This window comes from Cyclopterus lumpus, chromosome 3 (assembly GCF_009769545.1).
Source record: "Cyclopterus lumpus isolate fCycLum1 chromosome 3, fCycLum1.pri, whole genome shotgun sequence".
Taxonomy (NCBI): domain Eukaryota; kingdom Metazoa; phylum Chordata; class Actinopteri; order Perciformes; family Cyclopteridae; genus Cyclopterus; species Cyclopterus lumpus.
In genome coordinates, this window is record NC_046968.1 from 3457164 (window position 1) to 3598963 (window position 141800).

Sequence of the window (141800 nt, forward strand, 5' to 3'; positions counted from 1 at the left end):
ATGATGTTGCTTCTTACTCTTCCATATGGCTACTCTGATCATATGGCTACTTTAGCAGATATTTTCAGTCATTGGCATGATGACAAAACCTTAACAAACATCAAGTTAATTACAGTGCGTTGGCTTTACTCTTTGCCTCTCAACACAATGCCTGTTCTTGTGTATTTCGGAACACAATCCCTTGGTGTTCCTGTCCTGAATGCACAATAACAACCAGCATTTAATGCCTTGGTCTCTACTATTGCAATACTTTAATATTGAGGTTCGCTATACCTGAGGGAAATATCATGTTATGGCTGATACCCTTTCTCGTTCTTATGACTCATGATATCGAACATTTCTCGGGGCAAGTTAGTATAATTTACAGAAATATGATTTTTCCAGTAAGTACGTTCTGCACACAGCAAGAGTTTATTTCCAGTCACGCACAGAGGAAATAACGATCATAAAATATCTGAAAGATCATATTCAGACAACCAGATAACAATATACAATAGCTGGCAGAGAATGTGTCACAGTCGGCCATTTAGACAGCAGCCGATTCTTATGCACATGGAGAAATTGTGTTTGTTTGAAAAGGTATGGCAATCAAATATGTTACACCAATGAAATACTGGTATTTTGTCAAATGAGTGAAACTTTGTAATACTATTGCTGGATGCTAAGAAAATACATGATTTATGACATGTGCATTCTTTAGTTTAAAATGACAAGATGTAGAACCTTAGCTGCAAACACCCAACATGTTGATCCAAGCAAAAGGGAGTAAGTTCTCTTCACTGCCCTGTTTGACCTCGTGATGACGGATACTTGCAGTTTACATGTGAGACCTATTTGACTAGAAGGAAGAGATGCTTTGCCTGGCTCTCTGATTTACCTAAACAAATAGCAACAAATAATGTCATGAGCATTAGGAAAGTTAATTTTCTTAAGTACAGTGCAACAGACTTTTTATGCCACACTTCAAGATTATTTTAGTCTATATTATTTAATTGACTGCTATAGTTATTATTCATAAAGTTAAGAAATGACGGCCTTCTCCAAGCGAGTTTCCCCATCTGAGAGCTCCGTCGTACAAAAATAAGCCGAATTGATGCTTCCAGTTACGATAAAAAATGATTTATATAAAAGGTACAGCAGAGATCTCCTGATCTTTCGCCTTTCCCAGCCTTGTAAGCTTAAAGTCAAACCCCCCTACCTCCTCTACTAGTCCATCGATTGGACCAGACCTCGTTCTGTTGATCCTTATCAATTTCTCCATGTTAAGTGTTGGTCAACCCAACCCCCGTTCACATTCCTGAGCAGTTCTCAGGCCTTAGTGCTTCCTCTCATCTGCTCCATTCTCCAGGCTATGTTTTTGCTTACATTAACTTATTCAGTGGGGTCTTGATGTTTTCTGGATTCCTTCCACTATCACTTAATAGATCCCATAATTCTAATTGATACATTTGCATATTCCATATAGTGTCATTCATTTGATATGACATAGTTCCTTCTGCAGAGAAGGAACAACAGTCTGAGACCGTTCGTTGGTAACCATGAAGTTTTTATACACATCAGAGAAGCCCACCTAGACCAGGAACAGCTGTGTTTAATTGAAGCTGAGACAGATGTATACATTGAAATGGAGCTGAGAGTGATGTAAGAATAACACTTTGTCTCACTTCGTTATGTGCACAGAATAAACAATATATTACAACTAGAAAATGCATTTCCTGCCATGTACAATGGACCCTGTGAGGCGAGAAGGCACGCCGGGGAAGAATTAGCTACGTTAATTTGTGCATAAGGAAAGAAGGAGAGAGGAGCTCAGTGTATCCTAAAACGTCCCTCAGCAGCCTATAAGCCTATAGCAGCATATCTAAGGGTTGGACCAGTGCAAACCTGATTCAGACCTAACTATAAGAACTATTAAAGAGGAAAGTCTTGAGTCTACTCTTAAATGTGGTGACTGTGTCTGCCTCCCGGACTGAAAGTGGAAGCTGGTTCCATAAAACAGGAGCTTGATAGCTGAATGCTCTGGCTCCCATCCTATTTTTTAGGACTCTAATCCTACTCCTTCCCCGGAGCCTTTGGGCCTTCTCGCCGGTTGCACCGCGAGAGTTTGTGACGTAGCATTAAATACTGAAAAAGCGCACAATACAAAATATTCTTCAGAAGATACTTACTCATACAGTTTGATAAAAGACAAATCAGCAGCAATTCAAGTCATTATGAAAATGTTTAGCACTTTAAAAATGCAAAGTGACATTTCAACATCCCAGCAGCTTGTACATATTAAAAGTCATCTGCATCAAATCTTTAAGACTGTTTCACAGCTAACTTGTAATAAACTGAAATATATATTTTTAATAATCTCTAAGAACATAACTGTAACAAGTTATAGGCTGTCACATGCAGGTTTCTTCCCCCAGCACCAAAGGATGAGCATACACAGGGATATGTTTAGTAATATACTTTATTGTCTCTCGACTGTGCCTCTGCTCCCCCCTCTCGTGCCTCCAACTGTATGCCCCATATATAGGGCAGAGTCACTCAGACCTTGATTCCCTGCAGCTGAGGCCACTCCCCCACACCCCTCCGTAGCTGAGCCTAACCACGCCCCCAGCCACCACAATAACATTACTAAACAAACGCTGAGGAGGACCCGCCCTGGGAAAGGTAGAAAGGTCTGCATTCACTGCTCATGAAAAATACTGAGACGGATATCTGAGCTGCACCGGTCACTCAATCAGTTTATACAGTCCCCCAAAATGTAGCCACATATACATATTTGGCTACATTTATAAATGTTGAGTTCTCCTCTACTCTCTACTAGATGATACAAAAAACTTGCACCATATGACAGATGCATTGTGGATAACACAGTGGTTGTATCTTTTGACAGAGAGCTCAGCCATGATGTTGCAGGATGTCCACGTCCCTGCAGACCAGGAGCCACCGGTGGATGAAGAGGATCAAATTCTGAAGCACAGCAGTCTGCTTCATCTCTGTTTGAAGCCCCTATGAGTGCAAAAGTTGCTGAAAAACATTTTTAAAAGCAGATGGTCGGGTCCAGGTCCGTACAAAATGACTGTCACTGCAAGGCGAGAAGTTTTGGTGAAAAATCTTTATGTACATTTTCAAAATAAGGGAGAAAGCGCATGTTTACAAGGTATTTGCAGCCATGTTGAGGTGCTAAACAGACTGATTCTTTTTGCTGATCTAATGCTGTATGTACTTTTATGTGTATCTGTTAGATCTTACCTTCCTGTTTCCTGCAGCTCCTTTCTGCCTATTTATATATGACTTTTAATGGTTCACTGCAGCTCTGACTCAGCGAAATATAGTTAAAGCAGACGGTAATTACTAGACTTTGTATCGGCTATAAGCAGTTCTAAAAGTTTGAACAAATATCTTCACAACTCATTCAATCACTGGACTTTTTATTGAACTGACAACATGAAGCTATTTATAATATTTATATTATCAGGTGCTATACTGACTGAGTGTTTTCAGGACTTAATTAATGGTGTAACATGGACTCTGTCTATCTGGAAAGCCACATGATCTGCTGTTACAACCTAAATAGGTATTAGGTATTCAGTGATTTCTTCTCCTCTGTATATTTTATATGAACTGCAAAAATAAATCCTCTTAAATCGTATGACAAGAATCATGTTGTCACCCTGAACCCAATAGTTCAGATGTAGGAGGAACTTTTTGGGGGGATTTTTTAAGAAATATACCAAAGAGAAGAAACATGTCATATATTATATCATGTTACATATGAGTAGGAAGTGTTTTGGTCAGTGGAAGATAGTAACTATTTTATTTATTGCATTTCCTTTAGCTTGTGTTTTAGATTTGGATATTGCAGCTGGTACACGTGTTGAGTGTCGTTCCCTTTCTGTCCACCAGAGGGCACCATATCATTAACAGTTAAAGCAGCTGTGTGTTAATGTGACTTTACTTCATGGACTGGGTGTAAAGATGGACGACACATTGACAATAACGATGTTTTGAATGCATGTAAAGTCTTTACCTCCATTTGATGAGAATACTTATTAAAGTAGTACAATTATTAAAGTATTTGATATGTATTGTACTTAAGTATCAAAAGTAATTGTTTGATAAAATAAATGTACTTGCAAGTATTGAAAGTAAAAGTACAAATAAATGCTGTTAATAAAAAAGCAAAGGGTCAGAATTTTGAGAATTATGAAGTTTATTCTCTTAAGTGCTGTTGCCACCATGACCAAGGACAATGAGTTGTGTTGAAAATAATTGGGTTGGCTGTGATCCATCCATGAGCAACAATATTTAACATAATGTATTGTACATAAGTATACTTTTGCATCTACTATGAACTTATCATGATAATTCTCTGAATAGCAATATGACACTATGAAGGAGTTGTAACAGTGCGTTTATAAGTATGCTCATTCCAACAAAGGATGTGGAGGGCAAATGCATAATATTGGGTTCAGCAAAAAATATCAACTTGATGCATTAGGTCAGTGTTTTGAGAAAGGACACCTGCCTTATAAACTCCTCTGGGCCTGATTTGAACACAACAGGCAAAGGTTTTGCTCAAGCTGAATCTGCAATTGGGCGACTGATACCATCAGAACACGATCTGATCATCCACAAAATGATTCAAATATCAAAACATGATCAATACTAAAGCAGCACCGAAAGTAAGAACCCAGTCATTTATTGAAACTGAAAAATGTCCTGTTCATCTTCAAAATAACCTTTTGGGCTGAAGACTAGTCCTGCGATGCTAAATAGCCTTTCACAGAGGCACAATGTCATCTTCAGGTTTTGTCAACAACAAATCTTCACTACGACTACCAACATTCTATCTTCCACATTGACAAGGAAGGTCAACTTAACTCCTAACTTAACTCTGATCACAGTATTTGATGGAGGTGACGTTATAGAAACAATCTGAGGCGCCACTGTAGTTAAATGTGATACATTTATACCTTCAATAGCTTTTAACATTGAAAGGGTAGATTTCTCTTCCATTTTCCCAGCTTTCATCTGGAGAGTTGATGTCATCGTTGTCAATTCTCTCGTTTCCCCAACATCTTGGAGGTCTATACTCTTATTCTCACTATTCAATTTTCAATTCAATTCAATTCAGATTATTTTGTATAGCCCAATATCACAAATTACAAGTTTGCCTCAGAAGGCTTTACAATCTGTACACTGTAAAATGTAATTGCTGACCTTACTTAAAAGAAATAGTGAGCTTAACTCATGTCTGCTTAATTTGTTGACCATACTTAAAGAAACTTGGTAAAGAACACTTTCTGGTGAGTAAAGTTATTAAACTTATCATCTTAAGTAACCTTTACTTAAAAAAAACGAGTGAGGAGGACCCATTTGCAAAGCTCGGAGAAACTCGGCAGCGCTCGACTTGAATACGCATGCGCAGTTGACCACTGAAGACGTTCTTTGTGAGGCGGACGAAGCGGGAAGAAAGCGCCATTGTGTCAAGTTATCTTAAGGTAAGTTTCCGCTTGATAATAAAACGCTACCGTTCATCTAATTAGCAAACGTCGTTGTCTCTTCGCCATATTCTTCATATGTTAATTATTGGTTGGATGTTAACTTTGCGTCTTCTATTTCGAAAGCTAACGTTTAAGCTAGCTAGCCCGTCAAGTCCACCGTGTGTGTAACCCCTCTAGAAGAGCTTTAGTGTAAATATAACCACAACTTGTGTTTCAGCAAACTTAGCGTGCTTATTAGCGGGTGCAATGATAATTGTCAATCTTTCAGGGCCACTCTTGAATTCGGTAAGCATGTCTTTTTTTATTGTCATGTACATGGGCTAATGGTGGAAGGGACCTCGTCGGGAAACGAGTCAAAATTCTAAACCAGTTTATCCGTTTACCAATTTAAAAGTAAAGTACTTAACATATAACGTCACGTTAAGCATTTTTTTAATGGCAGACAGGATGTTAGTGGGTATTAATAACCGTGGCTGTGTCACTCGTGTGCCCTGAACGCACCGCATTACGGGAGTCGCACAACATTACTGTCATTGAATGAAGATGAAATGTAATGTTAGGTTAAGTTCAACGAGGAGTAATTCAACAACAACCGTATGACGGCGGACCTCTCGGCCTCAGTGAGTGGCACCGTGTCCCAACAGCAAGCGGTACTCTACGTTTTGTATTGTGTAGGTAATGTGACAAAATCTTAAATTATCATACTCTTTCCTTTAGATTCTAGAGTTCTGTCGCTTATCAAGCAAAAATCTGCAAGCAGAGTTCTTCCAAGAACTCGACAAATGCACTCCTCGATTCCTGGAGATGTCCAAGTCCAAGGAGGGAAGAAACTTAATGAATATCTGCACAAGTCACACCAGGGGTAAGTTTCTCAAGCAAAGTAATTTTTCTTTATGTGGTTACTAAAGTAGTGCCATTGCATGCAGAGCTGTCAATTGATTGTCCTTTAACACTTAGGAAGTGTGTGTGTGTGTGTGTTTTGAGATATTTGTTTGAGTACAGATGTGACTGGGAAGCGAACAGCAGTCCTCCGTGGCCTTCCTGTCATCCTTGGAGATGAGAACGCACACTTCTTCAAGACAGGCTTTGTAAGTAGACTTTACTCAACATTATTTAACTGCCCAATCTATCTCTCTTGATTCACTAATCACTTATCCCTGATTGGGGCCCTTTTTGGTGGTATCTCATGTCTTTCCAGTCAGATCCAGTTGCAGCTCTCAAGTCGCCCCATTTAAAACCCAAATGCCTTCAAGACTACAATAAAAAACTTAATCACACTCAAACGGGTATCTGTACACCTTCACATGTCTGCATGATAGTAGAGGGGTTCTACTAATATCTCCTGTTACAAAACAAAAAACAACAACAGGATTTTCCCTTGCAACATCATCACCATTTCTTTGTTGCCTATGCTTTTGGGCAATATGCTCGCTCTACTGCAACAGGAGGTTCAGGAGTAGAGTGCCAATATAATGCAGGTGTGACAGCTGAAAACGGTAGGCCGCAAACCTGATCAGCCTTCTGTATTTGAGTTTTGGATGGCGTGAAGCTGCGACTTGACCTTACGGAAACACAGAAGATGCCACCAAAGGGTCCTGATCAGGGCTAACGAGCTGTCATTTCTATTTCACTTAGTGTTTGATGCCACTGCATCAATCTGTTGTTCTCAGGCTCTTCTACATTATGTTGTATTTACATTTGTGCTATTATTGTTGTTCCATTCAAATATCATCCTTATATGTAAATACCCCAGTCCTTGTGAGAATCCATATTCTTTATTAGCTTTTGCAACCATTCAGTGAATTATATGATGAATGAATGAATCAAAGCACTCACTCTGGAGGAGCATCTTCTTTTACTTGATTATCTAATAATATCAGAATTTAGCTTCGTCTTAGTGTCTGTATCTCTTCAATGCTTCGATTGGTTGATTTTGTGGAGCCTTGTTTTGCTGTGAGGCACAAATATAACGCGCTCCATCCCAAGTGGTATGAATGCCGTCTCGACTCATCAGATCAGGCTTTCCCCAGAAAGTCTGCCAGTTATCTACTTAGCCCACATTGTTTGCTGGGCACCACCTGGACAACCACTTTAGTCCACAGGGGGCGCCAGAGTCAACACTGAGTTAAAGTTCCTCCTAGTGACTTTAACAACAACAGAGCACTAAAATACAAAGACAAAACTACGATAAACAAGACGTGAAGACAGAACAAATACAATATATTATCATATATATATATATATATAAAACTCTGAAGTTCCATAAAACTCATGCTGAGCATTCTGATGTCTCACGACATGAATCTTCAGTTTTCTCTAACCTCAGTTTAGTATCAACTGTTAATAATTCACTCATTAGGACTGAGCTCTAAACAGCGAACAGATTGTGTAATAAAAGTGTAATAAACAAAGAGAAGTGTTATTAACAGACATAACAGCTTAGGATGCATGAAGAGGTCACGGCTCTACTTGATATTCATTTTACTTCAACTTTATTGTTACAGGAGGAAAAAAGCCTTGAACATAAAATGCATAAAGATATAAAAACATTGATTATCAAAAACTCAGAGCATTTAATACTTTAATGCCATGTGAGTAAATATTTTCTCTGACATTAAAACTAAATTGAGTCTTGTTTTATAATCCAGCTCCATCACGAGGAACCAGAACATGAACGTTGTGATAACGACTGATTCAACATTGATTTGTGAGGGAAGAAGCTCCTCACATGAAACGTGACGACTAGCATTAATCTGTAATAAACTAAATGTGACCTGGTGATACTCAATGCTGGAGCCAGAACTAAACTAAGTCCAGATCCACTGATGATCCTCTGATCAGGTCCAGAGTAACACAGAGATGATGGTTGACTCACTCCCATCTGAGGAGAGAAGAAGAAGAAGAGATGGATCATCAACACATGAGCAGAAAGAGCCTCAGGCCTCAGTCCTTTCAGCTCTTATCTAAACATTTTGGAGTGAATACTCTGAGCTCTCACTCCTGGAGACACTCTGGACATCAGGTATGTTCTCTCTGCAGCTTTCACTCAGTACACAGTGGACATATAGAGCTTAGAAACATTCAATGAGAGAGATCAGATTGATGAGTGAGGACTTCTGTCTCTGGACATGCTGTTGTGAGGAAACTAGGTTTAATAGACCTAACATGGAGAGAGTGATGAGGAACAACAGAACAAGGTATTGTCCAATCGATGGCCTGGAAGAGGATGAAAGGGGCTGGACTTTAAGCTTACAAGGCTGAGACATGCTGAAGATGAGCAGATCTCTTTGAGCCGACTGCCAGCAGGTAACTGGTCTACGACGGTCTGCCGGGGCCGGGCACTGGATCTCTGTCCCATGGGATATATTCTCTGTAGTTATTAGTGTGATTCAATTTGTAATTGTGTTCGCTGTACTTTTTATATAAATCATTTTATTGTTACTGGAACCATCAATTAGATTCTATTTTGTTGACGGACCTCCTGGCAGAAGAAACTGTTCTTTCCTAACATTGTCAGCTGGTAAACAGCCTCATTTACTTATTTCCTGCAGACTTGAACACAAGAATAGTCGTCTTTACGTCAACTCAAACAGATGATCACAACAAGCTTCTGGTTCTTCTGATTGGGAGACGTTCTGTCCAATCCTGAAGCCCGTCAGTGTTGGAGGTCTACAGGAAATACTGGATCTGTATTTAGCTCAATACTGCTGGAACCAGCATGGACGACTCCAACCCTGTACTGACCTCAGAGTCTCCAGTCTCCAGTCTGGACTCTCCAGTCCAGCAGACAGCAGCTTCACTCCTGAAGCCTTCAGATCGTTGTAACTCAGATCCAGTTCTCTCAGACTGGAGGGGTTGGACTTCAGAGCTGAGGCCAGAAAAGAACAGCTGATCCTTGACAAACTGCAGTCCCTCAACCTGAATAAAGAGTAAAAGATGAAGATTATATTCATAACCAATCAGATGTGTTGAGGTTTAAATGTGTAGCTCAACATGATGATGTCCTCATCAATGAGCTTTTCTCTTTGTCATTGTGTTCTTGTGGATCATCATTATGTCAGCCTTCTACAGACATCATTCACATGTCAGTGCAACATAACCTATTGATGTCCACACAGATGAAGACCATGCTGCTGGTCTCAGATCTGAAATTACAGGATCAAGACCATATTGATCCTTTAAACAGCTGCTTTTGAAAAGATGACTTTATCTCCATGTGTGTTCTTAAAGATTAATATATCAAACTAAACAAATAGTTATACTTCAAGTAAACGTTACAAATACGAAACAAATATTAGTTCAGAGGATTTTCTGTTCACAGATTTGACCATTTACCAAAAATCATAGACATTATTTACTTTAACAACTGAGGAGGTTTTCTACAGTTTCTTTAAGAAACAAGTATTCTGTGACTGTAGACTAAATGTAATTCAACAACCATGAAATATGAACAAAAACAAATTTACAACTTTAAGTACATAAATTAGGTTGAATAATTAAATAAACATTAGAATAGTAACAGAGAGTCAGTGAACTGACCACAGTGTTTCCAGTCTACAATGTGGACTCTCCAGTCCAGCAGACAGCAGCTTCACCCCAGAATCCTTCAGGTTGTTGTAACTCAGATCCAGTTCTCTCAGACTGGAGGGGTTGGACTTCAGAGCTGAGGCCAGAGAAGAACAGCTGATCATTGACAAACTGCAGCTCCTCAACCTGAATAAAGAATAAAAGATGAAACGTTAAATGTTCCTTCTTGAAATCCTTCAGTGGTTAATAATCTGTTCAGAATGGAGAAGTTTAGAAAAAGGAAACTCCAAACACCTGAAGTCAACAGGATGCAGGTTAAACAGTGTAAAATAGCTCTCATTAATATTAAAGACCACGTGCTGCTGCTTCAATAAAGACGGAGTGACTCCACCTCTTAAACTCCACCAGCGACTCCATCCATACAATCTCATGAAGTGAAGACACCTTGTTCTTATGTTTGTATTATTATGGTTTATTAAAAAGAACGTGATGGGGAATAAAAGATGAGAACGAAGAGCTTCAAAGTGACTCCTCCAGTGTCGTGTTCTTCAGGTTAGATTCAGGTTGTAAATGTGGAGCTCCACACTGCTCTTTACTCGATGGACTAAACCACGTAACCTCGTGGTTTGATCTCAGGAACCTTCCTCACTGAGTGAACCGACCCAGAAGTATTGAGGAGCAGTCATGATAAGAGCTGGTCCAATTCTCTAGATGCTAAGGAAAGGTGCTTGCTTTCTTGTTTCCTTTAGCATAGTGAACACTGGACCTTCCTTCATCTAAGAAAAGGGAATGATGACGTCACTCAATAATGACAAACGTTCACCTTTCGGGTCGTCAATAACATCCCCGTCACCGTTGAACACGTCCTTCTGATTCTGTGCTAGACAGGAATCCTCACTTGAACTGTGCAGCAGGGAGTTTGTCACTGAACTCGTTGTTCTATGTTATGAATAAAGTTGTTCAAAACAAACGTTTGTAGTCTAGAGCGAGTGCTGTATGATTCTCTGAGCACTACGACCACTTTTACTAAGTCCTTGTGAACTCTCCTTTACACCTTTCCTTGACCTCCTTACCTTTTCAATTGAGGTCAAGGAGAAGTGGTTAGGAAAGGACATAGGACGTCACCTTGTGGACTATTCCATCTCAGCCTCAGTGTGGATCAGAATGATATCAGACTGATGTATGCAGTTTAATGTCAACATAACTTTCACATTATTAATCTCAGCACTGAAGTAAAGAATGGTGTCTGACCTCAGAATCTCCAGTCTACAATGTGGATTCTCCAGTCCAGCAGACAGCAGCTTCAGTCCTGAATCCTGAAGTTTGTTGTATCTCAAATCCAGTTCTCTCAGACTGGAGGGGTTGGACTTCAGAGTTGAGGCCAGAGAAGAACAGCTGATCATTGACAAACTGCAGCTCCTCAACCTGATTAAAGAATAAAAGATGAAGATTATAATCCATTCATAACCAATCAGATGTGTTGAGGTGAGCAAGGCCGGTCTGATACATACTGGAGATCTTTTGTTTGCTAGCACATGCAACATTTGGGTCAAAGCAGTCCAGACTGCTAGAATAGGAGGTTTAAATACAGACGCTGTCAAACACAGCAGAATGCATGTGAAGCTTCATTTTAGTTCAGATCCACTTCACAAGTGTGTTCTCCACAGAACTAGACTGTGGATTTGGTCCTGGACTATCACAGTCTGGACCGATTAAAGACACCAACAACTCTTGAAGGGACATTTGGACTTGTGAGTATTGTGTTGAGAAAGACCTGAAAGAAGATGAACCGGCTCTTTAAGAACAACATGTGTTGAAGGTCTGTGGCTTCAGATAATGAGACTCAACATGAACACAGAACAACAGGTATACCTGCTGTCAAGAAGAACCAATGTTAAATAAGTTAGAACCTTCTACATCCGTAGTGTGATGATGTCATTCATAAGCACCACTTGTTGAAGAGCCACTAGCACTGACTGCTCTCAGCTGACCTCTTGTCACAACTTCCCCTTCATGGAGCTCATTCAAATCTTTTCTATCTGCTGTCATCAGATCTTCATCCTCTTCCTTCATCTCCCTCACATATCTCAGCCACACTAAAGTAGCACTTTAGTAGCACTTAAATGTCTCTTACCGATAGCACTTTGTAGTTTAACACTTTAGTAGCACTTAAATGGCTCTTACTGATGGCACTTTGTAGTTTAACGTTATTGAAGAAATTGTACTTGCTTAATTCTTGTTGTTCTGAGTTTGGACTCATGGTTTAATGCACTTATTGTAAGTCGCTTTGGATAAAAGCGTCAGCTAAATGACATGTAATGTAATGTAACGTAACATCAGGACTGACAATCATCTTCACTGACTGATGGACGACCATGTGAGTTGCTAAACACTCTCCTGTCAATCACTTCATTTCTCTACGTTCTGTTCCTAACAGATATTCTGCTTTTGTTTTTAGGGACATACTGAAATCTTACAGTGAGTGAACTGACCTCAGAACCTCCAGTCTACAATGTGGACTCTCCAGTCCAGCAGACAGCAGCTTCAGTCCTGAATCCGGCAGGTTGATATGACTCAGGTCCAGTTCTTTCAGATTGGAGGGGTTGGACTTCAGAGCTGAGGCCACAACTTCATAGTGAGTCTCTAAGAGACCACAACGAGAAAGTCTGTAATGACACAAATATTACAAAATGTTATGATGAAAGCTCCCTGTAAAATCAAAAATCACATTTAAAATTTCTGAACAATCATCAGAAATAAATAGAATAACTTTACAGTGAAAACACAACCAACTGAAACATCAACATGTTTTCACTCGTAGCTTTTGAAACAAGAAGAACATCTGAGACAAAATACAACTGACTTATAACTTTGTACCAAACAACTAGAACACTATTTTATGAATATTATACATTTGATAGTTTAGTGGAAGAACTAAACTACTGATCTACACTGTATTCATAAAGTGAATCACATTCTGGACTCACTCAGCCTTTCTGCAGTTCCTCACAGCTGGAATCAGTCTCCGTCGTCCCTCCTCTGATGTTTTGTACTTGTTCAGGTCAAACTCATCCAGAACCTCCTCTGACATCTGCAGCATGTAGGCCAGAGCTGAGCACTGGATCTCTGAGAGTTCCTCTGATCGGTCCTCTGACTTCAGGAACTCCTGGATCTCCCGATGAACTGAAAGGTCCTTCATCTCCATCAGACAGTAGAAGATGTTGATGCTTCTGTCAGGAGAGATGTAATAACTTTTCATCTCCTTTAGGTTGTTGATGGCTCTCTGTATGGTTTCTGGACTGTTGTCTGTCTGACCCAGCAGGCCTCCTAAGACTCTCTGGTTGGACTCCAGAGAGAGGCCATGAAGGAAGCGGACTAACAGGTCCAGGTGGCCATTTTCACTTTTGAGGGATTTCTCCATGGCTCTCCCCAGGAAGTTCCCCGTATATGAATACTTGTAGTCTTTACCCATGAAGTCCTCCAGTACCTTTATCTCCCTGTGTGTGAAACAGTGGAACATGTAGACGGCAGCCAGGAACTCTTGAACACTCAGGTGAACAAAGCAGTAGACAGTTTTCAGGAAGATCACACTCTCTCTTCTGAAGATCTCTGTACAGACTCCTGAGAACACAGAGGCCTCTGTCACATCTAGACCACACTGCTCCAGGTCTTCTTGGTAGAACATGATGTTTCCTTTCTCCAGATGTTCAAATGCCAGCCTTCCCAGCTTCAGAAGAACTTCCCCTTCAGCCTCCATCAGCTCCTGAGGACTCATCTCATGTCCCTCATGGTACTTCTGCTTCTTCCTCTTTGTCTGGACCAGCAGGAAGTGTGAATACATGTCGGTCAGGGTCTTGGGTAGCTCTCCTCTCTGGCCTGCAGTCCACATATGGTCCAGAACTGTAGCAGTGATCCAGCAGAAGACTGGGATTAGACACATGGTGTGGAGGCTCCTGGATGTCTTGATGTGTGAGATGATGGTGCTGCACAGCTCTTCATCACTGAATCTCCTCCTGAAGTACTCGTCCTTCTGAGGGTCGGTGAAGCCTCGTACTTCTGTTAACCTATCAACATGAGTAGGAGGTATCTGATTGGCTGCTGCAGGTCTGGAAGTTATCCAGACGAGAGCCGAGGGAAGCAGATTCAGCTCGATGAGGTTCGTCAGCAGCACGTTGACCGATGCCTTCTGTGTGACATCACACACAACCTCATTGTTGATAAAATCCAAAGCCAGTCTACTTTCATCCAGACCATCAAAGATGAACAGAACCTTCCAGCCAGAGAGCTCCTCTGCTGGGACCTTCTGTAATGTTGGATGGAACACATGGAGCAGCTCGAGAAGACTGTACCGCTCATCTTTGATCAGGTTCAGCTCCCTGAACGAAAGCACAACCACCAGACCGACATCCTGGTTCTCCAAACCCTCGGCCCAGTCCAGAGTGAACTTCTGCACCGAGAAGGTTTTTCCAACGCCAGCGACGCCGTTGGTCAGAACCACTCTGATGCGTCTCTGCTGGTCAGCTGAGGCTTTGAAGATGTCGTGGCACTTGATGGGAGTGTCTTGGAGGGTCTTCTTCTTGGAAGCAGACTCGAGCTGCCTCACCTCATGTTGGGTATTAACCTCTTCACTCAGTCCCTCTGTGATGTAGAGCTCCGTGTAGATGCTGTTGAGGAGGGTTCCACTTCCTCTTTCACCGCTTCCTTCAGTCACACGTTCACATCTCTTCTTCAGACTTATCTTGTGTTCATCTAAAACCTCCTGTATACCAGGATCTGCTGAACCAGAGACACATGAGAGAACATACAAAGAAGATATGATATTGATTTGACTAAAACAATCAGTCAACAATAAAATCAGAATGTACAGACGAGGTAACTTTCAGTTTGATCCAGTTAGAAGCTACAAAAGTGGTGAGATGTGAACACAGAGAGCTTTCTCTTTGGTCACCAGCACCATGTTGATCCAGTCAGTGAAGCTACAGACGTGGTTTTGGTTTGAGAGAGGAGACCGTCTCCGTCATGGTGCTGTTGACCGTGCTACCAAACAGAACCACAACAGCTCAGCTGGGTTTTTCCTGCTGAGGCTGCAGTGGAAATGCGTGTTTTCATGAACTGGATCCACACAGACTGAGTAAAGAAGACCATGTGAAGAACTAACAGCATTCTGATTGGTTCATGCAAAGATGGGGTAAAGAAGACCATGTGAAGAACTAACAGCATTCTGATTGGTTCATGCAAAGACGGGGCGCGATCATGAAACCAAAACAAAATCTACATTTATGTATTTTGGGTTCAGATTGTCTCTCAAAGAAGAACAGTGATGCAGAGCAGAAGTGTCTGCTGGAGCAGATCTTAAACAAGAGTTCCTGTATGAGAACCACACTTCCTGTTTCCAGACATGAAGACATCAGCAGAGACATGGACAGCTTACTTTGTACAGTGCTGCTCTCACTGGCTGGCTGCAGTCCAGTTCTGGTTCTGGTTCTTGACATCAGCTCTTCCTCAGGACTCCTCTTCCTCTTTCTGTGACATTTCATATTACTAAAATGATTTGTTGATTGGTGATGAAAACATCCAGATTTAGTTACTGAAAGATGCTTTTTTATTTTAGGCAGAAAGAAATCTTACATTTTTACTGACTTCAAAAGGCCCACTGCTCTGTTTCTGTATGCCCTGAAGGATTTCTGACACATTCACAATACACCTAAAAGATGGGGTGTTTTATTTCTGGAAAGACCTCATTGATGCATATAGTCGTGGGGTGACTATGGGTCAGTGGTTAGCATGCCCGTCTTTCAATCAAGGGGTTGGCAGTTCAATCCCCGCCCTAGTCGATGTGTCCTTGAGCAAGACACTTAACCCTGCATTGCTCCCCGTAGCTGTGTCTACGGTGTATAATGTCAAGTGTCTTTGAGTATCTTGAAAAGCACAATATAAATTAAATGGATTATTAGTTATTAATAGTCAGAGTGGTTCAGAAACTACAGCCATTTTAATTTCGGTATGTTTCCACGGGAGTGGAAAGGTTAAACAAAGTCAACACTTCCTGCAGCGCCTTCAAAGTAAAAGCCTTTAAGAGAGCTTGAATTAGTTAGGTTTGAACTGAGGTTAGAAGTGGTGTAAATACTGCAGTAGACCAGCAGCCTGACGCCACGTTGTCTTGTCCCAATCAGAGTGAAAGCTGAGGGGCGTGCACGATGGAGCAAAGCCGGTAAAAAGTACTTTTAAGTCTTAATTAAGTACTTAAGACTTTCTTATTGGTCAGAAATGTGGTGGTGGAGTCAGAACCAAATACAGCAGGTTGATCAGCATTTGACCCGTTCACCAGGCAAATACCTGCAATGACGTGCATAAGTGTTGCTTTGCATAGGTTGTGTACTCGGCCTGACGCTGATCCATTTCAGGTCGTTTCCTGAACAGATTTCACCATCAGCAGCTCGTTTCTTCTATTCCTTCAGCTTTTGAAATGATGCTAAAATCACAAGCACGTGTTAAAAACACTTCCTGCAGGATGAAAAGGGTTTTGACTCGTGGAGACTTCCATGTTGAACTTCAACATGCACTTCAGCAGGCCCAACTCTCCTTGATCAGCTATACAGTGACGAGGCTCGGAGTGTGTGAAACTCCACCAAACCAAAATAAAACCATATGCAATGATGGACTATCAAAAACTGACCTGCTGAAAATAATAACAGGAATACAGTCTACAACCTGTGGTCAGAATGCCCTTAATTATAATGTATATTAAACATTTAAATGGCATACAGCATGTATAATGTCAAGGGGGTGTCTCAGAGTCAGGTCCAAGCGTGGCATTCCCTTTTCTGCCACTAGGGATGGACTGGGACGTTTACAAGCGTGTATTAGTCCTCTTGGATTACATCACAGCTTTTATATGTGACTGACAGCTGTCACTGATATGAAGACGAAGATGATACAACATGTGTCACACAAAGATTCTCTCATTTTAGTTGGAAAATAAACTTTAGTAAACACAAATCATCAGAAAACAGTCAGTAACTGAACATCAGTCCTATAAACTAGTTATCAGAAGTTCTCTTACTTTGAGTCTGAGGGTCCAGGTTCAAGACTTAAGTATGGAGGATCTTCTTTGGACCGATCACTCTTCATAGACAGACAGATGGATCCTGGAGACTCCGATCTGGACTGAACTCTGCAAACATCAAGAGGGTTTTATTCAGAATGAATCTTTGATAACAACAAAGACCTTAAAGTAAATCTGAATACAGAAAATACTGTACTGCAGATATGTTGAAGGCTTTAAAGTGTGTATTAGTCCTCTTGGATTACATCACAGCTTTTCTAGGTGACTGACAGCTGTCACAGAGACGAAGAGGAAGATCATTGTTTATGATAATTGAAAATCATCAGATTTCAAAAGCATGTCAGAGCAGTAGGCATTTAAAAATCCTAACATGGTGGAAATATCACCAGTCCTGTTGTGATTTTCAAGAACAGGATATCTAGGAGCAGCCGGGGGCGGAGAACGTCAGGTTCACGGGTCTCGGGATCTCCTCTCTGCTGTTTGCAGATGATGTGGTCCTGTGGGCCTTGAACCGTGACCTCCGGCATTCACTGGGACATTTTACAGCCGAGTGTGAAGCGGCGGGATTCAATTCAATTCAGTTTATTTTGTATATTCCATATGATCACTCTTCTAATTTAAGAGCTGTTGGCCAATGAAACGAGAACCCGTAACTGCTATGTAGGCTGCCTTCCTTAAGAACAGAGGATGTTCAATTCAGTTTATTTTATATAGCCCAATATCACAAATTACAAATTTGCCTCAGAGGGCTTTACAATCTGTACACATACGACATCCCTATCCCAGGACCTCACATCGGATCAGGAAAAACTACCCAAAAATAACCTTTCACAGGGAAAAAAGGGATGAGAGTCCATCCATCCATCCATCCATTTTCAATACCGCTTATCCTCATTAGGGTCGCGGGGGCACTGGAGCCTATCCTAGCTGACATAGGGCCAAGGCAGGGGACACCCTGGACAGGCCGCCAGTCCATCGAGGGCACATGTAGGGACATACAACCATTCACTCTCACATTCACACCTATGGGACATTTAGAGAACATGCAAACTCCACACAGAAGGACCACTCCGACCGGGGATTGAACCCGCGGAACTCTTGCTGTGAGGCGACAGTGCTAACCACTACACCACCGTGCAGGGATGAGAGTCAACACCTCCAAATCTGAGGCCATGGTGCCGGAAACCGGTGGAATGATTCCTCCCTGTACAAGCCTAACTGAACATCAGTCCTATAAACTAGTTATCAGAAGTTCTCTTACTTTGAGTCTGAGGGTCCAGGTTCAAGACTTAAGTATGGAGGATCATCTTTGGACCGATCACTCTTCATAGACTGACAGATGGATTCTGGAGACTCTGATCTGGACTGAACTCTGCAAACATCAAGAGGGTTTTATTCATATCACTTGGAATTCCCTTTTTTTAGATTATTTAAGTAGCTCTAAATAATCAAATTACTGCTACAGCAGATAATTATGGGATACAAGTTAGACCTCTTAAATGATATATGTTATACAAAAAGTAAATGTTATACAAAGTATAATACATATTTTTGCTTAATTTTAAGATCGGCATAGTTTGTTTTATTTGTCCCTGGAGATTGAGACATTTTCACCCTCAAAAAGCTTCTGAGGCCGGAAGCTAGATTTAAGGTCTAATATCTACAGACATATAATTCCTAGATCCATAAAGGTTAGAAGGAGAACAGACAAAGCGGTGCACAACTGATCCGGGCACAAGCATACTTTTCATTACTTGCCCTTGATAATGAAAACAGTGTAAATTAGGTGGTTTGGGGGCCCCAGGCAGTCCCCTAGACCAGTGCTTTTCAAACTTGTTTCAGTGATGTACCCCTTGTGAAATCTTCTTTCAGCCAAGTACCCCCTAACCAGCGCAAAATAATTGTTGGTGCTACAAAAAATGTAATACACAGCGCTGTGCCATAAGTGTCTGATTTAATATAGAATATATACAATTCAGTGTGTTACACTTATATTGTATTGATTAAAAAACTATTTGTAAAGGATTTTTGAATGGATGCTAATTTTAAATAGATTTAAAAAGAAATCTCACGTACCCCCATGTAAGAACCACTGCCCTAAAGTATATAAATATGGACCTTTCCTTATTTACCTGAAAGAATATAGTATTTGATTGATACTATAACAAATGTCAGGGCCTCCAACATCAACATAATTCAAGTAAGACAAGACAATGTTGAAATGTGTTGCCTTTTTGAGATGCCAGAATGGTGGCGTGGACTCCTTCTCAGGACCATTACAGTTAGTGTGAAAAGGGCTTCTTTGAGGGGACTTCTTTGAGGGGACTTACAAGTCCCCTCCTTGTTGTCTTTAAGTTCAAATTGAAAAAGATATGAGTTTATTGTGCCCCATTGACTCCCCATAGATAGACCTGTACCGATCCAAGAAGTACAACAAAAGACTAAATGTTTCATTAGTGACATCATGGGGTGTAACAATATGTCTGGATGGTGCACAGAACACAGACATCATCTGATGGAGCACTCGAAGGACGTGGCTGGCCTCTTGAGTGCATCAACTCCAGCTGACGCTAATGATCAGAAGAACCACAGACGTTCCACTTCCTTTTGTTTTCAGTGCTCAACATATGCATTGGTAGTCCATTGTGAATAATGAGCAGTGTTCAAGTTTAATGGTCCAAGGAGTCTAAGACAACCTCCAGCTTTAGTAGATCTGAATACAGAAACTACTGTACTGCAGATATGTAGAAGGCTTTAAAGTGTGTATTAGTCCTCTTGGATTACGTCACAGCTTTTCTAGGTGACTGACAGCTGTCACTGAGACAAAGAGGAAGAACCTCAAACTCTAAATCTCTAAATCTACAGAAACATTGTCAGAGGTCCAGGAAGTGAACATGAATCCTGAAGGAGTTCATAGAAGTTCTCTTACTTTGAGCCTGAGGGTCCAGGTTCATGACTGAAGGTCAGAGGAGGATGGCGATTGGATGCATCACTCTTCATCGACAGACAGACGGAAACCAGAGACTCTGCTCTGTCCTCCTCTTCCTTCTCATAACCACTCATCTTCTGATCTGAAGTCAGTCTGAGAGTTAAACAGGAACACTGAGTGAGCTCACGGCACAAAAATTAAGACAAACAAGTTTGATCAAGAGACACACACACACACACGCACACTCACACACTCTGCTTCAGCCTTCAGCTTCTCTCCTTTTGCTCGGTCGACTCTAAATGGCGCCTGAACTCTATGAATCAACAGTCAAGGTTCACTTCCTGTTCTCATGTTACTGGATCACATGGTCCCTGTGGCTCAGCCCCTTTTAATTTACAGGATATCAGCTAAGTTCATGTAGCAGTGTGTGTGTGTGTGTGTGAGCTCACATTATTAATATGATGTGTTCATGACCGTCTCTCGGCTTCAACAGGTTGAATTAAAATGAGTTTTGGTCAAAATGTTTCTTTATCTTTATCTTTAGGTTTAAAGCATAAATCTAGAAGATCTTTCTGTGTAAAGAACTAGAACACAGTTGAACATCAGCTGTTTAGAGGTTTTGTAAACAGGTCATAATTCATCTCTAATATCTATTCATGTTGTTGTGGAAGCAGCTTAAACAAGGTTGTTTCCACAAAGTGACATTACACGAGAAGAAGAACTGATCACATTCTTTTTTTAATATTGGCAGATAACGATCATCAGTAAAGCTTTGTCACACTGATGGTTCACGTCAAATTGTGTTAGTAATCCGTCGTTCACATGAGTGCTGAACTGTGAGGGGGATCCTGGTCCGTTACACCACTACTCGTGGCTAACAGCTAATATAGTTAACAATTAACTAGAACTAGTTACCTAAGTAAGTGTAGTACGGTAATGTAGCTAACTAGTCATCTTATTAAGTTTAGTTGATCTTGATAATGTCTCTGTGAACCACTACATTAACATGGTGGAGTTTGAGAGGCTCAGTGATCCTGGGAGCTATGTTGTCCATCAGCCCCTGGTAGGGTCTCCCAAGGCAAACAGGTCTATGAGTCCAGACTAAGAGCGGGGAGCTCTCCGGCAAGCGTCTGGTGGCCGGGCCTTTGCCCAAGGTGCCCAGTCCGACAACATGGAGTCACCACCTGCAGGGACAAGCATCAGGGTCAGGTGCTATGTAGACCGGGCGGGCGGCCGGGCAGCAGGAGGTGGAGCGGTACTCGCTAGATATAGTTGGACTCACCTCCACGCACAGCACTGGCTATGGAACCAAGCTCCTGAAGAAGGGTTGAACTTTGTCCTTTTCTGGAGTTGCCGGGTGGATACTCACAAGCCCCCGGCTGAGAACCAGAGGGTCGCCTCCCTGCAGGTTGTGGGGAGTATCCAGCCTTCTTGGCGTCATGGGACGGGTCATGGAAGGGGCGCCGCCTGCCGACTCCAGAGTTCTTCTGAGAGACTTCAACGCTCACAATGAGATGGAAAATGTTGGAGGGAGAGGGAACTCTGGGTCAGCCTGCTGCCACCGCCACCCGACCAGGAAGCGGAAGAAAATGGCTGTATGAATGGTGTCGATAACATCGAACCAAACATAGCTATCTTAGTGTCTTTAGCTTAAAGCTAACTGAACTTAAGTTATCTTGATGCAGTTATCTGAGAGCTAATATAAATAACAATCATATACTATACAAGTGGATGTAGTCACCAGGACTTCACTGGTTTGTGTACTGCCATTTTGGCCATCGCCATCTTGGGAATTTGCAACCAGCAAATGGAAGTGTAGGACTGTGATGTGGAGACGCTGTATACTGCTGGTAGTGTACAACCTGTCAATCACAAGGTAAACCTGCCCTAAAGCCTACTCTGCCTTATCGGAGGTTTTACTCTAAATGGATCATTATTTAATCAAACTAGTGATTGACAACATAAATCATGATTTCAAATTATTTGAAATTTAACCTCTTATTTAAATCTTGTGATTTAACCTCCTTGAGCCCTCGGCCTGTGTGTTTTCAGAGCTTCTGAAAACACACAGGGTTAAATCACAAGATTTAAATAACAAGAGGTTAAATCATAATATTTAAATTACAAGAGGTTAAATCACAAGATTGGTAAGAAAAATAAGATTTTTCATTTTCAAATGTTCAGCCCTAAAGTTAATCTAGTTTATTGAGCTAAAGACCACCTTAACTAGCAGCAAACTATAAGATAATATAATCCTTTATTAGCCCAGCAGTGCGGAAATTTACAGGATTACAGCAGCAAAGGGATAAAGTGCACACAAGAAACAGTAAAAAAAAATAATTTAAAAACAAGGTGTAAACAATAAACTCTTTCTAAGTTTTATTTGAGTTCCATTTGCTAACAGATATAATGTAGTTTGACATACACATATATTTTCTCTTTATGTTAGCTAGCTAACGGTAAACGGTATTTCAGCCCATTAGCTAGCTAGCACGTCATAAAGAAAAAAATGGTCCCCTTTGTCAGACTACTGAGGATCAACAAAACATCCAAACTACATTAATATCATCGTGAAATCATTTATTTACATTATTTCATATTTTGTTCAGCCCTAAAAGGTTATCTAGTGTATTGCAGCTAGCAGCTAACTAACCGAGATATCTTTCCAAGTTTAGTTTGAGTTACATTAGCTGACAGACACATATATTTACTCTCTTTATGGGTCTAAAATTCAGCTGTACCTAAAAGAGCCGTTGTAGCCACAGTAAAGTTAACCGAAAAGATGTTAGCTAACGGGACGTTAGCCTAGTCCATACTTGTGTATCGGGATTTTAGAAAGCTGAATGTTATATTCCACTTTATATATAAAAAAGAGAACATTAAATTAAATGAATAAAAATTTAATTAAATTAATGAAAATGAAATCCAATTCATAGAAATTTTATTTATTGGAAGAAACACCAAAAACAAAAGCAAACTGAATGCCAAACAGAGGTATGGGTTTCAAGAAGGCAACTTAAATTAAAATATTATTAATTTTTAAACACGTTTAATACCAAGAACATAATAATCAGAACTCATTTGCAAATAATGAATGTGTCAGATTTCCAATTTATGTTAACCGTCCAAATCCTCTTAGTTAAATGTATATTTACCAGCATGTTCTCACTCCTCCCACAGGTCAGTGTGGTACAGTCTTCCTGAGGTCAACTATGAGGACCGGGACCAGCTTCAGTCTCATCCAAATGAAGGACAGACTACATGGTGAGTTTGGTCTCACAGGGTCCACTAGAAGATGAATCCTTTGCCACGAGAGGAAACACCCAAAACCGGTTCACATTCCTCTTTTTCCCCAAAGTCCCAGCGTGCAGACAGAAGGCATGTGGCGTGCACCCAAAAGGCGTGTGGGCGTGCGGTCAGAAGGTGCATGGCGTGCAGCCAGCAGAAGGTGTGTGGCGTGCGTCCAGAAGGCACCTACGCCACGGCGGGGATGAAATACTGCAGGGACACATCTTCATGCAGCAGAATCAGGTGGACGACCCTCTCATGGACGATGTCTGAGGGTCCAGACAAAAACAGGATTTAACCAGTGATGGAACATGCCTTCAAATATTTCAAGTAAAAGAAACAAAACCATCTATGAATTGACATATCTCCCAGCTACAAAAAACATAATTCTGGAGTTTCTTTAACTTGATAAAATACATTTTAGATCTCATGTTTGGTAGAAATTTGGATCCTACAAAAAAACCAGAAGCTGCAGCCGGTAAATAAAAATAGATTTGTTCCACTCGGCTCATGTTAATCCAGTTCACTGATCATAACACAAGATATTTCCCTGCATCAAATACACGTTTCTTATTTCAGTGCTGAGGTTATGACCATATGAATAGAATTGGCTGGAGGAGGAGCTGTGGGTGGACTTACTGCACATGGCCTTGCTGGGGTTGACCTGTTGTCCCATGAGGAACTGCTGCAGCTTCCTGATGTCCACCCGGGCCTGAACCATGGCCTCTGGCTCCCTGCTGTGAGACGGACCACCGTCCTGGGAGGCGTCATCACCTGGAGGGAGGAGGCAGGAGAGACAGAATGTGTCCTCATTCATTCTGATAAAAGGTCCCCTCTGCAACACCCCCATTAGAAACATTGAGAGATCCAAAATGTCCAATCAATCAGAATCAAATTAAGTTAATCTACACCGTCGTGTTTTTATTGTTGGAAAAACTTGTCGTTGATCTTTGAGTTCACGTGGACGTTTGTTCCGAATTTGAAAAATCTGACAAAATGAAAACTTGATGCTTTTGATCTCATCTTAAAAAAACCAGCAACCGTACAGAAATGGACCGATAAGCAGAATCACCTTCATCCTTATGGGGACCATGAACGCCTTAACCAACGTCAACAGGAAACCATCTGGAGTAAAGCCAGATGGTTTCCAGATGGTTTCATCCTCTGGGGACCATGAACGTCTGCAGGGAACTCAGTGCAACAAACAAACAAACAAACAAACAGGTGAGAGGAAGCTCGTTTTACCCCACGGAGGGTTCCCCAGGTCCTTGAAGTGAGTGGTGACGGAAACCAGATCTGTCTCGATCTTCAGGTTCATCTCTCCAATCAGGTTGGCCTCCATCACCTGAGACAGACACAGGGAGAGAGAGAGGCAGGCAGACACGCACTTCATTTTAAACTGATCTGGGTTTTGCTTCAACGAACAAAACCTGGACTTGAGAGACGTTTGGAGGATTGTGACCCTACCAGGAAGTTGGAGAGGTTCTTCATTCTGTCCACGACGTTCTTCATCGTCTTCAGAGGAGGCAGGTAGACGCTGACCTGCAGGGACGGACAAACGCCATCCTGTGAAAACAGGTCACGCATCCGGTTGAGAGCGCAGACGCCAAAAAGAGACGTCACTTACGTGGAAGTCCGGCATGCTGGGTTCTTTGAACTCATGCCAGAGCCTCCGGGGGACGATGTCCACCGGGACGTCGTGGGTGACGACCCGACTGGTGCTGGACATGGTGGGCTGGACGGGACATCGCTCCATTAGCTCTCAGACCAAACAAAGCTCAACACTTCATGCGGTTCCCCTTTAACCCCTCGAACCCCTTCAGAATGTTTACCTCCGTCCGCCTCAGCATTTACACAAGTTAAACAACCTTTACTTTCAGGCCATGATTTGTTTTGGTGAGGGTTAGGGTTAGGGTATGTCTAGAGCCGCACACGTTTCCCCCAGGATGCTTTGCAATCGACCCCCTCCGTACTCATTTCTAAGGTCTCACCAGCTCGGCGGCGATGGTGAGGCAGGGGCAGTGCTTCTTGGTCAGCTTCACTTTGACGGCCTTGGCGCTCTGGACCGTCTTCAGGGCTCGGGACAGGTTCTCTGGCGTCACCTCCAGACAGATCTCGTTGTCCTCAGAGGACACGCCCTCCATCTGGTACTCATCGAAGACATTGGCCTGCAGGGAGGGAGGACACACTAAGGAACAGCTTCCCACATGTGAGGCTGTGCTGCCTTCTGTGCCACATTTCATCCTTAATTCAACGTCTTAAGCTGCCGGCGGGACTCAAACACAAAACTTCACTGACGTAGGAAGAGAAGAACCCCCTGTTCCTTCACTGACGGAGGAAGAGAAGAACCCCTACCTGAGACAGCTCACACCACATGCCGATGCCCCCGTTGGCCACTTTGCCGGACAGGACGAAGAACAGGTTGTCCGGAGTCAGCCGCAGGACGCACACTTTGGTCAGCTTAGAGATGGTGGTGACGACTCCTGGTGGGGGACATGCAGAAAGACCTTTATTGAGAACTTCACATATTACAAAATTACAGAGCACATGGACATAAAACTAAGTCATTAATAAATACATGGTGAAATGCCTGTACCTTCACGTAAATGTTTACGTTACGCTGTTAACAAGATTCAGTGATTTAGATTCAGTGTAAAACTCAGTAAAACTCTTTATTTCCAAATATTTCAACTTATTTTGTTTAGTTTTTCAAAGGTTGCAATTTATTGTTATTGTAGAAGAAGAAAGCTTCATGAATGGCAAAGTGGAGTTATGAAATCACCAAATCAAATTCAGGAGCCAGCTCACAGACTGCCTCAGGCTGGCTGTCTGTGCTTATGAGCCCAACTACAAGGCACTCACAGTGTTCAGTCACAGACAGCTCACAGACTGGAGTCACATGACTTCTGATGGCATTGTGATTGGACATAGAGCTGAACTGAACTTACATTAGTAACTGACTGAGAATTGTCAGTGTTGTGTTGTAGCTTCAGTTGATAAATACAACATTAATATTGGTAGTTCATCCAGCCTGCTCATTGCAAATGTGTGTTTTACTTGTTCGTATTGTGTGCGGTTAACAAATAATTTACATTTTATGTTGCACTGAAATTAAGTCATTTAGTGTGTTCTTGGTCACATCAATTTGAAAGCTGGACCAAAATGTTTGATTTCATTCAATCACAATGAGGCCAAATAAAAAGCCTCAAGTTGTAAGTCCAGTCGGGACAGTGTTTTTCTCTCAATGCCTCAATAGGTAGAACTTGCCTGTCACCAAGGCAGAGGTCAGGGATCTTGGGCTTAAAAAGGTTGGTGACCACTGTTACAGAATTGTAATAAACTATTTCAGAACGTATTGTGAGCCGAACAGAAGACGCCCCGACTTGTCATAACAACTAAAATACATGAATAACACGTGTCGTGGGGTATTTTTCACTTTGCCGCGCAGAAATGAGAGTTTCCTGGCGGAAGTCTGGTGAGAGCTCCCCGTTTGGAGCTAAAAGACGCTCACGGGACTTACGGGTGAAACGGTTGAGACACGCGACGTCGAGGATTCTTCCGCGAAGCTTCATGTTGACTCGTGACGGTTCGTGTTGACTCGTTACGGTTCGTGTGACTCGGGAGGTCGCTGCGACGCGGACTTCTTCTGGTTGGGCTTCCGGCAGAGGGTTGTTCAAAGCGCACCGCGGTTGTTTGGTCCGTCCGTGTCTGAGGTCCGACGGAAGCAGCAGCCAGCATCAACTGTTCCGGTGGATTTCAACGAGCAGTCTATATACGATACTATGTTATATTATATTATACTATACTATGTTATGTTGTTACATTATATTTCACTATACTATACTATTTTATGTTATGTTGTTACATTATATTTCACTATACTATGTTTTGTTATGTTATATCATATTATAATATATTATATATATACTAGATTATATACACAACAGAGCAATGGAGACTGGTGGCTGTGGCGTGGTTAGGCTCAGGTGCGGAGGAGGGGCTCAGGTAACAGGTGCCGGGATGAGGCCTAATTGCCCTCAGCTGTAGGGAATGCAGCGACGATCTGCCAAGCGTTTATTCTTTTCCGCCGTACGGAGAAGAGCGGCCCAGGTCTCTCTCCACACCCTCCTACAGCGATGGATGTGGAGCTGCACTGAGGGAACGGCTATCTCCACCTCCTGAACGGAGGAGGCTTTCACAGACTGCGAGAGTACTCCTCCATGGAGACCTTCTCTGGTCTGGACAAGTTATATAACCGACTGGAAGGGAACGACGCGCCAGGGTGAAGGTCAATAGTGCAGTCGTAGGGACGGTGAGGAGGTAGCCTGAGTCTTGCTAAACACCTCCCGATGTCGTGGTAGGCGGTGGGAATGGAGGTGAGATCGGACGGAGGCACAAGGTTGCCCAGTGGGCATTCCCCGGGGTGTAGCGCAGATCTTAGGCAGCTGGCATTCAATTCAATTCAAGTATGACAGTAGGGGCTCCAAGAAACAATCCTACCTGCTGCCCAGTCAATCTGAAGGTTATGGGTGGTAAACCATGGGTGGCCCCGAACTAGAGGGTTTTGGGGAGAGGAAAAACATAGAATTGAAGTCTCTCTCTGTGGTTCCCGGACAGGATAAGCTGAAGCGGCAGAGTTCGGTGGGTGACCCTAGCTAGGAAGCTGCGATCCAGGGCATTGACCACTAGCGGGCCTTCTAGAGTCTCCACGGGAATCTGGGCACTGATTACAAACTCCATGAAGTGTTGTTCTGCTCCGGAGTCCACCGGAGCAGAGAGAGAGAGTGAGCAGGAGTGCAACGAGAGGGAAGCAGGCAACAACAGTCTTGGGAGGGGGTTGAGAGAGGGCTCAGGTTTAACAGAGGTAAACACACAATGGGTCAGACAGGGACCCTGACACGTATAGGTTGCTGGGGGATGTTTTAGGATACACTGAGCGCCTATCTCCTCTTAACTCTCTACTTATGGATGAATTTACATATCTACATTGCACCTTACTAACTCTGCTGTCTCAATTCAATTCAGTTTATTTTGTATAGCCCAATATCACAAATTACAAATTTAATAATGGACTGCTGGTTGTCAGAGATCAGCTGTTCTTCTCTGGTCTCAGCTCTGAAGTCCAACCCCTCCAGTCTGAGAGAACTGGATCTCAGTAACGACAACCTGAAGGCTTCAGATGTGAAGCTGCTGTCTGCTGGACTGGAAACTGGTTCCCCCGTGCACCCCTTCCCTCCAGCGGGTCCAGCAATACGTCCTGGGTCTCCAGCATGTCAAGGGCTGCAGGTGAAGCCATATCTGGGTCTTTCCATGGTGGACTGGTCTCTGCTGGATCTGTCCACCTTGGACTGGTCTCTGTTGGATCTGGGTCTGAAGTCTGAGCTGAAGGAGGTGCTGGCGAACCAGAATCCGACCCGGTGGCTTGGATGAGGAGCTTTAAAAATAACTCTATTAAACCAGACCATCTTCTCTGTCATCTTCTCTACCAGGACTAGACTGAGGTCTATAGAGGACCAGAACTAAACTGAGGTCTATCGAGGACCAGAACTAAACCAAGGTCTATAGAGTATCAGGACTATACTGAGATCACATAGAGGACCAGGATTAAGCTGAGTTCTATAGAGGACCAGGACTACACTGAGGTCTATAGAGGACCAGGACTACACTGAGGTCTATATAGGACTACACTGAGGCTTATAGAGGAGCAGAACCAACCTGAGACTGGTTCTGGATCAGGTTAAGGATCTTCACTGACTTTTAAGTCAACAAGGATCTTTGGGGGTAAAATCAGCAGCAGGTTGAGATCACGAACCAAAAGCTTTTCCTTTCGATGAACTTGCATCGTTCACCTCGTTATGGTGCAGATACTCAGCCTCAGGTCTATAGAGGATCAGGACTAAACTGAGGTCACATAGAGGAACTTTAATGTTTTGTCCAACAAAAAGCTGGTTAGCTGAACCAGTAACAAAGATTTATCAAACTGGCTTCACAGCAAACTTCACATTTATTAACATTTACAGCCGAACTGCTCCAGAATTAAACAACATTTACAGTTAACATTAACAGTTAACATTAACAGTCTCTTGCTGGCCGGTGGCTGCCAACGAGCCAGCCGACTCCCTGCTCCATGCTGTTGCTCGGAGGCTGGTCGCCTCTCAGCGGTCCTGATGCTCCGGTGATCCGGTCCGTGGTTGGCGATTGCATCCTCCCCGGCTGGCATGGTTCTGCAGGATTCCACCTCTCAGCTCCTCGGGCTCTACAACTTCTCTCCTCCTCCGTTCATCTCAGCCATCAAGGCACTCGGACTCCTTCGTCGGCCCCGTTACATCTACAGAGCCTCCCGCAGAAAGTTTGTTTACTCCTGGCCTAATCGCTCCACGCTTTCCATCCCCTCCCTCTGGTCAGCCGAGCGCATCGCTGCAGCTCGTCATCACAACAACAGTCCCCAAGAGCGAAATGGTGGCACGAAAGTAGGAACTTTTACAGCTCCCACACCACCACCTCTTCCTGCTGACTCCACTCCCCAAAACCGGACTGGTACACCTTTTATTACCTCCATTAGTTCCTACCGCATACCCACTGCAACACGCTCAGTGGCATATCCCGCTGCTGCTAACTATAATAATTTGATTAGAGTTCCCCTGTAACATCCCTCATTACCTATAATTAATAGGAATCTGGTAAATGTTGGTCTTTTAAATATCAGATCACTAAATAATAAGTCTTTTTTATGCCACAATTTTATTACTGATAACAAACTGGACTTTTTTGTCATCACAGAAACTTGGTTACCTGAGGGAGATTGTAGTCTTCTGATAGAGGCAACCCCCCCCTGATTTTACCCACCTTAATCGTAGTTTTCTCTGGCCCTCTCCCCAATCTGATCAATGATGACATGTATAGCCGCATGTCGTCATTCAACCGCTGGTTGTCCAGGTGGTGCCCAGCAAACAATGTGGGCTACATAGATAACTGGCAGACTTTCTGGGGAAAGCCTGATCTGATGAGCCGAGACGGCATTCATGCCACTTGGGATTGAGCGCGCCTCATTTCTGCGAACATGGCCAAGTTGATTAACGGACTTAATCCATGACCCAGAGTTCAGATCAGGAAGCAGAAGCAGAGTTGTAGTCTTCCACCCTTCTCTGCACTTCTATTCGAGCAGTTACCCACCCTTAACCTTAACTCTATAGAGACTGTGTCTGTCCCACGGCCACTTAAATTAATTAAATCAAAAGTAACCAGAAGAGGAGTCATACAAAATAACCTCATACAGGTTAACATCACTACTGCAACAGTGCAACAAAACAGGAAAATTAAATGTGGACTCCTAAATATTAGATCTCTGTCATCTAAAGCTGTATTAGTAAATGATTTAATATAAGACAATCACATTGATTTATTGTGTCTTACTGAAACCTGGCTGAGCCATGAAGAATATGTCAGCCTAAATTAATCAACTCCTCCAAGTCATATTAATACTCACATTCCTCGAGGCACCGGCCGAGGAGGTGGAGTAGCAGCCATCTTTGACTCAAGCCTATTAATGAATCCTTAACCTAAACTAAACTACAACTCATTTGAAAGCCTTGTTCTTAGTCTTTCACATCCAACCTGGAAAACATTACAGCCGATCCTATTTGTTATACTGTACCGGCCACCAGGTCCATATTCAGAATTTATATCTGAATTTTCAGAGTTGTTATCAAGTTTAGTCCTTAAAACTGATAAGGTTATTATTGTAGGAGATTTTAATATTCATGTGGATATTGATAATGATTGCCTTAGTACTGCATTTATCTCATTGTTGGACTCGATTGGCTTCTGTCAGAGAGTACAGAAACCCACTCACTGCTTTGGCCACACCCTCGACCTTGTTCTTGCATATGGCATTGACATTGAGCATTTGGAGGTCTTCCCACAGAACCCTCTTCTGTCAGACCATTACCTCATAACTTTTGAGTTCATACTCCCGGAGTGTACACCGTTAGTCAAACCTTTCTACACCAGATGTCTAACTGACAGTGCTGTAGCTAAATTTAAAGAAGCGATGCCTTCTGCATTTGATTCAATACCATGTCTCAATGTGACGGAGGACTCCTGTGCTAACTTTAGTCCGTCCCAGATTGATCATATTGTCGATAGTGCTACAGGCTCACTGAGAATGACACTAGACTCGATAGCCCCACTGAAGAAAAAGACAGTGAGGCAAAGGAGGTTTGCTCCCTGGTATAACTCTCAGACCCGCGACCTAAAGCAAACTTCACGAAAGCTCGAAAGCATATGGCGTTCCACCAATCTGGAAGAATCATGCTTAGTTTGGCGAGACAGCCTTAAAACATATAAAAAGGCTCTCCGTAATGCCAGAGCAGCCTATTACTCATCAGTAACAAAGAAAAATAAGAACAACCCCAGGTTTCTCTTTAGCACTGTAGCAAGGCTGACAGAGAGTCACAGCTCTGTGGAGCCGTGTATTCCTATAGACCTCAGTAGTAATGACTTCATGAACTTCTTCAATGAAAATATTTTAACTATTAGGAGGCAAGATTGATGATCTCTTGCCCTCAACTACTGCCGATCTGTCATCAAGAGGAGTGGCCTTGGAAACGGCTGTATGCCCTGGTGTATATTTGGATAGCTTTTCTCCCATTAACCTAGACCAATTGTCCTCAACGGTTTCTACTTCTAAACCGTCTACCTGTCTCTTAGACCCCATCCCAACGAGGCTGCTTAAAGACGTGTTGCCTTTAATTGGCACCTCTCTGTTGGATATTGTTAATGTGTCTTTGCTAACAGGCCATGTACCACATTCCTTCAAAGTAGCTGTAATTAAACCTCTCCTGAAAAAGCCCACTCTTAATCCAGAGGTGTTGGCTAACTACAGACCGATCTCTAACCTTCCCTTCCTCTCTAAGATCCTTGAGAAAGTAGTCGCAAATCAGTTGTGTGACTTTCTACATCAGAATAGTTTATTTGAGGAGTTTCAGTCAGGATTTAGAAAACACCACAACACAGAGACAGCACTGGTGAAAATTACAAATGACCTCCTAATTTCATCAGATAAAGGACTCATCTCCGTACTGGTATTATTAGACCTTAGTGCTGCGTTCGACACCATTGATCATGACATCCTATTACAGAGACTGGATCAGTCGATTGGCATTTCAGGTACCGCACTAAGTTGGTTTAAATCCTATTTATCAGATCGATCTCAATTTGTATTTGTAAACAATGAAGCCTCAATGACCACCAACGTTAATTACGGAGTTCCGCAAGGTTCTGTGCTTGGACCAATTTTATTTACCTTATATATGCTTCCTTTGGGCAATATTATCAGGAAACACTCCATAAACTTTCATTGCTATGCAGACGATACTCAATTATATCTATCGATCAAACCAGAGGAGACCAACCAGCTCGCTAAAATTCAAGAATGTCTTAAAGACATAAAAACATGGATGACCTCCAACTTCCTGATGTTAAACTCAGACAAAACTGAAGTTATTTTACTAGGCCCTGAACACCTCAGAGATCAATTATCTGGTGATGTGGTTTCTGTAGATGGCATTGCCCTAGCATCCAACACCACTGTAAAGAATCTCGGCGTTATCTTTGACCGAGACTTGTCCTTTAACTCCCACATTAAGCAAATCTCAAGGACTGCATTTTTTCATCTACGTAACATTTAAAAAATCAGGCACATCTTGTCCCAAAAAGATGCAGAAAAGCTGGTTCACGCGTTTGTTACTTCCAGACTAGATTACTGCAACTCCTTATTATCAGGCTGCTCTAATAAGTCTCTTAAGTCCCTCCAGTTGATCCAGAATGCTGCAGCTCGTGTACTCACAAAAACTAAGAAAAGAGATCACATTACTCCTGTATTAGCTGCTCTGCACTGGCTCCCTGTAAAATCAAGAATCACATTTAAAATTCTTCTCCTCACCTACAAAGCCTTGATTGGTGATGCACCATCATATCTTAAGGAGCTTGTAGTACCATATTGCCCCACTAGAGAGCTGCGCTCACTAAATGTGGGGCTACTTGTGGTTCCTAGAGTCCTAAAAAGTAGGATGGGAGCCAGAGCCTTCAGTTATCAAGCTCCTCTTTTATGGAACCAGCTTCCACTTTCAGTCTGGGAGGCAGACACAGTCACCTCATTTAAGAATAGACTTAAGACTTTCCTCTTTAACAGTGCTTATAGTTAGGGCTGAATCAGGTTTGCCCTGGTCGAGCTCCTAGATATGCTGCTATAGGCTTATAGGCTGCTGGGGGATGTTTTAGGATACACTGAGCACCTATCTCCTCTTCTCTCTCTCTACTTATGGATGAATTTACATCTCTCCATTGCACCTTATTAACTCTGCTTCCTCCCCAGAGTCTTTGTGACTTCACGTCTCATAGGGTCCATTGGACCTGGCGGTGTCTGATGCCTGGTGAGCCGGCCTCTCGCGTTGGCCCTGCTGATGCGCCTCGCCCCCCCTTCTCTCTACCTCCTTCTGTTTCATGGATTGGAGTTCCATTCATACATTGTCATGTTCATGTAATGTGTTTATGTAACTTTGTAATGCTGTTCATTCTGTACACATGACATCTATTGCATCTGTCCATCCGGGGAGAGGGATCCTCCTCTGTTGGTCTCCTGAAGGTTTCTTCCCTTTTTTCCCTGTGAAAGGTTATTTTTGGGGAGTTTTTCCTGATCCGATGTGAGGTCCTGGGACAGGGATGTCGTATGTGTACAGATTGTACAAAGGCAAATTTGTAATTTGTGATATTGGCCTATACAAAATAAACTGAATTGAATTGAATTGAATTAACAGACGGCATCACATTACTCCAGTCCTGGCCTCTCTCCACTGGCTCCCTGTTGATTTTAAGATTTTGCTGATTTCACTTTTAAAACGCGTCTGGGTCTGGCCCCAAGCTACATCATTAAAATGTTAGACCCATATGAGCCAGCTCGCAGCCTTAGATCCTCCGGTGGGGCCCTTCTGGCCGTTCCAAAGTCAAGGCTTAAATTAAAGGGTGACCGTGGTTTTGCCATCAGAGCCCCTCGACTTTGGAACGACCTACCTGAGGGGATAAGACTAGCAGAATCAGTAGCTTCTTTTAAATCACTTCTTAAAACCCATTTTTATAGAACTGCTTTTAAGTGATGTCGTCCTTTTATGCAGTTCTTTGTTTCCCCTATTTTAGTTTGTCTGTTCTGCTTTGTTCTATTCCTCTATTGTGTTCATTGCCTATATGGCATTGTCTCCTTTGCCTCATGTATTTTCTGAAATGTTTACTTGTATTGATGTTATGTTTTTACCTTGCTTTATGTAGAGCACTTTGTAAACTCTGTTTCTAAAGGTGCTATATAAATAAATGTATTATTATTATTTACATTCAACAGGATTCCTCAGAGTCGTTGCTATGGAAACTGAGTGTCGTGACGATCCATAATTAATATTTACAGACTCTTTATCTCGATATCTGGAGTCGTTTTCTGTGGAGCGTTTTTATCTTTATTTTGATATAAGGACTTCATTCAAAAATGTCATGAAGTCGGAATCATAGTCAAGTCAGAGTCAGTGTGCAGCAGAGAGTTAATATGAAGAGTCAGTGTGGACTAGAGTTAATATTAAGAGTAAGTGTGCAGTAGAGAGTTACTATTAAGAGTCAGTGTGCAGCAGATAGTTTATATTAAGAGTCAGTGGGGACGTGGACTTTCACCTCTCTAGCAGGGATGGAACCGGAGCTGGTGCAGGAGGTGGAGCGGTACCAACTAGATATAGTTAGGCTCGGCCCTACACGCCTAACACTGGTTCTGGAAGGAAACTCCTGGAGAGAGGCTGAACTCCTCTTCTGGAGGACCAAACAATAATTCAGAGTACCGAGACTCTTTAGACTCTCTGGGTGGTGTTGTGGAAAGGGAGCCGATCGGGGTCTCTATAGTTCAGCTGGAGAACTTCAAAGCTCATGTGCGTAACGATGAAACCTGGAGGCAGGTGATTGGGAGGAACAGCCTGATCTGAACCCAAGAGGTACTTTGTTGTTGGACTTCTGTACTAGTCTTGGTTGGGCCCTAACAAACACCATGCTTGAGCATAGGGCACTTCATTAGTGTACTTGGTACCAGAACACCCTCGGCCAAAGTTCAATGATCAACCATGTGGTCGTATAATCCGATCTACATTGGGTTCGTACATACACACACACTCACAGACACACTCACTCACACACACACACAAACAGACACACACACACACACACATTCATTCACACACATATAACACACACACACCCATACAATCACACACACACAAACACACAATCACACCAACACACAAACACACATCACACAAACACACTAACACACACAATCACACACACATATACACACACATTCATACACTCACAGACACACTCACACACACTATGCTTTAGCTTCTTTCCTTCTGCTCCGTCGACTCTAAGTGAAGTCTGAACTCTAAGACTGAACACTTCAAGGTTCACTACCTGGATCACATGGCCCCTGTGGCTCCACCCCTCTTCATTTACAGTAAATCAGGTGAGTTCATGTAGAAGTGTGTGTGCGTGTGTATGTGTGTGTGTGTGTGTGACCTCAGCTGGCCCCATTCAAAGGAGCAGTGGCTCTACTGATGTCTGAGTTCCCCTATCTATCTCTAAGGTGGAGCTCCTCCACCCTCTACAAGAAGCTTGTAACAAGTGCATATTAGCGCGGGAGGTACACCCCTAGCACAGAGACACTGGAGACGTGAACTGTTCAGTAAGTTTAGTTATTCGGTCTCCGTCGTGCTCTGTCCAGCCAGCTCTACTTCGTCCATATAGCTGTTCAAAATCATCATTAGCCCCAGCTGAGCCAATTAGGCATCCACCTGGCACCGTTCCCTGAGCGCACTCCCCCATTCCCCTCTGCAGCTGAGCCTAACCACGCCCCGCCGCCACAAAGCTTATGACCATAAGTGAGAGCCTGAACGTAGACGTAAAAAAGAACTTCCGGCTCAGCCCTCACTGAACCAAAACGTTCCGGTACAACGCCGCACCAAACTGTCCGTCCACCTCACACTCCATTTGATTGCCCTCGCTTGGGGCATTGACTCATTCCGAACCCTCAAGGTGTAATCCACACGTTTCCAATGTTGAACAGTGAAAATATCTGAATTCATACATAATAAGAATATTTACATCCATGATAACCAACCCTGTTTATAATTATTTTAGTTTCCTGCCATATAAATGTGATGTTGATTGTTCTGCCTGAACCTTTTATCTGTCTGGTCAAAAGAGGGGGGAAGAGTGATCTCCTCCTCGTTCTCCTTTTCTCTCCAGCAAACAAACAAATAAAATATATTTTAGAAATAAATGAGCAGGAAAGAGAACTCTGAAGTTCCATAAAACTCATGCTGAGCGTTCTGATGTCCCCCGAGATGAATCTTCAGTTTTCTCTAAACGCAGTTTAGTATCAGCTGTTAATAATTCACTCGTTAGGATTCAGCTCTAAACAGCAAACAGATTGTGTAATAAAAGTGTAATAAACTAAGAGAAGACATACAGACATAACAGCTCAGGATGCATGAAGATGTCACGGCTCTATTTGAGATTAATTTTACATCAACTTTATTGTTACAGGAGGAAAAAAGCCTTGAACATAAAATACATAAAGATATAAAAACATTGATTATCAAAAACTCAGAGCATTTAATAGTTTGATGACATGTGAGTAAATATTTTCTTTTCTAATCCAGCTCCATCACGAGGAACCAGAACATGAACGTTGTGATAACGACTGATTCAACACTGATTTGTGAGGGAAGAAGCTCCCCAGAGTTCAGACATGAAACGTGACGACTAGCATTAATCTGTAATAAACTAAATGTGACCCGGTGATACTCAATGCTGGAGCCAGAGCAGCTATACCGAAAATCCAGAAGTTATGCATGAAATAATAAACTCAACAAGTGAGTTTCAATAGCAGGCCTAAATGTAGACCACAACAAGGGAGGGATGGAATAAATTATACATGTAATACATAAATCAGAAAGTAAACTATGTGGAGCTAAACTAGTGGTTCTCAAACCTTTTCTGTCACTTTGGAGGAAGAAAAATGTTCATGCCCCACCGCCCCAACAAAATTGTCTATGCTGACTTTTTATTGAAATAACTTTTTGTGAATCTGTGCTTTTTCAAATAATAGAATAAAGAAAATTGCAATCACTTTCAAGTAAACCAAATGTGCAATCACGTTGGTGGAACAATGGAAACAAAGTTATATATGTGCAAAAAAGCATACTGGCAAATAATTAGCTTATTGTGGCTGCAATTAACCTGTGCAACCTGTGAAAAACTAAATGAAACAAGTTCAAATATTTGGCAATAAAGAGTTGCATACATTTTCAAAACATAATGTGCAACTTGTGCAAAACAACATTTTTAAAACGGGCTTGATACGGCCGATCTCAATTCATGCTCAATATTGAGCCTTGATTGGGTTCAGGTTTAATCTTCTCTCTCTGTTTGTTACAAGCTGATATGCATCTGTCATAACATGAAGAAAGGCTGATAGTGGTGGTAATAAGGTCACTTTACACTGTTATTGATAAATATGAGTCGATGACATGCAGAACTCCATCGATCCACTGGGAGGCGTTGCAACAGGAAGCAGGAACATTTACATGGGTTCATCTCCTGTGATGATGTCACAACTCATCTGACACTTTAGGGTCAGAACAGACAGTCAGAACACAGCTGTAGCTTAGTGGGGTGGTAGCTTAGTGGTTGTCCTGAGACCACAAGGTACCCTGCTCTCCTCATATTTCATGTTGAAGTGACCTTGAACAAGGCACTGAACCCCCAGTTGCTCCTTAAAAACTAAGGATGGGTCAAATGCAGAGAAGAATAGAATTTACCGGGGATCAATAAAGTGTACATTATTATTATTAAACATGAAGGAAGCAAATAACTAAACTAAGTCAAGATCCACTTTGTTTGATCAGGTCCAGAGCAACACAGAGATGATGGTGGACTCACTTCCATCTGAGGAGAGAAGAAGAAGAGATGGATCATCAACACATCACCAGAAAGAGCCTCAGGCCTTCAGTCCTTTCAGCTCTCATCTGAACGTCTTGGAGTGAACACTGAGCTCTCACTCCTGCAGACACTCTTGACATCAGGTCTGTTCCCTCTGCAGCTTTCACTTAGTACACAGTGGACATAAAGAGCTGAGGGCCCTGAACGCATCATGACTGCAGAAACAGAGAGGCGTTCACTGCTCACTGTAGTGATGGATTCACTGCTGATAAAAACGACAGTCTCAGTGACATGTGAATGTCTCATCTCCTTAGAAACATTCAATGAGAGGGATCAGATTGATGAGTGAGGACTTCTGTCTCTGGACATGAGGACATACTGTTGTGAGGAAACTAGGTTTAATAAACCTAACTTTGAGAGCGTGATGAGGAACAACAGAACGAGGTTCGATGGCCTGGAAGAGGATGAAGGGGGCTGGACTTTAAGCTTACAAGACTGAGACATGCTGTAGATGAGCAGATCTCTTTGAGCCGACAGGTAACCAGTCTACGCCGGTCTGCCGGGGCCAGGCACTGGATCTCTGTCCCATGGGATATATTCTCTGTAGTTATTACATTACATGTCATTTAGCTGACGGTTTTATCCAAAGTGACTTACAATAAGTGCATTCAACGATGAGTCCAAACTCAGAACAACAAGAATCAAGCAAGTACAATTTCTTCAATAAAGTTAAACTACAAAGTGCTATCAGTAAGAGCCATTTAAGTGCTACCAAAGTGCTACTACGGCGCTACCTTCCCTATTCAAGGTATAGTTTTTAGTTTGCAACGGAAGGTGTAGAGACTTTCTGCTGTCCTGATGTCAATGGGGAGCTCGTTACACCAATGAGGAGCCAGCACAGCAAACAGTCGTGACTTCATAGAGTGTTTAGCTCGTAGTGACGGAGCTACAAGCCGATTGGCAGAAGCCGAGCGAAGTGAACGAGCTGGGGTGTATGGTTTTACCATGTTCGGGATGTAGATTATTATTAGTGTGATTCAATTTCTAATTGTGTTCGCTGTACTTTTTATATAAATCATTTTATTGTTACTGGAACCATCAATTAGATTCTATTTTGTTGACGGACCTCCTGGCAGAAGAAACTGTTCTTTCCTAACATTGTCAGCTGGTAAACAGCCTCATTTACTTATTTCCTGCAGACTTGAACACAAGAACAGTTGTCTTCACGTCAACTCAAACACATGATCACAACAAGCTTCTGGTTCTTCTGATTGGGAGACGTTCTGTCCAATCCTGAAGCCCGTCAGTGTTGGAGGTCTACAGGAAATACTGGATCTGTGTTTAGCTCAATACTGCTGGAACCAGCATGGACGACTCCAACCCTCTACTGACCTCAGAGTCTCCAGTCTCCAGTCTGGACTCTCCAGTCCAGCAGACAGCAGCTTCACCCCAGAATCCTTCAGGTTGTTCTTACTCAGATCCAGTTCTCTCAGACTGGAGGGGTTGGACTTCAGAGCTGAGGCCAGAGAAGAACAGCTGATCTCTGACAACCAGCAGCTCCTCAACCTGAATAAAGAATAAAAGATGAAACATTAAACGTTCCTTCATGAAATCCTTCAGTGGTTAATAATCTGTTCAGAGCTGAAGGTTCAGAATGGAGAAGTTTAGAAAAAGGAAACTCCAAACACCTGAAGTCAACAGGATGCAGGTTAAACAGTGTAAAATAGCCCTCATTAATATTAAAAACCACGTGCTGCGGCTTCAATAAAGACGGAGTTAGTCCACCTCTTAAACTCCACCAGCGAATCAATCCATACAATCTGTAACAGTTCAGCTCCACACCTTCTTTCTGTTAATAGTTGTTTTCATTATATCTGTTTGTCTATTAACTCTCTTGTCATTTCAGACCCGGTCATTCACACCTGATCATCCTTCATTCCCTTCACCTGGTTCTCACGCCCATCTCACCTGCAACCCATTCCCTCGTTAGTCACTCACTACTTAGGTTCCCTCACTTGCACTTGTCCTCTGCCAGATTGTCTTGTGTTTTGAGACCAAGTTCTCCAGCGTTCCATAGTCTGTGTCCCTGTTTCTGTCTATTCTGTTCCTGCCGTTACTCCAGTAAAGGATTATTATTTGCTTACTCTGTTTTGTCCATTGTGCTTGGGTCCCTGGTCTTCGATCCGTGACACAATCTCATGTTGTGAAGACACCTAGGTCTTATGTTTGTATTATTATGGTTTATTAAAAAGAACGTGATGGGGAATAAAAGATGAGAACCAAGAGCTGAAGAGCTTCAGAGTGACTCCTCCAGTGTTGTGTTCTTCTGGTTAGATTCTGGTTGTTAATGTGGAGCTCCACAGTGCTCTTCGGTCGATGGAGTAAACCACGTCACCTCATGGTTTCATCTCAAGCTTCCTCAGTGAGTGAACTGACCCATAGGTATTGAGGAGCAGTCATGATAAGAGCTGGTCCACTTCTCTAGATGCTAAGGAAATATGCTTCAGTGCTTCCTTTTTTTGTCTCATTTAGCATAGGGAACACTGGACCTTCCTTCATCAAAGGAAAGGAGACGATGACGTCACTCAATAATGACAAACGTTCACCGTTCGGGTCGTCAATAACATCCCCGTCACCATTGAACACGTCCTTCTGATTCTGTGCTGGACAGGAATCCTCACTTGAACTGTGCAGCAGGGAGTTTGTCACTGAACTCGTTTTCTATGTTATAAATGAAGTTCTTCAAACAAACATTTGTAGTCTTGAGTGAGTGCTGTATGATTCTCTGAGCACCACGTCCACTTTTCCTAAGTCCTTATGAACTCTCCTTTACACCTTCCCTTGACCTCCTGACCTTTTCCATTGAGGTCAAGGAGAAGTGGTTAGGAAAGGACATAGCATGTCACCTTGTGGACTATTCCATCTCAGCCTCAGTGTGGATCAGAAGGATATCAGCCTGATGTCTACAGTTTAGTGCCAACATAACTTTCACATTATTAATCTCAGCATTGAAGTAAAGAATGGTGTCTGACCTCAGAGTCTCGAGTCTACAATGTGGACTCTCCAGTCCAGCAGACAGCAGCCTCACCCCAGAATCCTTCAGGATGTTGTGATTCAGATCCAGTTCTCTCAGACTGGAGGGGTTGGACTTCAGAGTTGAGGCCAGAGAAGAACAGCTGATCTCTGACAAACCGCAGTCCCTCAACCTGAACAAAGAATAAAAGATGAAGATTATAATCCATTCATAACCAATCAGATGTGTTGAGGTTTAAATGTGTAGCTCAACATGACGATGTCCTCATCAATGAGCTTTTCTCTTTGTCATTGTGTTCTTGTGGATCATCATCATGTCAGCCTTCTACAGACATCATCCACGTGTCAGCACAACATAACCTGTTGATGTCCACACAGATGAAGACCATGCTGCTGGTCTCAGGTGTGGAACCATATTGATCCTTCAAACAGCTGGTTTTGAAAATATGACTCGATCTCTATGTGTGTTCTTAAAGATTAATATCAAACCGAACAAATAGTTCTATTTCAAGTAAACGTTATAAATATAAAACAAATATTATTTCGGAGCATTTTCTGTTTACAGATTTGACCATTTACCAAAAATCATAGACATTAATTTACTTTAACAACTGAGGAGGTTTTCTAGTTTCTTTAAGAAACAATTCTTTTGTGACTGCAGACTAAATGTAATTCAACAACCATGAAATATGAACAAAAACAAATGTGCAAATTTATGGATTTGACTTTCGTTTGTACATAAATTAGGTTGAACTATTAAATAAACATATATCTATAATAGTAACAGAGAGTCAGTGAACTGACCTCAGAGTCTCCAGTCTACAATGTGGACTCTTCAGTCCAGCAGACAGCAGCTTCACACCTGAATCCTGCAGGTTGTTTAGAGTCAGATCCAGTTCTCTCAGACTGGAGGGGTTGGACTTCAGAGCTGAGGCCAGAGAAGAACAACTGATCTCCGACAAATTGCAGCTTATCAACCTGAATAAAGAATAAAAGATGAAACGTTAAACATTCCTTCTTGAAATCCTTCAGTGGTTTATAATCTGTTCAGAGCTTAAGGTTCAGAATAGAGAAGTTTAGAAAAAGGAAACTCCAAACACCTGAAGTCAACAGGATGCAGGTTAAACAGTGTAAAATAGCTCTCATTAATATTAAAGACCATGTGCTGCTGCTTCAATAAAGACGGAGTGACTCCACCTCTTAAACTCCACCAGCGACTCCATCAATACAATTTCATGTTATGAAGACACCTAGTTCTTATGTTTGTATTATTATGGTTTATTAAAAAGAACGTGATGGGGAATAAAAGATGAGAACCAAGAGCTGAAGAGCTTCAGAGTGAATCCTCCAGTGTCGTGTTCTTCTGGTTAGATTCAGGTTGTAAATGTGGAGCTCCACACTGCTCTTCACTCGATGGACTAAACCACGTAACCTCGTGGTTTGATCTCAAGCTTCCTCAGTGAGTGAACTGACCCATAGGTATTGAGGAGCAGTCATGATAAGAACTGGTCCACTTCTCTAGATGCTAAGGAAAGGTGCTTAAGTGCTTCCTTTCTTGTCTCCTTTAGCATAGGGAACACTGGACGTTCCTTCATCAAAGGAAAGGAGACGATGAATGTCACTCAATAATGACAAACATTCACCGTTCGGTCGTCAATAACATCCCCGTCACTGTGGAACACGTCCTTCTGATTCTGTGCTGGACAGGAATCCTCACTTGAACTGTGCAGCAGGGAGTTTGTCACTGAACTCGTTTTCTATAAATAAAGTTGTTCAAAACAAACATTTGTAGTCTAGAATGAGTGCTGTAGGATTCTCTGAGCACTACGACCACTTTTACTAAGTCCTTATGAACTCTCCTTCACACCTTTCCTTGACCTTCTGACCTTTTCCATTGAGGTCAAGGAGAAGTAGTTAGGAAAGGACATGACGTCACCTTGTGGACTATTCCACCTCAGCATCAGTATGGATCAGAAGGATATCAGTCTGATGTCTGCAGTTTAGTGACAACATAACTTTCACATTATTAATCTCAGCACTGAAGTAAAGAATGGTGTCTGACCTCAGAGTCTCCAGTCTACAATGAGGACTCTCCAGCCCAGCAGACAGCAGTTTCAGTCCTGAATCTTGCAGCTTGTTGTTACTCAGATCCAGTTCTCTCAGACTGGAGGGGTTGGACTTCAGAGCTGAGGCCAGAGAAGAACCGCTGATCTTTGACAAACAGCAGTCCCTCAACCTGAATAAAGAATAAAAGGTGAAGATTATAATCCATTCATAACCAATCAGATGTGTTGAGGTTTAAATGTGTAGCTCAACATGATGATGTCCTCATCAATCAGCTTTTCTCTTTGTCATTTTGTTCTTGTGGATCATCATTATGTCAGCCTTCTACAGACATCAACCACATGTCAGCACAACACAACCTATTGAAGTCCACACAGATGAAGACCATGCTGCTGGTCTCAGGTCTGAAACTACAGGATCAGATCAGACCTGTTGGACTGAGTAGCTTCCTGTGTTTACCAGTAGAGGTCCACATGTGTTCAGATGTCTCTTCCAACAACAGCCACATACCATATATCCAAGAGTTACTAACTGTTAGTTAACAATATAACTGTCATATTTTAAATCTACATTGCTGATTTCTCTCCTCAAAAGTTGTCATGAGTGAATTTAGTGATGTAATAGAACACAAAGACGCTGTTGTTGTGACCATAGACTGTGTCGTTCCAGCTCTTTGCATTGTGGGATACAGAAGGAGAGCGAGGCTGGTCCGATACATACTGGAGATCTTTTGTTTGCTAGCACATGCTACAATTGGGTCACTTTAGTTCTGTCAAGTAGAGTTGAGATCCCAGAGAAGCTGCCCAGAACGGAAGGCATAGGGTACTGCACTATAAGATCCCGCCAAGGAACGCAAAGTATGAGAACAAATCAGTATAACCGAGAAGTTTGATTTTGCATTGTGATTTAATAGATTTAATAACCAAGGAATAATATGTACTGATGATTTTGATTCATTGGAAGGAATGAGCAGGTGGAAACCGGTAAGAGGTTTCCACACACGGTCGGCTCAGGAAGGGCCGGGTTGCACCAAGAGTGAAGTAGAACAAGTTCCTCTTTTTCTAATTCTTTATGAGTAAGTGTTTAAGTGTTAATAAAGTATGATGAAACTAAGCTAAAGATGGGAGTAGGTAAAGGAGGGGGGAATAGGAACTGATGATAAAAAGAGATACTCGAAGTATCGTGTGGGGATTCCTGCGTTGGACATTGTGAGAGGCACAACTGAGGACATCGTCCAGGACCAGCAGTAGAAGGACTCGGTCTCTGCTCACGGCACAAAAGATACCGATCTTGGTCAGGACTTGGCTGACGGAGTTTCATGGATCCCCCCTGCTGAAACCACAATGATTAGAAGGACACTGTTTTCTGTGACTCTGTACGGAGTCTGGAGGATTTCAGACGGATTTCTATTCCTGGCAGGAGGAGTTGGGTGTCTCGTCCGGACCCCCGACCAACATCAAATGACCCTTCCATCCAGCGTCGACTCAGTAGGAAATTTACATTCTGATCATGCAGTATTGTAATCCAATGAAGTAGATAATTAAGCTGAACAACTACACAGAATAACAGGTAGACCTGCTGTCAAGAAGTCAAGTTAAATAAGATAGAACGTTCTACATCTGTAGTGTGATGATGTCATCCACTTGTTGAAGAGCCACTAGCACTGACTGCTCTCAGCTGACATCTTGTTCTAGTCATCACAACAGAGACCTTTGTGTTCTCCAGCTTGTGTCCTAAAAGCCTGCTTTGTTGAGGCCTTTGGGCCGGTGTTGTTCTGCTGGTTATTACTCTGAGCTCTGGTTTCATCTCACCACAGCAGCTGTGTGGTTGTCTCTGTAGCAGCCTCATCAGTGTCTGGTGGCATGAAGAGCATCGCAGTTCACAACTTCCCCTTCATGGAGCTCATTCAAGTCTTTTCTATCTGCTGTCATCAGATCTTCATCCTCTTCCTTCATCTCCCTCACACACTCTCAGCCTCATCAGGACTGACATCACCTTCACTGACTGATGGACCACCATGTGAGTCTGTGGAAGCTAAACACTCTCCTGTCAATCACATAATTTCTCTACGTTCTGTTGCTCTAACATATATTCTGCTTTTGTTTTCAGGGACATCCTGAAACCTTCCAGTGAGTGAACTGACCTCAGAACCTCCAGTCTACAGTGAAGACTCTCCAGTCCAGCAGACAGCAGCTTCAGTCCTGAATCCGGCAGGTTGATATGACTCAGGTCCAGTTCTCTCAGATTGGAGGGGTTGGACTTCAGGGCTGAGGCCACAACTTCAAAGTGAGTCTCTGAGAGTCGACAGATAGAAAGTCTGTAATGACACAAAATATAACAAAATGTTATGATGAAAGAGGACATTTAATATTGACTTCCTGATTCCTGTATTGATGAACATTAGCTATTCACATCAGTGGTTCAGCTGATCTCATCTCACTGTGAAAAACAGTGAGAGGAGTTCTTGTTTCACATGAAACAAGAACTCATCTCTCGTCTGCAGACTTTTCTTCTTGGTGATGTGTGCCGGGCGGGAGTGGGGATACTCAGGAGCCTCCTAAGAGTAAGTCTCTGACTGTTGTTTGTGCTTATGCACTAAACAGCAGTTCAGAGTATCCGGCCTTCTTTGAGTCGTGGGAGGGGTCTTGGAAAGAGCGCCGCCTGCCGACTCTATAGTTCTCCTGGGAGACTTCAACGCTCACCTGGGCAATGACAGAGAAACCTGGCGGGGGTGATTTGGAGGAACGTCTTGCCCGATCTGAACCCGAGCGGTGTTATTGGAATTCTGTGCTCTCCCCGGTTTGTTTATAACGAACACCATGTTTGAGCATAAGGTGGCTCATAAGTGTACCTTGTACCAGAACACCTTAGGCCGGAGATCAATGATCGACTTTGTAGTCGTATCATCTGATCTGCGGCCGTATGTCTTAGACTTTCGGGTGAAGAGAGGAGCAGAGCTGTCAACTGATCGAACACACCACGGTGGTGAGTTGGATCAGATGGTGGGGGAGCCGGCTAGAAAGACCTGGCAAGCCCAAACGTGGAGTGAGGGTGAACTGGGAACGTCTAGTGGAGGGTCCTGTCCGGGAGGTATTAAACTTCCACCTCCGGAAGAACTTCTCACACATCCCAAGGGAAGTTGGGGACATGGAATCTGAGTGGAACATGTTCCAAGCCTCTATTGTGGACGTGGCCACTCTGAGCTGTGGTCGGTTGCCCCAGGGGTCTTCTGAAACAGCTGAGAGATACCGGTAGGCCAGAAGGGCTGCAGCTGTGGTGGCCGTGGATGCAAAAATTTGGGCATGGGAGGAGTTCAGCGAAGGCACGGAGAAGGACTTGTGGTTGGCCTCAAAGTTCTGGCAAACCATCCGACGGATCAGGAAGGGAAAGCAGAACATACCCCATGCTCCATTGGGCAGTGGAAAGAGCACTTTGAGGAACTCTTAAACCCGGCCAACATGTCCTCTTGAGAAGGGGCAGGGCCTGAAGACTTGAGGAGGGATCACACCCATATCCCTGGCGGGGTCCGATAAGGTAGTCTACTTCTTCATGTGGGACTCTTTTCTGGCCTCAGTACGACATCATTATAGTCCACTGGTTATGAAGTAGTATGAACATTGGTCCTCCTGAGCTTGTGTTGCCTCCTACATGTTGTCTTATTAACTCTATTAACATCATAACAGCCCACTGGTTATGAAGTAGTATGAACATTGGTCCTCCTGAGAGGGGTTGGCCTGATCAGGTTTACATGTGGCCTCCATCCTCCAAAGGAAGATGAATGGAGGAAGAATCATATCAATATCAAAGAGAACAATCATCAGAAATAAATAGAATAACTTTACAGTGAAAACACAACCAACTGAAACATCAACATGTTTTCACTTGTAGCTTTTGAAACTAGAAGAACATCTGAGACAAAATACAACTGACTTATTAGTTCGTACCAAACAACTGGAAGACTATTTTATTAATATTATTAAATGTGATAGTTTCTATATTAGAAGAACTAAACTACTGATCTACACTGATTCATGAAGTGAATCACATCTGGACTCACTCAGCCTTTCTGCAGTTCCTCACAGCTGGAATCAGTCTCCGTCGTCCCTCCTCTGATGTGTTGTACTTGTTCAGGTCAAACTCATCCAGAACTGCCTCTGACATCTGCAGCATGTGGGCCAGAGCTGAGCAGTGGATCTCTGAGAGTCTCTCTTCTGATCGATTCTCTGACTTCAGGAACTCCTGGATCTCCTGATGAACTGAGAGGTCCTTCATCTCCATCAGACAGTGGAAGATGTTGATGCTTCTGTCAGGAGAGATTTCATCACTGTTCATCTCCTTCAGGTTGTTGATAGCTCTCTGGATAGTTTCTGGACTGTTGTCTGTCTGACCCAGCAGGCCTCCTAAGACTCTCTGGTTGGACTCCAGAGAGAGGCCATGAAGGAAGCGGACTAACAGGTCCAGGTGGCCATTTTCACTTTTGAGGGATTTCTCCATGGCTCTCTTCAGGAAGTTCCCCAGAGACGAATGCTTGTAGTCTTCTCCCATGAAGTCCTCCAGTACCTTTATCTCCCTGTGTGTGAAACAGTGGAACATGTAGACGGCAGCCAGGAACTCTTGAACACTCAGGTGAACAAAGCAGTAGACAGTTTTCTGGAAGATCACACTCTCTCTTCTGAAGATCTCTGTACAGACTCCTGTGAGCACAGAGGCCTCTGTGACATCTAGACCACACTGCTCCAGGTCTTCTTGGTAGAACATGATGTTTCCTTTCTCCAGATTTTCAAATGCCAGCCTTCCCAGCTTCAGAAGAACTTCCCCTTCAGCCTCCATCAGCTCCTGAGGACTCGTCTCATGTCCCTCACGGTACTTCTGATTCTTCCTCTTTGTCTGGACCAGCAGGAAGTGTGAATACATGTCGGTCAGGGTCTTGGGTAGCTCTCCTCTCTGGCCTGCAGTCCACATGTGGTCCAGAACTGTAGCAGTGATCCAGCAGAAGACTGGGATTAGACACATGATGTGGAGGCTCCGGGATGTCTTGATGTGTGAGATGATGGTGCTGCACAGCTCTTCATCACTGAATCTCCTCCTGAAGTACTCGTCCTTCTGGGGGTCGGTGAAGCCTCGTACTTCTGTTAGCCTATCAACATGAGTAGGAGGGATCTGATTGGCTGCTGCAGGTCTGGAAGTTATCCAGACGAGAGCCGAGGGAAGCAGATTCAGCTCGATGAGGTTCGTCAGCAGCACGTTGACCGATGCCTTCTGTGTGACATCACACACAACCTCATTGTTGATAAAATCCAAAGCCAGTCTACTTTCATCCAGACCATCAAAGATGAACAGAACCTTCCAGCCAGAGAGCTCCTCTGCTGGGACCTTCTGTAATGTTGGATGGAACACATGGAGCAGCTCGAGAAGACTGTACCGCTCATCTTTGATCAGGTTCAGCTCCCTGAACGAAAGCACAACCACCAGACCGACATCCTGGTTCTCCAAACCCTCGGCCCAGTCCAGAGTGAACTTCTGCACCGAGAAGGTTTTTCCAACGCCAGCGACGCCGTTGGTCAGAACCACTCTGATGCGTCTCTGCTGGTCAGCTGAGGCTTTGAAGATGTCGTGGCACTTGATGGGAGTGTCTTGGAGGGTCTTCTTCTTGGAAGCAGACTCGAGCTGCCTCACCTCATGTTGGATATTAACCTCTTCACTCAGTCCCTCTGTGATGTAGAGCTCCGTGTAGATGCTGTTGAGGAGGGTTCCACTTCCTCTTTCACCGCTTCCTTCAGTCACACGTTCAAATCTCTTCTTCAGACTGATCTTATGTTCATCTAAAACCTCCTGTAGACCAGAATCTGCTGAACCAGAGACACAAGAGAGAACATATGAAGAAGATATGATATTGATTTGACTAAAACAATCAGTAAACAATAAAATCAGGCCGATATCTGAAGGTACAGATGAGGTAACTTTCAGTTTGATCCAGTTTAAAGCTACAACAGTGGTGAGATGTGAACACAGAGAGCTTTCTCTTTGGTCACCAGCCGTGACACCTGTTGATCCAGTCAGTGAAGCTACAGACGTGGTTTTGGTTTGAGAGAGGAGACCGTCTCCGTCATGGTGCTGTTAGACCATGATACCAAACAGAACCACAACAGCTCAGCTGGGTTTTTCCTGCTGAGGCTGCAGTGGAAATGCATGTATTCATGAACTGGATCCACACAGACTGAGTAAAGAAGACCATGTGAAGAACTAACAGCATTCTGATTGGTTCATGCAAAGATGGGGTAAAGAAGACCATGTGAAGAACTAACAGCATTCTGATTGGTTCATGCAAAGATGGGGCGCGATCATGAAACCAAAACAAAATCTACATTTATGTATTTTGGGTTCAGATTGTCTCTCAAAGAAGAACACTGATGCAGATCAGAAGTGTCTGCTGGAGCAGATCTTAAACAAGAGTTCCTGTATGAGAACCACACTTCCTGTTTCCAGACATGAAGACATCAGCAGAGACATGGACAGCTTACTTTGTACATTGCTGCTCTCACTGGCTGGCTGCGGTCCAGTGCTGGTTCTGGACATCAGCTCCTCCTCAGGAACAGGACTCCTCTTTCCCTTTCTCTTACTGTGGAGACATTTCTTTATTACTAACATGGTTTGTTGGTTGGTGATGAAAACATCCAGATTTGGACGAATCAGTTAAAGTTTTATTACGTTTCTGTTCAGTCTGGAATGAAAATGTACTTTCATAAACAATAATGAGCTGCTTTCCTGATGAAACATGTAGTGATCTGATCTGTCTGTACTTTGTTTATAACAAAGTCTGCACTTCCTGCAGCTTGAGTTAGTTAGGTTTGAACTGAGGTTAGAAGTGGTGCAGCCTGAGGCTGCATTGTCTTGTCCCAATCAGAGTGAAAGCTGACTTTTAAGTCTTAAGTACTGTAAAGGGCCGTTCACACCAAACGTGTTGCGAACTTTTCGACGCGTTTGGTTGCGATATTCGCCGGGAGTTGCGATAGACGCGTTTTGTGCATTGCGAAATATTTCAACTTCCAACGCGCCAATCAGCGTTGAGATGCTCCGCCCGTTGGGCTGCTGCTGCTTTGGTAGTGCTGGAAGCGGAAGTTATCGAGACGGAGTCGGTGAAATTCCCCGAGCTGTGTGAGCCTACGGGTGATGTTATGAACCCAAACACCAGGGCGTTAGATTTTTCGACGTTTATGGGATATCCACAACGAGTATAAAGCAGAACTAGTGGTTATTTCGACCGTGGTGGATAGTGGAATTTATAACTGTTTTTACCGAGACAAGCCACTGAGATAAGCCACGCCCCCTTTTCACAACTGGTTGCGAAAGACACAAATGAACACAACTCTCAGCCAGGCGCAGCGTAGAGCCCGGGGCTGTCTCAAGATCCCGAACCAAAGAACTCTGACTCCAGAACAAATGCTTGGCTATTAGTAAGGTCATGCAAATGAATTCACACCTAAGGGTTAGTTCTATTGGCCAGTTCAAAGAATGCCGCGATTCTGTTCGCTAAGCTAATCGATAAACTGGGGGGGGGGGGGGGGTCAAAGCTCACACTTACGGTCAAGGACAGGAAGTTCCCTTTCACCTATTATCCTGCCTTCAGAATAAAAGCAACATCTCATGTTTTAATCGGCATCCATTTTAACTATTGTCTAAACAATAAAACATCATTCATTCTCATGCATCATACAGTTAATCATTACATTTGTCACCAACAAACAGAATAATAAAACAGTGATCCTCTCTTATGCTTTATAATACATTCCTCAGAATATTCCTCAAATTAATTATCATAACTTTCTTTATGTATTAATTGTATTAATTAACATGTGTGCAAGTGTATATAAAATCCACTACAACTCAACAGTACTTAAGTCTTTCTTATTGGTCAGAAATGTGGCGGTGGAGTCAGAACCAAGCACAGTAGGTTGATCAGCATTTCACCCGTTTACCAGGCAAATACCTGCAATGACGTGCATACGTGTTGGTTTGTGTAAATAGGTTTTACTCAGTGATTTATATCAAACCATTCGCGTCATGTGCATTGACTTTGCATGGGATCTACTTGCGCGATAAATGTGCAACGCGCTTGGTGTAAGCGCAGCATATCCCTGTGTAGATTAGTGTTTAATGGTTTACTATATTATTGAAGGATATCTCTATGTAATTTATTTGATGATATACTGTATTATAAAAGAATGTCTTGGTGTTGGTTGCAAAACATAGGAGGAAGGAAACTCTATGTGTAAACTTTGGGAATGTGTATTCGGAGCAGCAGACAGGCAGATGGCTGCCTAGGAATGTATCCCCCCAGCATGGACAGAGGACCCCCTGTTGTGACCCCTGGAGGAAACCCCATTCAGAGCTGCATGGCACAAAAGGGCAGAGGAGCAGGGAACGCTGAGTGATGACGACGTGTATTAAGGGGCTTGGACACGCTTACAACACCGACAGACAGATGGCTCAGCCCAATGAGCAGATTAATGCCAATGTGCTTCCTGGAAAGTGTGAGAAGTGAATATGGCAGGGGGTGTGAGTGGAGCGGAGGTGATCTCGAAAGGTAAATAAATTTTAGTAGAGTAAAAACCTTCCATGTTGAACTTCAACATGCACTTCAGCAGGCCCAACTCTCCTTGATCAGCTATACAGTGACGAGGCTCGGAGTGTGTGAAACTCCACCAAACCAAAATAAAACCATATGCAATGATGGACTATCAAAAACTGACCTGATGAAAATAAAAACAGGAATACAGTCTACAACCTGTGGTCAGAAAAAGAGTTGCTCCACATCCTGCTCCATCGAGTCTTAATGGGCAAAATACACAATGCACACATCAAAAGGTCATATGCCTCACAGCACATTCTGCAATATGACCAATGACCTTAATTATAATGTATATTAAACATATAAATGGCATACAGCATGTAGCATGTAAAGGGGGTGTCTCAGATTCAGGTCCAAGCACGTCATTCCCTTTTCTGCCAACAGGGATGGACTGGGACGTTTACAAGTGTGTATTAGTCCTCTTGGATTACATCACAGCTTTTATATGTGACTGACACTGATACGAAGACGAAGATGATACAAAATGTGTCACACAAAGATTGTCTCATTTTAGTTGGAAAATAAACTTTAGTAAACACAAATCATCAGAAAACATTGTCAGTAACTGAACATCAGTCCTATGAACTAGTTATCAGAAGTTCTCTTACTTTGAGTCTGAGGGTCCACATTCAGGACTGAAATTCAGAGGTTGATCTTTGGACCGATCACTCTTCATAGACTGACAGCCGGAGATCAGAGACTCTGATCTGTCCTCCTCTTCCTCCTCATAACCACTCATCTTCTGATCTGAAGTCAGTCTGAGAGTTAAACAGGAACACTGAGTGAGCTCACAGAACAAGAATCAAAATGGAGAGAATAGTAAGTAACACACACAGACACACACTAACACACACACATATTCACACACACACAGACACAAACACACACACTCACACACACACACACACACACTCTGCTTCAGTCTTCAGCTTCTCTCCTTCTGCTCCGTTGACTCCAAGTGAAGTCTGAACTCTATGACTGAACACTTCAAGGTTCACTCCAGTTTGGAGATAGCCCTGCTTTCAATTATGTAACTAAAAAGAAAGTTTAATTAATTAAAGTACTTGTTATTTTGCATCACGTTTCTTTAAGTTGTTTATTAACTATTGGATGTGTCTCTGTTTCCCTCATAAATATAGATGCTCGTAAAATAGAAAAGGTGAGATCACAAAACATTTTATGTGTGAAGAGTCTTATCTGCTCTCAGTATGTCAGGCACGTGGTAAATTGAGACTTTGAATACTTTGCACCCTATGGGTTGTAAGAGCAGTTCCTTTAAGAAGTTTATTAGATAATATTTGGTCACTTGTATTTATTACATTTTGTTTGATCATCTTTCAGTTGACGTTCGCTCCACAATGGAGGCTTTGAACATGGAGGCCCACTCAGACTCCATGTCCCCAGCCTCCTTCTGGAGGTGGGAGTTGGAGACCTTGCGGTCAGGAGGCTCTACCAGACGTTCCCAGTTCACCCTCACCACACGTTTGGGTTTACCAGGTCTGTCCGTTGACCACCCCCACCATCTGATCCAACTCACCACCATGTGGAGATCAGTTGGCAGCTCTGCTCCTCTCTTCATGTCCAAGACATACAGCTGCAGATCGGATTATACTGTAACGGTAATGACTGGTTGCTTGGGGTGACAGCTAGGTCGAGGTCTAACAATAATTACTTCAGGGTTGGAGTCATTATTTGTCATTTAAAGTCAACCGCACACAGGGCTCAAGTATAGAGGATAATAACCCTAAACACACTTATATATTGAACCCTCCAAGGTACATTCCCCAAAAGCACAATATTTAGTATCGGCAATCACACCACAACAGATTTCGCTCAAGGTACATACATTTGTATTTAACAAGTCATGGACAGGCACAACAATACACATAGTGAAATAATAACAGGAATACAGCCTACAACCTGTGGTCAGAAAAAGAGTTGCTCCACATCTTGCTCCATCGAGTCTTAACGGGCAAAACACACAACGCACACACCAAAAGGTCATATGCCTCACAGCACATTCTGCAATATGACCAATGACCTTAATTATAATGTATATGAAACATTTAAATGGCATACAGCATGTAGCATGTAAAGGGGGTGTCTCAGATTCAGGTCCAAGCATGCCATTCCCTTTTCTGCCAACAGGGATGGACTGGGACGTTTACAAGTGTGTATTAGTCCTCTTGGATTACATCACAGCTTTTATATGTGACTGACACTGATACGAAGACGAAGATGATACAAAATGTGTCACACAAAGATTGTCTCATTTTAGTTGGAAAATAAACTTTAGTAAACACAAATCATCAGAAAACATTGTCAGTAACTGAACATCAGTCCTATGAACTAGTTATCAGAAGTTCTCTTACTTTGAGTCTGAGGGTCCACATTCAGGACTGAAATTCAGAGGTTGATCTTTGGACCGATCATTCTTCATAGACTGACAGCCGGAGAGCAGAGACTCTGATCTGTCCTCCTCATAACCACTCATCTTCTGATCTGAAGTCAGTCTGGGAGTTAAACAGGAACACTGACTGAGCTCACGGCACAATAATCAAAATGGAGAGAATAGTAAGAAACACACACAGACACACACTAACACACACACACACTCACATACAGACAAACACACACACTCACACTCACTCTGCTTCAGCCTTTAGCTTCTCTCCTTCTGCTCCGCCAACTCTAAGTGAAGTCTGAACTCTATGACTGAACACTTCAAAGTTCACTACCTGGATCACATGGTCACTGTGGCTCCGCCCCTCTTCATTTACAGGAAATCAGGTGAGTTCATGTAGAAGTTTGTGTGTGTGTGTGACCTCAGCTGGCCCTATTCAAAGGAGCAGCAGCTCTACTGATGTCTGAGTTCCCCTATGTATCTCTAAGGTGGAGCTCCTCCACCCTCTCTACATGAAGCTTGTAACAAGTGTGTGTTACCGTGGGTGGTACCCCCCTAGCACAGAGACACTGGAGACGTGAACTTTTCAGTGAACTTTATTTATTTGTGATAGATGCGGTCTCCGTTGTGCTCTGTCCAGCCAGCTCTCCTTAGTCCCTACTGCTGTTCATAAAGGAGCAAAATCATCATTAGCCCCAGCTGAGGTCAATAAGGCCTCCACCTGGCACCATTCCCTGAGCGCACTCCCCCATTCCTCTCTGCAGCTGAGCCTAACCACGCCCCGCCGCCACAAAGCTCATGACCATAAGCAACCCTGTATCCCAAAGTTTACGTTCCCCCAGAACTAAAATGTAATTTGCAATAACGTTTGACTGAAACGTATTTCTCTCCAGATTACCTTTGTTTTCGACGTATTAGAATTACGTTTCTAATCAACGTATCTTTACCAGTTTTTTTCTCGCTTTCCTACAATGCTGTTTTTAATTGGAGAAGGCGTATTCTAGTCTTATTTATTATTATCGTGTATGTTATATCGTCTGCCTATTATGACAGGCGTGCTTACTTCTCATAAAACAAAATAACAGGTATCCTGTAAAAAGCAGAAAAATCGGGGAAATAATTTGGGAATCGGTAATAAAACATGATTTAAAAAGAAATAATGGAGCTATGAACTTGCTCTTTGGTCCATCCGTTGCTGGGACATGTGAGCCTTGCCCGGGGAAGGCACAGTCCACCCGAAAATATCTTAAATATGCATTGTTATTATTAACCGCTATCACTGACGTCAGGGAAAAAATCACCCAAACACGTGACTGTTGAAAAGACCAGGGGTTGGATCAGGGACACACGCCCACCTTGGAAAAATACCCGATGTTAGTGTTCTAGGGTTTTATGAAGTACATTACTTATTTTAATGAATGGTTTAATATAATTCCCGTATATCTTGTATCGCCCGCGTCTGCCATTGATATGAATTGTCCGTGTTTTCCGTAACTGTAGTTTTTTTCACCTAAACTGATTCATACAACTTTCCTACAATGGGGATTCCCAAGTGACCTCATACGTAATAAGGTTGAAGGTCACACGAGGGAGGCTCGTAGGGATACCCCACATTAAGACGAATAGGTGGTTTCCCTACGTGCGTTTCCGTGTTCACGTTATCCTGCTAGCGTTTAATTTTCAACCAAATGCATTGGACTAACTATTATGCAGGTTAATGGATAATTAATCACAGGGGTTTTGGTGCGTTTTTATGTCTAACCATCTTTTTATTTTACGTTCTCATGCCAGCGTTTTGTATTTATGGGATTTCCGTTAGTGCAAGCTCCCTTTTGCAGCTTTTGACCATCTGTTGCACCAGAGACTGTATAACGGGCGCACTTTTTTCTGCATAGATCACCACACTATCGCACTTTGCAGATATATTTATTTTCTTGGCTTGTTTATTTCGGAATACTTTCTTGTAGGACAGGAAGTACGTCACTCCACCTCGTTTTCTTCTTCGCTGCTCTTGTACGTAAAGGAGCACACAATGCATGACTTCACGAACCAGACAGAACAGCGACCCCACGTGTGTCTGCATTGAAACTACAGCTTCATTCTTGAACACAGGTTGCAAGACTGACAGTATTTTGCTTAAATATTTGAAATCCACCAGTATTCAATTTCAACAACTTTAGAGCCATTTAGGATACATTTTCCCAAGTAGGGGGTGTAATGCTTTAATGAATGGTTGCAAGATTAATATGATTTATATCTGAAGCACATGTTTCTGAAGATTTGTTACAAATTCACTCTTCAATATAAGATAAACATGAACTCTCTATCAAGATCAGAGCTAAAGAAAAAAATACATGTTTTAACAATGTGCTTTTATCAATTCATAAAATGTATATTAACAACAGCACTGTGTTCAATATTTGTAATCAGAAATTCTAAGGAATAAATTATAGTAAATTCTGACAGATTTACATCAACATTTATTTTGTTTAAGTAGTTTGGTTGGGTGACACTCCATCTTCTTCATCCAGCCCTGTAAGAAAGCAGGAAGACCACATTTGAATGTGTCATTTACTCTTCCTCATCCACTGACATGCATGCAAACTAACAGATCTTTTCACACATACACACACATTACTCTGCAGACTGACCCCTGACCTCCTAATTGTCTCTAAAAATGACCCTTACTGCTTTATATTCAACGTATTATATTTACCTAATTCATGTTATTTTACCTCAGTTGCTGAACTCCAGTGATTCAAGGCAGGACAGTGGCTCCCATGAATTGTTCCACTTAGTTCCACTGGTTTAAAAGAGATGGGGATAAGACACAAATGATAAAAACAGTAATGGTATGTTCTTACTTTAAATTGAATGGCCCGGTTATATAATGCCCTGCCACATTAAATGGTCTGTGTCTTAATAAAAAGAATAGAAAATCATATATATTTATTTATTGGAAGGAATCACTATATATACATCTATTTGAATTCCTGTCAAATACCACATTTTACTAGTGGAAATAAAGAATCAACACTAGTAAGAGTTTAAACAAATACATTTAAAACAATTATTATTATGGTCCTGCAGTCAGAAGTCCCAAACTCATAGTTACATGATCCCACCTGAAGCAGGGTGGAAATACAGAGTACTCCAGCCTGTGAAGGGAAATGCCCTGCACAGGCACTCAGTTTGTCATCAAACACTTATGTCTTCCAATTTTAATTTTGTCTCTGATCTTGTCTATTACCTTTTGTTTTTTTACAGAGCACACACACTACAAAAGAAACCTACAAAATAACCTGTGAAAGTAAACTGCTTTGCATTGTGAAATTGGCCTCCTGCTTCAAGTATGAATTGTTGAGGTGACAAGCCTGTACAAGAAAGCCAAATCTTTAATGGTAGCCTGTCCAACACCATTCATTCTGGGTTACCAATGTGGATTATTTACCAAATCCTTCCTCTCACCACAAATGTAGGTAGAACATTATTGGATATTTACCATGTTCTGCAGGGACGCCACTGAAGAAATACCTGTAATACAACACATTGTGCAGGTGATTGTTGACCTTTTGCATGATATTTAGTCTTGACACGGATTGCCCGATATTTACATACATTGTATGCATTATAATGATGCATGAAACTTACTTTGTCTTCTGATTTTCGAACAATCTTCAAAGAGAGAAAGGACCCTGTAGTGGATCTTTTTTTGCATTCTTCACGTTTCCCCTATGTAGATTACAAAGTGAGATGGATAATCCCATTACTTGTTCCTTTGTTTTTAAGTCATTGTATACAGAGTATTGCAGTATCACTGTTACACATCTTAGCTATGAAGGAATAAATTGTTATATTTTTGGGTCTGGCAGCCGTTGTGGAATTATTGCGAAACAGTAACAACTACAAAGGTGCACTCAGTCGGATGAAGTTAAAATATCAATAGATTTTCTTTTGCACTTCTTGCCTTCAGTGACAAATACACCTAAAGGGAACAACTTGTGTAGAGTAAGTGCCCAAACATATATGCTGAATCCTTGATTTAATTAATGTAACCATCATTCAAAAAAGAAATGATATCAATGGATTTTAACAACTTTTAAAGTGGTATATCCAAGCAGAGAAAGTTGTCTTTGCAAACTTGTATACAAACAGGCACGTAGGGCTGCTCGATTATGGCCAAAATCCTAATCACGATTATTTTGGATCAATATTGAGATCACGATTATTCATTAATTTTAGGGACATCTTTGTAATGCTCTTTCACGTTTAAATGAACAAGAACTCTGCTTTCACTTTCAAATGTTGTGCTACGTTTCAGTAATGTACACATCTTTGCATCACAATAAAACATATACGGTTCTTATTCACCTAAAGCAAAATATAAATAAAATGTTTACCCAAAATAAAGGGCTTGTCTTTGGGAGGCGGATGATCCGCTGTCGCGCTATGCAGGGTCACGTTTATGGTTTTCTGTGTTGACGTTGGACATGGACGGAGGTTCAGTGAGGTAGTGTTAGCTTTAGCCTTCATGTGTTTGTCATACTGTGGTTTGTGGTGATTGTTCAGGTGGTTGAACACGTTAGTTGTCTTGCTATGCGGCGCAGACACAACTCTAATGCGTTTGATTTGATGTGTGGCAGAGCAGCATTTTAAACCCCAATATCGCGGACGATCATGCTTGTTTAATCATGGCAGCCAAAATCGTGATCACGATTAAAATTCGATTAATTGAGCAGCCTTAAAGGCACGTGGGAGATAAGGCAACATTTTAAGACCAAACATTCTTAATGCGCACTGCTAATTTTTTTCTGACATTCTAATTTTCAACAACTTTAGAACAGTTTAGGAAAAACGTCTGCATTCCCTAACACATAGTTAATACCATAGTATCTGTTTTAAACTTTATTTACAAATGGCATAACAAACCTAGTCCAGGTCCTTCGACAGAAGTGCCTTCTTGTTCTCTTCCTTGCTTGTCCTTCTTGTCTTCCTTGCTGACATTATTGCTGTGACTTTCTGTATATCAGCGATAGAAGAAGAAATATAGGATTATAACCTAAAATATGTTTGTCAGGGCTAAAATCCGAAAGTAACATCACAAACTTAAACATGTTCACTGTGGTGCCATATAAACTACCTTTTACACTGTCAGTAAGCAACAATTCTATTTGATTAGTCTGCCTTGAATGTGCTGGCTTCCCCAATTTGGAAAACATTATTCAGTGTCACATCAGAAAGTAACATTTCACAAACAAAAACTGCAGTTGGTAAATACATGTATGTAAGAAACTAAGACAATCTGTTTCAAACACACCTGTGTTATGAGTTTTTTTCTTCCCATTTGAGCTCTTGGACCTTGTGCCATTATCTTTGCTCATGCCTCCCAAAGATAAGTTATCAGTGTCTTCTGTGACCCTTAAGCAGAAGTAGAGTACAAATTAAGTATCAATAATATATGCTGTGTCAATCATAAAGAGGAGTTCAGATAGTATTCAACAACACACTATTTGTGTGTTTTTGAATACAGTAACAATAACAGTGGGCAAAGGTTGTGTAAGAATGCAATCAAAATGTTAGTGCCCTGAACAAACCTAGTCCAGCTTCTTCCCCAGAAGTGCTTTTCTTTTTTTTTTCTCCACTTCCACATTGTGACTTTCTATAGAACGTCAGAGACAGAAGAATACATTGAACTTCACCAGTCCTCCAATATGATTATAATCTAAAATATGTTAGTTTTGAAATCATTGTTGCGTCAGTGGCAATAAGAAGTACATTTCTCTCCTAATTTCTCTGTATTTGTACTGGTCTCTTCAACCAAATTGGCATCATCCACAGGCACAGGAAAGAGATCAAGCACCACATATTCAGTTTCTGTGGACGCTTCAATGAAAAGAAATGCACAAATTATAGGGACTGACTTCATTACAATCATCAGATACTCCTAATTAACAAGCTAATTTCTGATTACGCCAAGTTTTTATTTGAACCGGTTTCTAAAAGAGTGCATTAATTGTCCAACATAACAGGTTACGGTAACAAGTGTCCACTAGTACCTTGCTCTGTCCTGCAATCTTCTCTGGTTTCTGAATGTGGCCTTTTGAAGTGCACTGTAATAAAGACAAAATAATAATATCAAATATTAGATTTTCAAACAAATAAATAGACAGTCTTGAAACATTCCATTACATCATCAATACAGTGACTGAAATACTCACACTTTACAATTTTTGAAAAAATATCTTTAAGGTTCTCCTCCAATCTGTCATCCAGCTTCATTTGCATGCTGGTGAGGACATCAGTCGTGTAGCCGTTTCTGCGTTTGTTCCCCAAAAGCAGAAGAGGAAAGTATCCCAATGCAGCAGCCGGTCCAACTGAAAGTTAAATAAGTCAATGCAGAAAAGTATGAAGATCCATGTGCTTTAACAACACAATTAAATAGATAGTATATTGTAGTAATTGTATTATTATATTTAACTATGATTACACTGTCAATGTCACTTTCAATATGCCTTCAAATTGATTTTAAGGCCATTCAATATGATATAAATGTGTTAAACGTACAAACTGGCCCAAAATCAAAAAACAAATGAAATCAGAATCAAAATTGTTATAAGTCACATTATTGAGCAATGACTATTATTCCTTGATTGATGAAACAGGTGACTGTTACAAACGGTGAAACAAAGTAAATCATCTCTGTAGTATTTCTAATTGTGTTACCGTGTGTACTTACCATTTTGAGGCTGGAGTCTAACACATGTGTGGCATTGCCGTTTTTTTTTTACTCTTTCTTTCCACTCCTTTTCCTCAGCTGCAAACTTCTTCCTCTCCTTTACCAGTCTGTCCTTGTGTGGCTGTTGGGCCTTACATTTAGGACACTTTTTGCAGTCAACATAAATATTGTCTTTGCATGACACACATCTTTTTACATTGCATGTCACCTTCTTGTCTGCAAAAGGATGAAGTAAACAGTTAGTTATTGACAGACCTTTAAAACATGAGTCAGATTATATCGTGAAACATGGAGATTGTCAATTGTTAGCAGAGGCATTGTAGTTTAGCCTATAATATTGTCAGTACCGTTGGATAGTGTACCATTAATCTTTATTGAGAGATAACGTTAAATGTACACTAACCCTATCGTCTTAAATACAACTTCTGTACCAAGGCATGAAGCAAATAAGGACCAATTATAGTTTAGAACAAGTTCAGTAAATGTATGTAATCCTGATTTTTAATGACCTTACACCACACATGATGCCCATGTGTACCTATTGTCTATGGTGTAAGACGTGTATTTATTACAGGTAATAAATACACGTCTTACCCATTCTGGTTCTTCAGAGTAGAGGTTGTCTTTTCCAATGAAGTCCAGCCAGTCCATTGAAGTTACCGGGCTTTAAGTCCGCGCCAGAATTGCACAGCGCCAAAGTGATGAATGTAGAAATCCCGCGATATTTAATCCGCTCCTACCTATGATTGGCTCGTACCTGAGCCGTACCTTTTTTCCAACATTGTATCCCAAAGATTACGTTCCCCCAGAACTAAAATGTAATTTCCTTTTTTCCTATGCCAAATGCAATATTTTTAATATAGTTTGTAGCAAAATATGTGCATTTTGATTGGTGTAACATGTGTTCAGTGAATGTATATAACCTTTAGCTTGTTAGTCATTGCGAAGATTATTTCAGGTCTCTCAAGAATGGAACGCAACGCTTTCTCTCCGTTCCTGCTGTAGTTGTTATGGACGGTCTTAAACCAACGTGGGTTAAGTTCATTTGAATCATCTGTGCATAGTGTCACCACTTCATCACTCGACACTAAAACACGAAAGCATCCTTGATAACTTGACAATATTATAGGTTAACGTTAACGTTATCTGATTCAATCATTTGTCATTTTATTATGGAAATAAAGCAGTTTTCGTCATGTTTGGAAAAGAAGACTACATTACCCACAATACCCACACATGAAACGGCTCCGGACCACTCTGCGGTATTTTTTTTTTAAAACAGTTGAACTACAACTATGGAGTCCATTGTATCGAGATGCAATGTGCAACTCTAGGGAATTGTAGTTTTTTACTAAAATAGTCTATTTCCTAAAATTGGAAGTTGTAAATACTGAATTGAGAATACACAGATGAGTTCAAATGGGTAATAAACACATTTGTGCAATTTGATTAGATTAGATTAGATTACATTTTATTGTCATTGCACATGTACAGAGCATACGAAATGCAGTTTGGCATCTAACCAGAAGTGCAACAGAGTAGAACAATAAATACAGATTATACAATACAAATACAGATGAAATTAACATTAAATAGTGCAGAATATAAACGGAGACTACTATAAATGGAAACTATCTAGGGTTGTTAGTGCAAATATTCAGTGCATATTTACTTGAGTGCAAACAGATTGTATCAAAGTGACTGAGGTGCATGATAGAGTGGTGTAATGTAATGGGGGTCAGAGGGGGGTAGAGTTCAGAGTCCAAAGTGACTACAGTGCAGATTAGATTTCAAATATATAATTGTTAAATGGGTGAATATTTACTTGAATATTTACTATGCTTACTACCATAGCTTGACCATCATGGTCTGCACCCCCAGGTGTTGTCCATACTCATACGACAGCTGAGGTCAATAGTTCTCTATAACAGTTGGATCCATGTCCGTAGTCCATTTTGGTGCTGATTTATAAGCCTTTGGCTATGCAAAAAGGTCAAGGTTTAAAGGTCAATATTTCAACGCAACAGCCATGTACAATGTTCATACTGACATATGTCCCTTTGCAGGTTGAGACCTTTCCAATGAAGTATTTAATGTGTAGGTCTACGGCAACATTTTAAGTTTCCCATTTCTTGGGCACAAGTCACCCCACGCATAGTTTCAGAGAGCACTATATATATTTCAATCAGGAGAGACCAGTCGAATAAAGAAAAGATAATTGTTCATTGTTAACAGTTGATATGTGATGATAAAGTCTCAGAGTCTTTGGCGCTTGGACTCTACGGGGAGATTAGTAATTGAGGGCTGTCTGCCCCAATCAGCAACAAGATAAATCCCCCTGTGGAGTCCAGACCTGTGGTGGTGATGATGAAGATCAGAATCCGAATTAGAACCATTTATTTCCAAGTATGTTGGACATACAAGGAATTTGTCTCGGAGGGCGGATCATGACATTGGACAATAAGACAAATAAGAGAGATAGGACAATATGAACACAGTGCTAGACATTGTCCTGGGGATGACAGAGTCAGCCAGTTGGGGACCCGTGCTTTGTTAATAAGCCTGACTGGCGATAGGAAGAAGATGTTTGTGTGGCGTGAGGTCTTGGTCCTGATGGACCTCAGCCTCCTGCCAGATGGAAGGGACACAAACAGGTGTTGTCCAGAGTGAGAGCGGTCAGCTACAATCTCTCTTGCTCGCTTCAGGGTCCTTGAAGAGAACAAGTCCTGAAGGGACGGCAGATTGCAGCCAATCACCCCCTCGGCAGAGCGAATGATACGTTGCATTCTGCCCTTGTCCTTGGCAGATGGTGGTGATGATGGTGGTGGTGCTGATGAGGCTGGTAGAATGATGAGTTGATGAAGCTGATGGATTGGTGGAGGGGTGCGTAACAGCAACATGAATGAACTGAAGGTAGAGAGACATATTTATCAAGAGTATGGCCTTCCAACTGAACTTATGCTGTAGTGCAGCCTTTAGTTGATTAGCCTTTTGTCGTTATTTTGTGTCTCTTTGTACCCGTTTTAAGTTTATTTGTTGTTATGAGGCTCCTACTGGTTAGTTTGATGCTTTGAGTTACATGTTGTAGTTGGAGGAAGAGGGGGCCCCTGTCATCTTGGACTCGCCTGTTCCCGGAAGGCCCGTTGAGTAATCGATCCATGCCTGAGCCAGAGGGGCAAGGTTTTTGCCATGACTCTATACAAATTGACAGTTTGCTGTGTGATAAAGATTTATAATATAATTTGGTTTCAAGTTGTAGTTTTTAACACTGGAATGTTGAATTGCATACTTTGGGACCCCTAGTTTTTACTGGCCCAAGGTTCTTTGCACAGATTTCAGTATGTGGATGGTTTTTTATCATTCTAAAAGTGATGTGGGTGGGTTTCATACTTTTTGTATTTTGGAGGTATGTTCAATGTTGTGCATTGTACGTTGTATAACTGCATATCACATTAGGCTTCCTGTTAAACAATTTTTTTTATTGACAAAAGGATTCAACATATTCAGGTGAACAATAGCAGCACATACAGAACACACACACACACACATACATAAATTAGAAGTTATCGGGTTGTCAGAAGTGCATTTATGATAGATTGCGTCACTACGTGTCACGTCCCGAATTTTGTCCTCGCCATGTTTCCCGCTGGCACTGAACCGATCTCTTGGCTCGATCTTTGACTGCAAAGGGAATCCACCGGTAAGTATGTTTGGTAAAAATAAATGTGGCTTGTGTAGCAAGTATTGTTGGAGTCAAAAAGCTCTGCCTAAAAGAAAAGCATAGCCTTACATCTGTTGTCAAAGCCCTTTTACATTTAAGCTAACCTACACGTTAGCTGTTATAATGGCCAATGTACTGGGAGGAGATAAGACAAATAATGTTGTTAGCGTTACATTTGCTTAAATTGCTATTTACAATCCGTATAAACTCATGTCTTCAGCCAGCCCAATAGTAGAACTTTGTCAAATAGGCTACAGTATCTGTTTGCGATACCAACAGATACCAGAGAACCATGGCTGGGAAACGAAGGATCGATGTCAACGTAATGGCGGAAGAGTCTGATGAAGACATGTTGAGATTCTCCGAAATGAGTGCTGAACTGAGCAGCAGGCTTGATAACCAATCAGATGAGGAAGACATTTTGAGAATCTCCGAAATGAGTGCTGAACTGAGCAGCAGGCTTGATACCCAGTCAAATGATGAAGCTGGACTCAGTCCCAAACACAAAATGGAAGAGGTAATTGCTACTTACCAAAAGCTATATTTCAATATTTGGCATTCTTCATACTGTGATGTAACTGGTGTTAACAATTGTATTGGAGTGGTGAAGTGACAATGTTTTCATCAACATGCTGAATAGGGCCGTAAAATGCCTGCAGTAAGATGGCGAAAACTAGACCAATTTGGCCGGCTGATTATACAGAGTCGCAGTTCCTCCAAAAGTATGTATTACAAAACATACTGTGTCACTGTTATTCCTTTGATTTTTTCTAATGACATGTTTAATGACTATTCTTGTCTTCCTAGCATACTCCAAACGTAAACAAAAATCTTGCCAGACGCAGCAGCCTAGTACTTCTGCAGAACATGTTGCAGAAAGTACAGAAGGTAAGCACTTCTATCAGTGTCAACCTCTTGCTTCACTTCCTCCACTGTCAAAGTAATTATGAGTTATATTAAGTACAGCTTGTATTACAAAGACAAAATTAAGTATTGGTTATGTATTAAATGAACCGTGTTAACATGGAACCAATATTGAGTCAAAGGTCACAGTTTAGTTCAACTATAATATTTACATTAATTCCCTGTATGTGTTGCTATGCAGGCACATTCACCTCTGAAGTATAAGAGGCTCACAATATGATTGGTAAGATTCCCTCAAAATACTATTGACGTTTTTATTTTGATTATTGAATCCATTCAAATCATACTCATTAAGGTGTTTTGCTTCTACTCAAAGTTCATAAGTATTCATTACTGATCTATAACTGATCATCACAATATGTTTAGCTTAATCATAATGTAATATACTGTATGTAATACTATAATATGTTTGTTGAACCTTTAGCAGAGATTTCTATTTTTAAATCATTTCAATTATTTTTTATTTAGTTTAATTTTGAAGAATAATTGAGTTTCCTTAAAACATTATAGGTCAACATGACACTGAATGTTATTAGCCACCTCAAAGTTCTTTTATGAATCTGTCTGATTATTACCCATCTATTACTTTCATTTCTCAAGACCTTCATACAAAAGAACTGCAAAAACTGCTAGAAGCAGTTGAAGAGGATCATGGTTCAAATCCCGCTGAAGCCTCATCTGCCTCATATGGTCGAACATGGACAGTACGTCAGGCTTTATGCCATGAAAGATGGCAGAAAGCAAGACCTCAGCTTCTTGAGGCCATGCTGGAGGCAGGGAAGGTCCCAAAGGGACTGTGCCAAGTGTGCAAATTCAAAGAGGCAGTGAGCTGTTGCACAGACTGCCGTCCCAAACAAATGCTTTGCTCCAAATGTGATGTTACTGTACATCACAATACAGTTTGCACAACAGGTGCTTACTTGTAGGGGCAGTTACAAAGCCCTTCCTCCAACCAGTATCATTGCTAAAGAAGCTAGTGGTGAGCTATCACTGTGTGAAGAAAGTATATATAATTCTTTTATGGAATATTTTCAATCCTGTCCTATTGTATGATGTACCTGCACTAACTATTATCCCTTTATCTTTTACATAGTTCGTCTCCTGCCATTTGCTCTGCCCAAAAAGATTTGCAGCTGTGATGCAAAAAAAAGTCGGTCAGTGGTGGACAAAAAGTCATCTTCATCAACATCAATGGTAACTTATCTTTCAACATTTATAGTAGTGCACAAACAACGATTGATTTTCACACAGTCTTTGCCATCGATGTGTTTCTCACCTATGAAGATCTTAAAATCAGTGCACCTGGTCTGAGTAGACACGCTTTCATTCGAATGCTGGAAAGTCGCTCAGTTCGTGCTGGCAGGGTAATGTACATTCTAGATAAATTTGAACAATGTGTATTGTATTATATATTTGGCAGATGGAATGCACACGTTATGCAATTGATGCATGTTAACACAGGATCTTTGACACCTATCTTGCCATTAATTATGCATTCATATTTACTAGGTTGGCATAACATCTGCTGAGAATTTCCAAAGAAGTTTCTTGGAGTGGACGTATTGCCGGCACGAGATTGACAAACTCCTTGGAGATGACCATTTATCATGCCCTGCCTGTGGAGATAACATGGTCGCAATGTCTCTTGACGGCAACAGAAAATTGTATTGATTCAATCGTAGGGGGTAAGTTGCGAGAAAGCAACATGGACATTTTCTTTATACAGTATACTATATTCATCCACTCACTGCTTTTTTCTTCCTAGGACGGATGAATGCCCATATGTTGAAGAGACTTTCATTGCCTAGGACACAGATGTCGAAGAATTTGTAAAACGGGTTAGAGACAAAGTCAAAGCTGTGAGTTTTACTGTGATACATGTCATATCATTCTCTTTATGTGCAAAAGTTAGTTGTGGATTGTAAGATTTAAAATGCACAAGATGTAATTACTTGTTGTTGTTGTAATGCTTGTTATATTAGGCACCTGGACGCCCATCCTGTGGGAAATCTAAATTCAAAGCAGGGAGGGAGGCTACCAGAAAGTCCGAGCCCAGGCTGGATGAAGAGGGCATGATGACATCAGTCTGCAGACACTGCATTCTATTTAGTGGTAAGAAAATATATGTTGGAGTTAATTTTTTTATTTTAAACCTATTTTCATCTAGTGGGTACTTACAAAAAAGGCGGCTATGATTCATAAATAATTATAGACTTTTTAAAAAGTAATTAAGAATTGTTGTATATTTTAGAGTAAACAATAATATATAATCTCCATATTCTTGATAATCCATTTGAAATATTTATGGGAATTTGTATTAATGGATTAGAAATGTCCCTGTACAGGATATGATTTATTCCCTCCACACACACACACACACATATATATATATATATATATATATATATATATATATATATATATATATATATATATACTATTACAGCATTGTAATATATGACAACATCTAAATTGTATACTACCTGCAGGGTAGATTTTTCAAACATTACAATGCTGTCAACCCATAATGACTAAGAGCCTGAATGCAAACCATGAACCAAACCATTTTTACATGCAGGATCGTTTTGATGGACGCCACTGCCCTACAGGAAGAGGAGGAGGATGAGGGAGAGGACGAGATGTGGGGTGTGGACCCTCTGACCTTTGATGCGGACTCTTCAGATGATAATGAACTTGATTAACTGTTACAGACTTGCACATTCTTTGCAGTTTAAATCAAATAGTCATAGTGTCATGCAATAAAAAAGTATATTTGACCTATTCATAAATGGTCTATTTTATTATTTCGATGATGAAGTGGCAGCTACCCACAACACTCATTCGTTTTTATTTCTGATGAAAAATATTTGACACTTGTTGTTTAAGCAGTGGGTGAGGCATTAAAGCATTACACCCCCTACTTAACACTTGGGAAAATGTTTCCTAAATGGCTCTAAAGTTGTTGAAATTGAATACTGATGGATTCAAATATTTCAGCAAAATACTGTCAGTCTTGCAACCTGTGTTCAAGAATGAAGCTGTAGTTTCAATGCAGACACACGTGGAGTCGCTGTTCTGTCTGGGTCGTGAAGTCATGGATTGTGTGCTCCTTTACATACAAGAGTAGCGAAGAAGAAAACGAGGTGAAGTGACGTACTTCCTGTCCTACAAGAAAGTATTCTGAAATAAACAAGCCAAGAAAATAAATATATCTGCAAAGTGCGATAGTGTGGTGATCTATGCAGAAAAAAGTGCGCCCGTTATACAGTCTCTGGTGCAACAGATGGTTAAAAGCTGCAAAAGGGAGCTTGCACTAACGGAAATCCCATAAATACAAAACGCTGGCATGAGAACGTAAAATAAAAAGATGGTTAGACATAAAAACGCACCAAAACCCCTGTGATTAATTAGCCATTAACCTGCATAATAGTTAGTCCAATGCATTTGGTTGAAAATGAATAGCTAGCAGGATAACGTGAACACGCGCATAGGGAAACCCCCTATTCGTCTTAATGTGGGGTATCCCTACGAGCCTCCCTCGTGTGACCTTCAACCTTTTTACATATGAGGTCACTTGGGAATCCTCATTGTAGGAAAGTTGTATGAATCAGTTTAGGTGAAAAAAACTACAGTTACGGAAAACACCGGCAGGGGCTGCGGCACGGAGCCGGCAGTATGGAACGGCAGGGGCCGCGGCACGGAGGTGGCAGCAGGTGCCGGCAGGGGCCGGCAGGGGCTGCGGTGCGGAACTGGCAGCGGGAACCGACAGGGGCTGCGGCACGTAAGCAGCAGCCCTAGACCAGGGGCGGAAGCGGGCTAGCACCTGCTGCGTCTTGAGGCTGAGACCCATCGGTATGTCCCTCGCAATAGCAAGGAGACGGTCGAGGAGCTCCTCGATCCTGGTGGCCGTAGGGGAGCTAGGGGGGTAAAGATGCACTTCTGGCGTACAAAGAGCAGCAAACCTGGTGCTGTCCTCCGCTGAGCTCATCATGGCCAGATTGTACTAAAACACGGATGGAAGGGTAAGGCTCAGGCGCGAAGAGAAAAGGCAGGAGTCCAGGCACGTTAACAAAAGAACTTTTACTGAGAAGAAATCACAAGCAAAAACACAGGCTGGAGAGCGAAGTCACACGGAAGTAGTGTTGTTACGAGATGTGCCGACGCTTCGAAGCGTGTGTCAAGTAATGGAGGGGGCATTTCCTCGAAGCGCGTATCGAGGCTTGCTTCATGTAGGGGAGGAGCCAAAAATGATGACGTCCGAAGCCTCGCTACCCGGCTGTACCACGTGACTGCTTCGGCAAGCAGTTCAGATTTTGCCGGGAGGTTTGACAGCAATATAAACCCCTCAGGCTCCATTCAAAATGTGTGTTGTTGGTTGAGAGTTTGGAGAGAGAGATAGTTTGGAGAGTTTGGAGAGAGAGATAGTTTGGAGAGTTTGGAGAGAGAGGTGAGAAGGATAGGTGATAAGATGGAGCCAGCTAGGAAGAGGAGGATTTCCCCTGTGTGGGAACACTTTGATTTGATAACTCCTAATAAGGTAATCTAAATCTAACTCTATTTCAGACTCATTAGGTTTGCTTATCAAGAACGGTATTTTGCACAGTTTCTTATTTTATTTAAAGGTGCGGTGTTTATTGTGCTCCAGGGAGTTGGGGTACAATAACAACACCTCATCCATGCTAAGGCATTACCGTGCCTTGCATGAGAATAAGGAGGAAACTGGAGCTTCACCCAGTCATGGTAAGTCATTACAATAATACAAATGCACCATCACAATTTGTCCCTGTTCACTTTTGTTTTTTGTGCAAATAAAGACAGGTAACAGACACTGTATGTATTCTCTTTTAACCAGCCACCAGAAAACAAGAGCTGGATGAAGCCCTCGTCTCCATGATAGTGAAGGACACACAGCCTTTCACTGTTGTGGATGATGTTGGATTCAGGGCATTTGTGTCCAAACTGGATCCTAATTATGTTATCCCTACAAGGCAGGTGTGTATGGGTGGGTGCATGCATGAGTACTTTATTGTGTCTCACAGTTCAGCACTATATATTTTTTCTTTTAGGCTCTGAAGGCCATGGTGGAGGCCAAGTATGAGTTGGCTAAGGAGAAGGCTAAGGCTAAAATGGAAACGGTGGTTGCTGACATGTGGACATCCATCAATATGGATGCCTACCTGGCAGTAACATGCCATTTTGTGGGTGAGAATACCAAGCTCAGTTCAGTGCTGTTAGGAGTGCAGGCATTCCCCCAATCACACACTGCTGAAAATATAGCTTGTGTGAAAGCCTCCTTGATGGAGGAATGGGGAATCACTAATAAGGTGACATGCATGGTCACTGATGGTGCTCCCAATATGGTTGCCTGTGTGAGAGAGCTGAAGCTTCTGCACCATATTTGCATTGCGCACACACTCAATCTGATCGTGAAGAAGGCACTTGACCAGCAGCCTGTGCTCTCTGGCATCCGGGCCAAAGCACGGAAGCTGGTTGGCTTCTTTAGAAACAGCACCACTGCTAAGGTATGCTCTTTCCTTTTATTCCAATTTCTAATAACACTAATAGTTTGTCTGTGTTCCTACTACAGTCATTTAATGGCCTACTCATTTGTATCTTTAAAGGAGAAGCTTACACAAGTGCAACTTCATCTGGGGATGGCTAACATGAAGCTTATGCAAGAAGTGGAGACCAGATGGAACAGCACGTATTTGATGCTCCAACGTTTGATGGAGCAAAGGGAGCCAGTAGGAGCAGCGTTAGCTGGTTTACAACATGACGTCCCCTTCCTAACAGCAGAAGAATTCAACATTGTTGGGGCGTGCCTGTCTTTGCTGTCTCCCTTCTTTGATGCCACTGTAGAGCTGTCGGCAGAGGAAAATGTGTCTGCCTCCAAAGTTGTTCCCCTCGTGAAGATGCTGGAGCACACCCTTCAGGAGGAAATGACAAAGCCAGCACCTGCAGCCGCATTGGAAATGGGAAACCAGCTCATCAGGCAACTCCGGGAGAAGCTGTACACTTTGCAGTCAATGAGCATAATGTCTCTTGCTACCCTCCTGGACCCCCGATTTAAGGTAATAGGATTTTTTAGCCAAACAAAAGCAAACGAAGCAATCAAACGACTGACCTCCGAGTGTGCCGCCATAATACGGTCAACACAAAGCAGAGAGGAAATCCCCCAGGCTTCCACCTCTCATGATGTCACAGGAGGTAATCTATTATTTTACATTTTGAGATTAATTATTCCGATGAAAACACTTCGTAACATGATCTGTGGTTTCTTCTTAGGTAGGATGGTTGGTGGCATTGTTTGGACACCAGCGTCATGGAGGCACAGAAAACTCAAAATGTAACAGCAGATGCCACTGTGGAGGTCCAGCGCTACCTATCTGAGCCAAATATAAGCAGGCTGGAAAACCCTCTGGTGTACTGGGAGAGGCAAAAATTTCTTTATCGACATTTATATAGACTAGCTCTTGCGTTTTTGTGCACGCCAGCGTCTTCTGTACCCTGTGAAAGGGTGTTTTCAAAGGCCGGAGAGGTTGTGTCCAAAAAAAGGAATCGTTTAAAACCAAAAACTGTTGAGAAACTGTTATTTCTGAATAAAAATGAATAAAATGTCCCCTGTCCTGTACATCACTGTCCAAGTTCCACAAGCATATTCAGTCCTCTTTTCCTAGTTCCACAAGCACTTTCACTGTCCTGCCTGCTTAAGCCCATGCCATTTCCCTAAAGTGACATAATAACATTATTACACCAGCTGCCTTACCATACGACACTACCATTTTGGGAAAATGTTCACACACAGGATACATTCAAAACATATTTTATTATGCACACATGTGATCATTTATTTACAGAAATTATTTGGGCATACATTTTTGTAATTCAGTCATTCCCAACAGCCATAACAGACACAACAATTCAATGCATCACATTGTGGTTCAGATACAGCTGCCTGTGATTATACTTTTGGCCACTAGGTGGTGTCGTGTGCACATGAAGCTTCGAGTAATTAACCCTTTCTCGAACCAATTGGCTGAAGTGGTTCGATGCCTCATGAGGCTTCATCTCGCCATCACTACACGGAAGACTAACAAACAACAGGGACCAAACAACTGGGACTCTACAACACGACGAAACACATGACAATCTCACAGAGGGCAAGGGCAAGAATGGGAGTATATATAACAGGGAAAACCACAGGTGTAGGGCATAAGTAATTAAGGAGGCAGAGGAGTGGCTGAGGGCAGGTGAAGGGAATGAGTAATTAGCAGACACTGGGGAGACTAACGGGGTGTTACACAGACACCCGCACATTTCCAGACACAAATTTCACCTACTATGTGTTATTCTGAACTTGAGTAACCTGACAAAAGCATAACATTATAACAATATATAAGAATTTATATTATCGATCCCCCTTTTTACATAATTTATTATGTAAAATAAACAATAATGTAAAGCTACAAGAATGGGCTATATCGGTTCATAACTATGTGTGTGTGACTTATTTAACCCTTGTGTTGTCCTTACTCATCAAGCATACACCCTGTGTCCTGGGGTCAAATTGCCTTTCGAAAAAGATTTGATACTTATTAGGGTCCGAGCGACTGACAAAGTCAGTCCGAGAGGACCCTATTGAAATTGTTAGGGGTATTTGTTGGAAAAATAACTATTTGGCTTGTGGTCACAGAGTAGCATGGATGGGATCAACAGGCGACCACCCGGTCAAAGGGAAGCAGACATGAGAAGATCGACTCTGACTGGAACCTCTTTCTCCTACTGGCAGTTGACGGTGGTGCAACATGGTCTGTAAGTGACTGCAAGTGGTTTGGCCTACTGCCCCTTGTAGGCAATGGGCGTAGTATAGCACTCTTTCCTTCCCCGATTAATGGTTTTGCTAAAATAATTACTAAATGTTTTATACAGATTTTTTCAAGCCATAGGGAAGAGGATCCTGTGGGTTTTATCTTGCAAGGCAGCTGGATTGGGATAACACACAAATCCCAGGATCACATATCACATTAAAAAGCCATCTTGTTTTGCTTCAAGTAATGGCAACTGTAAGTTTTAACCAACAATAGCGGTTCCTGAAGATGTTTGTGTAGAGGCTGCTATTGCACCATTTACTGTATATCAGAACTGGAGAGTATTTTTCTTTCGAAGAAGAGCAAAGAATGACACTGAATTATTTTACTTGATGGAAGAGATGCTTTTGCTGTCACGCGGGGAACTCTTGAGGAGGACTCGGACACAGAGTAGAGGTTCAGCTGACAATCCTTTATTTTCAACAAAAGATCACAGGGAAATCCCTGGAAACAAAAAACTACTCTGAAGAGGGATGAACGGGGAAATGCTAAAAAAACGGGAAGCCAACAAAAAAACTCTCTTAGTGAGGAAAGGAGAAAATAATCAATCACTAAAAAACACTGAAATAGAGCTGTGAAGCAATAAATGGTGCAAGGCCAACCAAGGACTGTATAACTAGGTTTGGGACAGACAAAACTAAGACTTGGACTTGACAATAGCATAAGGCGGGTGTGCATGACGAAAGGACCTCATTCCACTTCTGATGCATAGTAGACCATCTCAGGATGTCCCTGAGAGACAATCAGGACATTCTGATGTTTCATTTCAAGATGAGAGCCCCTCAAAATCTCCTTCCTGAGCTGACTTCAATTCAGTTCACGAGACCATTTATGTCTAACTTTAGATAATATTTAAAAAACAATGGCCCATAGTTATGAACTCATTCCACTTCTGATGCATAGTAGACCATCTCAGGATGCCCCTCAGAGACAATCAGGACATTCTGATGTTTTATTACAAAATGAAAGCACGTCAAATTCTCCTTTCTGAGCTGACTTCCACTTCGACTTCACCAATGGCTAGCAGGAGAGGTACAGTTTTTGAATTTTCGTTTGTTAAGGCCCTATTGTCAAAGATGAAAGGATTTGTAAAAGGTATTGACCATCTCATGATTGTTAAATGAGCTCAATGTGTAACATTTATCATTTAATGTTACACATTGCATTTGTTAATTACTATGTCGAAGTGAATATATGGATAGACTTTATTTATCTTTATTACCATGACTTTGTTTGTTTAAATAAAGTTGATTCATATACTTAATTGTTGCTTTTATTAAAATATATAAAAACAATTTGGAATACAAGAGAAAACTGCAAAAAATATATTTAGGTTATAATGATAACTGTATAATTATGTGTACTTCATAATTAATCAAAAATAGAATCCATGTACTGTATTTTTGATTCACAATACAAAAATGTATCTAAATTATGATTTTTTCCCATTTTGCTTTATTTAGATCATCAAAGGTGTTTTTCAAGTTGCTGCAAATGAGCTACAGATGGGCACTTCCATCTACATACTACATAATGACAGCAGGTGTCATTCTCTTTGGCGACAGAGAGTTGTCAGGCACTGTTTGTCAAAGGTATTATGAGTTCCTGGCATGTTATTTTGTGTGTGTGTGTGTGTGTGTGTGTGTGTGTGTGTGTGTGTGTGTGTGTGCATGTGCGTGTGTCTGAATCATTCTTCATGACATTTTGCAGAAATTCTTATTAATGGACAAGTGTAAATCTATAATTCATATTTATATTCATTCACAGGTGAACTTCGACAATTACCAGGCCATTGTGTCCTTTGTGAATGTAAATAACAACCACTGGAAGTTACTGGTTAGTTACATAGTTATTCCTCTATATAGACTCAATGTCAAGTAATTTTTTGAAGATATTATAAATATTTGTTTCATTAAAATACGTATTAATAATTTTCAGTACGTAAATGCAGTCAACCACACCGTCTATTTGGTGGATCCTGCAAACAGTTCCACAGAGGAGGCAGAATCAAAACTGGCAGCCACAAAAATCAGGTATTTATTAATTCAATGAATAACTGTACACCCTCTGGGGCTTTTCCCTCAAGTGAAAGGTTTGCGTCAGTGAGCAGAACTATGTTGGCACAGCAGTTATGTGGAAGGCATGAACTTGGTTGGCCAATCGTCAGTAGGAGGGTGGTAAAGAAAAGTTTTCAGTGATGCACATGCAGCCTACACCTAAATAGCAACCCAATAACTTAGTTAACAGTCATGGAACTTTGAGGTGTAGTTGGTCCGTCACGTTTGTAAGTTTTCAAATGACAAATCAATTCCCCCCCCCCATGCTGGAATTACAGCTTTAAAAAATCACCCTTTCAGCATTTATTGAAATTTGACAGTTTGTATTGGATTAAAATAAATACTGCATTTGTTTACATTAACAGATGTTCAATAGATTGATTGTGTTTATTTAAAATTGTTTGATTAGGGAAAAAGAGAAGCCAAAGGTATTTCTTTGTCATAGATTTTAAAAATAACTTAATAGTGTGAGAAGATAATTCATGTGCATTTACATGTCAATCATTATTTAAAATCTAATAAGAATATGTTGTTGATGCAGTTGCAATTTGGATCATATGTAGCAAGGTTTATCTGCTTTGTTCCCACTTTAAATAACTTACATCATAAATCAAATACAGAGAGTACCTGAAGATGAGGAGAAGCCGTGGGAAAACTGAGTGGATGGACAAAAAATGGACCGGAGGAGTTCTCACACATCCAACTCAGAGGAATGGCAATAACTGTGGGGTTGTGTTCATCATGGTAAGTGCTTTGTTATGTGGACTTAATTCATAAGATGTATTTCTATCGTAGGTTAGTTCACAGTTATCACCTTTAAATGAAGTCCATGTCTTCGTTAAACTCAGTTTTACCTGTGCAATTATATTTTGCTATATAATAATAAGATACAAGAATGGTTGTAAATGACTGAATAAGATTGGTTTTAAGTAATGCAGTGTTGGCTTAGAACAGCTGTGCTGTGAAAGAGTAAGGTACATATGATTTTTAAAATATTTTTGATTTTTAGATGGCAAGAGCATTGATGGAGGCCTTTCCAACGGTTTCAACAATCACGTTTGGGACATCCAAAAAGGACATGAAGAATGAGAGAAAAACACTGGCTCTCAAAATACTGAAAGCATCAGGTTCGTAAGGATAGTGTTTGTCTGTGGTGTGGGGGTGGGATATATACGAAACTAACTTCAGGTTTGTCAGGAATTAAACAAACAACACGGCAGGAAAGTACGGTCAAAAAGTGTTCACTATGCCAAAAATGCAAAAGCCAGTTTGCATTATACAATTGGTGAAATCCATAGAAAACAAACAATTGTTGAAAATGTATCCAAAACAAGTCAAAATAAAAATACACAGGGCAGACAAGGAATACAAAACAAAAGTGTTAATTCATGTAAAAACACGTATTTATCAACTCTATGACTTATGAGGTATTTGTGGCAGTTTAGCAGGTGAATAGGGAATATTTATCAGCACCGAGATACACAGAGCGACCTCACATAAATAGTGAGAGATTGAGAGATGAAGGGGACCTGAACAATGTAGGGGATCTGAACAGACCCCGATTGATATTTAGACATAGTTTATCAATATTTGTTATTGTCACAGCACAGAATGCCTTGTTTTAAGGACGTGTGCCACACAACTCAAAATTCTGTCTTTACATTTTCTTTTATTTAATAAAAAAAAATCTTTTTTCTATGAGAATAAACTGCAATAATGCAGTTTTTCCAGTAATACCCAAAATATTGGAAGATATTTGTTCAGGTAATGCCTGACCCCTGTGTATTTGAATAAAAAGATGATGTTGGTGTTAATAATAATTTTGTATTATACTTTTGTATTTCAGTGTTTGAGTTTGAAAGCAACTGTGCCATGTGCTCCATGGCAAAGCCTCCTGGATCTGGGCCTCCACTGACAAATTGGGTGAGGGTTTATTTTTGTCTGTGTGTTTGTTTGCTTTTGTTAATGCAGTGTCACAATCAGCGTTAAGGTTTAGAGGTGGACAAACAGTTTTGCCTTTAACTTAGAGATAGAAGCAATTCAGATAACTTTTTTAATGTCAAATGTGAATATGTAGGTAGTGTAATGGGATTTTTTAATTCTTATGAGTATATTATATACTTTATATTATAGGTGGACTGTTTTATAAACTATCAAGGACTGCATTCTGAGACTCGTGGTATATGCAGCAGCTGCCTAAATAACATGCACGGATGTATGAATAAAAGACGTATGGACTTATGCTTATGTGTCACAACTATTAGCATGTGTGACAAAGACCTCCTTGTTGTATACATGAATGTATCTATATGTCTTGTGACAACACTGATAAGTACTCCTTTGTTTGTAAATATCAAAGCTGAATATTCCAATAACAGCCCACACCTCTGTATACTGTCTTTATAGCGCTGTGAATTTCAATCTTCAGCACTTACTTGCACAGAATCGTTGTGGCTCTGTGCTACTGAGCCTCTTCTTGCGAGAACAAAAACTTTAAAGATAAGTTTTTGTTTTTCGATATTAATCATTTCAGCTTAAAAAGACTTAACACCTGGTAGGGTAAACTTTTGACACTACAATAAAAAGAAAAAGGTGTAGAACTTCAAACTTGTGAAGTTGTGTATTTTGATACATCGACAGATTGACAGTAAACTAGATATCTTCTTTCTTAGTAAGGTTAGTAGTGGGAAACATTTGTTAAAAACAATGACAGGTCTAATTGTGTAAAAACTCACGGAAACTTTCTGATTTCTACCTTTTCATTTTCTAGATCCAATGTGACACATGCCAGAAATGGTTCCATGCACAATGCTTGAACATGGACACTGAAAGCCTGAAGAGAACCAGGGCAGGCAGTTGGAGCTGCAGTTTGTGCCCTTAATTTACAATCTATCTTCACTGAATTACTTCATTGCCTGCAATAGAAGTATTTTTGCACTTTGTTATGTAAAAGTTATTATGTTGTTTTACTATTTAATTTACATATGTTCTCATTATTGAATAATCTATTTGAAACTCCAACATATATATCATAGTATTAAGATATGCAATTAATATATTTTCTCTTTCATTTATTAATCTATTTGAAACTCAAATATGTATCTATTTGTTTTTTTCTTAGAATTTTCTTTATATATTTTTTCATTTATTTAATATTCGATTAAATAGTAATATTTATATTCAATTCAATTATTTTTATTTTGACTCTGCTTAAAGACATTGTAATATACCATCCAACACTGTTTTGAATTAAATTATTTTGAGGAAAAGAAATGGAAAGTCCCTCTATGAAACTATACATTCAAAATGTACTAAATAATTAATTTAGTGTGATTCTGTAGTGTTTTAGGAAAACACAAAGCAGAACATTGTAAGAATGCTAGAAAACATAACAATTAAATACCACTAAAACGTTTCAGGTTTCCAAAAGAAATTATCACATTAAGATACTCTAATTCTTATTTGGGTCATTGTAGTACAACAGAGTAATGTGACAATTAAACAAAAAGAATGAAGCCATATATTCAATATTGCATCCTATTAAAAACCCTGAGTTAAATGTCCTGGAAAAGGTAATAGTTTGTGACAATATGCTTTTTTCTTTCTAATCTAATCTGAAATTCAACATAAATTGCCTCGTGAATTTATTTGAGGTCAGCTCAGGATGGAGATTTTGACGGGCTCTCATCTTGAAATGAAACATCAGAATGTCTTGTCTTGATTGTCTCTGAGGGGCATCCTGAGATGGTCTACTATGCATCAGAAGTGGAATGAATTCATAACTATGGGTCATTCTTTTTTAAATATTATCTAAAGTTAGACATAAATTGCCTCGTGAACTGATTTGAAGTCAGCTCAGAAAAGAGATTTTGACGTGCTTTCATTTTTAAATCAAACATCAGAATGTCCTGATTGTCTATGAGGGGCATCCTGAGATGGTCTACTATGCATCAGAAGTGGAATGAGTTCATAACTATGGGCCATTGTTTTTTTTAATATTATCTAAAGTTAGACATAAATTGCCTCATGAACTTATTTGAAGTCAGCTCAGGAAGGAGATTTTGACAGGCTCTCATCTTGAAATCAAACATCAGAATGTCCTGATTGTCTCTGAGGGGCATCCTGAGATGGTCTACTATGCATTAGAAGTGGAATGAGTTCATAACTATGGTTCATTAGTTTTTAACTATGCACCATTTCCTTCTAAATCTAGTCTGACATTAGAGACACATTTGCTCATGAATGTGATTTTCTATATCTTTTATTTTTTAAATTCAAAATCAAAATGTCCCAATATTGGAAGAGTTACCTTCCTATTGTTTTATATTCATCATTCATAAAATTCATGATTAGTTTAATCTATTACTGTATATGTATTTAAAGGCGTATTTCATCATATCACGTTCACCGGAAGTTTGCTCTTATTTTGAAGTCAATTTGTACACGCTCGTACCGTAATGCCTAGTATATACGTGTCGTGAAAAAAAAACCGTACGGGCTGACTTGACTGTGTTTTTCGAAGTGGAGGCTGGCTTGACCGCAGTTTTTGGTTCGTCTCTGAGATACCAACCGGTATAGGAACAGCCACACACACCAGGAAGTGCTGAGTGTAGTAACGTGAGAGGCCACTATAAAGTTCATCATCCAGTATGTCCTAAAACAAATCTATAAAGAGGCGGAAAAAAGTACTAAAGCATCAAGTCAAATAACAATCCTGGGGAAAACTTTCTGAAGTTTGGTTAACGATAGAAAGGTTTTTTTTCTCCAGAGTAACTTGTTGATGAGAGAAGGACCGCTTTCTAGAAATCTCAGAGGATGCTGCGGTTATTTGCAGCCTGTGTTCTTTTCTGCTCGTCGATCATTTCTGACCGTCAAAAGAAATGGAAACGGCTTCGATGCAATGCGCGTCGGCCGACCTGAACTCTCAGCAACAGTCTCGGCTGCCTGGAGTTTGAGTCAGAAGGATGCACAGATGGAGCTGATCGCGTTGCTCCTCCTCGACGGACTTTTTCGATTCGAAGAGTGTAAAAAAAAAAAGGGACTTCAACCGGAAACCAAACTGTTTTTTTTTTTCTTCTTCGAACTTTTTTTTTTTCCTTCCTCTAAAGCAAAAGAGGAACAAAAAAAAAAAAGAGTAAGGCGACCCTTGGTGTCATATACTGCACGGTTCCTTGTTTTCTTCACTTTGTTTGTACCCGCTGTTGGAAATGTGTCCGCTGCCGACCAACGGGGGAGAAGTAAACAGTTTCTGGCGAGGATAAGGGCGACCGTCGAGTGAACACTCAAATAACGGATTTTGGTCCTTTTTATCATGGAAGATGTGAGTATCACTCCAGTCCGCCCGTGTGTGCTGCTTCGCCTTCTGGATGCACTTTATACCGTCTTTCCAATGTTGGGCTGTATTTTCTGAGACTTTTGTAGTGAAAGTGAACGCTGAAGTATGCATTCTCCGTGGGACGATATACACGTCTACTTCGCCAAGGGCGCGACCAAGATATGAGAGCAGTTAGGGCCCTTTAAAGGAGACTAGGTGGCTATTTCCGTGATACACATGTAATAGCGATTAGAGAAAGAAGTTAGTTTGAGGTATTCTCAGCGCTACCAAACTGTCCGCTGCCTGTCGACTAAAGTCAACATGATTTGGCACGAGAGCACCTGCCCACCTGTCAATCTGTTGAATCAACGTGTTGCTCACAGGCCATTAGAAACTCAAGCGACGCCACCTGTACACATGTTATGTGTAAGAACGGACCTCGGAGTGTGTCCGACGGTACATTGTTACAATCTCGCGAATTGCATTAGAACATTTCGTGTTGCATGCGCTCCATAACGGTTTATTGTGGCAAGGCGGGGGTCATATCTAAAGTGTAGCTGTTATTTCACAAATGGAATATACACGGCAGAGTGTACCGTTGCCGAATCTGCTATGATAGGCTGTAGTAAAAGTGTAAACATAGGCTTCATAACCTCTCATGCTTTCATAATTACAAAGTGCGTTACGATGTGCCATATTTACGAAGGACGCTTGGCTTGTTCTTATCAACCACTCGCCACAAAACAGATTGAGGAAGCCAACTTGCTCGAAAAAAAGGAAGTCAAGTTCAGAGACCTACTATGTGTATACCAACAGTATGTTGCAGACACTTTCCTGCACGCTGTACCCTGCCTTTTGATTTTAACATTGATCAACAACTGTCACACAAAGCTGCCTTCCTTCCACAGTCCACAATCTGTTAATGCAGAGCTCTTTTCTTTTTTTCTTCTTTTACTTCTCCCTACTTCTTAGAGTAGGCTATAAACCATGAAACAGCCACAATTAAAGTTCTTCCTCATGCTGTGTGTGGGCAACAAGTAATGAACACAGTGAGACAATTATGACTGTGACTTAATCCAAAATTAGATGTTGAAGTCATTTTAAGGCTACACTATCTTAGGCTGCATCTTTCATAACCGTTTAACTTTGCATTCATCAGTTCAGTATGTGTTATGTGGATGGCATGATGGAGTAGAGTATTGTGCAGCAGGTGGTGGTGGGACGCAAGTTCCTTTTCAACCCACATCCACCTGTCAGCCCTTAGATCACATGAACACTTGCTGACATTTAAAAAAGATAAACTGCGAACATCATTATAACATTGTAATGTAACACATCAGCTATCTGAAATGTGGGACCTACTTTTGATTTAAATTATTCGTGATATTTGAATACGAGATGAATTAATTTACTTAAAACCTTGCAACTCGATATATGGACATTTTGTGATGTGAGAATATGACGTCCAGTGAGGCTGGGGATTCCCAAAGTGCAGAATAGCGAGGTCTAATAGGACTTAAACTGACTGAAAAGGATCCAGTAGAACATGTAAGGCTGTCAGCATTCAACACTGCTGATGGGAATCTACGAGGCTTGATGTATCATGCGGAAGTAGGCCTTTCACTCTGACATTAAGATGTGTTTTTGCAAGAAAATGTGGTTAAAATTGGTATAAAAGTGAAGAAATTTGGGAACTTAGATTGGTGCAAATAGAGTGCACACGGGTAGTTTGTAGGCAGGCATTGTTCAGGAATGACAGGTCTGAAAAACGGCCAGCGGCTTGTTGAAAGAAGCTTGTTTCCGTGTTTGCAGGTTATACAGACGTATGACGTGCTCCAGTCTGAAGTGCCACGCCGTGACATGAAGTTGTCAAAAAAAACTTTTTACACCTCTTGTGAAAAACAGATATAGTTTTTTCCTACATTGTTGTTTGGATATTGTAGTCTATTGTCTAAAGCTGAACTGAAAGTGCTTGTAGTTTATAACTAGAAGGAATGAACAACACCCACTACTTGGCCCACTTCCCCACTGACAGCTGTTGGGCTCTTTCTCTGTTTCTTTAGATTTGGTCATTTCCCGGTTTCCTCCTCTCTACTTCACATTCTTCCTTATCTCCTTTATCTTTCACCCCCTAAAAAAACGCTGTGTCCCTTCCATGATGATCGTTTGTCTCCGCTCCATGAGTCATCCATTTATCCCCATCCCACTGACCTAGAGTGCATGGTGTGACGTGTCTGTCCGACCCATTCAGCAAAGAGGAAACAGACTGCCACATTATGTGTCAGGCAGAAAACAATTAACCCTCTCTCATCATCGCCCTGTTATCCAGGCGTCTGCTGCACAAAGGATGTGTGTGTGTGTGTGTGCGTGTGTGTGTGTGTGTGTGCATGCGTGTGTGTGTGCATCATTTCACTGGGCCGCTGCTGACAATGTCTGGGAAAGTGCCTTTATGAAAAGAGAAACTATTCCTCAATAGTGAATGCATGTGTGTGTTTTCAAATTGACCAACAAAAAGTCCTCAAAAGACGAAAAGATGAGGGAAATGTTCTTTTGGAAGACATTTTTTTCCCTCATTGCACAAGGGGGGCTCTGGTAGCGGCAGCGACCTGTCAATTACAGTTGGCCCGCCCTAAAGCATACCCTGCTTTATGGTCTATTGGACTCTAAATGGACCATCATTTACTAAATGAACATCATGCTGTATTGAAGAAGACTTAAAACTAGAGATTGAGTCCATAAACTCATGTCTCGGCAGAACCGGAGGGTGCCGCCTGATCTCTGTCCATCTGCGTTCTCGGCTATATATATATACAATATACAGAGTTGCAAAGGGGGAAGACTGATTTCAGTGTTCTGGAAGAAAAGTCCTGCTCTTCTCTCCACATAGACAATGTCAGGTGACCGTTTTAGCTTTTTCACAGCTGGGATGGGCATGAAATTCAGATTGAAACATTGAGTCTCGGTTAAATTGAGTTTATTGTCGAACAATGTCAGGATTAGAGAGACCATCTTTCTTCTGTAGTCCCTGTTGTTGTAATAAGCCTGTGGACACAACTACGACTTCATCAGTTCGTATCAGTAAGAAGCATTTATTATCACTGAACCCAAAATGATGTGCACTGAGGAGCAGATGTTAAAGATTGTGCTGTTAAAAAAACATCATAAGTCTTGTCACTATTGAGCAATCCGTCGGTTGGTTTCTTGATTCATAGATTAATAAATCCTCTTCAAATTGTGAAGAAGGAGTGGAGAAACGCCCTTCCCTCCTTCGTAGAGCCCAAAATGAGGGTGTCAGAATGGTGTGTTTTTCAACTATGGTGCCGTATTTTGGTCCCGAATGGTATAGCTGTGATTTAAAACATTACACCATCTTGGAGCTTCTATGTGGATTACCTCAGTCAGAGTTATGGAGTAATTGGCCGGTTTTGGAAAATGTTTATGAATACAGTTACATTTGACAGATTAGGCTCTGTTGTTTGAGGAAGCTGTCAAACTAATCTGTTGGGAGAACTTAACAAACTCACGCATGACACCTTAGTTAAATGAACAACAGGATAAATACAACACATATATAGCGTCTCCAATGTGTGGATACGCTACTTAAATGACTACTGACGGCACAAAGGAGAACAGTTCTTTTAAAGTTTGACCACAACGATATGATTGTTTAGTTTAACTGAGAGTGAGCTGTGCTCCATTTGTCATAGTTAAAAAGAATGAGAGATCAATCAATAGTCAAAATAATCTTTAATTGTGTCCCTTATGGAAACTATCCTTTGTTTTTGCGGATAAGAGGCATTTTTTAATGTAGTCATTTTCACATTGTTTATATTTGTCACTTCAGAATGAATGTTCTTGTGAAGCCATTAGTGTTCAGAGGTTATGTTGTCAGACTTCATTATGATAGGAAGAACGTGGGTGCTTCGTGTGCATAAATGTTCACACTTTGACTGCATTATAAAAATAGATATCCTCCCTGCCTCAGTAATTCATCTGTGAAAACATTCTTGCACCAGCATCCGATGATGTTACTGATTGGGCCTATAATGTGAAACACATTGCCCTTTTTTATTTAGTTCAAGATGAGTCCAAGGATTGCAGTCTGGTTAGTATAAGTGAGTAAATCCAGGACCCTTTTGACTTTAGTTTAAAAGAATACCACTATAAGTGCATCATAAGCGAAAGGAAGCATTGGGGGGTCTTTTTTATGTTTATTTATAATGATATACATACCGACAGTATACTTTGTCAGAGTAAAATAAAGAACAGAATTTTTATTTCAGTCGGTGCGTTTATCGGAGTGTCTGCACACACATCAGAGCTTTTGGAACCACCTGTGGTCTGTGGTGTGATATGTAGAACAGAGGCCTTATTGTCGCAGCTTTACACATATAAGTAAGCAGGAGAGTTCTGATATGAAAGCGTGTTAGAATGCACATGTTGTGCACAGCGATTGGCTCGAATCCCAATGAAACACTGAGCAACGAGTACATTCTTATTGTAGGGTGTGGACAGCCAGCAGTTACACGTGGAAACACTCCCGTCTTTTATTGCAATACATTTGGCTGGGACAACACAGGAAGTGTATCTTCACAGTGGAGTTGGGCCTTTTTTAATCTGACCAATTCCAAGTCACACATTCTGAATCAGAACTTGATTGTTTGTTTTTTCACAGGCTTTCGTTAGTGCAGCTTTTGTCAGGCCGAAGTGGTGACCTCACCGATTGGCCAGTTGTGTTTCATCTAAGCCTTATAAGGGGTTAATCATACCAGCATAACAATGTATTCGTCCAGCTCCACTGTCTTCCCCATATGCCCGAGCTGCCAGGGGTTAGCGGGGCTAAAGTGTGAGCTCCAGTGAGGCTTGTGGTGACTTCATGTTGGGCAGGTCAGCGTGAAAATCAATGAGTGCCAGATGCTCCCTGACCTAATACTTCATCTGAAACACATGTCTGCTGAGGTGTGCCTCTTCCACGAAAAAACACCCCGCTCTCTCTTCCTCTTTTGAGACCCAGCTCGTCGCACCTTAACTTTAGCATGTTGTAACTTCATAACTTCTGCGTATTATTTTTAATCTGCACAATGCAAGATGACAGTCGGCGGGTTGACCACACCGCAGATAGGGCGAATAATAGATAATAGTAGTTTTTTTTCGTTAGATGCTGTGTCTCAGAGCAGAACAAACTTCCTGTGTTAGTCCAAAACTGGAGACCCTGAACCTACTATGTGTTATATCGCAGTGCGGAGCTATAACAGTCAGCTGAGGCCTGAGTAATGGAAACCCTGCCCACTGCTGCTCTGATGCAAAGGGTTTGATCAGTGCAGTGCTGACGTCTTCCATCCAGTCCCATCGTTATTTTGTCACCATGTTCACCCGCATCAGAGGCATGCCAAGGCCACCCTGTGCCCCTTTCTGGACTGCACAGCGAGGCCGCTTTGTCGTCTTCATGCGGCGAAGCGTTTCCTCTTCGCACTCTATCTATTTTTGAAGTGGTTCTGCAAAGTATTTTCTTATCTTTCTTTTTTTTCTTCTAGCTCTCAGTCTCTGCATCGTGCCTGGCGTTCCTTTTCTTTCCAGCAGCTGCACTGCCGTACGTTGAGACACAAATTCGCAGTTAGAGTGAAAGTGGAAAAACAGTTTCTAATCCCCCCCTCCTACCACCACACACACACAAATAGATATCCTGTGTAAGTCTCTCCAACAGAAACAAAGGCTGTGAATATCTTCAGACACCTGCATGAAAAAAAAGAGGAGCCTCTGGGTTGACACGGCCCGTACCCCACGAGTCTACATGTAGACACCAGTCCATATTTCATGGAGGTTGGAGGCCACAGTGCAGTCTGCTTGGATTCACCATCAGTTACAATAGATGACAATGGTGGCTAAATTGAACTGGGAATATTATCAACACTCTATTCTGTAATTAGACTGTGTTTAAAGGTGTTTTTTTGTACCCTACTTCATACCCAAAACACACTGCCATTGTTTTTGTAAGTAGCGTGCACTGTATCTGTGCCACTTTAGTTATGAATGTAAAATGTTTCAGGTCCCTTATCATTTGCTCATAGTTTCATTATCAGTTGCAGTAGTGAGTGTGTTTTGTGTCGCCTACAGCATCTGCTGCTGCTTCATTATTCTATGACCTGATACTGCCGTTTACTGGCTATTTTGTAAACAGATGTGACACAGCCATCGCTTGCTTCCCATCTTTTGAAAGGCTTCAGCGCATGTTCTCTAATGGGGGTTCTCTAATCTGATTCCTTTACGGAAATTTTTGGGGGGCAATGTGAGCCCCAAAATGAAATGTTTGCCCTGAAGCTCAAACAGGTTTGTTTCAGCCAGTCGGACTTTCAGTTAGCGGCTGTACCTGAATATGTCAGCTGGATGGTCCAACCAGCTTGTCCTGTCGCATGGGTCAAAATCTACGAGATAACCACGTTTCCCATTCTCTTTAATAAAATAGATGGAAATTTCAAAAGCTGGGAAATATATAATGAAATTTTTTTATTTATTTACTTATTAAACTAAGTTGACTCATTTACATATTGATATTACATTTATTGGCTAATCTATTTTCATCGTGATTCATGTCATAGCCATATTAACTTCATATTCGTTCTTTTTTTCATTTCATAGGCATATCTATTTGTGCTGTGTGTGTTCTGAGTGTGATTTCCTTCCTCTTATCATTGCAGGGTGCAAAAGAGGACCCAGCCCAGAGTAAAGAGCCAAAGTTCCTGGGTAAGGCTGGCTGGGTGAAGAAGGCCCCTGGCAGGCTGTTGGCAAGCTACAAGGACCGATTCGTCCATGTGGAGAAGACAGAGATTGTGGTCTATGAAAATGAGGTACGCTACCATTTCTGCTGAAAGGTTTTTCTTCCTCCTCATGCTGCACTTTCACAAATATGCAACAATATTTCTGAACTGAATCGTGTAACTGTAGACAAGTCATACTCTATCCTGCTGTTATTAAATCACAGAAAGCTCCCGGTCACACAACTGTTAAGGCAAAACAGTCCTCTTTATCCTGTCATTGGAAGAACTCATTTGCCCATAATCTTGTGTTGCAGAACCGGCAGAACTGCTTAGAGAGGCTGGACCTGGAAAACTATGATAAATGTCACGAATTAAAGAGCCCCTTTAAGAAGAAGCACAGACTGGTACTAATTCGATCACCTAAGCCTGGAAACAAGGTGAGCTAGGAGATGCTTTGGGTGAGAATAGAATTTGGTGTAAATGGTAAGAGATACACAAAAAAATGTCTTGCATGCCTTCACGGTGAACAGAGAATCATAAAATAGACAATAAACAGCTATTTTATATTTACACCTAAACCAGGCTAAATGAGTGAATGTTTTTGACTGAAACACTTTTGTCAGCACTGATGAGTCAATACAAACACTTTGGTTAAAAAAGCGCTGCAAAGTGTTTCATCAATCTGGAAATGCACCTTAACCACTGTTTTCTTAATCATTTAAATACCACTAAACTATGTTTTTTGTAGTGTTTTTCCAAAGCAAGAAGCTGCCTGGGTTTCTCCAACAGGGATGTCATGTTTTCCGCTGTAGATCTTACAGCAATACGTAACCTCAGAACGAGACTCTTTCCATAACACATATAATGAATACCAGTCTGACTGTGCAAAAACAAGTACGTTCACTGGACGTACATTGATGGTGTCAGCTGCAGTCCCTATAAGTCAGTTTGACACAAAAACATGGAAAATTAGGGTCCAGGTTTATTATAGCCAAGACTAAATTCTAAATTCTTTAGGTGTTATGTGATGATAAAAAGACAACCTGTGTTTTTTACCCTTAGTCGTACAATGCAGATACTATTTATTCTTTTCTTTCCAGCCTTATTATAGCTGAGACTAAACCCATTGTTTTGGTGTGCATTGTCACTGCAATATTCTGAAGATATGGAAGTACAAACAAAAATCACAACCACAAAAATGTCCCTGGTTTGAGTTCAGCGCGGAACCTTTTTTGTATCTCTCTCTCTCCATTATTTCCTGTGGTTTTTCAAATTGCAAAAAAAAGTAACCTATAATAATAAATTCACCATTACAAAATCTAACATACAAGTAGTGAATTTCGCTGTAAAAAGAAGTGAGTGAAGACTTTTCCAACTCCATCACTGGGAGGTGCTGCATTGTGGACAGCTCATTTATGTGTATGTGTGTGTTTGACAGAGAGAGTGAGGTTTACATTTACTTCACAAACACACAGTATGGCTCTCTTGTGCATGTGTGTCACTTTTCCCCCCCAGTCTGTACGCAGTGACCAGGCTGAGGGGGGACTCAGTGTGAACAGAGCCATACTGCTGCTTACGCTCTTTGAAACACCACCACTTTCTGTCTGTGGCTCTACAACTTGTAGTGGGGTTGTTTTGCTTATAGTAGTAGAATTATTTAGGTGTTATGTGATGATAAAAAAATAAGATTCCAATAACCCCGATATAGAAAAGAAATGAAAGACAACCTGTGGAGTTTTTTTACCCTTAGTCGTGCAATGTAGATACCATGTATTCTTTTCTTTCCAGCCTTATTATAGCTGAGACTAAACCCATTGTTTTGGTGTGCAATGTCGCTGCAATTTTCTGAAGATAGGGAAGTAAAAAGAAAAAAAGGGAAACATTGTTACAAAAGATTGTTTTGCCATCATTCCACATTTTACAACAACACCCTATTTGGTAAACTCAGAGTTCCTGAATTCGTCGGCAGTCTGTAGTCTATTGGGGTCAGCGTGAATGAAGTGAGAGGGCCTGATCGGGATGCGAACAGCTACTTGGCTGCCACTTGGTTTCTCCGGGGTAACCCTCCTCAACCCGGGCTCTAAATGGCTGAATGGTGCCAGACAGATTTTTCTTAAAGCAGAACGGGTGTCTCACAACCAGCACAAGTTTTACCTTTGATCATCAACCTTATTTTGAAATGTTGATTCTGTATAGCTGACACGGGTCTTGTCTCCGCTTTATGTGACGGACAGGTCCATGATGTGAAGTTCCAAGCTCAGACGGCAGAGGAGAAGGAGGCCTGGATTAAAGCGCTGATTGATGGCATCAATCGAGCAAAGAACAAAATCTTCGATGAGGTAAGCATCTCTTAATGTCAGTCAATGACATCGACACTGAGTTTTTACACACGCTGAGCTGAGAAATGCAAAACAATAAGCGTAATGTTTTCACAGGTGACAGTTGATGAAAGTATTAATTTAGAGCATGTTACTCGAACGAGGCCCAAAGGGAACCGGAACCGGCGGCCACCGACCAGGATACACATGAAAGAGGTTTGTGTGAATGTGGGAGTGCTTTTGTGTGTGTGTGTAACAGGGCACTATTCAATTTAGTTTATTTTGTATAGCCCAATATCACAAATTACAAATTTGCCTCAGAGGGCTTTACAATCTGTACACATCCCTGTCCCTATATGGTTAGCTCTGGCGCTACAGTGAATATGATTTGAATTTCAGTGTGTGTAAGTAGCTCTGGATAAGAGCGTCATTTAAATTGTTTATGTTGATATTTTCAAAGCTCACGTGAAGTATAATATTTTGGGTTCCAAAAAGACTCCTTTAATCCTAATATTAATTACAGTGATTGTTACATCATTTTAGGAAATCAACCTTCTGTCCTGATCTGCTTTACTTTTTATTTGCTTTTGTTACTGTTTGCTGTTAACACAAACTCTACACTATATGTGTATCAGTTGTCTTGATCAATTCTTGATAAAACACATTATTTCCATTGCTTTTTAACAGAAATATTTTTGTTAATCGCTAATTAAATCACTTGTACTGATTTCTGAGCGTATATAATCCCCTCCATTTCAATATGAAGGATTCAAGAATTCAAAGTTTTTATTTGCCATGTGTGCCTGGATCAACAGTCCAGACACATTGGAACTCTTGTGCAGGGCTCTACGAGTCAACGTTTCAGAAATAACATTATAATAAGAAGAAGAAAAAAAAGAAGAAAAAAAATATATAGAAGAAAACACTATACAGAAGTGGTGGGGCTATGTACAAGGACAAGAGAGCTGCTAATATGAAATACCAGTGCCGAGTTTCAATGACAGCGGCTTAACACTGAAAAAATGTAGAGGTGAATTTGTGAATGAAAACAGTCTTCTGGTTAAAATTATAAAGCCAAAACAGCAGACTGGTGAGTATGACATGACTCCCAACGAGCACTTATTTTGGTTGAGCTTTTATTTGTAAATGTATGGTATATTGGCTTTGAATTCAATTACATGTCTATTTTTGCCCTCTAGGTAGCTGATGTGTCATCTGATGGAATTTTGCGTTTGGATCTCGATCTTGAGAATGCCATAATGCCTAATGGGACCCATCATGCCCCTATTGATGGCACTGAAACCCTGAAAGAGGCAATCAAAGCCCCAACTCCTCCGTCCAATGCCAGTGAATCTGCAGAGAAACAGACTGCTGAGGAGGAGGCTCCGACTGAGCCACAGGTCAGTCCCCAGAGAAAAGTCTTCAAACCTCCCATGCCCCCGACCAAAGAGTCAAAATCTTGTTCAACACTTGAGGATCAACCAGACAAGGATGATGACCCAGTGAAAAAGGTCTGTATAGTGCTATATAACCTATATCATACAATGCAGAAATATTTGAGTATGTCTTTCCGTTTGCATAAAATGGTCTCTAAAATGATATTTAATGTTTTTAAGGTTAAAGAAGCCAAGCCGTGTGCTTCACATGTTGAGGACACCACAGAAGAGGTCAAAGTTGAGAACGTTGAGAAGAGTCCCGATGCCAGGAAAAAAACAGGTCCACCGCCAACCCCTCCCAACAAACCCAGCTCCAGCGACTCCTTAAGCAACCTTGCAGAGGCCTCACAGTCCAGGCCAAACTCCCACCCTCCAACCCCTCCATCCAAAGAGAAGAAACCTTCCAATCCTGCTGTGGAGTCAGACCAAGAGGCTCCAAGCACGGCTGACGAGAATATGGGGAAGGAAGAAGGCGGTAAGGAGGAGGCAGCAGAAACAACTGAGGAAACAGATGAGGTAGACCAGTCGATATCGAAAGAAGCTCCACCTAGTGTCGGAGAGGAGAGTCCCGACGCAGAAGGACAGGTTTCTGAAGGGGAATCAGAGGAGACTATGGGTAGTGACGAAAGCAAAGCATGCGACAATGAGCCACAAATACCCACAGAGACACTCGGGAGTAGCCCCAGCCCTCTTCTGCTCCACAAGAAAAAGCCTGAGAAACCCGCTAAGCCCGACACACAAGACACAGGCGATAATGCAACTATAATGCAGATTTATGAGGGACAGGACCCTACTGCGTTACTGCCAACAGGCTTGGATACCTCAGCCAGTTCTCCTCGAGCAGAAGAGGCACTAGCCAAGAGCGAAGTCCGCTCGGTACTTGTCTATTTGAACGACCCAGTCAGCGACAGCCTCAGCCTGAGTCCGCTGCTCTGTCACTTGCCCGGGGAGAAGAAAAAGAAGACGGAGGAGAAATCTGTAGACAGCGGTCAGCACTCAGACGTGGACAGCGAGGGCTCTGGGAACGAAGACACACTGGCGGTGTCCACGGCTGCGTTGAGAGGAAGCCACCCCGGTCTAGATGTGTTTGACACCAGCGAGGGCGACATTCAGATCCCCGTTAGTTCAAGGCCAACAAAGGCCCCACCCAAGCCTCAGGTCAGACCAAAGGTCTTCCCCTGTCGGCGCTCGGGGCCCACTCCGCCTCTCAAGCCCTCAACCAAGGCCAGATCAGCCTCCATTGGAGATCTGCTGTCTGACTCTTCAGTCTGTGTTGAGGCGGGACAGCATACCAGCGCTGTAGCCGGTGGTGACGTCGTCATGAAACTCGAGACTGAAGTGGCGCTTGAGATGGAGAAGACGAGGGAGCTCCTGAGCAAAGTGTCCCAGGCGCAGGGGGAAGGTGACAGGGAGGGCAAGACAGAGGATCTGCTGGCCAAAGCCATGGAGAAGCTGAAGAAGGCCGACTATGTCCTAAAAGAAGTCAAAAAACTGAAAATTGCAAACAACTTGAGCAACAGGAAGAGCTGGTGAATGTCAGTCACAGCAGATTGAATTGACCAATTCGCGTAACCCTTCTCCTGCACAGGGATTGTCCATTCTTAGCTTAGCAACCTTTAATAGGCACAGCAAGCCTGTCGAGCTTTGGATTTCTCCACATAGCCTAATGTATGATTTGCACAAGGCTGAAGTGAGATTTGTTATTGCCTTTCCAAAACTAAAAAAATAGATTCAACAGGGTGTTTGTCCACTCTAATGTAAACTGCAACATCCGAGACGTTCGTGGCTTATGTAAGCACATGCAACTTTTGTTTCACAGAAGGAAAAGCTGAGTGGATTTTGATATAAAAATATAAGGAAATTGATTTTCTTGTAATTGTTTTGCATACATAGTAAAATAGGCGTTTTTCAATTCATCTCGACATTAAAGTAAAAAAATAGAAAGCCCTCAACGTAGAGGACAAACACTCCTGGGGGCGGGAGAGATGCGGAGATCTCACCAGGCAGAGCCTAAGTCATAAGCAGCGTCAACGGTGTTTATGTAATTTCTCTCGATACCAGACGGGGGAGACAAAAGTTCTGCACTTTAAACGGAGACATCGATCAACATGTGGAGACGAGGACTTGTTCTTGCAGCACGCTATTGACTGAAACCTGGGGAGCATGACTCATTTTTGATCTGCACATGCAACAGTTCGCTCATAATTAACTAAGTGCAATTATTTCTAGTTTAACTTTCTCTGCTTGACGCTCTACTGTGTACATATCATTTGTTGCTTTTAATGTGAAATATCTGACATTTTCGAGAACAAGTACTTGAAAATGAATTAGAGAATTAATAATATGACAAAGTAGCACTGTCAATACATTGTGAACATGCAAAAACAAAAAAAAGTACTAAAAAGTGTTAATACGAAATTACACAATTGTTTTAATAGTTTACTCTTCTTTGTGGATTAAATAGGCTTTTTCTCCTATTTTCAGATACCATGTTTATGCTGGCAGTTTATTAGGGATTCATATTGTACATACATAATGCTTTAATTACAGCATGTGCTGTTCATTGTTACATGAGGAAAGATGTACCAACCTAGCTCAGGAGTTTTCTGGAATTAATATTTTCAGCCTAATCATGTGATTAAAGCAAAATTAAGTACTGGTAATCCAAACTGATTCCAGTTTTATTATTGATAATGTTTCCATACTGATATTGCACATAACACCAAACAAAGAGCTTGGAGCAGCCACTTTGGCTCTCACTAACCCGTTACAGTTTATTTTCACATTCATTTGAATCATGAATGAGCATTCCCCCTATTTGTGTCCAATTATTTGATAATAGAAAGATGTGATGGTAGTGTTTAAGACTATTTCAAATATGTCATGCCTTTCAGAGTATGCAAGAAAATGTTCTAACCTTAGCTATTGTACTATTTTGATACAATTTACTATTGCCCAAATAAAGAAAGGGAAACTATCCATTTATGCTGTGTGTCTTTAATCTATTCTGATTTACTTTGTGGTTTCCCTTCAGAAAGATCTGTTTTCAAAATGTCTGCCCACTTAAATAGTTATTTACGTGATGTTGAAACAATGCTTTAGCAGTAAAATTGTCAGGAAATTCACAACAAATCTGAATAATCAATAACGTGTTTGTTTTGTTCAAACAGTAATTTTCCAAGCAACATGTTTGCTGCATTTATGTGCGTTACATCCTTTTAATTGTGATATCTAAACAGAATATTATTCTTTAGGACAGCACCGGATCAACATTGACTATACAATAACTTAAATTCTATTTTGAAAGTCGTCACCGGAAGTTGTACTCTCACAGTATTCCTGTGTGGCTTGACAGAAATATAACTACAGCATATCGTCCAACCTTCTTTTCATCTCCTGAAGAAAAAAAAGAGGATAAGAAATACTAACGGCACCACGATGAGAGAGAGCTGAGGGCAAAGAGTTAAAACCCCGCAAAGATGGAGGACGGCCTGGTGTCGGAGGATGATATCTGTGAGTAGGAACGGGGGGAGCGACCGACTGTCATCTGTCAGCAGCGGCGAGGCGTGCTCGTTATACGGGCTACTTTTGAACAACCGCACAGGAACACCGAGTCCACCCTGTGCCGTGGTTCACGATGGGAATATCCGTTTTCTCGAGCAGGGCGGCGGACGCTAACGCTACTTGCTGAACACTCGTGTTCCGTTACCTTTCCAAAGTCACACGCTGTCACTTTGCTCCAAGAATTGGGCGAATTATTGCCACGAATGACCGTTTTTTCTTCTTCTTAAAAGTGCCTTCTCTCTCTCCGCGTTGAAAGGCGAGCGTCCGACTGCACGTTTCAGGAATCCCGTGATTTACCACCTCGTTGAACACATCACATACGGGATGTTTCACAGACTGATTACCTCTGATTATCAAGAGTCTGTGCAAAAGAATTCCCAGCATGCAGTGGCTTTCACATCTCTACTAATACTGTATGTATTGATCTGCCAATTACGTGCACTACACCCACATGTCCAGTGCTTACTCACACTACCACAGCCACTCATGTACAGGGTTAATAACACGAGTCTTAGACATCGTATACATTGCAAATCAACTGTGTTTTTTATTTTATTTTATGTATTTGTTGCCGGCCTGCAGACCGCACTTGATAACCATCTTTGTCTGTCATCTAGTGCTTTGGTCAGAAAAGGAGTTCCATGACGCTGCAAAGAGGAACGAGCCGGACAAAATGCAGGAGCTGATCAGGAAGGGTGTGGACGTCAAGGCCAAAAATAAAGTGAGCCCGCTGATGGGGTTCTCGCCAGTTGTTGGCTTATTAAAATAATTCACAGTCTACACCCTGTCACCGACTCGGACACTTACAGTTACACACCTTTGCACAACTCACTTTATTTTATTGTACATTTTCTATTTTTGAATGATGTCTTTTACTGTTGCACGATTCCTTTATTGTCACGCACCCATCAATCACCAAGCCACATTCCTCTTATGTGGAATGTACTTGGCAATGAAAGCGTTTTCTGATAGTGAAGAAAAGCCGAGGTGAAACCGATGACGGTAATCAAGGCGACACAGACACTTGCAAAGAAAATGGAAGTGAGGCATGCCAATGAAAGTTTTTGGTACGACGGTGTCTGACCACCATATGTGTTACAAACTCAGGATGGAGAGAGCACTATAGTGAACTGCAGTCTATTTCTTTTTATTAGAGATATCCGGTGATGCCTCTTTTCACAGCAGAGACTTTTAACATGTCGTGGCAGAAAAAGCACATCACATAACCCAACGGCACATTTAGATGAGCCAGTTCCAGGTCCCTGGTGTTGTGCATGCACATTCACTGAGACCCTCAACTGGACTGAGTGATGAGCTAAGATGTCAGCTGAGGCGTTATTGATCCGGTGGTGTTAACCACCAATGGGCTTGAATGGCCAGCGTTTGAGAGCTCGTGAGCATCACACAGTCACGCGTCTCTCTCTCTCTCTCTCTCTCTCTCTCTCTCTCTCTGCCCGTCTCAGCTCAACCGCAAAGCGCTGCACTGGGCAGCGGGAGCCGGGAACGAACAGGCTCTCCGTCTCCTGCTGGACCACGACACCGACGTTGATGAGAGGGACACTGTACGTACATGCTCATAATAATGGTCTTAACCGTAGTGCTTACATTTGCTGCACTAACAGCTGACACTTTTTAAATATCTTTTACATACAACAAATATCAAGGACAAAGTTGATTCTAAAAGCATGTCACAAACTATGTGACAAACTATGTAAACCTTTATAAGAACATAGAGGTCATTTCTCATATTGTATTCCAGATTCCAGGCTGTAACTCAATATAATAATGTAAAAGGGGATTTGTTTTTTGTTTTCAATGACAATCTTCCCACAAGTTGTATTAATATATATATTATATTTTTTAGCAGTGTGTCAGATTTAGGGTGAAGCCATAAACTATAAACCTGGTCAGGTCCTGCAGAAGGAAATAAGCTGGCATGGTTATATCTGGCACATTGACATGATGGACTCAAGTGATCAATGCGCATCCTTCTTAAATAAAATAAACATTGATTTCTTTTTGGTCATCGATCAAATGCAAAAAGCATCACTGACCTTTCTGCTCACGTTAATGTATTTGATCAAAGATAAAATTATTTGTCGTTGGGTCTTATCAATATTCGATTAAACAAACGGGGGAAAGAAAGTAATTTAGGTGTGACCACCTCGTCGCTGAAGCGGAGAACTGTGGGACGGCAGCTTTATAAAGGGTGATCTTTTTTTCGTAGAACATCCCAAACAAAAACCAGAGCATGTGTTTAATATAACAAAGCGATGGTCTCCCTTTATTCTGACCTCAAAGGAGGACACTGTGAGAGGAGCATAAAATAGACAACACTCAGGTCAAGTTATCTCATTTAGGAACCGCACAGCAGGACAGAGACAGACCGAGGCCAATACGGAGAGTGCTACTTTACATGCTGTCAGAGCGTCACTGTTTGAGAACACTTTTTGTTTTTGTTGTCTACAGTTTGGCATGAACGCTCTGCTTCTCGCCTCCTGGTTCGGTCACCTAAAGGTCCTGCAGATCCTGGTGTCCTGTGGGGCGAAGCTCAACTGTGAAAACAAAGTAAGGTTTCCTTAGTTCCATCATCACCGCGGATGATGGAACTAACGATATTGACTGTGTGTGCGTGTGTGTGTGTGTGTGTGTGTTAGGATGGTCTAAGCATGCTGCACTGTGCTGCCCAGCGAGGCCACATCCGAGTATTGGAGTTCATCATGGAGGACCTGGAAGGCGTCCGCCTCGACAGAGTTGACAGGGTGACTCCTTGCTTGGCACTATTTTAAATTTACAGACGGCTGTTGGGGAAATTGTATTTCCTGAGTGTGTGACCTGCTGCATGTTTTTCTCGTGACCAGTCAGGGAAGACGGCTCTTCACCTGGCTGCTGAACATGGACAATTTGAAGTGGTGGAGTTTCTGATTGGAATGGGCTGCACGCATGGTTTGAAGGACAAGGTAGTGAGACACACACACACACAGTGATTGTTCTCTTGCAAACGAGCACACAGAAGCTGTTGGAAAGAAAACAAATTCTATTTTATATTTCAATATTTGATTTGTGAGGCTGTTAAAGCCATCTTTAAACAACCAAACTTGTAGCAGGATGTGTTCTGACCTCAAATCCTGTGTACACTGGGCAGGGCCACAATATATTCATTTATATATATATATATATATGTGTGTGTGTGTGTGTACATGTACAGTTGGTTGTTACCATGTATTGTGTACCACACAATACATGGTAACAACCTACATTCCATAAGTTTGATTTTTTTTCTGTGATATTTATATTACACTATTTATTTTGTGGTTATAATAGAAACCTAAAGCTCCAACGTGTTCAATAATAAATAAATAGATAACTCTTTTTTGCATAATGTTACTTTTTAATGGGACATGAAAGAAATTCAACATGAAAATGTTTTCCATCTATAAAAACAGATGAAAAATTATAAAAATGTTTGTTGTTGTAAAACTAGGTACAAAAAAAGTGTTTGTTGTTGTAATACTAGTTTTAGGCCATAAGAGGCTGAAGCGCACAATTGTTTAATATTGCATAAAAATATGTAATATTTTTCTTCCAGGTGAGTTTAATTGCTCCATGCACCCTGAACAAACGACCTATACCTTTTGCCTCAGCATGTTACGTAATATAAAACTCACATTGCAAAAGGTATGACCTTATTGGTTCATGTGGCGATTTCAACACCAACGCACTGACGAGGCCGGCGTGTTAATAAACTTCCCCCTTTCTGGGTTAGACCAGAACCCCAGCGAGGTGTTGCCGGCCCCTGTGACATGTTTTGGTGGTGTGGAGGAAGTTGTCTCAGAGCTGGTGACTGGCTGTAATGTGCTGTTGTGTCTGGACTCCAGGAAGAAAACACAGCCGTGCATCTGGCAGCCAAGTGCGGGAACACAGAGGTCCTGCAGAAGATGGTGGAGACTGGAGTCGGCGTCGACGAGAGAAATATAGTGAGTGGACTGGACTGGGCTGCGTACTTACAAGGCCCAATTTGTGTTTCTTAATTAGAGGGGCTGTGGTGCATAATTGGCAGCAGTTGTACTTTTATATTGTTAAACTTCAGTGAAAAGTGTTTTCTTACAGAAATTTGATGCTGTAGAGAAATAAAATGTAAGTAAAAATAAATCTTTTGAAAAAATAAAAAAGGTTTTGCCTCGAGAAGCATACAAGATATATATATATATATATATATATATATATATATATATATATATATTAAATTCAATTCAGTTTATTTTGTATAGCCCAATATCACAAATTACAAATTTGCCTCAGAGGGCTTTACAATCTGTACAACATTCCTGTCCCAGGAGCTCACATCGAATCAAGAAAAACTCCCCAAAAATAACCAACGTAGGAGGCATCAGACACAGCCAAGTCCAATGGACCCTATGAAACGTGAAGTCACAAAGACTCCGGGGAGGAAGTAGAGTTAGTAAGGTGCAATAAAGAGATGTAAATTCATCCATAAGTAGAGAGAGAAGAGAAAATAGGTGCTCAGTGTATCCTTAAACATCCCCCAGCAGCCTATAAGCCTATAGCAGCATATCAAGGGGCTGGACCAGGGCAAACCTGATTCAGCCCTAACTATAAGCACTATTAGACAGGAAAGTCTTAAGTCTATTCTTAAATGAGGTGACTGTGTCTGCCTCCTGGACTGAAAGTGGAAGCTGGTTCCATAAAAGAGGAGCTTGATAACTGAAGGCTCTGGCTCCCATCCTAATTGTTAAGAGTCTAGGAACTATGAGTAGTCCCGCATTTAGTGAGCGCATGCTTCTCGAGGCAAAACATATGTATGTATGTATATATATATATATATATATATACACACACACACACACACACACACACACACGCACACACACACACAAACACACACACAATGTGTGCTTTACGATGCAGAGTTTGAGCAATCTGTTATTGATATGTGGTTGAGGCTTTGGCCACACAAAGGGGGATAGTGCTTAGAATCTTTTAAACACCTTTAAAACATGTAACCTTAATAATCTTCAGATATCTCCAGGTCAGAGACTACTCCAGTAAAGACATTAACCATTGTCAATTTAACAAAAAGATGCTCTAATATCTGAGTTCAATGGCTCAAACCTGATAGTTAAGTGTAAATACAATATTAAACACCCCGTCATGAACAAAGCAGCATAGTGCTATCCTCAATGTACCTGTTGTGCTTTCAGGACGGTCTCACTGCATTGCACCTGGCAGCTGATGGAGGTCACTACGAATGTGTCAAACTGCTGCTGGAGTCCGGCTGCAATGCCAACGCACAAACGAATGTATGGTTTGTCCATTCCATGTCATAAATCACTTGCAATAAAAACAAGATTCCAAAAAAAAATTTTTTATCTCAACACAAGATCAAATCCTTGTTTTTTCTGTATGCAGAAGAATATGAATGCTCTCCATTACGTGGCTCTGCATGGCTTTGACCGGGAAGCCAGTTTGCTGCTGGAGGCCGGAATCAACAGAGACGCTGTAGACAATGTAAGTAACGGCCGCTCCCATGTGGCGCATGTCTTGGTTCATAGGATGTAGAAGACGCTAGTTAATATCCCCGTTCGGGACAACTGGACAGGGGCTAAAGTTTTGCCAGTTTAATATTTATTTTTTAAACCCACGGTATCGATTTAGGGTATAATTTGAGCATTTGGGTCCAACATTTTTTTAATGTTACGGTCTGCTTTCCCACACGACAAAAGAACAATTTGTTTGATCTTTGAAACTAAATATCTATGTTCAGAGTCAAGAGGAAAACATTTTATAAAGGCAATATATCCTTCCTTCCTGCTGTCCCAGTAGACCACAAAACACTTAAAAACCTGTGCAGTATAAATGCACTGTGCAATAATATCTATATTTTATTTATGTATTTAATTCATTTATTTTGCATAGTTATTCTGTCGGTATATATAATATTTCAGTTACTGTGGATTTTTTACTGTTTTTTTTCTTCTTCTTCTGCATCCTTCTCTGTGTTTGAAAACAGCAACACAACACAGCGCTCCACTTGGCTGTGTTCAACAACCACACCAAGGTTTTACGGCTGCTCATCGATGCCGACTGCGACCTGGACATCACGGACAGTGTGAGTACCTCCACAGCTGCTGAACACACGGATGAACATAAAAGTAGCCGGCTGCGCAGAACCTCCGCATCTCCACGTTCAATGCAATAAGAATGCGTAGGTCACAGTGGGCGATGGTTCCCAAAAGAAACGACACAGCGGCTACGGTGCAATAACTTCACATTTCCGCCATGTGGTTCGCAGAGACAACAGACTGCTTTGCACATCGCGGCAGAGCACGGCTGGCAGGGCCTGGCTGAGATGATGCTGATCTCTGGCGTTGACCTCAATCTGACCGACAAGGTACCGCACGGCACACGGCGTCACCCAGGACAGAACGAAGCTCCTCTGATGTTGTGATTTGCTGCTTTTGTTCTTTCTCTACTTTTTATTGTAATTGATGGAAACAACATTCTCGCTATTCTCTTTCCATGTAATAGTGGAGGAAGTATTCCGATCATTTACAGAAGTAAATATATATATATATATATATATATATATAGATAATGTAGCAATGGAAAAGCAAATCCCTCATCCCTCAGCATCTTTTGCTTTTCAAATGTTTTATCATTTAGTTTTTGTTAATAACTATTGAATACATTTTGAGAAAGAGGCAGTTCAACCTCAGCTCCTATAATACGACTATAATAAACAGTGTACCCAAAATAAAGACACTCAGACCATTACGGAAAGAAATGGCCCATTGAATCCCATTAATCTGTGATTTAAAATTCTGAAAATGAATATTTGGGAGTCGTGATCAGGACTGAGGTTGGTTACTTGATATACTTATGGGTTGTTGCATAGTAGGATGACATGGACATATTTAAGTAAAGTGCAAGTAGCTCAAGTTTCTACTTAAAGTATTTAAGTTACATTTTTTTTTACAATCCACCACTGTTATGTGCCATATGTGGGTTTATTGACTGTCACTATTAATTGTTTTACATTTGATAGAACATTTAAACACAGAATTGATAGATTGATAATCACACTATAATATTGAAATTTAGAACTGTAGGTTATATTTCCCTGCTAGTTCTGTTATATCAATCGCATCGAGTAACGTACGTCCAACACACACTGTGTTTTACCGACTGTATGATCAACTCAGCAGGGGAAAAGGTGTCTGGAGGTGGCAGCCAGAGGAAACCACGTCATCCTGGTCGACATGATCATCAAAGCTGACCGTTTCTATAAATGGGAGAAGGTGAGTTTATCCCCATCGCATCTGAAACCTGCAGTGGCTCAACAGAAAACAAATACTTTCTCTTCTAAAAATTTATGTTTTTTTGGTTTATTTAATATTCTTATGCGTCTTTTGTCATATATTTACTCATTTAAGTAGATGACCATTATGAATATGAATCAGTAATTATAACGATAACCATTCAGTGTTCTAAGCAACTTATAAACTTCTGGATCACCTGGGTAAAAATGATGTTGATTAAACTGTATTACTTGCCTACGATCCTTCTATTGCTTTGGCTTTGACATACTTGTACTTCCGGGTCGCCTGCCTTGCTTTGCGTCTCTCTTGAAAAGAAAAAACAAAAGAAGGATTTGCAAAAAACTAAATTGGCTCGTCATTTGAATTTGGTTATCTCGTTTTTTTGCTTGGTATTTCTGTATTTTAGTTTTTTCGACTAAACTATGAAACAAACCGCAACTCTCCGTTCAGTTGGGGCCAGGCGACAACCTCTGGTTCTGAAAAGTGAAGCCAATGCATTGTCTAAAACTTGCATTCTTACATATGACCAGTAGGGGGCAACTCCGGTTGCAACAAAAAGTGAGATTGCATATGAGAGTATTTCTCTCTTAATTTATTACCTCAGTTAACTTAGGCTCTGGTGTTAGTATCACTTCTTATACATTTTGTATTTTTACTCTTTGTTGTTTTAATTAACTTTTTCTATTTAGTTTTTTTTAATGACTATTTATTTACCTTACTCTTATTGCTATTGTATTTTATTTTGTATTACTTCTTTTAATAATTGTTATTCTGTTGTTTTTTTGGGGGCTTTTCTTCTGTTGTAATCCTTTGATGAAACTCTGACACAAGAATCTCCTTCAGGATTAATAAAGTTCTATTTTATCTCATCTTATACCTACATGCACACTTTGTATGAACAACTTCAGGATCAGATGGGCAGCGAGCAGGACTCCTGGGTGGGGAGACCGCTTAGCTTCAAGCAGGATCACCAGCCAGAGACCCAGCACCTCCGGTCCGTCCTGTGGAGCCTGGCGACCAAGCACCTCTGCCGTGGCGAGTGGAAGATCCTGGCGCAGCACTGGGACTTCAGCAACGCACAGATACGAGCTTTAGAACAACAGTGGACCGGTGAGCTGCGCCGACCTCTTGAAAATGGTTTGACAATCAAGTATATCGTTTCCAGCTCAGGGGCAACAATTTGTGCAGTGGCACTGAGTTGGTTTCAGATGAGGATTCATTTTGGTTTTGCTTGCTCTGCTTAAATATCACTCTCTCAATACTGGTGGTCTTGGGTCACGTGGCTTTTCAGTTTTCACCCACCACAACTCGGACTTTATATAGATATATGGTAATTCTGAACTGAACCCTCTAGGTATGAAAAGCTTCAAAGAGCATGGCCACCGAATGCTGCTGATCTGGTTCCATGGAGTCGTGATGGCGGGGGAGAACCCGATCAAGGGCCTCTATGAGGGGCTGGTGGAAATCTCACGGACAGACTTGGCAGGTGAGCACATGAAACTGCACCCTGGTTTGTATTCTTGTAGAAGTGTCACGTCCATACAGAGCCACACAAGGGCTTTTTTTGTTTTGCTTTCTGTAATACTTTTGCGTCACCTAGCATGTACCGGTCCTCAGCTGAAGCTACAATGACTAATTCTTCACTTTTTATATTTCTTCTGAACGTCGTTCGTCTATTTCCTGGTATCTGGAAGGTAAAGGTGCATGATGTCTCCTTGTTTTTTTTCCAATCATCCAGAGTGCATCCGACAGAAGGCAAACGCAGAGACCAGCTCTCCCAAAATGTGCTCTGCAATGTGATCAACGCTGTGTGACCTATTTCAACAGCGCTGTAGAAAGGTCTGGCTCTGCACATTAGCATTCTGGTATCTGTTTTATACGTCTTTTAAATCAATTACAATTGTCTTGGGCGGCGGTGTGAAGCACAGGATCCAGCGGCGATGCCCTTCAATGGTAGGCTGATACACACGGTCCACAAGTCAAACCACAAAGGCAACACAACAAATCCAAGACTTCAGTTCACCTATAGGCTCTTTAACTGTAAATGCCCATGAAAAAAAGCGTTTTATCATCCGTGGCATTACCTGTTTGCATAGTCACACACTGATTTTAGTTCACAGAAAATGTATTTTAAGGTTCGTGAAAAAGTAAAAAGTACCTGGTGAAAATGAAAAATAACATTTCTTGTTTTGTTTGTTTTAATACATGCAGTAACACCTGCTGGCACTACTCATACTGTACTGTTGCTTTGTACACAAAGGGCTTTTCATCACATTATGACAAGTCGTCATTCAGCTAACGATGATTTAATGCTTCCGCCTGCAAATGTTTCTCAAAGTTCCTCCTCCTTAAAGCGGCATTCAGTGATTTAGGCAGGGCAAAGGCTCCAAAACACCCCCCAAAAAATAGTTGTTATGGCTGATATGTTACATTAGCAAAAAGTTGCCCTCTTACATGTCCAGCAGTCCCTGACGGACAACTGATACTCTGCTGGTCTGAGCTTGTTGGGGAAGGACTGACCAGAGTGACGAGGAAGGAGATCGGAGTCACACTTGAAAAACATTGGCAATCTTTGTTTGTGTCAATGAATAAAAGCACAAAAGTGCTGACTAATTTACAGGTTTTAAGGACTCATTCCTGCAGCACTCATAGCAATACATAGTATTAATAATTATAGCTGCATGTCTTATTCTAAATATTTATTTCAGAAAGTCTGCTTCATGACCCTTTCATTTCTGCCACTGCCCTCACACCTCTCATGATAACATGCCCCAAGCAAGCTCAGCAACTGCTCATAGATTGAAGCAGCTAGCACCTGTTAGCCAGAACAATTATAATAATGCTACAATGATTAGCACAAAACACAGACACACAGTAAACAATTATTCACTTTGCTTAACAAGGCTGGACATGTTCTCTATCGGGCCTGCTAGATGGGGTGGTACTGTCATTGAGCGTACTCAATGACATTCTGCATTGTTCTTGCTAGCTAGCAACAGCGAGCTAGCTAAATGTCTTAGCAGTTGCTGAGCCTGCTGGCTAAGAGGCAGGAGTAATGTGAGTTATTGGGGATAATGTCAATATGACAAAAAAAATATATATATATATATATTAATGAAATAACTATTATACCTAATAATATTAAATAAATGATGATAAAGAAACATTTCAAAATAGGCTCATGAATTGGGTAAATTCTTCAATTATTTTACAAATTATTGATTAAATCATATTTATTTTTTTTAAATTAATTTCATATTGAACACTTAAAAATACTCACTTTGGAGGATCTTTATAGACTTAATTTTGCTTAATTTGTCTATTGTTCCTTTCTCTCTTTTGTATTAATCTTTATTTTGAAGTACTCTGTCTGTTTTTTACATCTTTTATTGTGAAGGTCTCTGTAATGTTTGCTCTTAGGCGGTGCTATATAAATCAATCTTACCAGGGAGACTAATGGCACCAGCCACTCACTACAGCAGCTCTAGAAGTTAAATACACTGTAAACGGCTATGATTGCATCATATGACCACAGAAGCACATGGAATTTGTTTTTATATACGTACCAGCATCATCTTCTTGTTGTAACATTAAGATCAGGTTTTAAACTGTTATGGTTCCTTTGTTTCTCCGAGGGAGGTTGGGCAGGACTTTGGACTCTACTTGTTGTCTTTGTGGCCTTAAAGAATTTGTGTTACATTAATTTTGTTTACATAGAAAGAGACAACTTAACTAAATGAGGCTTCAATTTAACGCAGCATAATTAGGAGGGAAGAGGCAGCTCAGTGTGGACATTATCAACCAAACTGTCTGCTCTTGTTGACCACATTCAGACATTTACTGTAAATTTGATCTAACCATTTGGTAGTACATCCGTGGCCCATTAGGTGGTGCTCTGAGGTCACCCACGGCCCATTGGTTGAGAATAGCTGCTGTAGACTATATAAAAAGGAGTTTAGTTGGGCCAAAAAATCATAAATAATTAAAATGGACATTTTCAGTGTGTCCGCCTTTGTTTTCATTTCCTTCTACTGAAGGATCACAAGATACATTTGAGGTTTTGCAAGATGAGTAAAAGGACAGCAAAGTAGAAAATTACTTTCATCCCACACAAAATGATATACTAATGTTTCTTTATTTTCTTGTGGATCATTTTACTTCTTCTGGCCTCTAGAACTATTTTAATGAAATGGGGGGGGGGGGGGAGCTCTTTGTTGATCTGGTCATACCTCATAAACATATGCAATGACAAGTATACACAAGTTCTATTTTGAGGGGGTCACCAGCCAAAAGGTTGGACAGCGCCCTTCTAGATAACGGTTAAACTGGACTGACAACCAAAACCATCACAATAAAAATCTAGTTTTTTAAAAATAGAACTTGAGGAATTAAATGTGGGTCTGTGGCCGTACATTTACAAGTGTTTCTGCTTTGTTCATGTTCATACATTTGACTGTTTTTAAGGAACCTCAAAACGTTTTTTTAATGCACGATGTGAACAAGGTTGATGGTGTGTAACATATTTGCCTTTTTTGCATGAATACATATCTCTTCCAAAGTAAACGTCCATTTTTGTAATGATTTGTATGATAGATCTGATGGTTTTTTTGGTGCTGTGTTGTGCTGGATTTGAACATTGAAGCACTTTTTGAATAAGCACTACTGGTTTAATAAAGAACAGGGTGAGCATGTCTAAATCATGTGCGTCGTGGTGGTATAAACACAAGTTTGACGTTTTCTGTGCAGTCACCTTTTCAAAAGCCTGACTGGTCCCACCATGAGATGAATGATTATTGTGATAATGTATTCAATGCATTAACTAGACACTTCTGCACCAATGCACATTTTTGTATATTAATGTATGTATAAACTTCCAATGTACATGACGTGTTAATGAGATCAATAAAAAAACTTTGTAAACAAATGACCATATTTAAATGTTCACCTACAAATATGGACGATCATTCACTAACAACAAACAGAAATAGTCCGATAGAAGAATCATTCTGTTATTTAATATGTGTTTGTATTGCCTCGCTTAATATTTCAATGAGACAGAGCTTGCACATCTTTACTTACCAATATTTCCATTGTACAGAACTGAAATTAAAAAAGGTCAAATGTAATTAAATATAAATATTTGTGCAAATAAACAAAATACAAAAAAAGCATTACGTTTCAAAAGTCAAATGAATGAACGGAAATGCACATGTGTACGTGCGGTTCTGGTTGCATTGCATTCTGGCTCTTGTAGTCGATTATTTCTGATCTTCCTCTATTGTCGTCGCTGCGGAGATCAGCTGCTCCGCCCTTAACGATCGCCAGCATGCAGCAGGTCGCCGAGACTGAAAGCGCAGGTTGGTACATGGGGTCAAACATCGCAGACAGACGCGGAACTCGCTGCGTGTCGGTCCCGCTGTGCGCAGCGACGCGAGCCGGCTAACGTGAATTTGACCAAGCTAGCCTCCGCGAGCTAGCATGCTCGTCTCCGGCGTTCTACACGCGCACGATGCATTTCACGTTCACTGTATTAAGTATCGTCTGTCCACCTCAGGGAAAGAGAGGACGTCTTGTCCTTTGCACGGCTGCAAGCGGATGTACTCGGACACGGCCGCTCTGGAGAGCCACGTCAAGGACCACGAGATCTCGGCTCAGTCCCTTCCAGGTGAGCCCTTAAAACACAACATGCGGGTGCACATTGTGTTTAGTTTGTTTACTCTATTCTTTTTTTCCATTTCTTCTCCACGTGAAATAATGAGTATTAGCCAACTCCATGTTGATGGATACACTTTTTCCCTCACCTGAACACTTTATACCACTGGTAGAAAACACACAAACACACACAATCATTTTTTAGTTAGGAGAATAAGGTCCACTCTGGCTGTAGTTTTTCTGTGTGATTTGGTGTGAACTCTTCTCCCCCTTCAGGAAAGGTCCTGTTGTGCTCCACCGTAGGATGCAGCGGTTCCTTCCCCGACATGCAGAAACTGATGGAACACATGAGGCACCATCACAAACCCAACATATTCTTCCTGTGAGTTGGATCTTTGTTTTTTTTACTGTCCCAGCAGTTTTCAGTTGTCAAAATGTTTTAAATCGCGTAACGTTGCCATCTTCTCCCCCTCCCCGAAAAGGTGCGAGAGCTGCCGCACAAAGTTGCGATCCTACCGTGGCCTCCTGACTCACCTGCACACCTGTTCCAAAGTGTCGCGGGGCAGACCGAAGCCGTTGGAACCGGCGGCCGCACCTGCTGCGGTGACTGACCTGGACCCGAAGCCCCCGCTGTTGGACCCGGTGTCCACCCCCCAGCCGCTTCCCTCTGAAATCCCCAAAACAGAAAGTTCCTTCCTGGCGGCGGTCCTGGACACAGACCCTGCCCCCCCTTTACTCGGACCCCCCTTCTTGTCCAACCCGGAGACCTCCCCTCCCCACCTTGCTCCGCTGCAGCTCACAGAGGCAGCATCCCAGCCTTGGATCAAGAGCGAACCCTCCGATCTGCCTTTATCTCTAAACCTGGATGGCCCGACGGCAGCTCCGGTCGCCCCCGATGCCCAGGGTCAGCACCTGAATCGAGCCAGGTCTCCTGAGCCCGTCTACCCTGCTCCCGGACCAGCGCCACGCTCTCCTCCCGGGTCTGCCACTGTCTGGAAGAAGGGTCAAGGTGAGCCTCTCGTCCTCCCAGATGTGGCTTCATGTTTAGTTCAGTTATCATATTGGTATCTGCCACAACAAACAAATACGTGTTGGTTATCTTTATCAGCCCTAAAAATCTGAGTCTTTACATGAGATGCAGTTAAAAGCAAGTAAGAGGACCTTGAGTTGAGTTTTTTTGTCAAACTGCTATTTACAAGGTGACACATATTCCACCCTTGAACAGTCCAGCTTTTGTTTGTCGCCTCCTAAGTGGCGGAGCAATGTTGTCCGACAGCAATAGTGATTTAGTCTTAGTTCAGAAATTTTCACTGAAAGTTCTGTTAACAGATTAGCCTTTTTAAAGCCTCGTCCAAACATCTGGTTTCACTGGCGCACCAACATCATTTTGAATTCGAAATAGCCGTTACCAGTTCCTCTGCGGAGACATCCATTTGTCCTTTCGTCCATCAGGGGCCTGCAGCAGACGCATCCTCTGGGAGCACACCAAAGGGCGCTACACCTGCGTGCAGTGTGGCCACTTGGTAACCAACCGCAAGGAAATGACTCACCACATCAGCACAAGGCACAGCGGCAGCCAACCCGTGGACAACGGCGGGGGCTCGGCCAGCAGCCAACCCGTGGACAACGGCGGGGGCTCGGCCGCCAGCTCGTAGCACGCGTGAGCCGACGTCCTCAAGGTCTCCCGTTTCTGTCCCCGTTTTATTCTGAGTATACAACAGTACGTTAAACATTTTCGCAGTACTGTTGCTTCCATGCACACAATTACTTTATTAAATATCAGACTGATGGTTCATCCACAGCAACTTGTCTGCCACACACATTTGATTTGTTTCATTACTACTGTAGGAGCTAACCTGCACCTGGAGCTGATTATCTTCCATGGGGAAGTAGTGGAGACTCCAGTCTAATATTTTGTCATTGACCAGCAAAACCCCATAATGTCATTACGTTTGGCTCTAGAGGGCTTTCCACATCTTTACATTGAAGTGGCAGCTGGAATTTCAAACACTTTGGAAAAGGAGGGTATTTGGTTGGTTGCAGTCTGCAAACCTCGTCACTAGTTGCCACCAGATGGGAGGAAGAAGATGTATAAGGCTTTGATACACATGCTTCTTTTAGATACATCAATTGGTTGGTCTTTTCATGGGATTAATTGACAAGATAAACAGTCAGATTGGCTGGATCAATTTCTCCCTTCCACCAAAACACTTGATAAGAACGACAGTTAAGAAAAGCAGTTTATTTTCATTTTTTATTACTTGGGTAAGTCAAAACGAGTTGATACAAACACTCGAGTGCTCAGAGCGCCAGGTGACATCGGCCAGCTCCAGCTACCCTCCTCTGTACATCCAAACATGCTCCTGAACAACCATCACAGCGCAGTCCTTTCCACTAGCGTAACACAGACAATACCACATGACGAGAGGTCCCACTTGGTCACCAACATGTGAATTATTAAACACATGCACACGGAAAGGCTGTTTTTAACAAACAAATCCCATCACGTTGGCTGAAGGGGAGCCATTGTTGATACTCTATACATTAAAAATAATTATTAACACATGGTTTCATATTGGTCTGACAGCATGAGCCAGCCTCCCATCAGATTTAGTACATGTGGGGTTTTAAATGGTTAATGCTCCATCTTATTGTACAGCCCTGTAGTTTCAATCTGTTAATAAAACCTGCTGGAAATGAATGTGTTTTTATTTCACATGTTGGCAGGTGAAAAAAAAAAAAAAGTAAACAAGTTCATACAAAAAAAAAAGAGATTAAGTGCCGACCGTCCAACCTCCAGATCAGGCAATGTTTTGTTTTATTATCACAACTATATTCAGTGCTCGAGGCTTTTAAAAAAATCTCTTCTGGTCTACGGCATACATCTTCCCTGCCGGAAGTTTCCGGAAAAATAAACTGTTGCCTCTGCTCATGTTGCCCTGGAAAGAGGAGAAGAGATGCAAGTTTTATTGTGGCACACACGACCAAGATGACAAATATTTTGAGCATTGTACCATAAATATAAAAAAGGTAACTATAATTGCGTAAAAAGCCCAGGTGGGGCCTCACAGGTGTTCGGTGCGCCGTGTGTTTACCTCTCTGCTTAGATGCCTCCAGCAGTCCACCCAGGTGGGACATACTGATGCATAGGGAGGCAGGCCTCCAGCGAGCCTGCAAGGACAAGAAGGAACTAAGTCTGCTCGAGCAAACACGTGCAGGGATTCACAACGGCAATTAAGCTGCAGACTCACCCGCAGTTATTGACAGCCATGAGGTTTGACACCAAAACGAAAGGGTATGTGAGCATACTGGCGAAGAACTGGAAGAACAGAGCACAGGGGAGGGGTCGTGATCAAAATGAGCTCAAATGTTGAGGCCATCCGATGACGTAGACTGCCATGTTTGTTACACTTACCCCCGTCACAGCCTGAGAGCAGTTCTTGATTTCTCCTGTGTGACTCATCTGTACAGAGTCAAAACAGCATTAATTCTGGATGTGAGATCGCGCACACACCCCAAAAAATACAAACATTTTCTGAATCTGCTCTTGATTCTGAGTATATGATTTTAAAAAAGGAAATAATTTCCGGAGGAATGTAGTATCGTTATAATTTAACGATAGTTTTGTCTAAGCTTTATGTATGGTGGTTATAATGGTCCAAAGTGTAAAATTGCATAGTTTTCAGTCAAAATCATTAGAATTTTTACCCCCATAAACATGAAACGGCTTAGTATTGGAGAGGTAGAATACCTGCTTCTTGCTCTAGTTAAAAACAAAAAGCAGTAGAACATAATGAGCGGTATGTGATCACAACGTGGTGGTGTGTGATGATCATCTTAAGATAAAAACAATAAGACTGATATGTGAAACCTCCCAAAGAGTTGCAGACCGGACTTAAGCGCACTAACAGATGTAATGTATGTTCACTCTCCACTACAGCCGTAGGAGTGTTTCATGGTGAGAGAGTCCTTTAACAGAACCCCTCCACAGCACCGAGCAGTGTGAAAGAAGAAGGGGTTTACCGAGTCATCGATGGCGTATGTATTGATGAGGTGAGCCAGCAGGTTACAAATCCACAGAGACAGGACGTCACCAAGCAGGCGAGGAATCAAACCGCTGAAGAAGAAAAGAAGAAAACGCAACAACATTTCTGATTAATCGTCAAGAGCACGAGAGAGAATAACATATACTGGATTGAAGATTGCACTATTGTAAAATAATAAATAAACACGACAGTCAGTTAGGATTCAGTTTGACACTGAAGCACCGTGTACAGTACCGCATGTCTAAGCTGTAAACTAAAAGGACAGTAAGAGTCCAACTTTAAAATCAGTCGGACATCCTTTGAGCACACAAATGGCTACTTCGAAAGATTGATTTTTACAAATGTTAACCCTTTAAAATGCTAGTTTGTTTACTTGTTATGGGGGGAAATTAACCAGTCTTGGTGTACTTAAGTCTTGGACAATGTCATTGATTAGCATCAGTAGAGCATTTTGAAGCATTGCATCAAACACACAATTTAGCTCCAATGCCCCTAGTGGAAACTAAGGAAATGGCATGCATTTGCCTCACTGGGTAAACAAAAGAAAAGGGTTTAAAGAATACAATTTAGGCTCTAGATTGAAAGCCTGATGTAAAAGAGTGAAACGTTTTAGTAAGTAGATTTGATAGGGCCTGTTTTTGTCCTTAAGGATCTGAGTGAGAGAGGATCACAGATTATAGGAACTACCAATATAATAAAGAATTAAACAATTTTAAATCACACCCGTGCCTAAATTGATGCAATCTGCATTAACAGCCTAAATTGTCAGAAAAAATAAAAAGCCAGAAATGTCCAGAGTGAGCGTGTTTGTCTTTTGTATGTTGAGTTGCAGGAAAGAGCAGGTCACTGTTATGCAAAGCTCAGGTTCCCTTCATAATACTTGTTGGTAGGTTCAGTAGTTTTTATTTGACATATTTCTGGTTAGCCTTTTGTATTTTTCCCCTCAAGGGTTCAACAATGCGTGTAGCCTAGTCATCAACAATGCATGTACTTACGCAAAGAAGCCCAGTACGCCTTCTTCTCTGTAGACTGTGACTATGGAGTCAAACACCCCGCTGGCAACAGAAGAAATATAAATTTGAAACTATTGTCACGGCGCTTCTCATTGAGGTTTGTGTCTAAAACATGAAAACTTTACCTGTATTTTGTTTCTCTCCCAATAAACTGGACCATACATCGCAAAGTAATCACTGAAAAACAAGTCGAGGGAAAACAGACTTGACATGCAGACTAGTGTCTCCACACACACACATATTTAAATGCATCACAAGTGAAACCACTTCAGAATAATACAGCCTCTGGGACACTGTAGTTATGCCAGTTAAAGCCATCTGAAGACTCGTGACGTACCATGAAAGGGATGTGTGACAATGGTGGCGCAGGACCGGGCTATCATCTCTTTGGTTGTCTGTGGAAGAGAAAACAAGCAACTAAGGTGCATTTATTTATTTTTAATTGAAAATTACAGTTTTATATATTCCCTTATTAAAAAAATAAAATAAATGATATTTCAGAGAGAGAACTAGAGGATACAGTGATGACTGATAAAATGTGCATACTTCTTGATGTAAATGCAACAGAAACCATTTACATGTAACAAAATTAAGAGCTTGATTGGATGCTACCGAAGCGCAGTAGCTTGTTCCCTTCCTGTTGAGGCGCTCCGTTTGACAGTTTAAAAAGTGTGGCAGCTAAACTTTGAGATCGGCACATTATTGGGATAAGAAGGAATAATTGAGAAACGTGGCTAAGTAATGATGTCAGAGTTTGAAGTTTTAAATTGCATTCTGAAGGGCTGAGCAGTTAAGAGTGTTTGTAAAAACACATAGATAGATAGACACTTCTGTGGCCTGAGTTTGCTCTAGATTGGTGTGTTGTTGTTGTCCCCCCCATTGTAACTGAGTTACCTCATTAACAACGTGCTGTAGGGAGCCCTCGACAGCCTTCTGCTGACCTCCCAGTACCTGACAACAGAACCAAACCTCAGCTTCACCCATCTTTACAAAATGAAGAGAGTTCAAACAATGAATCACAAAAAAAAAAAAAAAAAAAAAGCACATACCTGAGGTGTGCAGTGTTCTTGACATTTCTGTAAGAAACTAGAGGTTAACATGATAAAACTGCCCTTGTGAATAAAGACATGGTGAGTTGCATTTATCCTACTTTGGTAACATTAAAATCAATACTATATCCGTGAGCCAACCTCATTCATTTTAATTTCTCAAGTCTTCCCTGACAGATTTTTGAATTGCAGAGGAATTAAACTGCTTTCGTCCTGAGGTATGTTTTCTGGTAATTTAAAATGCGGTCCAAAAATAAAATAATCAATGCCATATCTAAAGTGTATAATGTAATTGTACAGCTCAAAATGAATAGTTTAGCAAGACGCATGCTCAGTACAATAATATAGCTATATAGAAATAATATAGCGGATGAATAAACAGCACTTAAACAATAGAATGTAACATTTCCATTCAAATTAATTAACGTTAAAGGAAATGCTTTCAGGGTGACTTATTGCACTACAAGTCTATCACTACATATTTCCATCTGAAGAACAAGCCAACGGCATGATTACATACTTTTCATGGGTCACTTGACCAGGCCTACCTGCACAACATTGCTGTGCACAATGGTGCCGATGGAGCCGGCGCAGAGCCTCGGACCGAGCCCTTTGAAGAGACCCGCTTTCCCGTCTATCTTGATGATGTGTTTGGCTGAAACAGTCGGAAAACACATGGCAGAACAAGTTAGAAAAAGGCTTAAACAATAAATAAATAAATAAATAAATAAATACAGGAAGTTTGTTACAGATTGCTAGTAAAAAAAATTAAAAAAACATTACTTGGACTTGAGAACTGTGACCAATGATCTCAACGTGAGAGTGTGTCACTGCAAGATTGTAAAGAGCAGTCGAATAAGATAGAGATAGAGATAGATAAGAAACCCATCTCCCTCTGTAATACATGTCACGGGTTCCATTTCTGACCAGGGCTTAGTGTGGAGGGGCAGACTCACCATAAGCAAACAGTCCGGGCAGCTGGGAGACTTGTCTGCCAAACAGGTTCCTGCCCAGGGAGGGCGCGAGCGGCTCATGTCCTACCTAGCGCGCACACACACACACACACACACACACTATAAGAATACAACGCAGTATAAGCAGCACTATAACTGTATGTATGCATGGTCATCTCACGCCTCAGCGCCACAAACTAGCTCTCCCACACTTCCTAGTTTAGTTTAGGTTACACATTTAGTCAACTTTTTTTATTGTTGTCTCACAATTTTGTGAAGTCTCCCCGGGATACACGCGCGTTCTGTGTGCTACTCAACCTAAAACAACGTTGACAGCCAACGTTGCATCAGGATGGCTTACTGATTAACAGATAACGTTAGCTTACAAGCTGTTTTAGTAGGCCAAAGGACGCCGGTCAGTAAATGACCGCGGAGCCCGCTCACTGAACTCGCCATGGAGTCATTCGTGTTACTCGACACAGATAACGCTGTGTCACGACAGTAAACAGACACAACTAAAGTTATATACAAACACATAATAACAACAACAACCAGCATGTCACTGACCTTTCACTAACAGGAAAACACAGTCGCTGTGTGTGTCTGTGGTGTGTGTGTGTGTGTGTGTGTGTGTGTGTGTGTGTGTGTGTGTGTGTGTGTGTGTGTGTGTGTGTGTGTGTGACTCCAAGGAATGTAAACTATTCTTGGCTTTGTCAAATCATTTTAATATGCAGCAACACAGAGGCTGTACCGTTATACAGCAGCTGGTGGGCTGATAGCTAACGACAACGAGCTGTTATCCCTCAGATGTGTCGCAACAACGCTAACTTGTTAGAAGAATAAACAACCTTGACTTATGTATCTGTGAATATGTAACAAGTGTTGTGGTACTTGACATGTACAGACAATTAACAAATCATTATCAATACGGTATGAACCGTAAGAGCTGGCTGTCACACCTCACTTCCGCCGAGTAGTTCGTTAACAGAAGGTCATAGGGACGAGAGACGGACCAATAATGTAGCAGTCAGTTGGTGTCGCTGTCATGGCGTTTGCAGGTGTGCATTAAAGCGAAGTCCATGCCGAATTAAAGAGACAATGCTAGTTACGGAAAGGCTTAGGCCATGCACAATAACTTGCATATAATCGATGCTATTTACAATGTACTTTAGCAGTTTTCCTTCAGGCTGCTAGCTAGTTGGGTCGTGCTGTATTTACGTTACATCTGCTAGCTAACGGAGACCCCGAGCAGCTACTTAAGCAGTCACATCTTCCCGTCGTCTGCACAAACCCGTCACCTCTTACCTGGATCAGGACTTTAATGTACATCAGAGGGTGGGAGAGGACGGTGAGCCCTGATCCCAGCAATACTTGGCCACACGTGTCCGCCATTTTTGCAGAGACAGTGGAGCTACAAGGAAGTCCTTCTCTTTCGTCTTGCGCCAAAGGAGTCGGTAGCGCCCTTTTTATGACGGTACCGCCATCTAGTGTTCAAAGCGGCCTCTTCTATTCTTCACCTCCACTGGCTTCCGTATGTTTATGAAGCGCGTGCGTTGTATAAGTTGGACGCACGCTGACTGTTCTTGCTTAAGCAAATCATTTAAAACCAAAAGCCGCTATGTGTTGTTTGCCAAACAGTGCCATTGAAATACCACACCATTTTTAATCACTTGCAACCAGAATGCACCTGTGAAAAAACACGTGTTACCAGTTAGATGGTTCAAGCCAAAAGCGTTGCAGTATAATAATTTATCATAGGCATAGCTTGTTTGTTTGTTTTTTTACTGATGCTTGTTGTTATTGAGAATGATAATTTGATCATTACGAGTTTGCTACAATTACTTGTCATTTTATTTTGTATTATTGTTTTTTTTAACTTATTTGTTACATGTTCGAAGTGAATAAATACTTAATAAAATTAAACAAAAGGATTGTCACTGTCCATTCATTTTCATCAGCATGAATCCCATTAGTTTAAATTCCTTCGCATTTAGAGAATTTGAACGGCTCTTATCATGGTGGCCTTTGAGATACTTCCAGGTGATTTCATTTATTTAGCAAAAATAACTTTTCTACGCCACCATATTTATAGGATTCATGTTTTCTCTTTGGTGTCCACAACAATGGAGGCCAATTTTTGAGAGAGAATATGAGGACTGTAATTGCATTCTGGGTGCAGGTGGTGAGTGTAATTTGTTCAATTGTAGTGGTTGTGATGAAAGAATGCAAAGAGAGAGCCGCGTTCCAGTCAAAGTCTCTTTATAGTGGCATCATTGACTGTTGAGGTGATGAGTTCAGGTCTGCAGCTGCTGCTGTTCAGAAAGCACCAGGAGGCCATATTACCTCTGTGCGTCCTCTGTCAGGACATCTGAGCGGGCTACTTCTGTAACGGGGAACAACACAGAGGTGGATCAGGTCAGACAGTGAGTGATGGACACAAAGTACAGACAGGCAGCGTGTGGAACATGGATGGTGTCAGTGTGCTTGTGTGGACACTCACAGCAGCCGTAGAGCGTGTTGAGCCTGGCGATGTCGGTGCGGCTCATCTCCTTGGCGTTGCCAAAGTTCACGTTGGAGTTGGGGATGGGGACCATGGTGGGCTGGTTGTTCTTGGAGAAGGCGTATCTGCAGGAGAACACAGCATTAGAGGGAACCACACACACACACACATGGTGACAAACAGCACGGCCCAAGTGAAGCCTCTTGTTCTCACTTGTGGTACTGCATGACAGAGCCGTAATCGTAGGGAGTGCCCTGGTTGAGGGTGGCGATCTTCCTGAAGTTGTGCTCCATTCCTGGAAAATAACAAGAAGAAGAAGAAGAAAGAACGACATTATAGTTGACGTTAAAGTTACATTTAAAATGTCATTTCTTGAAGTCATAATTTCTATTACATTGATTAGTTTTTAAGGAAAATAAATGTATTAATACATGGCTGTTCGTGGTTGAAGCCCAGAGCGTGGAGCAGCTCGTGTTGGACGGTGCCGTGGTAGAGGCATCCTCTACGGGCCAGAGACACCACCTGCTTCCCTTCACGACGGCCGACGAAGAAGTAGCAGCTGGAACCGACCAGAGATGAGTTGAACAACACAGGGAAAGCTCTCAAATGTGAACGGCTCCACAACTGTTCCTTTCTTACCCGTTCTGGGACGCGATGCTCAGCCAGTCGCGGTCGCTGCTTCTGCTGGGCCTGAAGCGGATGCAGATAAAGGTAAATAAATGCTCTATTTAACCTCCTAACAGCTGCTTTGTCAATGTGGAGAAGAAGAGTGGCTTCATGTGAGAGACAGCATGTTGCACGTCTTCTGACAGGAGGCCGTTCACCAACATGAACGGCCTCCTGTCAGAAGACGTGCAACATGTTTTAACAACATGTGGGAGTGTGGACGAAGGACCAGATATCTTACTGCTCCTCTCTCACTGAGATCTACCTCATTGTCGGCCCAACAGCAGGCGGACAGCAGCAGCAGAGCCACAGCGGAGAACCTGAACACAGACATGGGAGCCATCCTTAGCAGACCTGCAGGACACAGACAGGAGTCAGCTCCGGCCTCCATTCAGAGGTGAGACATTGTTTGAACCAACCACAAATACAACAGGCAGTAGAAAGAAGGAGAACACTTTGTTATTGCATATTAAGCTGCAGACGTTTGCAGTTATGTGGACTTGTGCAGCTGAGGGTTCACTCCAGGTTTTTATACACGTTAGACTGCGTCAGTGAGCCCAAATATGGATTATCTTGTTCCTAAGAAAGCATCAGCTAAATCCACAGGCTTATCAGTCACATATGGTTTTGCTTAATACCACTAAGACTGGGAAAAGGACACATGTTGCATTTATCACATATCCTTACATCCTTAGTCCTTGGACCTTGTATTACATAAGGAGCCCACCCATCCCAAAAAAAATAAAAACCTAAGTAGGAGAAGCAAATACAGATAATGGATGGATGGCTGGACATTTATATAGTCTTATAACAAAGGTGAATGTGGTTACTCACACATGCAGAGGTGTACAAAATACACATGTTTACCTGGACCTGTACATGTACAAAACACCTGTGTAGTGAAATCGTACCAAGAGAGGACGGACAAAATGATAGCAGCACTTTACAGTCTATTACAAAATCCATTCCTCTTTTCACAATTAATAATACACAAATAGATGAATTTATTAGTATTGGACAGGGTTGTATTAGTTATTTTTGTCCTCGCTACATCCATCTATTATCTTTATCTGCTTCACCCCACTACTGTATATTGCAGGGCTGACACATGGAGACAGACAACTATACACATACGGGCAATTTAAAGTCATCAATTAACCTGAGCTGCATGTCTTTGGACTGTGGGAGGAAGCCTGAGAACACAGAGAGAACCCACATCAGAGAGAACCCACGCCGACACGGGGAGAACAGGCAAACTCCACACAGAAGACCTGGAAATCTAACCCGGGCCCCTCTGAGAGGCGACGGCGCGAGCAAACACATCACAGTCGAGGGTGTGAGAGTGAACATACTGCATGTGGAGCAAGGCCCGAACAACAGCTTATCACCTACAGAACGTTTATCAAGAGGGCTTCCCCGGGCCCAGTTCATGAAGGACACCGACGTGAGAAGGACATAGAACGTGAACGCTGCTGATCACCTGCTATTGTAATCATCAGTGGGACATATCAACGTTACGGTTAACTGTATGTTGAAATATGACAGAACATCAACATTTAAAGCTCTAACCGATCTGTATTTTTATTCCAGCAATATCCATCCATTTTCAATACCGCTTATCCTCATTAGGGTCGCGGGGGCGCTGGAGCCTATCCCAGCTGACATAGGGCGAAGGCAGGGGACACCCTGGACAGGCCGCCAGTCCATATTCCAGCAATATAAGCAAACATAAATAGCAACATAGAATCAGGACACGATAATTATATATGAGAGCACTTTAACCTTTTAAGCCCCATGGCGCACAATTGGGCGCCGATTTACACATTATAGTTAGACTGTGTAAAACATTACAATAAACATGAGAAAATATATTGATGTTATACATCAAATTAAACAGGAGAACTTGGGCTACACGAATCAGTAACCATAAAAAAATCGGTAGCTATTTCCACACAACTCAAACACCAACTGAAAGAATTATGAAAATATCATAATCATAATTTTTTCAGGAGTCAGCCCACTCAGCACGTTTCCGGAACTAGCAACCCGTAGCTCGGTGCTATCAGAAAAAGCCAAAAAGCAAGAGAACTCCACACAGATTCTAAATATCTTTTCAAAATCCTTCTGCACCAAAGCATCACCGAGATATGAGCCAAAGAACACAGCAACATGAATCGATTTAGCGCTTAGTCAAAAATGTTGCTTATCATTTTGCTTTTTTTCAGTAATCAACAAATACTGCTATATTTGGATGTATTGAACACCATAAGTAATATACAAGTGAAATATATGGTTTGGTACATGAGAAAATTCAAATTGCCCAAATGCCCATTTCGCCTAATTTATCTGTACTAAAACCTCTCTAACTTTGTTCTGCTTTACTTTTTCAAAGTCAAACTGTGCAGAGAGACTGGTCCCATAGTGTGCTATGATATATGATGTGCTCTGCTGTTTCTGTGCATCCTTCCAAGAGATAATGATCCTGAAAGTGCTTTTTTTTCTAAGCAAACCTGGAAATTCAACTTTGACTGTCTTTTATCTTTATTTACTCTTAACCAGTAATACATATAATAATATTTATACATCTGAACAAAAGCACACATGGTTTGCCTATATTATAACATTAACATTATTCAAATAGCCTTTGTGGTTGCAGAGATACACCCTTTTTAGTTTGGGTATGTTATTTCGAGTAGAAACCTAGAAAATAGCTTGGGGCTTTTAAAAGAAGGCTGCCATCCTGATGAAAACATCCACATTCTGAGTTGAAATTTTTTACCCCACGAAACCTCCAACAATCTTGTTCATCAGCAATAAACCTTACACATTTTGAGAAGAAGGCGGCGAGTACAGGCCAATCAGAGGCAGAGTTGGGCGGGTCTTCGTGGAATGTAGGGTGGGAAAAAAAACCATAAATAATCGTCCGTGCAACTGCCAATGGTTGTGAGGACGAGGAATGAGAGGGCACCTCAACAGTTGCAAAAAACCCTTCCACACTTATTCTTGGTGTGCTAATCCCTATTCTAGAGGAACCTTGGGTTTCACTTGTTTCTTCTTTGGATTCAAATATGGAGCAAACACACACAGGCTGATGTTAAGATATGTCAGTTTAAAAAAAAAATCATTATTAATATATGTATTAATTTCGCAAGCATTTAGTTATGTAGGGTGATCACTTTTTTATGTATCATAAGGACAGCACACATTTTTTATCAAAGACTTAATTAAAACAAGTTTATTAAGCATTTCTAATCCATATAGATGACCAAAAGAAAGAAGTTGCATCACTTTGTCTCATTTCCTCTTGATTTCCTGTTGGAAGAAAAAAAGGATTTGTTCAAACTCTTGAATGAATGCATGTACATGTGCACTAACACATGCACACAAACACACGGGCGTGCACAATAACACACATGCATGCACACTAACAAATGGGCGTGCACACAAACACATGGGCGTGCACACTAACACACATGCATGCCCACTAACAAATGGGCATGTACACTAACACACGGGCGTGCACACTAACAAACGGGCATGCACACTAACACATGGGCATGCACACTAACACATGGGCATGCACACTAACACATGGGCATGCACACTAACAAATGGGCATGCACACTAACAAACGGGCATGCACACTAACACATGGGCATGCACACTAACAAATGGGCATGCACACTAACACACGGGCGTGCACACTAACACACGGGCATGCACACTAACAAATGGGCATGCACACTAACACACGGGCGTGCACACTAACAAATGGGCATGCACACTAACACACGGGCGTGCACACTAACAAATGGGCATGCACACAAACACATGGGCTTGCACACTAACAAATGCCCATGCACGCAAACACATGGGCGTGCACACAAACACATGGGCGTGCACACTAACAAATGGCCATGCACGCAAACACATGGGCGTGCACACAAACACATGGGCGTGCACACTAACAAATTGCCATGCACGCAAACACATGGGCGTGCACACAAACACATGGGCATGCACACAAACACATGGGCGTGGACACTAACACACAGGCGTGCACACTAACAAATGGGCATGCACGCAAAGAAATGGGCATGCACACTAACAAAGGGGCATGCACACAAACACATGGGCATGCACACTAACAAATGGGCATCTGAGTATCATACTTACGTTACATCGCGTTGACGATAGACTTTCATCTCTAGAGGAAATGCTTTCTTTGCACAGGTTTTAGGTCAGGCCTGGAAGCAGTCGAATCTGACATGAATTCAAAGAGACAGCAAACTCTGTAAAAGCTGCTTGCTTTCCTCATGCTACTGCTACAATGCATACACACATATACAGGTGTTGATCTTCCCTGGGTGTTCAATCCCACTTATATCCGAGAGTATGGGAGTCAGGTAGCAACACAGAAGTTGAGTTGGGGAGGTTGCAAAAAGATACGTACTGCAGCGATAGAGGCGGTTCACCCGAAGGATGTCCGTGGGACTCATCTGGGTGGCTCTGCCGATGGCGACATTGGCATCTGGGATGGGAACGATGGTCGGCCTCCTGTTCCTAGAGAAGGCAAACCTGTGGTGCAATAAACACAGAGGCGTTTGAACTGTCCACCTGGACGGTTTTAATGACCTCTGAGAGCTGATGAGCTTAAAGCTGCATTAAGAAGTTGAAAGCTGAAAACATGTCGTCTGACACAAAACCAGCTTATGAAGTCGTTACGGCTGACATGTTAGCAAACAAGAGAAACATCATTATGTATTTGGAGTCGCGTTTGTGTACTGATGAATATGGCATATATAGCCGGAAAAAAAGGTTTACATTTTTATAAGCTTGTCTCAAAACAATATTCACATGCTGATAACAACATTGCAATGAAAACCTTTTAAAATCTTCAGCTGAACATTATAATATGTTTTCATATATGTGAGACGCTACCTTCCATAGTGCATGACAGAGTTGTAGTCGTAGGGAGTGCCGAGGTTCCTTGTTTGGATCCTCCTGAAGTTGCTCTCCATACCTGTAAATAATCACACAGCTCAATCAGATGTGTTTCCACTACACAACTGCTACAATGATATATGATAAAGTCATATTATGATCTGATTTGATTTATTAGATATCATTTTTCAGCTTCTTATTGGTCAGTATTTCCAGTCTTCTGCATCTGCGTTGTCGCCTTCTTCACAGCCGGGTACTCACTGGATGGGTCCACTACTCAGAGTTTAAGGTACTGCTACTAGTGACTGTTTACTTGTGACATCACAACCTTGCGGCTGACGGCTCCTTTTAAAGGCAGCGTTTCTGAATACGGGCCGTGTACATTTTTTTCCATGAATTGAGCGTTTTGATATACGTTCACTATATCTATAAGGCCTGTGTTATTATGTTGTGGAGATCTTATTGTGGTTGTGTCTATCATTTGCAAAATTCTAAAGTTCCATTATTGGTCATAATAATAATAATAAAGCTGTACTTGTATAGCACTTTTCTAGTCTTACGACCACTCAAAGCGTTTTAACACTACATGACATCATTCACCCATTCACACCCATTCATACACTGATGAGAGGAGCTAAGGCTCCACCTGTCCATCAGCAGTAACTAACCTTCATACACACATTCACACACCATAGACAGAGCTACAGGAGCAATTTGGGGTGAAGTGTCTTGTCCAAGGACACATCGACGTGGGCTAGCGGAGCCGGGGATCAAAACGCGATCCTCTGATTGAAGGACGACCCTGCTCACCACTATGCCACAGTCGCCCATAATAACCCACCAGGAATAACGTTCTGCAGCAAGATGCGAACATGCTGGTCCCTGTCGGACCGGGTCTGCTCATGATTGAAGCCCAGGGCGTGCAGCAGCTCGTGTTGGATGATTTGCCGGAAAACACAACCGCGGCGACTCAAAGACACAACCTGGCCTCGCCCCCGACGCCCGATAAACGAGAAACACCTGAAAGAGAGTAAATCAAACCTCCAAACAGTAAAACAGATGAAGCAGCACCATTGGGAATAAGTTACATTGTAAATAAGGGTCTATAAGATCATATTCATGAATGCATATGTGATACGTATGTTGGGGTCCGTACCCGGAGCGTGACTGGATGTCCACAAAGTCCACCTGTCTGTTATAGGGGGTGAAGCGGATGCAGGTGGAATCAGCAAAGGAACGTAGACCTTGGATGATGGTATCTCTCTCTGTTTGGCCTTGACAGGAAACAAACCCCCAAAAAACAATTATTATCAGTTCAGTGGGTTTTATTGATTTAATCTTCTACTTCAGTCTGCCATCTTAGTCAAATTACATTTTTAGGTAAAAACAAAACAAATGTTCTCCTTCCTCCTTATGTAGACCAGTGGTTCTCAAACTGTGGGGCACGCCCCTCAAGTGAGGCGCCGAGGTATTACAGGTGGGGCGCGGGGGGCAGTACGGAGAACTTCATATATCACAAAAGTACATGTAAATGTTTACGTTACGGTTACGCCGTTAACAGGTTACATGCTTGCGCATGCGCGACATCCAAGATCCTTTGTGACTCACGTGTAGCTTAGTAGTGCGCTAAATGAAGAGCTTGTAAGGCTTCTGAGCAGTTACCTGACAGAACACGGGGGGAAATGGGAGAGTTGTGTGGGTTTCTGCACAGATGGTGCACAGACCATGGCAGGGAACGGGAAGGACTTGCAGGCGCTGATCAAGAGTGTCTCCAAATGTGCAATGATTTGTCGGGAGATTTGTCATTCACAGAGAGGCGCTAGCAGCCAAACAGATGTGCCGTGAACTACACAAGGTTTTGCGTGGTCATTTTCATAAAAACAAGACCCGAGGAAAAGTGTTGTCGCGAGTCTTTGAGCTCAGAGAAGAAATCCGTCATATGCATGACATGTCATACAGGACAGTACAATACAATTGAAATTGTACACATATTATCCATCCAGGAGGTGGACTCAGTTCATCATTTATTTTATCTTTGTAACGTTACACATGCATATAGGTTTTGGAGTCAAATTTATTAATTCAATTATAATGATTAATTTGCTGGTGTATAATTTCTAATGAAATCTCGGTGACATATTTGGAAAGCTAAATGAATTCAATCTTCATCTTCAAGGCAGAGAGCAGCACCTTCCTCAGTTGACAAGATCAGCGGTTTCATTCGGAAGCTGGAGATGTGAGACAAGGGAATATTGATTCCTTTGAGTGAATTTGAACTAATACTGATACCACTTGATGGCTCACACATAAATGCACAAATTTTGTTTTGCACCGGTTGCACATTATTGTTTTGTAAATTATATTTAGTGTAAAAACTCAGTAAAACTCGTTATTGCCAAATATTTGAATTTGAATTTGTTTTGTTTAGTTTTTCACAGGTTGCACTTTATTGTTATTATCTTGAAAATATATTCAGTGCCAAACATGTAAATTACAGCCACAATAAGCTATTTGCCAAATATTAGTTCTTTTTTGCACAATTTTATTTGCATTGTTCTAACAAAGTGATTACACTTTTTATTTGCTTTTGTCTGATGGAGCAATCTGGTTTACTTGGAAGTGATTGCAATTTTCTTTATTCTATTATTTGAAAAAGCACAGATGGAGGAGTCACAAAAAGTTCTTATTTCAATAAAAATTCAGCACGGACCATTTTGTTACAATTTTGTTGTGGCACGAAAACTTTTCTTCCTTCGAAGTGGGGCGCGACAGAAAAAGTTTGAGAACCACTGGTGTAGACTATGTGTTTAGGCAACATACTACTACTATTACTATTGCTAGTACTACTACTCCTACTACTACCACCACTGCTTCTATTAGTATACTTGTACGGCTACTACTAAAAATACACAAGTGTGCATGTGATATTGGTAAATGATGGAACCAACTGCCAAGAGATGCCAATCTCCCCTTCCCCATGTCCTACCCCCCTACCTCTGGCACTCTTGCATTAACCATGCCCATCTTCTAAAGTGGCCTACATGTTCATCTCAACTACACACCTGTAAACTTTCATGACTGAATCTTGCACAGTTTTGAGTTTATCGCGGTGACAGAATCTGTCCACAGAAGTGCTGAACCTGAAGTACTTAAAACCACTTCAGTGGTAGTCTCTGAGATCTCGAGGACCACACACACACACACACACACACACACACACACACACACACACACACACAGACTCCTGAGGTGAAAATGGTACACGGCTGGTAAAAAGAATCCCTGCCCTCAGTACTTACTGTAGCCCCTGGAGATGCGGTAGGGTACGTAGACGTTGCCATCGGTGGCTTTGGGCCACAGGCAACCTCGTACTGTGCAGGGATCTGCGTTCTGTAGACCTGTTGGCACTGCAATGTCACCAAACATCACCAGAGGGTCATCGAAGTTCTTTCCTGCAAAACGACGTGAGCATAAGTGAGAACATATTGTCATCATTTTTATTAAGCTGCATTTCATTTTCGTGACTAAACGGCGGTGTTAATTCTGAGTCTGATACAACAACGCCTCCCCCACCAACATAGTCTCAGTACGGGAAAGTCACAAAATATATTGATTGGTGAAGATGGATAACTTTGGGCTAAGATATATTTGGTCTCTTTTTTGTGCATGCTCTGCACGACTTTCAAACTAATATATTAAAAGTACACCATACTGTTTTCTGTCAATTGGAACGACATAAGTGAACTAAACAGATGTTAGGTTTAGGCAACAAAAGCACTAATTTAGTTTAAGAATCCGTCACAAACTCGTCACTTAACAACAGCGCTTTGGGCCACGCAGACTCCTGGTTGACCCTTCCACCATAATTTGTCTTTCTCAGTAATCAAAACTACCCCACTAGATCTGACTGTTACATAATAGCATGGAAGCATTTCATTTGTGTGACCAGCACAAAAATGGATCCTTTAATTGCTTAGTGACATCAAATAATTACAAATTTGTGTCCACGTACCTAAATTGCAAGATTGCATTTTCATATTTCATCTTCATACTGTCTGCAACACCAGCATTATGTTACATTTCAATATTCACTCCTATTTTTACGGTTAGATTATTAATATTGTGCATTTTCTTAAATGAAGAAAGAATAAAGCAGTGCCGTGATGAACATACCAACATTAATATTGGCCTTCTCTAACAGCGTGGAGACGCTGAACTCGTCATCCTCAACGGTGTTGCCTGTGGAAGAGAAACAATTGGTATGAGGTTCTTGAAGTACCACGATATATATTTACATAATTTTCACTTTCTGAAACTCTCTTACCAGAGTACTCCTCACTCTTTTCAAAAGGACCCTGTGATTAGACAAAGTTGGTTAATTGTCGATGACGGAATAAAAGATGTAAATAGATAGATAGAAATAGCATGTAGTAACTAAACTATATTTCATGTTCACGTCATCTTCAAGACAGAGAAATATACATTTGAGCATTCCTGCATTTCATTAGATTGGAATGCAATCAACAAACTACAAAGTATGACGTGCAACACAGAATCACATTTAGCTTTTAGACATTGACCAAATTGTCTTTAAGAAACAGTTTCAAATTCCCCACGATTCAATTAAAACAATAATTTTAATCACTGTACTGTACATTGTAAATTATTGAAGAAAAAACAACAGAATTTGGGACTTTTAAAATTTCTAATGTTTCACATTTCATTTCAAATTGTGTCATAATAAATGTTATGTATTTACATCTAATAATCAAGACACAATTAGTGTACTTACCTGTATGGTGAAACTGTGTACGGAGCAGAAGAGGACACAGAGTGCAGCCGCCTGGAGGATCATGGCTGGTTATAGGACAGCAGCAGACCGAGTCTGAGGGAACAGAGGTGTTCATAACTTATATAGGAGGGAAATGTAACGAACGTCCATCCTAATATGGAGCAATGCTCACCAAACACTTGTTGACAAATTCAGCCCAACCAGAAGTGGCAGTTATTACTTCAAACGGACTGAGGTTTGTGTAAGATGTGAGCTTTGTTTTCTTCTGTTTGTCCCCAGGAATGAACCAATTACATATTTTATGAGAAACAGGTCAAATTGATCAATTGATTAAACATTATCTTGTTTGGGACTTCAACAGGAAAAACAAGTTTTTAACGGAGAAATATTGTTTTTCATGGACTGGTCAGTTTTGAGATTGTTCTCATCTTTCAGTCAATATATTTTATCCTAAATTCACCAAAGATTGCTATGAGTTAATGTCTCATCTACATATTCAAACATAACTTGTATTTGTATAGCACAGCTCAACAACAAGGTCATTCAAAGTGATTCCGTGTTAAAATGAGTCAGTTTCATACTGATATATATTCCTTTTTTTACCTGTCTTCAAAATGTATTGCATGTTACAAAATATTCATTAAAGGCTGTTTTCACAAAATGAGCCATAATTCTGCACTTCACTTACATACACCAAACATTACAGGTTCTTTCTTATAAATATTCTGCAGGTTTTCACAGAGGTGTTTGTTCATATATCATTCATATATCACCCAAATGCCCCCCCATCCCTGTCCTAGAGGATCCCCTGAAATATATATATATATGTATATAGCGACTAAAAGAAGAGGACATAGATGAGGAGTGGGCAGAATTAAATGTGAATAAAAGAGTGTGTGTATATTTTCCTTCATCCTTGAAATGTGGATTGGAAATCAAGGAGATGAATATATTGATGGCTGCGGACCAGGTTTGACTGAAAACAGCTTTTTTATTGTTGAGAGTGGAGGACATGTTTTGTTCAAGGATATATAATCTATTAGAATTAGTTTTTTAATTTCCAGTTCAAAAGGATAGTCTCCGTGGTGATAATGGTAAACCCTAAGGAGAAGACAACTTAAATCACGTACTGATTCTTTAGTGGTCCGTATGAAGCTGACCTGGTACTCGGATCATAATAATAACAGAACACCTGTTTACACAACCCTTCTGTGTGGTTACAGTCTGAGCTGCAGAGCTGAAAACAACGTTTTTGAGCTGACATGACTTCTCCAAAATGTGGGCCCGGTTGCAAAGTGTGTTTGATTTACACACAGTCTGTATGTGTTACAAACACCTTAGAAAACAGGAACAAGGACCATGAGGAAAAAATGCTTGAATTAAAGATTGTTTCAGACTTAATAACAGTGGAATAGTCATACAAATATCAGTGATGGAATGTAATTACATGTACTCAAGTACTGTACCGAAGGTACTTGTACTTGTATATTTCTTTATACTTCTACTTCAATACATTCTGGAAGCCAGATTTGTACTTTTGCCTGAACTACATTTATTTATCAGGAAAGGAAAATAAATCTTATAATAAATGATGATGTTCTATTATGATATAAAGAGAATAATAATAAGCCCCACCTTTACCAGCTGCAACATTATAGTGACGAAAACATTAATACATCAATAATTACAAGCCAGGAGATATAATATGTATTATTCTGCAAAGGGACATTCTGCATAGTGAGTACTTTTCATTTTGGTTCATTTTCAAGTACATTTTGATGCCAATATTTACTTGTAACAGAATATTTCTACATTGTAGTATTGCTACTTTAACTTAAGTAATATATATGAGTAAGTCTGTCAAAAACTATCATGAGATTATGTTCTGCTTTAATTGGATTGATCCCTCGTTTTAATAAAGCATAACTAATAAGTACCTTAAGACCAGTGAAAGACATAGCATGAAGTCGTAACTTCTGCATGGCAGCGTAACGGTCCCACATTGTGACTTTCTGTCATCATTCTGTTGCAACAACTTGTCATCACAGCCGGACGTTTCCAAATAGAGCATGTCTGTTGTTGTCCCTAGAAGATGGAAGCAATAAGTGTGCAGGAGGCCCAACATACTGATTACCATGTGCTGGTGTCTGTTTAAAAAACTAAATGATTATGTTTGTGCAGAATGTCAAAAGTCAAAGTCAAAGTCAGCTTTATTGTCAATTTCTCGATATACCAAACATACAGGAGGAGTTGAAAAAACGTTTCTCTCTAGTCCAACAAATAAAGTGAATACCAAATAATAAAGTGCAAGTAAATAAATAAATAAATATAAACATTGAGACAAATTATATTAAGAAAAGCTATCATTATATGTATTTAGCATCACTCGGATATAGAGAGTCTTAAAGGAGGATACACTTTTATTGATAATGTGTGAAATAAACTGAAACGTTGGCAAATTAATTATCAAGCAGACACAAAATCCCTGCTTATGTTGAGGAACAATTCTAATTATTGTCTTTTCTCCTGTTATGAATATCAATGATTTGGTTTTTAGGCCTCTGTTGTGAATATTTAGTTCACACAGAGTCCTGATGCGTCCAACAGACACAGTGCAGACACAAAAACTGATTCTCACAGGGACCTTCTGGAATATTACAATATGTACAATACAGCTCCATCAAACCGTGTCATTAAATACATTTGCAATTACAGTTAGTAAGTTATAACATTTCATACAATTAATTCATCCAAAACTGAAGTGCCAATGAGGAATAGTTGTATATGAAGTGGCAACCTTGAACTTTCTGCAGCATGAAGTGAATTTACCTTTCATACAAGTGTTCAATTCCCACCCGTATAGAGAAGTGTACAGTAGGCATGGCTTCTGTCAGACTCATGTGTCCAAAACCATATGTGACTGATAAGCCTGTGGATTTAGCTGATTCTTTCTTAGGAACAAGATAATCCATATTTGGGCTCACTGACGCAGTCTAACGTGTATAAAAACCTGGAGTGAACCTTCAGCTGCACAAGTCCACATAAGGATTCAAGGTGAGTTCAACTGCAAACGTCTGCAGCTCAATATGCAATTCAAAAGTGTTCCCCTTCTTTCTACTGCCTGTTGTATTTGTGGTTGGTTCAAACAATGTCTCACCTCTGAATGGAGGCCGGAGCTGACTCCTGTCTGTGTCCTGCAGGTCTGCTAAGGATGGCTCGCATGTCTGTGTTCAGGTTCTCCGCTGTGGCTCTGCTGCTGCTGTCCGCCTGCTGTTGGGCCGACAATGAGGTAGATCTCAGTGAGAGAGGAGCAGTGAGATATCTGGTCCTTCGTCCACACTCCCACATGTTGTTAAAACATGTTGCACGTCTTCTGACAGGAGGCCGTTCATGTTGGTGAACGGCCTCCTGTCAGAAGACGTGCAACGTGAACGGCCTCATGTCAGAAGACGTGCAACATGCTGTCTCTCACATGAAGCCACTCGTCTTCTCCACATTGACAAAGTAGCTGTTAGGAGGTTAAATAGAGCATTTATTTACACCTCAGGGGAGTTTATCTGTTGTTGTGTCGTGTTTAGTTCATTTCTCTCAGATGATGATACAGTTTGGGTCATACGGTGCACTTTATCTCAGGTTCTATGATGCTGAACGTGTGTCTCATAATCTCTCTGTACTTCTGAGTGGTTTAACATGAAACTGCCACTTTAAGAAACTGTGTCACGTTGACTTTGAGCTGTGACTTCAAGTCCTGGTTGTGTTTCTAATGTGTTTGTCTTTCCTCCTCTCATCCCACGCTGAACCTGCAGGCAGGTATGTGATCTACTCTGATGATCAGAGCTGTTGTTCCGACATGCTCAGTACTGTGACCGGTGTATTTGTACACAAAGTGAAAGTGCGTTGTTGTTGATGTCACTGTGCAGAGGACGTTGCAGAGGAGGACTCCGCGGAGCTTTCTGTCTCTGAGCTGCTGGAGAGAGCCAACAGGAATCTGAGTGAGTGAGCTGCTGTGGTCACCGTGCTCCTCCAGACAGCTGCTGATAGTTCTACTCTCTTCTTCTGGTCGCAGCACTTTAACAGCTGTCTGACCGGCTGCTGTGATGTGTTTCAGTCCGCTCCGCCGATGACCCCATCCTGATCGGAGGAGACATCGCCATCGACAGCGAGGCCGAGAGAAACGCCGACCCCTGCACCAGCCGAGGCTGCAAGTGGGGAAAGTTCACTGACGGGAAGGTCTACATTCCTTATTACCTCACCAACCACTTCTGTAAGTGTCACGCAGAGGCCTGGGAGGCCCATACACACACATGCACACACACACACACACATATACTGGAGGCTTTCACTTCTAATGCAGCAACTTTGACAAAAGGGAGCTTGAAAATCTGACAGATATTTGGGGCCCGTATGGTCCTCTGTATTTCACGGTAAACAGCTGATTGTTGTGTGCTGTGGTCCCACCAGCCTCCAGAGAGAAGGCCATCATCACCCGTGGGTTGGAGTCCTTCTCTTCCTTCTCTTGCATCCGCTTCAGGCCCAGCAGAAGCAGCGACCGCGACTGGCTGAGCATCGAGTCCCAGAACGGGTAAGAAGAGCCGTTCACAGTTGAGAGCTTTTCCTCAGACTTTGGTCTTATTCAACTCATCTCTGGTTACAGCTGCTACTCCTTCATCGGCCGTCGTGGAGGGAAGCAGGTGGTGTCTCTGGCCCGTAGCGGATGCCTCTACCACGGCACCATCCAACACGAGCTGCTCCACGCTCTGGGCTTCAACCACGAACAGACCCGCTCCGACAGGGACAACCACATCAGAGTCATGCTGCAGAACGTTCAGTCTGGTAATGCAGCTGTTTGTTCATCTGATATATCAGAGAGGAGAGCTGGTTAAGATAAGAACATTCAGAGAAGAGACACTGAATTGTTCCCTCTTATAAAACATGCAGACCTCATGTTGAATATTTCTGCCGACCTTTAAGGGAGCTAACGGCTCCTTCACATCTCTTTGTGGCTTTAAAACACTCTGTAGCTTCCTGAAAAAGTCCACTTCTAAGCAGAAGACATTTGATTTCAAATGTCCTCATAAGTGGACAAAAGCCTTCTGCTCCTAAAACACAGTGAGATGATACTGACATCCACGGCCATGTATTTACATTTATTTTCCTTAAAAACTAGTCAATGTAATAGAAATTATGACTTCAAGAAATGACATTTTAAATGTAACTTTTACGTCAACTATAATGTCGTTCTTTCTTCTTCTTGTTATTTTCCAGGAATGGAGCACAACTTCAGGAAGATCGCCACCCTCAACCAGGGCACTCCCTACGATTACGGCTCTGTCATGCAGTACCACAAGTGAGAACAAGAGACTTCACTTGGGCCGTGCTGTTTGTCACCATGTGTGTGTGTGTGTGGTTCCCTCTAATGCTGTGTTCTCCTGCAGATACGCCTTCTCCAAGAACAACCAGCCCACCATGGTCCCCATCCCCAACTCCAACGTGAACTTTGGCAACGCCAAGGAGATGAGCCGCACCGACATCGCCAGGCTCAACACGCTCTACGGCTGCTGTGAGTGTCCACACAAGCACACTGACACCATCCATGTTCCACACGCTGCCTGTCTGTACTTTGTGTCCATCACTCACTGTCTGACCTGATCTCTGTGTTTTTCCCCGTTACAGAAGAAGCCCGCTCAGATGTCCTGACAGGACGCACAGGTAATATGGCCTCCTGGTGCTCTCTGAACAGCAGCAGCTTCAGACCTGAACTCATCACCTCAACAGTCATTGATGCCACAATAAATAGACTTTGACTGGAACACGGCTCTCTCTTTGCATTCTTTCATCACGACCATGTGGGTTTCCTCAAACGCGGACTGAGCATATTCATTCTGTCATTCATGTATTTATTCAGAAGGTCCTGGTATGATGCCAAGTGTGATGTGGACATTCAAATGTCTCCAAGTTGTAGACTGAATATGTAAAGGAACTTACAGGAACTTAAGAGGATAACCAACCAGCTGCTCATCAAACACTTTTAAAGGCATCGGCCATCAATATAACGGCATCTCAGAAAGAGTCTCTGTCCTGTTTCACTTTGAGATAATTCATTACACTTATTTATCTTTCAGCTATCGAAACATAATCCTTTTTTTGGTATTTTAGCCCCCACTCCAGGTACCTGGCAAAGACGCAAATACCAGAACCTGAGAAAACCTCCCGAACGGTTTTGTAAAACTAACAGAATTAATCACAAACCCGTGCACTCTTTTGCTCAACAATCCAGCACCAAGTAGAGTCAGCTTTCCACCACATTTAAACAGAAGTTACCATAGCGGCGAGGAGTTAAACACCTGCTTGTTACGTCCACCACACTTAATTTAAGCATGATATCATTTTAAACATTTGCGATCTGTTTCAGATTTGCATTCCTCGTTTTGGTGCAAGGAACCAGGTCTCCTACTTGGATAAAAGTCCAAATATTGCAAGGCAACAGTAATTGTAAGCAGTAAGAGATGTACTGCGACTGTATATTTTGACTTTGTGCATGTTTAGTGTTAAGGAATGAAACAAATGCCTGGTATTTGCCCCGACTCTCAGATAGTGGTGGAGACAGTTATTCACTGCCTCTAAATCTTTGCTTCAGAGAGCCTTTGTACCTCAAATCAAATGAATGAAAATGAAACAAAAGGATTGTCCCTGTCCATTCATATTCATCAACATGAAAACCATTATTCTATGACTGTATGAAAATAAATAGTTAAACCTGTGCAAGATAAGCATATTGTTTGTTTTTATGGACAGCCGAATGATTACTTTAAATGTTGCCGCCGCAAGGAATTCTGGGGCGACATTAACTTCCTTCCTTTGGTAAAAGAAGGTTGAGTGTTTCCTATGCTAAAGAAGCTAAGAAAGAAAGCATTGAAGCACCTTTCCTTTGCATTTAGAGAATTTGAACAGCTCTTATCTTGGCTTAGATACTTTCGGGTCATTTCACTTATTTAGCAAAAAGGACTTTTCTACCTAAAAGGATTATTTTCTATTAAAAGGATCTTTGGTGTGCACAACAACGGAGGCCAATTTTGGAGAAATTTACTCGTATTTACAGAAACGAATATTTCTGCCGCTCCGTTTTCAAAAATAGCGTCGGACACACAAGGTCGTTTTCAAAAAAGTTTCTGTTTATATGAACCCGCATAAATACGCAAACGGGCGCCATCATAACTATGCCAAACCTGTAGTCGGCAGTGTAACGAGAAGGATAAAGACATGCAAACCAATCAGAATTCTCAAAACCAACAACTATGAAAAACACGATCAACTTCCTTTTCGTTGGCAAGCAATGTACCTACGTCTTGGGAGTATAGAAAGCTGAAGAAGGACTGCTGACCTCCGTGCAGTTCTTCGCCTCTACTCCTCGATGTAAAAAATCAGTTGTGTTTGTAAATACAAACAGGCCAAAAGGGTTTGCATTAACGCACAAATGAGCACTACCTTGACACCATCCATGATCAGTAGCCTAAGTAAACTAACTGTAAACATAGGACGCTCACATGACGTGGAGCATTTTTAGTCGCATACTGTGACGTTTGACAACCTAAAACTCTGTTTGACCTAGTTCACACGCAAACACAAAAACTGAGTTTTCAGAAATCTCCACTTTGGCCGGAGTTTTTAGAAATGATCGTTTTCTGTGATAAAACCTCAGTTTTTGTGTAAATGAAAGGCCAAAACGGATATATTAAAAAAATATATATATGCCTTTTCCCATCGTGTAAACGGGGTCTAAATATCTTTGTAAGACCGCTGTCTAAAGAGGGAGTCTTTTTTGGACATATTATACTACGAGTATATGACATACTTTTCAAAACCTTAGTAGTCATATACTTGACTTGGACATAAGCATGTGCTCAATCAAAATAGCTTTATTGCAAATTTAATCTGTTACAGGTATGTGATAGCATCCTGATGTATGTTAAGGAGCGGTTCTCCTTCACTCAGCACCTCATCAACGCAACCCTGTTGATAATATAAATGCTTATATATTGTTATGTTATGCTTTGTCAGGGTACTGAAATTTGTGTCTGGGAATGTGCGGCTGTCTGCTTCTCGGTTATAGATACGCGTCTTGGATCACAATACACCCATATGTCATTGAATAGTCTAATCAAAAAGTGGCTTGGCCTTGCAGGGCTCAGTCCTGTGGGATGGAATTATCCCCCTCCTTGATCGTTGAGCACCAATCAGAAGTTAGGATGATGCATAAAAAACCTGTGACGAAATCTGTGTATGTAAAGGCCGGGCTTCCTGGGCCCTATTTCTCGTACCTGGCTAACGTGGTTAGCGGGATAATTTTCCGGATGAGATTACACAAGCCAGGGTTTTCGGTTCCTCGAAGCAAGTTTGGAAAAATCACCATAGCAACACATCCAAAAATGTGAACCTGCTCCAGCGCAGGCTCATTCAGTCTAGCTGGATAATCTGGCCACTCCCCCTGAAGAAAGCGGCAGCTCACTTCCTCATTGATGAAGGAGCGATATTAGTTAGATTAACGTTTTATAGGGAGAGAGTTCTTCGAGATCGCCAAGATCCGTTATCAATTCAATTCAATTCAGTTTACTTTGTATAGCCCAATATCACAAATTACAAATTTGACTCAGAGGGCTTTACAATCTGTACACATACGACATCCCTGTCCCAGGACCTCACATCGGATCAGGAAAAACTCCCAAAAAATAACCTTTCACAAGGAAAAAAGGGAAGAAACCTTCAGGAGAGCAACAGAGGAGGATCCCTCTCCCCGGATGGACAGATGTAATAGATGTCATGTGTACAGAATGAACAGCATTTACAAAGTTACATAAACACATTACATGAATATGCCAATGTATGAATGGAACTCCAATCCATGAAACAGAAGGAGGTAGAGAGGAGGGGGGGCGGGGCGCATCAGCAGGGCCAATGCGGGAAGCCGGCTCACCAGGCATCAGACACCGCCAGGTCCAATGGACCCTATGAGACGTGAAGTCACAACGACTCCGGGGAGGAAGCAGAGTTAATAAGGTGCAATGGAGAGATGTAAATTCATCCATAAGGAGAGAGAGAAGAGGAGATAGGTGCTCAGTGTATCCTAAAACATCCCCCAGCAGCCTATAAGCCTATAGCAGCATATCAAGGGGCTTGACCAGGGCAAACCTGATTCAGCCCTAACTATAAACACTATCAAACAGGAAAGTCTTAAGTCTAGTCTTAAATGAGGTGACTGTGTCTGCCTCTTGGACTGAAAGTGGAAGCTGGTTCCATAAAAGAGGAGCTTGATAACTGAAGGCTCTTGCTCCCATCCTACTTTTTAGGACTCTAGGAACCACAAGTAGCCCCGCATTTAGTGAGCGCAGCTCTCTAGTGGGGCAATATGATACTACAAGCTATTTAAGATATGATGGTGCATCACCAATCAATGCTTTGTAGGTGAAGAGAAGTTTTAAAATTTTAAATGTGATTCTTGATTTTACAGGGAGCCAGTGCAGAGCAGCTAATACAGGAGTAATGTGATCTCTTTTCTTAGTTTTTGTGAGTACACGAGCTGCAGCATTCTGGATCAACTGGAGGGATTTAAGAGACTTATTAGAGAAGCCTGATAATAAGGAGTTGCAGTAATCTAGTCTGGAAGTAACAAACGCGTGAACCAGCTTTTCTGCATCTTTTTGGGACAAGATGTGCCTGATTTTTTAAATGTTACGTAGATGAAAAAATGCAATCCTTGAGATTTGCTTAACGTGGGAGTTAAAGGACAAGTCTCGGTCAAAGATAACGCCGAGATTCTTTACAGTGGTGTTGGATGCCAAGGCAATGCCATCTACAGAAACCACATCACCAGATAATTGATCTCTGTGGTGTTCAGGGCCCAGTAAAATAACTTCAGTTTTGTCTGAGTTTAACATCAGGAAGTTGCAGGTCATCCATGTTTTATGTCTTTTAAGACATCCTTGAATTTTAGCGAGCTGGTTGGTCTCCTCTGGTTTGATCGATAGATATAATTGAGTATCGTCTGCATAGCAATGAAAGTTTATGCAGTGTTTCCTGATAATATTGCCCAAAGGAAGCATATATAAGGTAAATAAAATTGGTCTAAGCACAGAACCTTGTGGAACTCCGTGATTAACGTTGGTGGTCATTGAGGATTCATTGTTTACAAATACGAATAGATCGATCTCATAAATAGGATTTAAACCAACTTAGTGCGGTACCTGAAATGCCAATCGACTTATCCAATCTCTGTAATAGGATGTCATGATCAATGGTGTCGAACGCAGCACTAAGGTCTAATAATACCAGTACGGAGATGAGTCCTTTATCTGATGCAATTAGGAGGTCATTTGTAATTTTCACCTGTGCTGTGGTGTTTTCTAAATCCTGACTGAAACTCCTCAAATAAAGTATTCTAATGTAGAAAGTCACACAACTGATTTGCGACTACTTTCTAAAGGATCTTAGAGAGGAAGGGAAGGTTAGAGATCGGTCTGTAGTTAGCCAACACCTCTGGATTAAGTGTGGGCTTTTTCAGGAGAGGTTTAATTACAGCTACTTTGAAGGAATGTGGTACATGGCCTGTAAGCAAAGACACATTAACAATATCCAACAGAGAGGTGCCAATTAAAGGCAACACGTCTTTAAGCAGCCTCGTTGGGATGGGGTCTAAGAGACAGGTAGACGGTTTAGAAGTAGAAACCGTTGAGGACAATTGGTCTAGGTTAATGGGAGAAAAGCTATCCAAATATACACCAGGGCATACAGACGTTTCCAAGGCCACTCCTCTTGATGACAGATCCGCAGTAGTTGAGGGCAAGAGATTATGAATCTTGCCTCTAATAGTTAAAATCTTTTCATTGAAGAAGTTCATGAAGTCATTACTACTGAGGTCTATAAGAATACACGGCTCCACAGAGCTGTGACTCTCTGTCAGCCTGGCTACAGTGCTAAAGAGAAACCTGGGGTTGTTATTATTTTTCTCCATTAATGATGAGTAATAGGCTGCTCTGGCATTACGGAGAGCCTTTTTATATGTTTTAAGGCTGTCTCGCCAAACTAAGCGTGATTCTTCCAGATTGGTGGAACGCCATATGCTTTCGTAAAGTTTGCTTTAGGTCGCGGGTCTGAGAGTTATACCAGGGAGCAAACCTCCTTTGCCTCACTGTCTTTTTCTTCAGTGGGGCTATCGAGTCTAGTGTCATTTTCAGTGAGCCTGTAGCACTATCGACAATATGATCAATCTGGGACGGATTAAAGTTAGCACAGGAGTCCTCCGTCACATTGAGACGTGGTATTGAATCAAATGCAGAAGGAATCGCTTCTTTAAATTTAGCTACAGCACTGTCAGTTAGACATCTGGTGTAGAAACCTTTGACTAACGGTGTACACTCCGGGAGTATAAACTCAAAAGTTATGAGGTAATGGTCTGACAGAAGAGGGTTCTGTGGGAAGACCTCCAAATGCTCAATGTCAATGCCATATGCAAGAACAAGGTCGAGGGTGTGTCGAGAGTGGGTTTCTGTACTCTCTGACAGAAGCCAATCGAGTCCAACAATGAGATAAATGCAGTACTAAGGCAATCATTATCAATATCCACATGAATATTAAAATCTCCTACAATAATAACCTTATCAGTTTTAAGGACTAAACTTGATAAAAACTCTGAAAATTCAGATATAAATTCTGAATATGGACCTGGTGGCCGGTACAGTATAACAAATAGGATTGGCTGTAATGTTTTCCAGGTTGGATGTGAAAGACTAAGAACAAGGCTTTCAAATGAGTTGTAGTTTAATTTAGGTTTAGGATTCATTAATAGGCTTGAGTCAAAGATGGCTGCTACTCCACCTCCTCGGCCGGTGCCTCGAGGAATGTGAGTATTAATATGACTTGGAGGAGTTGATTCATTTAGGCTGACATATTCTTCATGGCTCAGCCAGGTTTCAGTAAGACACAATAAATCAATGTGATTATCTGTTATTAAATCATTTACTAATACAGCTTTAGATGACAGAGATCTAATATTTAGGAGTCTACATTTAATTATCCTGTTTTGTTGCACTGTTGCAGTAGTGATGTTAACCTGTATGAGGTTATTTTGTATGACTCCTCTTCTGGTTACTTTTGATTTAATTAATTTAAGTGGCCGTGGGACAGACACAGTCTCTATAGAATTAAGGTTAAGGGTGGGTAACTGCTCAAATGGAAGTGCAGAGAAGGGTGGAAGACTACAACTCTGCTTCTGCTTCCTGATCTGAACTCTGGGTCATGGATTAAGTCCGCTAATCAACTTCGCCATATTCGCAGAAATGAGACGCGCTCCATCCCAAGTGGTATGAATGCCGTCTCGGCTCATCAGATCAGGCTTTCCCCAGAAAGTCTGCCAGTTATCTATGTAGCCCACATTGTTTGCTGGGCACCAGCTGGACAACCAGCGGTTGAATGACGACATGCGGCTATACATGTCATCATTGATCAGATTGGGGAGAGGGCCAGAGAAAACTACGGTGTCCGACATTGTCTTCGCATAAGCACACACCGATTCCACAACAATTTTAGTGACCTCCGACCGCCGCAGTCGGGAGTCATTACCGCCGGCGTGTATTATAATCTTACTGTAACTACGCTCATCTTTAGCCAGCAGTTTTAAACAAGATTCAATGTCGCCCGCTCTGGTCCCCGGGATACATATGACTTTGGTCACTGGCTTCCCTATCTTCACGTTTCTAACTATGGAGCTACCTATAACCAGAGTGGGTTTCTCAGCGGGTGCGTCACTGAGTGGGGAAAACTGGTTCGAAACGAACCAGAGGAATAGCTTACATGAGACACTCTGAGCAAGAGGGAGCGGGAGGGGGAGAGGAAGACATCGTGAGCTGCTAAGCTGGCAACCGGAAGTGATGCAATACGCTTACCGGAAGAAAGAGAGAGCGATGCGTTCAGGAACCTCAGGTGGTAGTGTATACAGAAAGGTGGGAAGCGTGAACCCAAGTGGCTCTCTCAATGACCTTCACTGCTGTGTGTGTTGCCAGTAGAATCTGGAACAGTCCTTGCCAGCGCTTCGCTTTTCAGCACTTTCTCCTGAAGTCCTTGATCACGGCGTAGTCACCGGGCTGCAGTGTGCGCAGGGCTGTGAGGGCTTCCTTTGGTAGGGCTGCAGAAACCTGTTTTCTTATGTCAGACAAAGCAGAAGAGAGTTGTGCACAATATGTTAACATTATATTTTCTCATGCAGTGGTTGAGGGAAGTGGTTTCTGTGGTGCCTCAATTCCTACATGTGGCGGTGTACCAAAGAGAATCTCAAATGGGCTGAGGTTACTTCTTGTGCGATTCCTCATTCTCATGTACATCAGTACTAGAGGAGGAGCTTTAAGCCAGGTGAGACCAGTGTCCTCACAACACTTTGCAAGTCTTCAAAGTTCCATTCTCTCGTTCCACTGCATCTCCACTGGCTGGGTGATAAGCACAGTGTGTTCTTAGATCAATCCCTAGATAAGAGCTTAGTTCTGTTATTGCTTGATTAACAAAATGTGAACCATTGTCACTGGAGATCTCTGTGGGAATGGCCCAACGAGGGATGATCTCAGAGATGAGTGCATTTATTTTTATTTATTTTTTAAATTGTGTTTATTTGATTTTTTTTTCCCCTTTCAAGGAAGAA

The 141800-nt window shown here is 41.6% G+C and overlaps 9 protein-coding genes and 1 long non-coding RNA gene across 32 annotated transcripts; 5 read left to right on the forward strand and 5 right to left on the reverse strand.

The window, feature by feature from the left end:
- Window positions 1–7976: 7976 nt before the first annotated feature.
- Window positions 7977–54741, reverse strand: LOC117727889 (NACHT, LRR and PYD domains-containing protein 12-like). 15 transcript variants are annotated; one of them, XM_034528534.1, is made up of 14 exons: window positions 54717–54741; window positions 54440–54580; window positions 52676–52825; window positions 49960–50057; window positions 47496–49284; window positions 45582–45755; window positions 43437–43610; window positions 42179–42352; window positions 41374–41547; window positions 39734–39907; window positions 11280–11453; window positions 10041–10214; window positions 9246–9419; window positions 7977–8382 (listed from the first exon to the last, which is right to left on the reverse strand). In XM_034528534.1, the coding sequence occupies exons 2-14, from the start codon at window positions 54559–54561 to the stop codon at window positions 8373–8375; spliced, it is 3561 nt and encodes a 1186-aa protein (XP_034384425.1). In that variant the 5' UTR covers window positions 54562–54580; window positions 54717–54741; the 3' UTR covers window positions 7977–8372. The 15 variants fall into 15 exon arrangements, with proteins under 15 accessions (XP_034384425.1, XP_034384366.1, XP_034384358.1 ...); XM_034528475.1 differs by lacking the exons at window positions 39734–39907; window positions 41374–41547; window positions 42179–42352; ... (5 more) ...; window positions 54440–54580; window positions 54717–54741 and adding exons at window positions 12521–12694; window positions 13016–14801; window positions 15460–15551; ... (2 more) ...; window positions 20024–20176; window positions 20273–20367; XM_034528467.1 differs by lacking the exons at window positions 39734–39907; window positions 41374–41547; window positions 42179–42352; ... (5 more) ...; window positions 54440–54580; window positions 54717–54741 and adding exons at window positions 12521–12694; window positions 13016–14804; window positions 15460–15551; ... (2 more) ...; window positions 20024–20176; window positions 20273–20367.
- On the reverse strand, window positions 22589–27031 carry hus1 (HUS1 checkpoint clamp component). Of its 2 annotated transcripts, XM_034528550.1 has the most exons (8): window positions 26832–27031; window positions 25667–25794; window positions 25303–25479; window positions 24939–25046; window positions 24779–24853; window positions 24557–24656; window positions 23951–24085; window positions 22589–23580 (listed from the first exon to the last, which is right to left on the reverse strand). In XM_034528550.1, exons 1-8 carry the CDS (start codon window positions 26881–26883, stop codon window positions 23498–23500), a joined length of 858 nt encoding a protein of 285 aa, XP_034384441.1. In that variant the 5' UTR covers window positions 26884–27031; the 3' UTR covers window positions 22589–23497. The 2 variants fall into 2 exon arrangements, with proteins under 2 accessions (XP_034384441.1, XP_034384449.1); XM_034528558.1 differs by lacking the exon at window positions 24939–25046 and having other exon boundaries at window positions 23385–23580; window positions 24779–24877; window positions 26832–27003.
- LOC117727982 lies at window positions 44527–47654 on the forward strand. 2 transcript variants are annotated; one of them, XR_004609080.1, is made up of 4 exons: window positions 44527–44925; window positions 45373–45457; window positions 45548–45724; window positions 47570–47654. It is a non-coding gene; the product is annotated as an uncharacterized LOC117727982 (long non-coding RNA). The 2 variants fall into 2 exon arrangements; XR_004609079.1 differs by lacking the exon at window positions 47570–47654 and having other exon boundaries at window positions 45548–46293.
- Window positions 54742–80862: 26121 nt separating the features above from the next.
- plekho2 (pleckstrin homology domain containing, family O member 2) lies at window positions 80863–94585 on the forward strand. 3 transcript variants are annotated; one of them, XM_034560452.1, is made up of 7 exons: window positions 80863–81097; window positions 87787–87936; window positions 88161–88283; window positions 90081–90185; window positions 90282–90380; window positions 91364–91675; window positions 91781–94585. In XM_034560452.1, the coding sequence occupies exons 1-7, from the start codon at window positions 81089–81091 to the stop codon at window positions 93131–93133; spliced, it is 2151 nt and encodes a 716-aa protein (XP_034416343.1). In that variant the 5' UTR covers window positions 80863–81088; the 3' UTR covers window positions 93134–94585. The 3 variants fall into 3 exon arrangements, with proteins under 3 accessions (XP_034416343.1, XP_034416353.1, XP_034416362.1); XM_034560462.1 differs by lacking the exon at window positions 90282–90380 and having other exon boundaries at window positions 80870–81097; XM_034560471.1 differs by lacking the exons at window positions 80863–81097; window positions 87787–87936; window positions 88161–88283 and adding an exon at window positions 88293–89941.
- Window positions 94586–94963: 378 nt separating this feature from the next.
- On the forward strand, window positions 94964–105569 carry ankdd1a (ankyrin repeat and death domain containing 1A). 3 transcript variants are annotated; one of them, XM_034525895.1, is made up of 15 exons: window positions 94964–95113; window positions 95782–95885; window positions 96628–96726; window positions 97634–97732; window positions 97822–97926; window positions 98026–98124; window positions 99043–99141; window positions 100387–100485; window positions 100595–100693; window positions 101196–101294; window positions 101478–101576; window positions 102388–102483; window positions 103413–103614; window positions 103859–103990; window positions 104243–105569. In XM_034525895.1, the coding sequence occupies exons 1-15, from the start codon at window positions 95080–95082 to the stop codon at window positions 104302–104304; spliced, it is 1527 nt and encodes a 508-aa protein (XP_034381786.1). In that variant the 5' UTR covers window positions 94964–95079; the 3' UTR covers window positions 104305–105569. The 3 variants fall into 3 exon arrangements, with proteins under 3 accessions (XP_034381786.1, XP_034381797.1, XP_034381805.1); XM_034525906.1 differs by having other exon boundaries at window positions 102391–102483; XM_034525914.1 differs by lacking the exon at window positions 94964–95113 and adding an exon at window positions 95340–95577.
- A 2197-nt stretch (window positions 105570–107766) lies between these two features.
- znf414 (zinc finger protein 414) lies at window positions 107767–110857 on the forward strand. Its single transcript, XM_034556558.1, has 5 exons — window positions 107767–107861; window positions 108059–108169; window positions 108433–108538; window positions 108639–109165; window positions 109609–110857. Exons 1-5 carry the CDS (start codon window positions 107831–107833, stop codon window positions 109809–109811), a joined length of 978 nt encoding a protein of 325 aa, XP_034412449.1. The 5' UTR covers window positions 107767–107830; the 3' UTR covers window positions 109812–110857.
- mtch2 (mitochondrial carrier homolog 2) lies at window positions 110384–116881 on the reverse strand. 3 transcript variants are annotated; one of them, XM_034556588.1, is made up of 13 exons: window positions 116523–116881; window positions 115221–115305; window positions 114813–114919; window positions 114265–114291; window positions 114110–114166; window positions 113553–113610; window positions 113341–113392; window positions 113198–113257; window positions 112180–112273; window positions 111572–111619; window positions 111408–111475; window positions 111252–111327; window positions 110384–111095 (listed from the first exon to the last, which is right to left on the reverse strand). In XM_034556588.1, exons 1-13 carry the CDS (start codon window positions 116607–116609, stop codon window positions 111009–111011), a joined length of 906 nt encoding a protein of 301 aa, XP_034412479.1. In that variant the 5' UTR covers window positions 116610–116881; the 3' UTR covers window positions 110384–111008. The 3 variants fall into 3 exon arrangements, with proteins under 3 accessions (XP_034412479.1, XP_034412497.1, XP_034412487.1); XM_034556606.1 differs by lacking the exon at window positions 116523–116881 and adding an exon at window positions 115485–115560; XM_034556596.1 differs by lacking the exons at window positions 115221–115305; window positions 116523–116881 and having other exon boundaries at window positions 114265–114301; window positions 114813–114897.
- Window positions 116882–117483: 602 nt separating this feature from the next.
- Window positions 117484–120330, reverse strand: LOC117747466 (high choriolytic enzyme 2-like). Its single transcript, XM_034556703.1, has 6 exons — window positions 118649–120330; window positions 118357–118407; window positions 118118–118276; window positions 117931–118032; window positions 117718–117842; window positions 117484–117600 (listed from the first exon to the last, which is right to left on the reverse strand). Coding segments are annotated over exons 1-6 (444 nt in total). The 5' UTR covers window positions 118654–120330; the 3' UTR covers window positions 117484–117598.
- Window positions 120331–121588: 1258 nt separating this feature from the next.
- On the reverse strand, window positions 121589–128233 carry LOC117747429 (low choriolytic enzyme-like). Its single transcript, XM_034556633.1, has 10 exons — window positions 128120–128233; window positions 127652–127682; window positions 127501–127566; window positions 126627–126779; window positions 124484–124601; window positions 124169–124347; window positions 123325–123406; window positions 122837–122961; window positions 122560–122646; window positions 121589–121695 (listed from the first exon to the last, which is right to left on the reverse strand). Exons 1-9 carry the CDS (start codon window positions 128180–128182, stop codon window positions 122591–122593), a joined length of 873 nt encoding a protein of 290 aa, XP_034412524.1. The 5' UTR covers window positions 128183–128233; the 3' UTR covers window positions 121589–121695; window positions 122560–122590.
- A 1234-nt stretch (window positions 128234–129467) lies between these two features.
- Window positions 129468–133905, forward strand: LOC117747450 (low choriolytic enzyme-like). The gene is made up of 10 exons (XM_034556678.1): window positions 129468–129590; window positions 131076–131173; window positions 131320–131408; window positions 132036–132111; window positions 132228–132383; window positions 132581–132701; window positions 132774–132952; window positions 133385–133466; window positions 133555–133679; window positions 133793–133905. Coding segments are annotated over exons 3-10 (819 nt in total). The 5' UTR covers window positions 129468–129590; window positions 131076–131173; window positions 131320–131330; the 3' UTR covers window positions 133795–133905.
- Window positions 133906–141800: the final 7895 nt, after the last annotated feature.

Excerpts from the sequence above, each read along its gene's own strand:
- hus1 (XM_034528550.1), bottom strand. The coding sequence starts at position 26,883 with ATGAAGCTTCGCGGAAGAATCCTCGACGTCGCGTGTCTCAACCGTTTC. Across the intron at positions 25,480-25,666 it reads TGTGGTGTGAGCTGTCTCAG|GCCAATGTCTTCGATGAGTA; the intron begins GTAGGGGTTCTT and ends CCCTCCCTGCAG. Across the intron at positions 24,086-24,556 it reads CCTGGGGAACCCTCCGTGGG|GTGATGACGCCTCCCAGGAC; the intron begins GTAAAACGAGCT and ends TCCTCCCTCCAG.
- LOC117727889 (XM_034528534.1), bottom strand. The coding sequence starts at position 54,561 with ATGAGTGGTTATGAGGAGGACAGATCAGAGTCTCTGCTCTCCGGCTGT. Across the intron at positions 50,058-52,675 it reads TGTGGACCCTCAGACTCAAA|TAAGAGAAAGGGAAAGAGGA; the intron begins GTAAGAGAACTT and ends ATGTCTCCACAG. Across the intron at positions 9,420-10,040 it reads TGTAGACTGGAAACACTGTG|GTTGAGGGACTGCAGTTTGT; the intron begins GTCAGTTCACTG and ends CTCTTTATTCAG.
- plekho2 (XM_034560452.1), top strand. Across the intron at positions 87,937-88,160 it reads TTGTGGTCTATGAAAATGAG|AACCGGCAGAACTGCTTAGA; the intron begins GTACGCTACCAT and ends CTTGTGTTGCAG. Across the intron at positions 90,381-91,363 it reads CCAGGATACACATGAAAGAG|GTAGCTGATGTGTCATCTGA; the intron begins GTTTGTGTGAAT and ends TTTGCCCTCTAG.
- ankdd1a (XM_034525895.1), top strand. The coding sequence starts at position 95,080 with ATGGAGGACGGCCTGGTGTCGGAGGATGATATCT. Across the intron at positions 97,927-98,025 it reads GCCTCGACAGAGTTGACAGG|TCAGGGAAGACGGCTCTTCA; the intron begins GTGACTCCTTGC and ends TCTCGTGACCAG. Across the intron at positions 100,694-101,195 it reads ACAGAGACGCTGTAGACAAT|CAACACAACACAGCGCTCCA; the intron begins GTAAGTAACGGC and ends GTTTGAAAACAG.
- znf414 (XM_034556558.1), top strand. The coding sequence starts at position 107,831 with ATGCAGCAGGTCGCCGAGACTGAAAGCGCAG. Across the intron at positions 108,170-108,432 it reads CTCGGCTCAGTCCCTTCCAG|GAAAGGTCCTGTTGTGCTCC; the intron begins GTGAGCCCTTAA and ends CTCCCCCTTCAG. Across the intron at positions 108,539-108,638 it reads AAACCCAACATATTCTTCCT|GTGCGAGAGCTGCCGCACAA; the intron begins GTGAGTTGGATC and ends CTCCCCGAAAAG.
- mtch2 (XM_034556588.1), bottom strand. The coding sequence starts at position 116,609 with ATGGCGGACACGTGTGGCCAAGTATTGCTGGGATCAGGGCTCACCGTC. Across the intron at positions 111,620-112,179 it reads CATACGCCATCGATGACTCG|ATGAGTCACACAGGAGAAAT; the intron begins GTAAACCCCTTC and ends GACTCTGTACAG. Across the intron at positions 111,476-111,571 it reads GCTCTCAGGCTGTGACGGGG|TTCTTCGCCAGTATGCTCAC; the intron begins GTAAGTGTAACA and ends CTGTTCTTCCAG.
- LOC117747466 (XM_034556703.1), bottom strand. Across the intron at positions 118,033-118,117 it reads TTTATTTTCCTTAAAAACTA|TTCTTCTTGTTATTTTCCAG; the intron begins ATCAATGTAATA and ends TCTTTCTTCTTC. Across the intron at positions 117,843-117,930 it reads TCTGTCATGCAGTACCACAA|ATACGCCTTCTCCAAGAACA; the intron begins GTGAGAACAAGA and ends GTTCTCCTGCAG.
- LOC117747429 (XM_034556633.1), bottom strand. The coding sequence starts at position 128,182 with ATGATCCTCCAGGCGGCTGCACTCTGTGTCCTCTTCTGCTCCGTACAC. Across the intron at positions 127,683-128,119 it reads TACACAGTTTCACCATACAG|GGTCCTTTTGAAAAGAGTGA; the intron begins GTAAGTACACTA and ends GTCTAATCACAG. Across the intron at positions 123,407-124,168 it reads GCTGCAGAACGTTATTCCTG|GTATGGAGAGCAACTTCAGG; the intron begins GTGGGTTATTAT and ends GATTATTTACAG.
- LOC117747450 (XM_034556678.1), top strand. The coding sequence starts at position 131,331 with ATGGCTCGCATGTCTGTGTTCAGGTTCTCCGCTGTGGCTCTGCTGCTG. Across the intron at positions 132,702-132,773 it reads AGCATCGAGTCCCAGAACGG|CTGCTACTCCTTCATCGGCC; the intron begins GTAAGAAGAGCC and ends CTCTGGTTACAG. Across the intron at positions 133,467-133,554 it reads TCTGTCATGCAGTACCACAA|ATACGCCTTCTCCAAGAACA; the intron begins GTGAGAACAAGA and ends GTTCTCCTGCAG.